The sequence below is a fragment of the Phaenicophaeus curvirostris genome, chromosome 12, assembly GCF_032191515.1.
Source record: "Phaenicophaeus curvirostris isolate KB17595 chromosome 12, BPBGC_Pcur_1.0, whole genome shotgun sequence".
Taxonomy (NCBI): Eukaryota; Metazoa; Chordata; class Aves; order Cuculiformes; family Cuculidae; genus Phaenicophaeus; species Phaenicophaeus curvirostris.
The window spans coordinates 2,675,920-2,818,799 of record NC_091403.1 but is presented as its reverse complement, the minus strand read 5'-3'; the positions used below and the strand labels follow the sequence as shown (position 1 = coordinate 2,818,799).

Genomic DNA, 142,880 nt, shown 5'->3' with positions numbered 1-142,880 from the left:
AATAGATACATATTTTATAGGTAAGCATATAAAATGACACAATCCAAATATTAATGCTTGAGGACATCCTTGCTGTGCAGACTCAAATCTCTGTAAAAACAATACCAAATAAGAGAATGTTCTCAAAGCAAAAATTTTAAGTGATCATGAAAATTATGCAGTTCCAGATTGTCACAGACAGATAGTTCTTTCAAGCCCACCCCTCCCTCTCCAAAATAAAAGGCTTGAATCCACTGTAGTGCTGTTTTGTACTAATCCATTACAACTATAGATACATTTCCTAACGTAAGTAGAGTTCAGTGATTAGATTAGTTGAAATGGTTAAAAAAGTCTAAGTAAAACTGTGCCATAAACCAAGCTCAGAGTCAAATTATTTAATCCTTCGCAATTCAACTACAAATTCATCAACATCACCTACTCCTAACCCATCCAGCCATCACACACACACCAAAAAACCTCTCGCCCTCTCAGGCACTACTACAGCGCAATGGCAACATTTCAAATAAACTTAAATTAGGCTGTACTACATTCCATTACATGATATCGTGCAACAGATGTTACTCTAAGAACACACACAACAATTATTCGGGGTAAACTGCTCCAATTTGACTGGTAAAACGAATGGCTATCCCATACGAAACCGCTATAGGCTATCAAGTTTTAAACTGAGATTCCAAACTTAAATATCGCCTAAGTTTGTCACAGTTAACTCAGAGACACTAGCAATGAGAAACTAGATGTATTCTTACTTTACTTAAGCTCAATAACTTCACCAGTAACAGACAAGCTAAATGAAAATTCCACTTAATTGTTTAGTTCTGCAGTGACCAGTGATTTAAACGAGGCATTATGAAACACAAGAAATGCACTTCCCAGAGGCAAGAGATTTTTTTTTTTTCCCCTAGCTGTGTGGTAACCTTCAGCTTCAAGGATCTGCCTTGAAAATGTCGTGTTTTGAAAATTAAAGCAGAAAATGTAGTTTAGCCAACCTAATTCGTTGTTAATTTAGCTAACATCTGAACCGCTGGAAGAACAGCTGACCGTTATCTCTTCATAAGGGTTTAGTGGCAGATAGGAATGGTTGGACTCGATGAGCTAAGAGGTCTTTTCCAACCTAGTGATTCTATGATTCAAACAGAGATGAAACAGAGGCACGGGTGGACGAGGTGCTGAGGGGCATCGTTTAGTGTTTGATAGGAATGGCTGGACTCGATGATCTGGTAGGTTTCTTCCAACCCGGTGATTCTATGAAAGCATTTCATATAGTCCAATGTGCAAGGTATTTATAACTAATGCTGGCAGTCATACTTCCAACACACAAGAAAACGTTCTATGCAAGTAAGAACAATCTCAGAAACGTGTTGCTTGTTTGCTCTTTAATCATGTAGACATCTTTGTTGGAACTAGATGATCTTTAAGGTCCCTTCCTTAAGGACCTTAAGAGGAGGCTGAGGGGAGACCTCATTGCTCTCTACAACTCCCTGAAAGGAGGGTGTGGAGAGGAGGGAGCTGGGCTCTTCTCCCAAGTGACGGGGGACAGGACGAGAAGGAATGGCCTCAAGCTCCGCCAGGGGAGGTTTAGGCTGGACATTAGGAAAAAATTCTTCACAGAAAGGGTCATTGGGCACTGGAACAGGCTGCCCAGGGAGGGGGTTGAGTCACCTTCCCTGGAGGGGTTTAAGGCACGGGTGGACAAGGTGCTAAGGGACATGGGTTAGTGTTTGATAGGAATGGTTGGACTCGATGATCCGGTGGGTCTCTTCCAACCTGGTTATTCTATGATTCTATGATTCCAACCCAAACTTACAATTCTACTGGCTTCTCTTGAAGACGCAGAATTCCCAGCACCTTTAAATAAAATACTTTCAAACTCAGAACCGGCTTTCTGTTTCGGAACACGATACGGCTCAACACTGGCTCTAAAAGCACAGGTCTGCAAAATAAACTTCTAAAGCATGTGGAGGGGCAATTGTTTAATCCGAGGGTTTTCTAAGCAGTCACAGCAGCAGCTCTTTAACTCACAGAAAGTAAAGGCGAGATAAACCGAGACGGCCGAACAAAAGCAGGGGGGAAGGTGAGCACAGAGCCGGCAGAGCCCCGGCTGCCACGCAGGTATCGGACCCACCAGCTCGGAGACGCCTCTGGGACCCGCGGGGAGAGCCGAAGCCGCCCCGAGGCAGCTCGGAGGGCGGCGGGGAAGGCTCAGAGGGGCCGGGGCAGCGGCGGGGACAGAGCCCGCAGCCCGAGGGGAGGGAGAAGCCGCAGCCCCCCAGCGCGGAGCCCCCGGCCCTCACCGCCCCGGCGAGGTCGCCGCTTCGCAACGAGAAAGAATGGAAGCGGGAAGGGAAGGGGGATGCTCTCCCCCGCCGAAAAGCCCCGTCCCCGGGGCGCTGCGAGGGGGCGAAAACAGCCCAGCCCGCGGGCATCCCGGCGCCGAAGGGGCGGCGAGCAGGGGATGCGCCCCCGGCGCGGGCTGGGAAACCGCTGGGTCCCCGTCCCCCTACTCCCTCCCTCCCTCCCCGCCACCGGCAACCGGCTGTGCGGGCTCCCCGCAGCGCGGCCCCGGCGGGCTCCTACCGGGAACGGCGTCAGCGCAGCATCGCGAGGAGCCCGCAGCCCCGCCGCTCGCCCGCCGCCCCGCCCCGCCTCTCCTCTCCCCGCCCCGCGCCGCTGCGGGCTCCGCGCGGGCCCGCGGGGGGGCAGGAAGCGCGTCATCACTGCGGGACCGCTCCCAGCCCGCCCCCAGCCCGCCCCGCGCCTGCAGCCCCCAGACCGCCCCCAGCCCACCCAGAGCCGCTCCTGCGGATCCCAGACCGCCCCGAGCCGCTCCTGCAGCCCCCAGACCGCCCCCAGCCCATCCAGAGCCGCTCCTGCGGATCCCAGACCGCCCCTAGCCTGCGCCTGCAGCCCTCAGACCGCCCCCAGACCGCCCCGAGCCGCTCCTGCAGCCCCCAGACCGCCCCCAGCCCACCCAGAGCCGCTCCTGCGGATCCCAGACCGCCCCTAGCCTGCGCCTGCAGCCCTCAGACCGCCCCCAGACCGCCCCGAGCCGCTCCTGCAGCCCCCAGACCGCCCCCAGCCCACCCAGAGCCGCTCCTGCGGACCCCAGACCACCCCGAGCCCGCCCCCAGCCTGCGCCTGCAGCCCCCCAGCCCGCCCCGAGCCGCTCCTGCAGCCCCCCAGACCGCCCCGAGCCGCTCCTGCAGCCCCCCAGACCGCCCCGAGCCGCTCCTGCGGCCCCCAGACCGCCCCCAGCCTGCGCCTGCGGCCCCCAGACCGCCCCCAGACCGCGCCTGCAGCCCCCAGACCGCCCCGAGTCGCTCCTGCGGCTCCCAGACCGCCCCGAGTCGCTCCTACAGCCTCCAGAGCGCTTCGAGCCCGCCTAACGCTGCTCCTATAGCCCCCAGAGCGCTCCGAGCCCGCTTAACGCCGCTCCTGCAGCCCCCAGACCGCCCCGACCCTGCCCCGTGCTACTCCTGCGGCCCCCAGCTCGCCCTGAGCCCACGCCGCTCCTCCAGCCCCCAGAGCGCTCCGAGCCCGCCCCACTCCGAGCCCGCTCCTGGGGCCCCGAGACCGCCCCGCGCCGCTCCTCCGGCCCCCGGAGCGCTCCAACCCCGCTCCGCTCGGAGCCTGCTCCGCTCCGAGCCCACCCAGAGCCGCTCCTGCAGCCCCCAGAGCGCTCCGAGCCCGCTTAACGCCGCTCCTGCAGCCCCCAGCCCGCTCCCTCCGCCCGCTCCCCCTCAGCGGGGCGTGAGGCAGCTCCCCGCCCGCTGTGCCTCCTCAGGGAGAGAGGAGGAGAAGGAGGAGAAACATGGCTGAGGAGCGCGGCGGTTTTCACCTCGAAAAGCTGCTCCTCTGCCCTGGGCAGGCTCTGCCGGTGCTTGACAGCCCTTTTGGTGAAGGAGTTTTGCTTAATATCCAGCCTAATCCTCCCCTGGCGCAAGACGAGGCCGTTTCCTCTCCTGCTGCCACTTGTTGCTTGGGGAGAGGAGCCCGGCATGTGCCTCAGCGGCCCTCGCAGAGGTGCGAGGCCGCGGCTGAGGGCACGATCGGAAAGGGCTGAAGCGTGTGCTGGGCTCTTCTCCCAAGGGACAAGTGTTAGGGTGAGAGGAGACGGCCTCAAGTTGCCCCAGGGGAGGATTAGGCTGGGTGTTAGGAGATGGAGCCGGTGGAAGGGTCCAGAGGAGGCTGCAGGGATGAGGCGAGGGCTGCAGCAGCTCCCGTGGCTGAGAGAGCTGGGGCTGTTCAGCCTGGAGGAGAGAAGGCTCCGAGGAGACCTTGGAGCGACATCCCAGGACCTGAAGGGGCTACAATAAACCTGGGGAGGGGCTGTTCACAGAGGCTTGTGGTGACAGGACAAGGGGGAACAGGTATAAACTGGAGAGGGGCAGATTTAGACTTGGTATAAGGAAGAATTTCTTCATTATGAGGGCAGTGAGGCCCTGGCCCAGGTTGCCCAGGGAAGCTGTGGCTGCCCCGTCCCTGGAGGGGTTCAGGGCCAGGTTGGATGGGCCTTGGGCAGCCTGATCCGGGGGGAGGTGGCACAGCGTCTGGTATTGTGAGCTTTACAAACACTACTTAAGTATCTCTGCTATCTTGGGTACATCGCTGCTGTTTGATTTTATCAGAGTTACTGCCTTCTCACCATCTTCCTTGAGCGACATCCCAAGACCCCCCTGAGCGGAGGGGAAGGGGCAGGAAAAAGGCCTTTGTGCTACAGGTAGAAAAAACGTAGAGGAAGGAGGGTAGCTGTGATTTTCTTCCCCATTATTCACCCTGCTTTTGGATGCAAGGTATCCACCAGTCAGTGTTGTATCAGACACGGTGTGACCAGCAGGTCCAGGGAGGTTCTTCTCCCTCTGTACTCGGCACTGGTGAAACCGCTCCTCGAATCCTGGGATCAGTTCTGGGCCCCTCACCACAAGAAGGATGTTGAGGCTCTGGAGCGAGTCCGGAGAAGAGCAACAAAGCTGGTGAGGGGGCTGGAGAACAGGCCTTATGAGGAATGGCTGAGAGAGCTGGGGGTGTTTAGCCTGGAGAAGAGGAGGCTGAGGGGAGACCTCATTGCTCTCTACAACTGCCTGAAAGGAGGTTGTGGAGAGGAGGGAGCTGGGCTCTTCTCCCAAGTGACAGGGGACAGGACGAGAGGGAATGGCCTCAAGCTCCGCCAGGGGAGGTTTAGGCTGGACATTAGGAAAAAAATCTTCACAGAAAGGGTCATTGGGCCCTGGCAGAGGCTGCCCAGGGAGGGGGTTGATTCACCTTCCCTGGAGGTGTTTAAGGGACGGGTGGACGAGGTGCTGAGGGACATGGGTTAGTGTTTGATGGGAAGGGTTGGACTCGATGATCCAGTGGGTCTCTTCCAACCTGGTTATTCTATGATTCTATGATTCTATGATCTCACGTTCAATGTGTTCAGTGAGGACCTTGGGTATGTGAGGGAAAAGTGGATTTTTGGTAACAGTTTTACTGCTTGCCTTATATAAAAACTATTTCTGCATTTTTCATTTTGACTACCTCCACCTTTCTTACCCATTTCATACCACTGTGCTATACAAAAAGCATAGAATTACTGTGCTACAACCTTGTTCTTATTTTCATTTTTTTTTTCATTATTGTAATAGAAGGGCCTTCCAGTGAGCTTCTCGCTGGTCCCACTTAACATATAAAGAGATACAATTCTGTAGGGAAACGAGTTATTCTTGAAAAGCATTAGAGCATTGCTGGAGCTTACTCTTTGTATTTGCACAGTAACTTCTAGAAATCAACTTATTAGAAAAAAAATAATCTCTTTGGACGATTACCCTTAAAGAGATTAAGTAACTCAAGGGATCATCTCTTCCTCATCTTATACTAGCAGGCTTGCAGTATTCAAGGTCACGCACGGAGCTGTAGCAATCTTGTCATAAGCTTACCAATTTTTCCTAACTCTGCTATTTTTAGTCATGATGAAAAGACAAGACGCTGATGGATTTCTGTCAATGCGGGATCAGCTGATCTTACCAAATTCCTTTTTAGCTCTGTAGTTATGTTACAGTTGAACACACAGTTTCTTTTTGAGATTTTATTTCTCTTGTGTGGCAGTTGTTATATCTGCAGAAAATCAATCATCCATTTTTTAAAAAAGAGAGTGTACAGTCTTAACATCTTTGGTGAGGAAGACTCTAGACCAAGGCTGCAGGAAACAAAGGCCATGTTTTGCTACCTAATCTTCAAGGGAACAGCAGTTTCAAAACCTGAAAGAGAATGAAGAGTAGGATTATAATTTGGGTCTAGTTCCCACAGAAAATGTCAGCCCTAGCAGATTTGGCAATGTAATGGATCAGGAGACTAAGAATAAAAGTAGCATCCCTCTTGCTTGTATCTCACATAGTACCTTGAGTGGAAGGGTCGTAAATTGATCCCCTAATTAATCACTTTGGCTGCCTTCAAGCCTTCTTTTGGCTGACAGAAAAATTCTAACTCCCAAACAGCAGTATTTTCTGTAATGCTGTCCATCAGAAGGCAACTGAAGCTGTCTTTTGATTACAGCCTCCCTGTGGCTTCTGACAGACGTATTTTAATGTTGATATTTGCAGGTCGACTACATTCTGGCCTGATGAAGACTTCCAGGTTCTGCAAACTCCTGTGGGAAGAATCTGAGAATACACACGAGGAGCGATACCCAGAAGCCCACATGCTAAGTGATAATTCTCAATATCATCAGTAAGTAAGACAGAGACTTTGGGTTACAGATAAGTATCAATATATATATTATTTTTTCCTGTTTGTTTTTAAAAGTACCTGCAAAACTAGCATTTGTTTTTAAAAGTTTGGCCTTTCCTTTAATTTTTCCTTGACCACTAAAGACAGAATATTAAGCTTGCTGCACAAAGTACACGTGGAAATATTGTATTACAATTTTGAAAATGGGGTTTAGTGTTTTGAAGTCCTTGGTTGTTATACAGAGTGACCCAAATCAGATGGGACTTGCATGGAGTTACGCTGAAATTTTTGTTTTGTTTGAAATTCATATTGTGCGGCCATAGTGGTATTTTTTTTTCAGTTGGCTGTATTTTAAGGATGCTGATAAAGCTCTGGAGCAATGCCAGGTGTTTTAGGAAACATCTTGCTGTTTTCCTGGCTCCCCAGATGTTACAATACGTTACGTTTGTTACTGGAATAAAGAGTAATTTTTACTACATTTCTTTAACTACGGTGATTCAGTGTTATAGAAAAATCTTCACCTTTAAAATGAGAGATGTTGTTAGCACCTTGTCTTCAAAGAAATCATTTAGATAACAAGCATATAAAGTATGTAACTCTGCTTCCTTTCTCTTTTACAATCTCCTTCAATGACTGGCAACAGCTGCGCCTCATTTTTATCATGTGGTTTTATTGTTCAGTATTACTGATTATTTTTTGTGATTTATAACAGCTCAAGTCTTTGATGCTTTAAAACAATGAAATGCAGTCCTGGGCATATTTAAATGAATCCAACAGATGCATTGTCTGAGTCCATGCTGTACTAAAGGAGAGGGCTATACTTGACATAGGATTGTTTCCTGCTGGAGGTTTGCCAAAGAAGAGTTGGCGGCAGTCACACTATTCTTTACTGCTGGTCTCCTCTAATTTGTGTGTTTAATAAAGCACTAACATCTGGGCCCACAGGGTAAACTTCTTGTGTACAAATAGTAGAACTCTTCAAAATCAATGTTTATTTGCGAACTTTTCACTCAAGAAAAAAGCATCACTGAGCATCAGCTTTGGAGCCATGTGCTACTTTAGCACTCCTTGAGGTCGGTGGAGCTGAAGTATTAGATAAGCTTTGTTCTTTCCGGTGTTTCCTGTTCAATTGCTGTGTTCTCTTTATGGCCACAAAGGGATTTTCATGGCACAGCCCCTGCTTTCTGCAGGCAGCCAGCACTGCTGCAGTTATTGATCGCCACTGGAGAGCCAAGGAATGAAACAGCAGGAAAACAGAGCTGTGCCTTGGGATGGTTACCTCTGAGGTAAGGGGTATGGCAGGGCAGAACACTGGGAGACAGCAGTAATCTAGGCTGATGGGAAGCCACCTACTGTCATTCATTGGTCCAGGCTTGCTTTATCAAACAAGTGATTAATCATTTGTGATTATCAAATTCATACATAATCAACTTTTCACCCATGGGAACAGCAAATTAGATTTTCACTCGGTAAAATAAAAAATTCACACTCTTCATATGAAATCACTGACAGCCTATAATTACTATAAAAATTAAATTTCTTGGAATAATTTTATAGGTCTATGCATCCTTTTTGTTTCCTATGTATCCTTACCTTAGGCTGCTTCAAAAGTAACCTGCCTTTTCTGTGACTTCATCAATAGATTTCTTCATTGTTATAGTCTCTTGTAGATGTATTAAGTCAATGATTTAACAGCCTTGTTCTAATAATAGCAGTCACTAATGAGAATTGTACTGCTTTTGACATGCCTGAGGTCTGGAAGGAACATAAACATAACAACCCTGACTCTGATGCTATGCTTAGCTGTGAGATACCTTTGTACTTGTTCTTTTGGAACATTTCAGTGCTCAGGATTGGCCTCAGTTAGATTCAGTTGCCTTACCCACTGCTGGGTGGTGGGAAACCAAGGATGGGTGACATTGTTCCTCCTCCTGTCCTCAGTTTCAAGTATGTGTCTCTTGTATTTCTTCAGAAAGGCACATGGCTGACCTGTGCTGCACAACAGACCCCTTCTCTGGACATTAGTCCCTGAAAGGGACCATTTCCATCTCTTCTCTGCAGCCTGTGTAGTGCAAATAAAGTGGGGTGCCCTGGGGCATCAAATGTGTGGGTGTAACTGTGTGCGTCAGAACAGGGCTAAACATTCTCTAACCTTTTTCTTTTCCATTTTAAATATATCATAAGAGAAGAGTCCATGAAATCTAATTGTAAGAATTTTGTGGATTTTGCAGTTTTCCATTACTCCCTAACCAGCTTTACTATTTCTGCCAAGCCACCCCTTTTTTTTCCCTGAGCTGACCCAGCAATTTGCAAGGCTGGACCTGAGACAACTTGTCCCAACCCTGGCAAACAGACCCATGGATTTCTTTCTGCAGATGTAATGAATTCTCCAAAATGGTTTGTTCTTTCTTGATTGTATTTACCACCTCAAGGGCAAAAATTGCTGTTTCAGTGCAGACTTGCATTCTTTCCAAAATGGGTTAGTCTTCTTTGTATGCCCTCCTTCCTCACCTTGCAAGAAGGAGGAATGAGAGCACAACGAAACTATCTGCTCTGCAACTGTTCTCTGGATGACTCCCTGATACTTTCCTTGCTGGGTTATGTTGCATATGAACGTGAACTATTACACATTTCATGGTCAGCTGCGAAGAAAAAAGGTATCCTACAGCAAGAGAGTAGTACAAGGTCTCTCATGTCATTCCAGCCTTATACTTGGGGAGTAGGTGAATTGTGAGACTTTTAAAGTATAGTAAACCTTTCTTAATCATGAAGCATGAGCTTCAGCTTCACTGGGACATTAATCCTAATGGGAACTTGCCACAAATGTAGGCCTTTACTTACCATTCTACACCTTGCATTGTGCCTATGTAGCTTAATTTTGTTGTTTTGGCCTGTTTGGTTGGTTTTTTTCAAGTGCCCTTGCAACATTCAAATAAATTCATTCATATAAAGCACACAACAATTACATTCCCTTTTGAATAGAGTAGATGTCTGTGTGATCATGTGTGTACATGTACCTACCTGTCTAATTTAGTTACCAGAGAGAAACAATCGGCAGTAATGACTGTGGCAATTTGGGCAGAGGTGATTTGCTTTGTTTTGTTTTTTTTTTTTAACCTAATGCTGTAGATTTCATTAGGAGTGAATCCACACAGCATGGAAACTTATGGCACTTAATTTTTCTATTTCAACCATGCAGGTGAGATTATTGATATATAAATTTCTAGTGAGATGAAGAGTTATGTACATAGGCAGAAAGCATAGGCAAAGTTGAGGCTGGCACTTTACTTTTGAGTGAGGCTAATCTCTTGGTGCTTGGCAGGGCTGGATCTAGGCACAGGCGAAGGTGGCAGCGATAGGTACGGCAGAATGACCCTTGGCAGATCCCTGAAAATCTGACGGCAGCTGCTGCCAGGAGAAGGAATGAGAATGTGTTAAACAGCAGCCATTTCCTTAAAAATGGGATATGTGAGCCTTTTCTGGATCCTGTTCACTTTTTGCTGGTGGCAGAAAAAGCCAGCTCTGGGTGTAACCTTGGCACTTCATACTTAAGGTGGCATGGCACAAATTATTTTGCTTATGCTGATAAGAAGCCTTGAGCCTGCTCTGGTGGTTAGGTTGCATTTACTGTGCCTTCCAAATAAAATGTGTACAATTACTCATTAGCTACTTCACATACTTTGAAGAGATACCATTTCAAAAGTAAAGAAACCCACCATCTTCAGATAAAACTTCTGACTGGTGTCAGGCGTCCACAGGTATTTGCAGACAAAGAACTTAGACTGCCATGAAATGACATAGGAAAGATTAGCAAAATAATTGAGGAATAACTCAGCTGTTCCAGCAGAGCAGCAAACTGTGGTCTCTTACAAGTTCTGAAGACAGAAGAACAAGTGGCAGGAGAAATGCAGGAGCCTTGTTCCAGATGTTGAAGCTGTAGAGAAGGCTCCTGTGTTATTGTGAGGCTTTGTGAAGGGACCTAGAAGCAGCCAATTCTGAACTGGCGGAGGAAGCGAGGGATAAAGACAGTCTATGAATAATCTTCTCATTAATAAGTGTTGCTTTGGCTTTTCCACAATTCTATCCAGAAAAAAACTGTAACAATGACTTCAATTGTTGCTGAGTCCAATGAATAAGCTTCTCCATTGGCACACATCCAACCGTGGCTGTCTTCTGGGCTTTATGGGATAGAATACTCTTCCCCTGCCCAGAAGTGTAATCTCTTTGGTAGCCACTAAACTGGCCAGAGTTCTGAATTTTTGTGTAGGAGTCCAGACTGCAGATTCTTCCAAATACCTAAATAAGTACAGCAGAGGTTATTTGCACAGTTTTAGGTGCAGCCATCTCTATGTAAGACAAATACCAATAGATTTGGTAGGAATGTTGTCATGCTGGGGCAAAAATGAGTCCTCCTTCACAACTGCACTGTGAGGAATGACACGATGTACAGTACTCAGTGTCTGGGGTTAAGTCATCCATGCCATTACATGTGTAGTCAGTTGATCTAAAACGTAGTGCTCGAAAAAACAAATCAAACAACAAAAAAAAAAAATCCACTTTGTTAAATGTCTTTCTCCCACAGTTTCCATAACTATTGACACCTTTAGATCCCTTTCCCAATGACATGATTTCTTTGCATTGCCTTCTTTTTTCCTCTCTGACAAAGCACTGTGTCATTGATTAATTTGCTCTGTGCAGGTTCTGCAATCAGCAGGATTGAATGTCGCAGCAATAGCATCGTAGTTGAGAGCTGTGAATGTGGCAATAATGAAAAGGTGAAATCAGTTAGGTCTGCAGTGACATCCTTTTTCCTAGAGGGAAAACACAGTTGAAGGGGCAAGGACCATTTTTCAGAAGGTACTTGTCACCTAAAAGGGCCAATAGACCCTTGTTGCAGTTTTGAAAATCAGCACAAGGCCTGCTAAACTGCATCCTTATCTGTGAAAAATCTATCCTTTCCTAATTGATCTTGCTCTTGTTGAAGCTGATGGCACGCATCCTGCTCGAGTCCATGGGTCAGGGTTAGGCCTCAGCACAGCTTGCTTTAACAAGGCGCTAGCCTTGTTAGTCTTCCGACAAGGAGAAAGCACGCAGTGAGGTGAGGAAGCAGAGCCCTGTTTTGCAGCTAAGCAGGCACTTAAAGGGGCTGCTGAGCTCAGGCCGTAAGATATGATAGAACCCGATCCCTGGCCTGCCAGGTATCAACACTCTCTCTGCAAATGTTTAGAGAATCTTAAATTTCTGGTGTGGTGTTGAAGCAATAGCTACCTCACAGGATTAATTGCTGTGTTTTATCAGGTATTTTTTAGAGAGCTGAGGACTGCAATCCGTGTGACACAATGTGCTGGGCTGTTCCATTCACAGCTGCTGAGGCTGCCAGGATCATTTTATGGAGTCTGGCGGTTTCAGTATTACAGCAAGCGGTACTAGACAGCACTATTAAATGCAACCATTCTGCCTTAGGGATGATTTCAGCATTCCTTCAATAATATGTAACAGTGCCAAGCTAAAGAGATCATACAGATTTGAAACACAGCTTGCCAAGAAATGTTTTGTATCCCTTAAGTGTTTAATTCAATTTTATCCCAATATGAATTTACTCTAGCAGTTCTTCTTGAATTTTACTTAGTGTTACTTTATACTCATATAATTGAAATGGTTAAATATCCTTTAACCACCTTGGGAGGAAGAAGTTTCTCTCCTGCAGCAACAGAACAGGCTCTGCAGTGTGCTTTCCACTGCCTCTGCCAGCCTTTGCCCTCAGAGGCTGGCATGTGAGCTTTGCAGATATCTCATCCTTTCCCTAGGAAACAGGATGTTAGTTTCTTGTGTATCATATATGTTTGGGGGTAGGGAGCAAGTAGAAAGGAAAACACGGATGTTTCTCCAAGTCCCTTATTGAATGTAACAGCAATTCACTCAAAACACAAGAGTTCTCTACTTCTCCCCTATCCAAACCTAACTTTTCTGTCATCATTTACTGCAGCCCAAGAATAACAGATGTGGGGGAAAGCATTTGTAACTGAACTGCATTTATGCATTTGGGAACCTGGAATCCATTTTTAAAATATTTTGGTACTCCAGTTACCTTCCATAGTCTTGATAACATAATGTATTCTTGTTCACTTCTGTTGCACAGACTGATTTGACACAGATTGCTGAAGAGGGGAGGGAGGAAGATGGGAAGGCTGTGCAGTGCAGCCTTGCAGCTACGATGTAGAACCATGATGTAGGGGTAACTGCAGATCTTTCTGCCCTAACCACACAGCAAACAGGACACCTGCCCCAGTGCCCAGGAGATAGTAAAAGGGGCATCACTGTTAACAGGATGTGTTGTGTATGTTTGCAGTGGTTGTATATCCTTCTTGTGAGGCTGATACCGGCCTCAGAGAATCTGCCAAAGACAGAAAACAGAAGCTGGGAGGTCTCAAAGGTTGTGCCGCTCATATGCCAAGGATATCAAAACATAGATCCTGAGGATTTTTGGCTTTCCATACTTCCTGGCCAATGGCTGCCATTGGCAGAAGTTTAGGTGGGGCTTTTTGGTGCCTTTTCAGTAGGTACTGATGTTCATATTACAATACTCGGAGATTAAGAAGGTTGGGTAAGGTGCAACTCTGCCTAGAAGTCAGGGGAAGAGGTTGGAGATATCTGGCTGTTTCACTAGATGTGGCTGGGGGCACGGCGTGTGACTGAAATTGGTGTGTGTTTTGCTCTACATTTTAGTGAGCACTGAACTGTTAAAGGGCTGAATGCAGGAAGGCAGGCAACTGCCCGTGTAGGTAGATTTAAGTAGTGCAGACTGTGAAGGCACTGGAGCTGTAAGGGTAAGCCGTGTAATTTATATACTGTATAAAATCTCATTTAAAGAGCCCCCATCACCGAGTGCCTGAACACATCTGCCGCTCTGTCACTCTGCACTTAGCTCCTTTGCGCTTTGCCTCCTTGCAAACAACCATAAGCACTTTTTATTGAGCTATGTGGCTTAAATCTTACTGGAGCAAAGCAGAAATCCCCATTGCTTTAGGGTCCACTCAATTATCAAAACTTCACCCATGGTGCCTACTTGGTTGTCCTGCTGCAGAGAAAAGGTTCAGCTACAGCCCAGCCCACCACAAGGTGCTCTCCAATTATGTGTGACTGGCGATGTGCAAAAGCAGAGCGCTGGGAAAATAGTTATAAACTGGTTACAGTTGAAAATAGAAAAGATATTAGACAAGGGGAAAAAAGGGAGAGGGAGAGCATGGCATTAGATTTTCTATGCATTAGTGACTGGGGAGGGAGTCAGTTACAACTTCATAATTTTGAAAGGAAATTTATATTGCTTCAGAGAACTTGGCCACAGGGCAACAGTGCCTTCCAGTCTCACGACTCAAAATCTCTTTCTGGCTCTTGGACAGGTTTTGCAGATGTTTCTTTTGTGCTTAGACACTGCTTCTGCCCAACAATTCAAGGACGGAATAGTAAGTATTCTCCTACCCATTGCTGAAGTATAGCTTTTCTAACAGGGAGCTATGTTTATCCCCAGTTCTGGGTTTTTAATGTAGAAAATTTGAGAGGAAAACAATCCCATAATCAGACAAATCCTATCAAGCACGATGGTGTTTGTTTGTACTTACCAGTTGAAACCGTGTCAACAATGAACAGCTCTCATGTTTGTGGAGATCTTAATACCGTGGTGCAGTTTAGATTCAGCTGCCAGAGCCCAGCTCATACACTTCAAGTAAGTCTCTATGTTTTCCTGTGTATCCTCAAGAGGAAAGAGCTATTATTTCAGTGAGCGTGGCCAGCTTTGGGCTTTTGCAGTAGTGTGATTCATTTTCCTCAAATAACTCAATTTGTCACAATATCAGGTAGTAGGAAGCTATGATTGTTATCTGCATTTTTACAGCTGACTTAACAGAAGACGTTAAAATTAAGTTGACGCGTATGAATGGTTTTGAGAAAATTATACCCTATTATTGATACATTGAAGGATTGACTTAGGAGTTAGTGAATTAAAAAACATGGAAATTATGCACTGTGTACCTCTGTCTTCCTCACCTTTAAATGAGGTATTCAAGGTAGAGGAACGAGATTATTCCATCTCACCTTTTGGCAGATTTTTGATGCATTGGTTCCTTCATCATTTCATAACATCTGTTGGTTTGTAAAACTTCCAGTTGTTTGGCTTGCTTTGTGCATGTTGTTAAAATCAGAAGGAAGTTAAAAAAAAAAAACCCTAAACCTAGGGACAAACAGATGTGGGGGTGGGCCTTATAATTTCAGGGACTCTTTAAATAAATCATTAAAAATCTACAATTTTGCTAACAAAAGTTTATTAAAATTTATGATTAATCTTAAATTTTCTTCTGAGTTTGTTACGTGCTCTGATATGATGCAGAAGAATTAAAGCATCCGCAAAAAAAACGAATAAAAACTCCCTGAACTTGCAAAAATTGAAACCAACAGCTGTTCTGGAGCCAAAAAGAAATAAAAACCACGTAGCAGGTGGTACCATGTGTGTATGTCTAATTGCAATCTAACAATCTACTACCCAGTTACCAAATACTGAGGAATTTGGTCCTTAGTCAGACTAAGAAGAGGACCAAACGTAACAGGGAAGTGAGAGAAAAAGTTTTGGCCCAGAAAGTTAGTGTCTTTAGAGAGTAACGAGCGTAGCTAGGAGCAGTGAGTCACGATACCATCTTTCTTTTTTGAAGTGTTATCCTCTTGACTAGTCAGTGTCTAGAGGAACTGGCTATAGATGCCAAGAATACTGGTGAACTGGTGGCGTGTCCAGTACAGGGCTTGGTAGAAGTAAAGCTGATAGACTTTCTGTCAGGTGACAAGCAGCTGGTGGTTCAGAGTCTCATGCAAAGCAGCGGGATGTGTGCTTCTGGGGCTCCTTTCACATACAGTGCCTCTATGCCCTTTGAAGGATCAGTGATGTGACCAGACCTTTTTAATCGCATTATTATTAGCCCTGATGGTGATTCATTTGAACTGTGTGAATGGGCTATTTCCACATGTCTTTCTTCAGCCTCCGTCCAGAAAATAAAATCTATTTGGGCTTCTGTTGATGACCAAAATCAAAGTACTCTGCCTCTCCCCTCTAACAAAGGAAACCTTTGCTTGAAACACTTTATCTGGGAGGATTTGGATGAGGGCGGAGAAACTTTGCTCCTTTAAGGCAAGGAAAAAAGCACTGTCCTCCTTGAGGTTTGAAATAAAAGAAACCAGAAGAAATTCAGAGCTGCAAAAGGCACAGTCTAGCAACTAGGAGCAAGAACAAAGCCCCTTTGCACCAACATGTGAGCCATTGGCAGGGAGTGGCTTAGGTGTGATGGTCAAGCATAGGATTGACCTGAAAAAGATGTGTATTAGGAGGTCTGTTTCCTTCAGGTGCAAGGAATATTTCTGCTTTTACACCAAACACTAGTGAGATCTGTCACAGGGAAGGAAAGGTCTGTTGTCTTCTACAAGAAGAAACTAACACACAGTGACATTTGTTTGCAGAGAGGCTGAAATAACTGTCCTCTGTAGAGTATTGGAGGGTGAACGCTGGTGGGAAGCAAGAAGGGGAAGAATTGTGTGTGATTCAGGAAAACGTCAGCATGAGCACAGATGAGCATGGACTGGCTGTGAGTAAATGTGGCCTGGATGGATTGCAGCAGTGATTAGGATCTAAACCAGCTTTCCTCTGGGAGATGCAGAGCTGAAACCTGACTTCTTTTCATGATGCAGCAGGATAAGATGATGATGGGGAACTGGATAATGCAACGTTTGCAGTAGAGAGGGATCATGCTCAGAGAGTGAGGCGGCCTCTTCCAGCCCTGCATTCCTTGTCCAAAAATGGCATAATCTGTAAACTTGCTTTGTATAAATACTCTGGGCTCCAGAGAGAAACTCCAACACCAGCAGTAGTTGCTGGTAACAGAAGAGCGATCTTGAGATCAGTCATACACAGCCAAAGCCTTATCTTGACTTTGTGGCTGCTTCTGCTTCAAACACCTGCAAGAACGGGTTTTGAAAATGGATTTGATACTTTAGGACAAGCTGGATTGGGAGGTGGAGAAAATGTAGAGGAGGAGAAAAATGAAATTCTGGAGTAAAATGTAACATTCAGCAGGACAAAAGATAAAAGAAGAAACAAACTGGAATGAGGCAATGCTATCCGCTAAATGTTTTAAGAAGTTTTTATGACATATGATGTTCCAAGTGTGCTAGATTAGCTTGATTTGGCCAATATTTTATGGCATTTCAGTTGCATTGAAATGGGAGTGACAAGAATTATGAAAAATTGATTTATATTCTGACTAGCACCAATATAGATGGAGAAATAAAAGGGTGGCATGGGAATTGTGCTGTATAAAAGGATCAGCATTGAAAAGAATCTAGTAAAAATTAAAAAGAGGTGAAATCTGCTTTGGGAGCTCTGAAGAAAGAGATAGCTACTGTTCTTGGCATTACAGATTTTAAGTTAGGTATTGATTCAAAAGAAACAATAAAAACGAACAAGGATATAACAGCAATTCCCTCATATAAACACTTCTTCAAGCACTGTATTTTGTGGGGGGGAGGCTCAAGTGGCCCAGTGAAAAAATATATTTGGGCTGAACAGGAATATTAATGTTGGAAACACTGCAGTTAAATCACCAAGTTTGGTCAAAGCTAGCACGGCGCGTATTTGGCATTCGATTCTCTTCTCGCTTGTGCAGTGAAAGTCTCAAGTCAGCACGATTACACAGAGGTAAAGCCAGCATGACGGGGAGGGGGGAGCACCAGCCCATTCCCAGCTGCTCTGTCTCCAGTGTCTGATGGTGATTTATTTTAATGCAGAGCTTGTCACAGACGCCCTCAAAGGTGTAATTTGTTTGCATTTCCTGTGATCAAATCAATCTTCCACCTTATTATCAGTCATTCCCTGATAGCAGTCTTCAGTTAATTCTCTCTTTTAATGCTATCTTGCCATATTGATAAACCATAAAGGATTTTTTTGCCTGGGGGACATGAAGTGCTACTAACTTAAGCTGATTTATGAAATGCTTTTCCAGATTTGCATTGGGCAGCACACAATCTACAAACCTGTAATTCTGCAAGTTCCTTTAGAAAACTGACTGGAGCCTAGGGCTGCTAGGATGCCCTACAACTTCCAAGGACCTTTCATTGAAACCTAACAGAAAACAAGAGGTTTGAATTATTTGCTTAGAGGAGGGAAAATTGTTGACAGGTGAAGTGGGGCAGTTAATGACTTCCAGCCTGTCTGAACAGCTGATCATTGAATGGACAGTGTGGGTTAAGTGGCGAAAGCTCCTCTGGCCTGGCTGCTGCTTTAGCTGCTGTTGGATGCTATCACTTCATCGCTTTAGGAAAGCTGCTGAGCAGTAAATTGCCAAGTAAAATATTCTAATTACCTAAGATCAGTTGTCCTTCCTCACTTCAGCTATCACAGTAAATAGCAAATAAGAGCAAACAGTGCACAGAGTGAGGATGTTGCTGCTATGTAGCTTAATAGTAAGGACGTCGGAAGCCAGAGTACTACACTTAGTAGTGCCATTTGCTGGCTTTCGGTTTGCCGATGAGTTCTGCTTAATTAAAAGCAGCAGGAATGAGCTGATGGCTCTCTGATCCTGGCCCTGCTGTCTGAGGAGTGCTGATGAGGCAGACGCTGCTCTGGCACAGAAACAAAAAGCAATCTCTGTCCCTGGGTTTTATCTGTGAAAGTGAAACAGCAGCTTTCAGGTGTTTTTAGTCCCAGACACACTTGGAGCCCTGCCCTCCCTGTATTTACATGACTGCACATAAATGGATGAGGGATAGAGTAAGACTGCTGCCCAGGAAGTTTCTTTTAACATTTATTGAGGTGGGAGGAAAATACAGAACTGGCTGGATCACACAGAGGGTTTCGCACTCAGCTCTGAGGATGGTGCAGCTGATCACAAAGGAAGAGCTGTGATTCCCACAACTAGAGCCTGGAAAAGGTACTCCCTGATATCCTTTCTTTCTTCTCAATGACCTATCCATGCAGCCTCTTACGAAACTGGTGCTAGAAGAAGCATTTTGCAGAGCTTACATTGTATTTGTAATTTTAATTGAAACAATCTAAGGGGCAAATGATATTTGTGTCTGCTAGAAAAGAGAGGAAAGAATTTTTTACTTTGCATGCGTGAGTGGCAAAAACCCCCCAAGTGTCCCAGCAGCTGCCGGTTCTCCCATGCTTTTGGGTAGTGTGAAGCCTCAAGTGAAGTATGTGCTGCAAGTCAGCTGCAGCCTGTTTTCTGTTAGGCGTTTGGGATGGAGAAGGTTCCCAGCACACAAGTGCCATGTGTTCCGCGGCGCACGCTCCACTGGGAGGCTGCTGGCCCTGTGGGATGAGAGAGGGAGGGAGGCTGAGGCTTAAAGCTTGCCAAAAGGAATGAAAGGAGATGAGATAGCCAAACAGTAAAGGGTTTAATTTTGTCCTCCCCACTTAAGCAAGGCTCCTCAGCGTGTAACAATTTTTACGAAGTGCCAGAGAATCTGTTATGGTTACATGAGCCCATTTCTCCTTTTCACAGTGGGAATGTGTGTGTGACTGCAATAACTTCAAATTGTTTTTCTTTATATAGTAATATCTGGCCATATGTTTCAACTCTTTGTGTTTGGGAGCAGTAGTTAAAGTGTTTGTTTTCTTATGCCTATGGATTCCCTGACTTGGAATGAGTTTTGTCGAAGCAAGTCCTTGCCTTTCTCGCCCTCTTCCTGCTCGCTGCTCTGAGCCGCTGTTGTTCTCCAAGCACTTATAACCTAGTTTGCTACACTTCTCTGGTTGTAAACCATTAATGGCAGATATTTAATGTGGTGAGGGAGAGCCACAAAATCCTCCAAAGCTGCTTCTTTATCCCAAGGTATAATTACTATATCCCATGGCTTTTCTTCTAATTTTCTTTTAAATGACATTTCAGACAATTAATTTCCTCCTGATAACAAAAGTGCCACTTTCATCCTTTCTCTCTGTTCCCCGAGACCAAAATTAGCATCTCCTCAAAATCCTGAGGTTTTCCCCGAAGTTGCCTGAAGTCTCCCCCTCTGATATTCCAAATTACTTTTGGTCTCCAAATAGCCTTTGGGCATAAGGAGCTCTGAGATAAGGGAGTTAATCACAGATCACCTCTATGAAGCTTTGCAGGCTCAGGGCCACAGGAGTCCCTGTTTTATTAAATGGCAGGGAAAAATTTGGAACACTTTGTTCCAAATACTGGACTGGGAACATGGGAGGAACATGGAGAACCTCCACGCACTCGGAGCTGCGTTATGCTCATGGGCTCTGGCAACTCATCCCAGCGTGATAGAGCGTGGCCTGCAGGCAACTGCGTGTGTTACTGTCAGGGCTCAGCCTGGAAACTCTCCTCCCTCAGTGACACCTCAGTCTTTGTAGCTCGGGGCATGGGAAATCGAGGGAAGTGACGTCTGCCCACACACCTGTTTTTAAACTGTTAAATGCTCTGAATCAAGCTCTAGCATGTTTTCATAAGGTGAGTTATCCTTTCTGAAATGTTCTTGGCTTCCTGCCTCTTAATTCTCGTGAGCCTTGTTGGGACTAGCAGGTTGCTGCTTCAACACAGCAATTGTCATCTCATGCCTTTGAGCTTCATGTGTGCTCTACCTGCAGGAAACGATGCAACCAGCTAGAAAGCCCTGAGAGCATGCATTTCAGGTGCATTAGTGCACATCTCCTTTCTCTCTTTATGTTTAAGAGTGTTTCTGATATGCACTCCTTGGGGAAGGACTTTTCCCTGTGTGTCTGGGTAACTAAGTAGCAGTTAATGTCCATTTGCTGACTCAGAATCTTTTTATTTTGAGGAATAAAGAAATGTATAAAATGACAAAAAAACCTGGCACATAGATCCATAGTTTTTCTCAAATTTGACTTTCTGAGATGAGTGTAAATGTATTTTGAAATGTATTCTTGAAATACGTTCCTTCTGTGGACAAGCATAAAGCCAGGACTGCATCACCTCCAGAATGGTGCTTCATGGGTACAGGGGCACCAGCAGTCGCCTTTTGAGTCCTTCAGTCCTTTTCCCTTTTGAAGTTCAGGATTTCATCACAGGAGCTCACTGACAGGGCAGCTGTTTGCCAGACCTTGACTGAGGGTCACACATTCCTCTTAATTCCTAGCTAATTAATTGGTGCGACAGAGCCCAGTCCTCCTTTTTTTTCCAGAAGCAAGCAGAGTCATTCTGCCTATCGTACTTCATTCAACTAAATAATCTCCCTCTCTTCTATTTTCTTCCTTTCTCAAACCAGTTCCAGCCTGCTTTAGGAACCGTTCATCAGCTTACCTAAACTGCCTAGGCTAACCGGGTGTATATTAAACCCTCTGATGGTGCTAGGAAATCCACTCTGCTTTTCTTTGTGACCAGCTCCTTTTTTACAGCAGAATTAGCTCTATGCCAAGAATGCACTCTCCTGTTTTAATAATGGTTATAGATACTAAACTTCCACAATAAAATAGTATATCAGGTTTTATGCTTCACAAGTAGAATAACATCTAGGCAAAGTATCTCTGGTGGATGTTCAGAATTACTGTTGAAAAGTGAAGTAGGTTCATTTTGGGGGGAGGCGTGGAGCATTTTGTATCACTCAAGGTAAAATCAGTACTAAATGATCTCTCCTGCACTACCAGCAATGTAAGCAAACAAGCTGGTTGGGTAGGAAACAAGGAATGAGGCTAATCAGAAATTTATATTACTGGTGAATTTATATTACCGGTGAATGTTCATAGACAAACTGTTATTTGTGTTTGAGAGAATGGAATAAAATGTTTCCCATGTGATTCCCTTTAAGCTTTAAAGGAGATGAGTGGTTTCAGAAAGGATGTTACTCATTACTGGTAGGTTGCTTGAACACAGAAAATACAAGAAAGACTTAATTCCCCTTTTCATTAGAGCTATTATCCCTCTTCTCCCAACTTTATACATATTAATGCCTGCTTAGAGGGCTCCTTTACGCAGCTGAGCATGGGAATTTCTGTTAGTGAAAGTTAGACTCTACTTCCATGTTAAAATGTGTGACAGAAAATGGAACAGCTCATCTACTCCTGAGCACCAAACTGTTGCAGGGGAAAACACTTCTTTAACAGATTAAAATGCTAGATTAAAAAGCATGCAGGAAAAGAACTCTGACATTGTGTAGACAAAATCATAGAAACATGTTTTCAGGTTTGAAATAGACCTGAAGTAGGTGCTGCCTAGAATTGGGTGCATTTTCATTGTAAGTCTGGAAAGGCATTTAAATCCAGACACAGTTGGATCCGTGTGTGGTCCTGTACCTCAGACTGAGAGATGCTTTTGTGGACTTCAGCGGCAGTGGAATTAGGAGCAGCGTAACCTTGGATTTTGCATGGCAAATGTCAGCATCTCCCAGGAGCATGTAATACACTAGACAGAATTAATTCTTCAGTTCATGCCTTTAGCTTTTACAGTTCATACTGCTCTGACACAAGGTACTTGAGATACTTTGCATAAAGTCCCAAAGTGCCTGAAGGGCTGCTCCACTCCTGTGCACTTGCACTCAGGTATCTGTTCTTTCAGTTGTTCATTTAAAGGAGCACAGGCACTTCTCATAAACCTATGCAGAAATTTGCCTTTGGTGATGAGGTAAAATATAAGCTACTCTATGATACAAAATAAGAAAGATAAAAGCTTTCAGATTAGATTTGCTGAACCTCTGTGACTACTTCGTATTCCTGGATGAGCGACGCAGAATGACTTGATTTAGGCCATAAGTGGTGACCAGGCTGCTAAAAGATACCTGTGACCTTTGATTCATTCCTGTCATTTTGACAGTGTGCTATAACTTTTCTCCTGATACCAATATTTAATGAAAGAAAAATCCTGGTGCCTCTCAGCTGGTTGAGGTTCGTTTCTTTGTTTGCTTTTTTAAAAAAAACGCCCTACGGCTGAATTCCTGCTGCTTTCTTTACAAAAATAAAACTTAAAAGGGTTATTTATTCTCCCAGAAAGCTGTGGAAATTTTACATATTCAAGGTAGTATCAAGGGTAATAATGTCTCCGGCCAGAAGGAAGGTGGCAGGGGGACAGTCGGGTGTTTCCTGAGCTGGGTCACTGTGCCAAGGGAAATCGGAACGGCAGCAGAGAAATAAAATCAGTGCAACATGTGAAGGGAAAACCTAGACTTCATCCTGTGTTGCACAGGTAGGAGATTTTCTTTTGTCACAGCTTTTCCAGCCCCTGAGTTTCACCTGTTATTTGGTAGGGGAGTTGAAATAAAGCCTTGCCACAAATTATATCCCTTCCGCTTTAGAAGTGGTTTATTGCAGACACATTTTCTTTAATAGCAACAGGAAGCCTTGTTGGCAGCGTGTTTTAATTATGCTCTGAAGCTAATCAAGGAAAGAGAAACCATTTTGAACACAGGAAGCTAAACAGCTAATCATACATTTGAGTGCCTATTTCCACAGGGGATGCAGGAGTACTTAAGTGTTGCTGAACTCCCAGCACATCAGCATCTGTTAAAGGGCTCTGAGGCTTTATTAGGGACGGGAGGAAACCACCCAGCGCCAGGCGCCTGCTCGCTCGCTGCGGTCACTAGGGGGAGAGGCAGCTGAGATCAGGAGACTCGCAATCGCCCTCTGGAAAACCCAACCTCTGCTCGAGCTGCGGAGGAAGCCTAAAGAGACCAAAGAGAAATTAAGTAGCTAAAACAGTACGGCTACTTTATTTCCTCGCTGCCTGATGCGAGGTGTGGACCTGAGGCTAATTGCTGTGATTGCCATCTCTAAACTACTCCTCTGAACCGTTCCTGGAGGTAATAAGATTCCCTTAAAAAGCTCAGTTTTCTTAATTTTTTTCTCCATTTTGAGAGCCAAATATTTCTTTGGTATTAAAAGCAGAGGCGTATAGCTTGTAACGAAGCTCACTTACTGTTTGGAAGCTACATGGTACATAATAGATGATGTACTGTACTACCTTGCCTGGCCTGGCCAGGTGAGCGCTGCGCATTCTGCCTCCTAAAGGAGAGCGTCTCAGGGTCTCCGGCAGCTCCTTTTATGATGCTGCCGAAAAGTCTCAGTAGCCGAGTGGTTTGCTCACTCAAACCCTCTCTGAAAGCCTCTAAATGAGACTGGAGATTATTTGAACCGCACCCACAGCAAGTCAATCCGTTTAAGGATCCTGTAAAAGCGCTGACGACCGAAATGTTGCTAGGACACTTGGGGTGTCCCGAACCTTTTCACAAAGCGGTTTTCTCTGATTTGAGTTGCTGGAGGATGAGGACAGTGCAGGTAAACGCGTGAGAGAGAAGCAAGGCTCACACCCAGAGCACGCGTGTTCCCAGCTAGAACTCTCAGCAGGTTCAGAATGTTCCCGGCACCCCCCCGATTTGTTTTCGCTGAGCGCGTCTTGTCTATTGCGAGCACTCGGCAAACATGAACTTTAGCTCCTCAGCGGGAAAGTCAGAAAATTGTCTATTGTCCCTGTGTGACAGGAATACGGCTTCAACTGAGCACTTGGCCAACCTGTTTGGCGAGCCTTCCTGGCGCTGCAGGTAAGATCGCCCTTTGCAGCCTGCAGGACAATTCCCGAGTTCGCAGAGGGCCGGTGGAGGCCCGGGGCGCTGTGGTTCTGTGCGGGGTCTGCGGGGCGTCACGCGTGCCCGGGCTCTTGCCGTGCCCGTTTCAAGGTGGCTCGCCAGGGCGTTTGCTGCCTTGTCTGGCTTCTCACCGCATCTGCGTTCGCGTCTCTGTTGTTGCTCAATATCAGCAGAATCGGGGCGCTGGGTCCCGTTCTGCCTGGATGATGAGGATCGGGGCGGGGGGCGGGCGCGGACACACGCTCAGAGGCAGGAAAGCAGCAAAGCTCTTTTCAAACGAGCTTGGAAAAAACACAGTTTGTACCGCTCTAATGCTGGCGACGGGCCAGGACCCCGCGACGAAAAGGAGCAGCGGGACACAATCCCGCTTTTGTCCTGGGTTTGTCAGTTCATCTCGCAGCAGCTCGGGACGCCTCCGTCCGGAGATTTTCACCCCAAAGGCGCTGGAGGCAGCGAGGGGCCGAGCTCCAGCGCTGCCTCCCCCGGCCGGCAGCCCCCTCTTCTGGCCCGCCTTCCATCCCGCTCTCCATCCTTTCCTGGGCCCGGCAGTCCCCTCTCCCGTTACCCTGTCCTCTCCCTCCTTCCCTCCCTCTTCCGAGCTGGCAGCCTCTCCTCCCCCTCCTCCCCTCCCCGGTGCCTCCCTGGGCGGTGCCCGGGCAGGTATTTAAGGGCCGCTGGGGCTGCAGCCGCCGCGTTTCCCCGGGGGCGGCGGGAGCTGCTGCAGCGACGAGCGGCTGCGCGGGGCCAGGTAGGTCCTCTGCCGAGGGGGATTCCGTGGGGTTTGTCAGAGAGGGACGTTTGCTTTGAATTCGATGCTGTTTAATACCTTTAGTGGTTTGATTCTGTTCTGGTGGTGGAATCTGTTTGACCCGAGTGAGGGGAGAGTGCGGGGCAGGGCTGGACTGACGCCCCGGGGCTGGTGCGGGTCCGGCCCCAGCAGCATCCCCCGTGCCCTGCCCGGCCCTGGTGTGTCCGAGACCGGTGTTCACGTACCTCTGCATCTCTGTGTATCTACAGGTGCGTTTGTCCTTCGAACTCCTCCCCTTTGAGGACCTCCTGCCCAGCTGCAGCGATGTGGCTCTTGGAAAAGATCAGAGCATCGCAGGAAAGTGGAAAACTCCCTAGCCCGTCCTTCCTGGGACTGCCACCCGGCCAAAAACTGACTGAAAAGGCCGCCCCGGGGGCTGCCGCTTTCCCTAATGTGCTCACCCCCGACAGAATCCCTGAATTCTGCATTCCCCCCCGGCTGAGCAGCTCTGGCCCTCCTAAGGGTACTGGCTCCTACCAGGACCGCAGTTTGGAGGATGCAGACGTTAATTCTTCTGACCGCAGCCTCAGCTCTTCTTTGCCACATCTCATCCAGGTGGAAAGTGCCGAAGAGATCCCAGCCCTGGAGGAAGAGAGCACCAACTCAGACCCCCAGTCCCAAGCGGCGCTCTCCCTGCCTCACTTCCTCAGAGCCCCCACTTCTTACGGCTTCTGCACTTTGCTGGAGAGCCCGCACACCCGCAGGAAGGAGTCTCTCTTCCACGGTGACTCACGCGGTGCTCTGCCCGGCCTGATGCTGTCTCGATCCAGAGCAAACACGTTCAGTGGCAAAGGGAGCGTGTCTAATCCCATCGCCATCAGCTTTGCCTCGGTGAGGCTGCCTCCCAGGCACCCATCTCTGCAGAGGCAGGGCGCCTGCGACAGCGACACTGCCTCCTCCAGCGACTCCTCTCCTTTCAGTTCTCCTCTTCTCAGCAGGTCACCTCCCCGATCCTGCTCCCTGAGCAAAACGCCAAGTCGGGAGGGATTGCTGTGCCGAGCGCTGAAAGGCAAGAGCAAATCCAGCATGGCCAGGAACAATTCTCTCTCTACAGAGGAGAGCAGCTCCACCGATAACAGCCCCAGTGCCATCAGACGGGCCTCAGAGGGTCTGCTCGCCATGAGGAGCTTTAGCTTGTCCTGTTCTCCCATCTTTCCCCTGGACCTGGCCTGCAGCAGGGAGAGGCTGGTGGGAGAGAGCACTGTGGTGATGGACAAGGGAGGAGTGCTGAGGCTGTCGGCCGAGTACTGCTCGGAGAATGAAAGGCTGCGGATCCGCCTCATCAGTGCAGAGGGTTTATACGATGACTCTGTAGAGCCCCAAAACATAAACTGCTGCATCACCTTCTCCCTGGTGCCAGGGAAGACACAGAAGCAGAGAAGCACTGTTATAAAGCGAAGCAGAAATCCCATCTTCAATGAGGACTTCTTCTTTGATGGCATTGCAGAAGAAGAGCTTTGCAGCCTGTCTGTCAGGATGAAAGCAACGAATAAAGGGTGCAGTATGAAACGAGATTACACCTTGGGAGAACGAGAATTGTCTTTAATAAGTATGTTGTCAGTGTAACACTTCATTCAAACAGACTAGTTTTGTTTTCTGGAAGTTTTCTTCTAAATAAAGTTTTGGGTTGATTTTCTTTCCCTTTTTTAAAGACTACTCTAAAGCACAGTGTTGTTTGGTGTTACTCTCATGCTGTTGTGCTGTATTTTTCTAGTTAACATCTCAACCTCTGTGGGTTATTTGCTGTTTCAAGGTGGCTGTGGAGCAGACCTTCTACCTGTAGAGTAGGAGAGAAGGGCAGAAGGGCTAGTTTGCCTTTAGGATAAAGGATTAAGCAGTTGCCAAGTGAAAGCTGTTCTGTTTTGTTTTTTTTTTATGGCTTTCAGGGCATGGAAGTGTTGTTTTTCATTCACTCTGGTCCTGAAGCAGGTAAACAGCATGTGCACACAGTAGGCACTGAACTCTGCTGCAGCTCCCAGGCACTACATCGGTTACACAGGCCATTTTGACAGTACTCGTATCTACAGAAACAAACATCTTAATGTGTCCTGTGTTCGGGAGGTGATGATAGAAGTACGTGGTTTATTTGCGAAGCTGCCATTTCACAACAATGGGGGTGGATGATTTAGACTCTCAAAACAGGTGTAAGCCGGTGTTGAGGGTAATAAAACACGCTTCTGAGCAGCAGCTAAAAGCCAGTGCAGAGAGGGCTCTCTTTCTCTCCACAGCCCCAGTGTGCACTGTCAACACTGAACGGTGAGGTGGCTCCTGCCTGGAATCACTTTGGAGCTGGTGGCTGATGCAGTGCGGTTAGCATCTCTGTTTAGCCTTCCTTTCCGTGGCTGATTTCATAGCTGGCAGGGTGAGTTGCCAGGTCATTGTGTTTTGGTCAGGAATGTACCCTGGAGCTGTAGCACTGGGTGATTCAACTCTCCCACCCTTTCTCAAACTGGAGCAGGTAGGAGAAGTTATCAATAGGGCAAGAGCAGCGGATAGTTTGGGGGCTCTAGGTTGAATTCCTGCTTCAGCTAATGACTTGCTGCACACCTTGTTCAAGTCATTGTGATAAAATTAGGGTGATCTTTCTCTGTCCCGTACCAGCAAACACTGAGTGGCTGAGGCACTTGCTTCAATACCACAAGAAACACAACAGTGCAGAGCTCTGCGTGCATGAGGCCACCTTCCCCTTTCTGTTTTCTGCTGGGGTGGCCTCGGGGCTAGGGGAGATGGATAAACCCCTAGAAACTGCAGCTGCACAAGTGGAAAGAGACAGGATCTTTGTCTTGAAAGTCCAGGCCTGCTGCTGCCTCGCTTGATTAAGTTGCAGGCTTCATTATGTGAAAGGGAGATAAGCCTTAATGGAGGAGCAATCCACACGGGCATGGGGCACAGAACAGGAAGGTTTTCTTCTGTGTTCCCTGTTAGGCTGTAAAACCAGGGCCTTGCTTGTGTCAAATCTATAGCTTAAAAACTCGTTCAAAATGATTTCTAGCAGCTTCTCGCCCTGCCCTGTTCTGGCCAGAGCAGAACTGCCTGCGACTCGTGGGACTGTTGGTGGGAGGGTCTGGTACGGCCTGGCCACTGAGTCGCTTGGTTCTGTTTCAGACTTAACTTCAGGAAGGACGTTAACCGTGCCCACAAGTGCTCATAAATGCCCACGGCACATCCTTGATCCAGCTCACGTGAGATGCTTCTGAAATCAGAATCCTCATACAAAGGACAGCTTGCACAGGAGAATGGCTGGGTATGTTCCTAGAAGCTGATTAAAATCAGAGCAAATAGTAATCCCTTTGTGCTAAATAAAAGAATTGCATGTACTGACACACTGCTCGGCTGGAGTTGATGCACAGACACTTGCATCCTTGAATGTGGGTGAACTGACAGAAAGGGGAAGTAAAGGAAGGGGAGAGAAATGAGATTCAAAAATGTAACTTCAGGGAAGAATCAATAATGCTGAAAAAAATTTAGGCCTATTTAATTGGTCATTGCATGGGGGCTCCTGAAGGAAGACAGAGGCTCCCTCTTCAGGCTCATCACTCGCACACTAACACATTTTTAGTTGTGGGGACATGAGGTCTCCTCACAGGTATCCATACCCACCTGGAGAAAGAGGCTGAGATAATACAGAAGAGAACAGTTCAGAGGCTCACCAACCACCCCCCTACAGCGGGTATCCATGTGCCAGGACAGAGCTGTACTGCAGGGACTCAGAATGACGGAATGGTTGAGGTGGGAAGTGGCCTCTGAAGATCGTGTCTCCTGACAGCTGCTGGACGTGGATCCAGCCCCAGCAGGTTGCCCAGGACCATGTCCAGTTGGGTTTAGGGCGCTTCCAAGGGTGGAAACTCAACAACCTGATTGGGAACCCTACTCCAGCATTTTACCACCCTAACAGTAAAAAAGTTTCTCTTTCTGCTTAAGTGGGATTTTACTTGTTTTGTTTTGCCCTCCTTGCATCTTGTCCTGTCACTGGATACCCTTGAGAAGAGCCTGGCTCCACCCTCTTTGTTCATTCCCACCAGATCTCCATACACATCAATGAAATCTTCCCTGAGCTTTCTCCTCTTGCAGGCTAAAGAACACAGCGCAGATACTGGCATAACAGAAAAGTCCTTGTAAAGTCTCATCCTTCATCAGGCAGAGAAAGAGATAAGTCCTTGAAGAAATTCCTCCCTTCCTGTCATTAGAAAATAAGTTTCTAGCTGGGCTCATCTAGCCAGGCATTTAAAGAGGTAAGGGCTGCATCTTTGGTTGGTTGAACAAAAAATGAATTGTCTTTAAGGTTCTTTAGACAACGACTTATTTCTGAGGAAGCCTCTTTACCCAGGTTTGGTGACAGGCTGGCCTGCTAGAGGGTGCCCGGCTCCTTCAGCTGAAAGCGGCAGCAGACTTGCAGACCTGATTCGAAGGCAGAGTTTAAGCCTAGGAAGGACAGCTGGACTTTGCCTGTTATTCTCTGGTAAATAACCTAACTTCATGTTTTTCTTGGTAATTTTCTTCTTTAATATAAGAACTTTGGATTCAGTACCTATTCATCTGCATCAGTCAGGCTCAGGACTAAGTATGACTGTAACACTAGATAGAAAACAGTTTTGATGCCCCTATCCCCCATTTTATTGTGTATTTTTACCTTTTGGTGTATTTGATCCCTTTTGAGCTTTGGGGTGTTGCTTATCAGGTTTTGCTCCCATCAGCAATGCAAAGCTGTACTACAGTTTGAACACTTCCATTTGCTTGAACATTAGAGGGCGTAGGACTTGTTTTGTTGAGCTTTTAGAGGTCAACTAAGCGGTTAGTGGTGAACTACAATGCTGCCTGTGCTGCAGCCGCTTTCCAAAGGCGTCAGCCCTGGTGGGGCTATTACGTAAAACACCTGCATAAGCAAACAAGGAGGCAACTGGATACTTCAGCATGGAAAAACTCATGATGCCTCAATGCTTATACGGCAGTCAACAGCATGAAGAAAATCCACCTCCTGGCATTAGCAAATGGCTGTTCAGAGTTAAGGAACAGTCTCTTGAGAAGTTTTCTGAACTTTGCCAATAGCATGAGAATATGGTAGCGTAAAGGACTCTCTGCAGCCAGACCCTGTTTGGGGTAGTCTGATCAGCTGTGTTCAGTGGTGCTCACTAGTTTGAAAAGAATATCTTAATTTCATTTTAAAAAAAAAACCCTGACCATTGTTTAAAGAAAAGAAGGTCCTTCTGCCAAGATCCTAGACTCACGTTTTGCTAAGCAAATATTATTTCTTTCAGCTGCACTCGAAGTACTTCTTGCTATGGCCTTTTCCAACACAGTTATTTTAAGAATGCTTCTTTAATCCTGGACAAATACTACTGTAAAGTAAGTCTTACGTTTTTCTTTCCATAAATCCACACAGGTTATACTCAAATACAGCTTGTGGTGCAATCCACTAAAGTATGGTAGAGTAAAATTCAATTCCTGTAACTGCGCTGCTTTTCAGGTAAAGTTCAAGAATAATACCAAGAGAAACAAATATCTATGACCTAAAAAAGCAGGCAGGACAGACGTGTACACCGAGGATTAGGCAGCACAGTGTCTGCAATATCAAATTCCATTTATTGCACCACTTGTTCTAAGCTGCTCCCGTTTCTCAGACCGGGTCCGGAGAGGCCCCGCTGCAAACAGCATCTGTGCCACCTCCAGGTGCCTGCTCTGAGGGGCTCTTTGAGGAGGCTGCTACTCCTGTTCCTGTGGGGTTTCAGTCGGCTGTAGTGACTGCGGTGAAAGCCTGAACACATGATGGGGTCTAATGGACAATAATTCTTCTACTTTTTAGTCTACCTATTAATTGCCACAGGTAACTTTTACTTTCCCCTGAGAACTGAGGAAAGAACAGCTAGAAAGTATAAATCTGTGAAAAGCACGGTAGGAAAGGTAGAGTCATGGTATTGACAGCTGTTTGCAGCAGGATGTTTGATTAAAACAAACAGTCACCTTACGTATACAAAATGAATGGCATAATTAGACACTGTTTTCCATTACAGAATCACAGAATCACAGAATAACCAGGTTGGAAGAGACCCACCGGATCACCGAGTCCAACCATTCCTACCAAACACTAAACCATATCCCTCAGCACCTCGTCCACCCGTGCCTTAAACACCTCCAGGGAAGGTGACTCAACCACCTCCCTGGGCAGCCTGTTCCAGTGCCCAATGACCCTTTCTGTAAAGAATTTTTTCCTAACGTCTAGCCTAAACCTCCCCTGGCGGAGCTTGAAGCCATTCCCTCTTGTCCTGTCCCCTGTCACTTGGGAGAAGAGGCCAGCACCCTCCTCTCTACAACGTCCTTTCAAGTAGTTGTAGAGAGCAATGAGGTCACCCCTCAGCCTCCTCTTCTCCAGGCTAAACAACCCCAGCTCTCTCAGCCGCTCCTCATAAGGCCTGTTCTCCAGCCCTTTCACCAGCTTTATTGCTCTTCTCTGGACTCTCTCCAGAGCCTCAACATCCTTCTTGTGGTGAGGGGCCCAGAACTGAACACAGTATTCGAGGAGCGGTCTCACCAGTGCCGAGTACAGAGGGAGGATAACCTCCCTGGACCTGCTGGTCACGCCGTTTCTGATACAAGCCAAGATGCCATTGGCCTTCTTGGCCACCTGGGCACACTGCTGGCTCATATTCAGTCGGCTGTCAACCAACACACCCAGGTCCCTCTCCTCCAGGCAGCTTTCTAGACAGACTTCTCCCAGTCTGTAGCACTGCATAGGGTTGTTGTGCCCCAAGTGCAGGACCCGGCATTTGGCCTTGTTAAACCTCATGCCATTGGACTCTGCCCAGCGGTCCAGCCTGTTCAGATCCCTTTGCAGAGCAAGGGATTACTATGTGCTCTGAACAAAAAAATGCATCTAAGAGTAATCTGCATATTTAAATGAGATGGCATTTTAATACAGACTTAGTGCTGATGACTGACACTGAAATGTACTCTAATATCATTACTGATAGTGTCTTAGAAGAAAAGACTAAAATTATGCTGAACAATGTGTCCTCATAGCAGAGGTAAAATGAAGTTTAACTGCCGTGTGTCTGAGAACCAATCCTGTGTGAGTCAAGGTGGTGGAGGGACAGAACTGCAGATGCCCAAACCCAGCCCTCAGGTGCTATATTCTGTATATTGGCCTGTTGTGCCTCCATCAGGACTGCTAAGAGAGTCCCAGGCTTTATGCTGCTGGTGCTTTGCATTTAAGGATCCTTATGAGAAGGAAAGAGCTTCCAGTATTTTTTTGCTCCTGTCAGGAACAGAAAAGGTCACAGCCCAGGTTGCTGGTGGTATATGGCAACCGGGTTGAGGCATCAGGAATTGTGCACAGTTCCAGAGATGAGCAGAAGGGGACAAGAAACAGGAGGGAAAAGAATTACCAGCGTCTTGTGCCTAGATTCCTCCACCGTTGACCAGACACCTCTGTCTTCTGGTTTTGTTACTCCTTCTGCTTTGACTTTTCTGTTTCTGGCTATAAATGTTCTAATGCTGCAAAATTAGCTATGCTGAGTGGTACAGTGAGAACCTGACCTTGTCAAGCATTGCCTGTACTAGACAGGAAAGCACTGAACAACATTTTCCAGCTTGCTTCTTTCCTGTTAATGATTGCATTTCTCAGCCTCTTCAGTGCAAAGTCAGGAAGCATTTGAAGGAGCAGAAGGTGAGAGAGAAAGTTGGCTTAAAAACCTTACAGTTGTTTCTTTTTGGCGAGAGGGACAGCCAAGTTCTGGGTCTTCATTGCATTGCTATGTCAGAGAGCCAAGTACAGGGAAGCAGGTAACAGCCTGTATGTTTAAACTGTTGCTCTGAAGTACTGGTGGTCACACAAGTTTCATTATCCAGTGCTTGCATCCCTACACACTGAGGATTTCATGTAGCTACGTCTCACTGGGCTCCTCTGTGGCCTAAGGAAGAGCTCTTCCCTGCACTGACATAATAGGTGAGAGATTCACTGACAGAAGCACTTAGGTAAGAGGCTTATGTTAAAAGTGCTTATTTTGTGAGCAAATATAATCACAACAACAGACACTGTCTTGAAACACCAGAGCCAGCTTAAGTTTGCCAGAATATTTAATTGCTGTAATTGCAGTTCTAGAAGATACCCTGGTTGTAAGCACGTGTAACTTGACCCTTTCTGGTGGCCCAGTGCCCACAGCAGAGCTGTACCTGCCAAAATTGCTTTCTGCTGGGATCCCAACCATTGCATTTAGGAGAAGGAGCTGGGCACTGGACACATCTGGCTTTCACAGCGCTGCATGCCAGAGCTACCGTTGAGCTGGAGGCCCCAGCACTGTTCCTGCATTTACTTACATAGGGTGACAAAGCTTTGGTGTTGAAGACAGGCTCAGCACCACCTGCTGCCCAGCCTGAAGGGACTGCTGTGCTGAAGCTGAGACTAATCTTGGAGTTGAAATCAGGGTGGTGGTAGTGGGGAAATCACCTAGTAAAGCTTATTAGGTCAAATAGCTCAAGCTGAGTGTTGGTAAAAGCAATGCCACCCATGATGAAAAAGCAGCTGTAGTAAATGCTGACTTTCCAACCCCTAATTGGCTTGTCTAAAGTGTCAAAGCTGATTAAAGCCTGTAATTCAGTTGTGCAGCTGTGGATCACTTGGTCTGTGGGGGAAGAAGGAGAGTTAAGCCTGATTTTTAACAGATAAGAAATGTTGTCTCAAATCATAGATGAGGCTTTTCAGAGATGTGATCTAAGCTTGGTTAGCCCAGCTCTGTCCTTTGTGTTCACCGTCTCGCATCTTGCAACAGGTAAACAGGCTTTGAGTTCATATTTTGCTGGGAGCAGGATAGGGAGAGATCTGAAGAGGCAAACAGCGTGAAACAGCAATAAGCATGGCGATATACCCTGCTCCTCTGTGGGCTGTAGCCTCAGATCCATGGTGATAATACTTGGTGGGTGTTAAACGATCTCTTGGGTTATTGCTGTATGTAAGGAGAGTTGCTTTTGTCTGAGTAGCTCAGCTGTGGAAGTTTGATGCCACAAGTGAGTGATCCTCGGGACTTGCACCCTTTGTGTGCTCTCAGGGCTAGCTGAAGTGGATGCCACCTCCAGCACGCAGTGTGCCTTTCTGAGGGGCTCAGAAGGTACCATGTACAAGATTTATGTCTTGAATTTTCCCAAACACGAGGCCTGAGTAACTTTGTTCTCAAAACAAGGTTAGAGCAAAATATAACCTTGCTGCAAGTTTGCATTTACAAGGCTCTGATCCACTGCAAGTTTGCCCAGTGGCTCTGTTGGTCCTGTTTGTACCTGTGAAATGGTGGGAATTCCTGAACGAGTGTGAATTGTGTTAACTGACTTTTTGAAATTAATCTTCTTTAACAGTACAGGTATAAATCTGGCTAAGGTTAGAGTTAGGAAACAGCATTAGTTTCTGAGAAGCTGCATGCAGCGGGATTACTGAGAAAAGGGTGTATATACACCAGAACTTGAATTGTGCTTCGTAATAACCAAGTTTCCAGGTAGATGCCTTTTCCCTCTCCCCTTGTCCAGAATAAGAGTTGTCTTTTACCTGTGAAAGAGCTGTGGAGCAATAGCCAATTGTGTTGTCAACTAAGTCAACAAAGCACTTGGCACATCCAGGGGTAAATGTCTGTCTGCCACGTGTGCTCCATCCCTCATGGAGGACGGCTAGATTGGGAGCTGAGGTGTTATCAAGTGGACTGCTGCAAAGGAAAATATCCAAGTAGGTGCAGCTGGCTCCAGAAACATCTCCTCATACAGGGTGATTACCCCTGTGCTCTGACAGAGGATGCAATGTACCTGAGCAATCATTTTGCACTTCTATTTTTAGAACAAAAAGTTCTAATTTCTGTTCAGCAAAATAGTTCCTAAACTATTCTGCAGCTTCATTACTTATTAACCCAGCTGCCTCTGTAGCAGAAAGCTTTGCTGGGATGTGTACTTCATCCAGAAAGCTCAGAAACAAAAACATTAGTATGAAAAATTTGGTAAAACTGCGAGTTATTTCTAACCCACTGGGAAGGCTGGACATTTTTGTATAAAACTTAAGCACAAATGTAATTCAATAGTGAGTTTGCTAAGACTTGCCCTAAATATTTCTGTTGGAAAGAAATGGGCACATCTAGGAAACGCAGACAAAGAGGTATGTGAATCACCTGGGATGTTTCTGTATTTTTGTAAAAATGCATGTGGCTTCCTTTAGCCATCGTCTTTAAAGGTACTTGACTAGGAATGGATGAGGCCTCAGGTATGGAACTGGATGCAAGTTTTAGGATAAGGGACATGTCCAGTCAGCAAGACTGATTTGCAATCTTGGAAGTTACTATATGGGTACAGAAGATGAAACTTTAATGTCAAACAGTCCATGGGAGCAGAACACTTGAGAATTGTGAGAATACTAAGGGAAACAAAGTGATATTTAATCGGTGGGACCTTTTTAGAGGTCAAAATGCAGCATTCTTTCAGGCACGTTACTGGAAGAAAAACTGAAAATGAAAACGTGGGACTAGAGTATCAGTATGGAGCTAATCTGCTCCACTTATTTGTATTTCCACTCAGTGTTAGTGTTGTAAACAAATAATATTTGAAGACCGAGTACCATTCATAGTTCACTTTTTCTTGATAAGAACTCTTTTTTTTCCAAAGAAAACGAGTCCTTGTTATGGCATTGTCCCATGACTTTTTGTCTACTTGAGAATCATAAAGCAGCTGAGTCTGGCAGGGATCCAGAGATCACCTAGTCCAGCCCCTTGCTCAAAGTAAGGTCAGCTACAGCACGTTGCTGAGGACTACATTGAGTTGGATTTTGAGTATATCCGAAGGATGGAGGATCCACAGCCTTTCTGAGCAATCTGTTCTTGTGTCTGACCACCCTCAGAGTAAAAAATTGAGGTGTTTTACTCATTTTCCTCCTCTTATGCTTGCAGCCAATAAAGAACTTGACAGGGACCTTAATGAGAAAGGTTTTAAACCAGTACGCTCTGCATGTCCCCACACTGCCCCTGTAGCTTGGCTTGTTAGTGGTGCTCTTATACGTTGAGCAGTGGTAGGTGCTAGGAGGCTTGTTAGCTACGTAGACATGGTTAAGCTCACACAGGCCTGTGCTACCAGAATTTCTGTAAACTACAAAAGGAGTGACAATATGTAAAAGGAAAGGAGAGAGATACAGCACATCATGTAAAACTCTGGTCCTACAGGTTTCCTCTGTACAACGTCCGCTTTAAAGTCACAGAAACATAAACATTAACAAAATCCACTGACTGAGTAGGACTTGCTCAGGTATATGAAACATTTAATGAGGAAAATGGTCATGTTAAAGTAAATCTTAAAATACTCTTGTTGACCTCCAAATTTAATGAAGCATTGCAGCTTATTGGGACAAAGAGTCTATGCAACAGGAAAGTTTAGGAAATAAAACAATGCCTCCTTACATCTCCCATGAATTTAAAATGGTCCGAAGTAAAAAAAACCAAATCCTAAACTAAGACTATGCTGATGTCGAGCTGACTTTCCAGATGAGGAAAGGTGGTGGAGTTGCTGATTCACTTTGTGCCTTCACCGCATGTATCTTTTCCTGTCCCTCCCTCCCCAGATTCTGAGCATCTCTATGCTGACACCCATAAATGTTTTGCATGTTCATGATGGATAAATGTAATGGAATTCTATTCTGTACACGTGTGGGAAGCACGCAGCCAGGCTCTGTAACCCTGCTCAGTGTGTATATGGAAGCAGATTCATAATTTATGCTGCTGAAGAAGCAGCCCAGGCACCACTGCATTGTTGTGATTAATTTAAGAAAGCTGACATAGAAATGACTCTCCAAGTGATAGCTAATGACATGTTGTTTCACTCTTGTAAGTGCATATTAGATGTTACTACTAAGGAAGAACAAAGGAATGAAAGCCTTTTTTTGATTCAGTCTGACAGATAAAAGGGGAGGTTGCGTATTTCTGGCTTTTCCCGCATTGGTACATAATTGCCCAGGTGGTATGTCAGCTGCTTGAAGCAGCTTTGGCCTGCAAAGGAGAGGGTAACAGTTTCCCCTAGTGCAACATCAGGGATTGAAGATAGGTACGATGTATAATCAGGATGAATGCTTATCTCATTCACGGGTCACAGTGATTACAGACATCACCTAGGCAGGCGGACAGCACCAGCAGGCTTACTTGGGATACTTTGGAGTTAACCATTGCATCACACCTGGGACACAGTATCCTGCCTCCACCTGCACCCTGGTCAAATCTTTTGAAGAACACTTTGCGACTGCCCCTCAGCCACTTAATTCCGTGAACTAGTGGTGTTTCTTGGTGCAGCTTTGACTTACCAAGCTGGATCTTGAGGGAAAATGGTTTTGTTCAGCAGCCCTGCAGTTAACATACTTCCTAGTCTGCATCAAAACTGTTGGACCAATGGACCTGCCAAATAAACAAATAAATTTAATGTAGAACTCCTTTTAACCTGTAATTTAATGTTTTTGTGGGGGAAATTGCCAAATCCTCATTTCACATACGCAGATATGTGAGTCATTACAATTGAGTATGTTTATTGTACATAGCAGTTCTTTTCAAAACACATATGTTTAAACAGATGGCTTATGTTGACTATTAATGCAGTTCCTGCAATTAAGTTCAGTCTGAATGGAGTAGAGGGGGACTGACATTCAATTGACATCAAAGCTGGTGTATTGCATCTTCTCCTTATGAATGTTCAAATTTAGCTCTGCTACTACAGCCTTACTGAAATGTCAACTGTGATAAGTCACGATGTAACTCGGCAGGAGAGATAAGGTACCTGGCATCTTGCTAAATTACTTTTTGACTGGGATTTACTATTTGCATATTCATGCTGTTATGTTTTAGTGGTGAAAGTCCATGTTTGAGCAAATTACTATAAACACAGTAAAAGGGTGAAACTTAGCTCTCTGCCTCTATAGATGTGGTGGGCTCAAAGTACAGGCAAGCTAACTTCCACCCAAATGCAGGGTGGCACCATGCTCTGCTCACCACCCACTAAGCGGCTGCATGGCCGACGAAAGCTGCTGACAGGTTATGGGCCTGCAGGCAAAGCAGCTGGGACAGAAAACAGGCCATATACCTGGGAAAACCCAAAGCTCCTCTAGTGCGGTGTTGTGTTGATGCAGGTAATCACAATAGTGACTGACAAAGGACTGCGAGGGCAGCTCAGGTGACGCAACCCAGACGACAGAGCTGAGGCTGCTTTGGGGCTTCCTGACCTGCAGCCCATTTTGTTGTGTTTAATAGTGCCTAACGGGTTTCTCTTCTAAGAATTCCAAGAATTCTTCCAAGAGCTCTTGGAACTCATGTAAACATTCATTTCTCTAGCAAAGTGTTTCATACCTCAGCTGTGTGTTATGTGAAAAAGTGCATCCCCTTCTTTTGAATTTGCTACTAGCTTCATTTAATGATCTGCAGGTCTTGCATTGGAAGACACTGAACATTTGTTCTCTATTCATTGTATTTGTGTCACCCAAGAATTTATAAGTCTATCCTGTCATCTAATGTGTTTTGCAGGCTATGCTGTTTCTGATACAGAAGGTGTTTTTGCACCTGTCTTTATCACTTTTTCTTCTATTACCTCATCAGTATTTTACTTACTTATCTTAGCCATTTCCAGATAAGCTTCTGCAGAAGGTAATATCTTGGCCCTGAAACTGGAGTCTCATGGCTGGGTCCAGCCCTCTGGGACCCACTTAAGAGATGTTGATTGTAGCTTCTGGAGTGACATAGAAGAACAGATATGGTTAGGCTTTAGTGAAGCAGAGGAGCTGTTTAAAACAGCTCAACAAGCATCATGCCTATTAGATACTCTTTCCTTTGTACTCTTCTAGAGTAAATTTAATCTTCTGCTGCTTCTATTATATTCTTCACTTAAATCTAACAGTGGAGAAAAACAATGTGCCTTTTACATATGCCTTTGGATAGATATGTTTTCAAATGACCTTTCATTATTCAGTAGTAACTTCCTAAACATGAATGCCTGGGAGTAGCTTTGTTACAGCACAAAGCTGGGCTGTAGTTACCCTACTTTGGTATCTGCCCTGTGACACACATTCTTGGAAGACCTCCAAGTGTCACTGTGTGATGCTGGACAAGGCTGAGGTTGAAGCAGAACAAGGTCCCTTTTATTTCCAAATCTGGCACATCTTCAGCATTACAGGGCTGGCCCTGCACAGCAGTGAAACACTGCCTCCATGCTGAAACATCACTGTCTGTTGGAGAAGAGAGCTGATTTTCAGTCACACTAATGCAAATACCCTGAGAGACATATTCAACAACCAAAGTAAGCCTCAACAAGAGGAGAAACTTGATACAACCTAAATAACAACTAATCATCTCTCTCTGAGTGGTCATTGCTGGAATTAAAAAGGCCCACAGCATTTCTGGGAAAGCCTTAGGAAAGCCCTTTCAGGAACAACATGCAGTGCTTAAATTTCTTCCGATTTGTTTTTTACTAGCTTTACCAGAATTTACACAACAAGAATAAAAGGGACAACTATCTCCTATTACATAAGGTCTGTGAGCTTTCATTTCAGTGAATGTACTATATCGAATATGAACTTTACATAACTATTATTCCTGCACTCTAGAATAGTACTCTGTAAAAAAACAACCAAACAAAAAAAACCCACCCAAAACCCTAAAACCCTAACTCAAACATAACATCACCATCCCCCCTCAAACCCCCCAAAACCCAAGCCCACCCTTTCAGAAAGCCAGTGAAATGGCCCAGCTATAGTAGATTTATTCTCTAAAAAGCTAGTTAGTGTTTGAGTTGACAGGGAGCTCCAGGAAGGAAGCCTTATACCCAAAGGGACAAACAGCCTGGATGCTTTTCCAATAAGGGGTAACTACAGCAACCACCAGGCATAGCTATTGGCTCTCTACAGAAAGAGAAGTAAAGTTAAATCGTGCTGCAGCTTGATTAAATATTTGTGAAGCTGATTTAACATCCTTTTACCAAGTGAACGTATAGTGCCCTAAACAGCTGTGTAAAAATAACTATAAAAACCCAGATTATTTTTGTAACTTTTCTTGAGAAGTGGCTCCAGAGCAGTTCAAGTAATGCACAGGTACCAGAAACACTGGGAAGCTGATTGTAATTGTAGCTTGTAATGCTGGTTATTCAAGTTGCTTCACACTTCTTGTCATCAGAGCTGGATTTCAGTAATTCGTAACTTCGTCAAATTTTAAGTGTTTGGCCTCATATTTTCTAGCCTGAATGTTAGCTTCAGACTGCATTTTGATGAGAAACATTGATCAAAAGGCACAGCCTTCTCTAAGGACCAAGTTTAGGAATGAGGTCTTGTTTTTTAATGCTTCTCTCCAAAGACTTGGAAAACTGATTTGAGTACAGCATTGTCACGGCTCTTGCAGAAGGGATAGACCTCTTGATGTTCTCATGCAAGCTAGAAACCTTTGGTTAATCATAATTTGCATGTGCTCTGTGTAGACTTTTATCTTAGTTCCTAAAATCTCATTGTGTTTAACCTGTTCTGTGCATACTTGATAAAACTAGTTTTTCTTCTTCCTCGTCAAGCTATGTGTGTACAAACTCTAAAGAGTAACAAAGCCTGACTGAGGCCATGCATGCAAGTAGAGTGAGGTTTTCCCCATCAAAGCTACTCTGGCAGCAGTATAGAGCTTGTCTTTCTATGCTCACATTGATCCTCCTGCTGGAACTTATTGGATGTACGAGAAGAAAGAAGAGGAAAGGCTCACCTGAGGGAGCTGGCAGGATATGGCAGCTCTCTGCAGGAGTGGAAATGATACTGGTAAGGTGGTGGTGGCAAGTGGGGACTAGCCCAGCTGGCCAAGGAGTCAGCAGGAAAACAGCTCAAAGAACTGGGGCTCTGAGAAGATAAAAGCAGAAAAAAGTGAGCAGGGAAGAGAGTTAAACTAGGAGAAGAGGCAAAGCAACAGAGATTTGGGAGGGACTGTAGCTGCACTGGTCAAGGTAAGGAAAGAAACAATAGCAGCAGTTTCTCAAGCAGCAAAACCTGTTTATTGGCTTTGAGGATAACATTCCAAGGGCAATAGAATTAATTTATTTTTTAACGTGTGTTTTCTGAAAGCTGAGTTCTAAACCAAGCAATCTCAGAAGAATAATGCTACACATAGCGTGATTGCTACCATAGCAGGGAGCATCCAGATCATTCCTGGAGCAGAATTTTCTCAAGTTCTCTCTCTTAAGGATGTTGGGAGAGGGAAATGATTGGTCAAAGTGCTGGGGGTGGGCAGGGGGAGGCAGCCTGGGTGAAGTCACTTAGAATCAGAAATAATCTGATGAACACTGCCTTTTAGCAATTAATGTCTGCAGGTAACATGCATTCATTTAAGAACTTCTCAAATTGATATTATGGAAGAAAGTGAAGGCAAAAATTATGGCATTATAAATGTCATTATTTGTTGAATTTTACCCCCTACTATATTAGACAACTGATACAATTTTGCAGGTGCCTTATTTTCAGCTTCCGTTTCTAAGGTTATTGGCATTTCCTCATGCCATGAAAAGGTAAAATTAATTTACTGAAAGATTATCAAGTAGTTAGGTCTATGTTGGTTTAGGCACCGATTAAAAGTCTGTCTGACATAAAAATCAATGTCTGCTTCCTTTTGCCTTCTGGATAAACGTGACAAACTTTCCATAGCCACAGAGGTTAGTTAAGGAACCTTACAGATAAAGGAGGCAAGTATGACTGCTACACCTTAAAAAGTTGCATCATGCTTCAAAACAGCAGCTGTCAGTCTAACCTTGTGACTCGTGAGCACAAGTGGGATTCCTGGGCTGTGTTTCCATATCCTGTGTTGCCAGCAATGAGGATGACCTGTCTTCCTGGCAGTGTTGCTAATAAACTGGTAGGTCATAAAGCTCGATACTCAGATAGAAATAGCTGTGAGTGTTCAGCAGATGTTTGGTTTGGTTGGCTGTTTTTTTCCTTTCTCCTCAACATTTGCCACGAGTGAAAAGATTTGGCTTTTTCCATCTACTGGCAATATGCATGCATGTTACAAAGCACCAACAGTTTTTTCTTTGCTTGTATGCAGAGTATGAACTGTTTTTCAGAGAAAGACATCTCATCAGGCAGCCTCTCCATGCTGGTGTGTTTGGTGTGCTGGAGGTGCCCCCCTCCTTTTCTGTGTCATTTGGCTTTGGCAACTCTGAGCACAAACAAAGAGGCGCTGCAAGCAGGATATACACACCCTCAAGGCACAAAGCAATTATTTGCATCTATTTTATAGGTGGGACTAATAAGTTCCCAGGCTAAGGAGAGCTGGCAGTGAGGGAGGAGGGAGATGGTGGGCCTCTCTCTTTCTCTGGGACAGGCTCACCCTCAAAGCTGCCAACCTGACATCCTTGATTCTCTGTTTTTTAACTAAGGGCTTTATGCCTTTCCAGGAAATGACCTTTCCATCTCAACAATCTTGTCTCCACCTGTGACTTTTGTCTGTCTTACTCTGTCTGGCTCTAGGTGACATAGTGTCTCACAGCACTTTCTCACAACTCAGCAGTTTCGGCAGAAGCCTGAGTGAGGATTATGCTGCTGCACTGTGCAAAAAGGAGCCTGAGATTATGGTGAGCTGAGCTAAAAAGAGGAGTGTAACAGTGGAGGTACTGCCACGAAGTCTGCATTTCTGCGGTGGTGTTCTGAGCAGGCAGGTCTGGGAAATCTGGCACACCACTACACCGGTGTGCTGGCACAGAGCTTGGATCAGGTATGACTGCACAGAAACATTTTGGATCGTCATTGGTGATGGCCAAAATGAATTCTCTCAGCTGTCTGATATTGAGACAGTCCCATTTTTATCAGGGTCTACCCCCTGATACCCCAAGAGCACACAGTTTGGTTTTAGAACTAACTTCCCCAAAACAGGCAGCCATAGGAAATGGTAAAAAAACCCCAAATCCATCTAAAGTAAAAAACCTGCCAGAGGGTCTACAGGGATTACTGAGGAAATGATACATACAAGATTGCTCACAAAATAAAAGTTTATACCAAAACCTGTTACAAATGGGTCAGGCTGTATAGGGGAGGAGGAAGTCAAGGAGAGTCCTACCTGACAGCCTTTCTCTATAGGGACTTGGTCAGAGGAAATGTCTCAAATGGGAATGTCCAGAGGCACTAACTTTTGAAACATATTGATAAACTGAACTATATGAAAATGTCAGGATCACACAATTCTCTGTGCTCAGCTGATGACAAGAAAAATTAGGTAGCACATTTGGCATTTTTGGTCATTCTTCTATATTGAAAACATTAAAAATATCTTACTTGTAACATTTCTCATTTCAGTCCTGCCACTTAAGAATCTTAATTCACTGGTGAGTCAAAACACTCCCTCTTTTTAAAGGAACTTGTTGCATTTGCAGTAGCTGCACATTTCTTACCAACTGACAATTTCTGCCAAGCTTCAGGGTAAGACGAATGTTCATAAATTGCACCGATGTTATAAATTACATCATGTTGCTTCGCACTTGGACCATTCAGGAGATACTCCCTTTCTTCTCTTTGATCTGCTTCCTGGGAAAAGAAAAGTTTTAAATCCTTTTTTGGTTGCAGAGCAAGAGTTTTCATTTCTAATTCAAGTTGATTAAAAAGCACAGCAATTTCTCCAGTATTTCCAGGGAAATTTATGGCTGTAAAAATTGTGAGTCAGATTACCAGGTGCACAACACAGACACAATCAATAGAGGGAAAATACATTGCTAAACAGAAACTGTGTTTCAGAAACACTGGAAATGTAAGAATGTGCAGCTGGTCTGTTGAGCACTCTCATTTTTGCAGGTTTCTAAGTCTTGTCCTATTATAAAGCTTGTCCAAAGCCTCACTCTCTGGATGAGTATGCTCATTATCTTCAACCAGATTCAGCCTCTGCCAGAATAGGCCTCACTAGCTCTTCTCCTTCTATGACATTTGCGACAACTATGAAGGAAAGCTGTATCCCTATCATCCTTCAGTTTGCTACACTAATCAAGTCAAGCTCTCCTGTTCTTCTCCTGTAAAATATGCTCTCCTGTCCTCTGATCGTGGTAGTGCACGTTATTTTTAATTCTTCTTCCTTGACAAGGGGTGACCTACTCTAATAAAGGCCTTTGTTTCTAAACATCCTAACTTGGGTTACGTGAGACCAGCAAAGGGCTATTAAATATGAAAGCACAATCTAGTCTTGTGTGCTTTTTCTTTTTTATTATTTTAAATGAGAAAGGTAAATATTAACATCACAAAAGCACATCACATAGGATCAACTACTGTAAACTTAGAATGAACAATGTTATAATCAAATCACAGTGACAGTTGAGATTAGATCATGTGTTACTTATTATATTGGCTTAGCTCACAAGTTTATGAAGTCATAAAGTTAGTACAGTGTGCAATCGAAGTGTGTGCCTGACAAAGAAAAGAATTGCTATTTGTTAATTTTGCATCAGGTGTTTGAAAGAGGAGGTGCTTCTTTCTGGTAAAGGAACAGAGCACTTGGCAATCTGGGAGCTGCCAGCACCACGGTTTACTGAACAAAGGCTATTGCCTGGAAGAGAGGATAAAGCCTATTAACCTAGTCGTAAAGGAACTACAGAGATGTAAGCAGGCCCTTTGCAGTTATTTTTTCTTCAACGCTTCCTCCTGAAAATGTAATTGCAGTTGCAGAGCTGTTGTTTACCCTCCTCCGTTTTTCTTGCCTTTATCCATATGAGCACAATGCTTGCCAAGGGTCTTGCAACAAGGTTAGTTTCTGGGCCAGCCTTAGGACTCACAACAGTAGGTCAATATGCCTGCTTTATTTTAAACAACAGGATTATGAGCTGGGGACTGCTTTTCAGCTAATTATGGAGTTCCACTACAAACCAGTACTGTCTGATCTTCTGCACAGTCTGGCAATTTGGACACAATCTGTGTGACCAATGCTGAAGAAGAAAATTTCAGAAAGGAACCATGTGTCTTTTTTCAGGTTAAGTACTGAAAGTTGTACAACCAGAAACATTCTTATTTTATAATTTTATTTCATCTGAGAACATATAATAACTTACTTGCCAAATGTAATTTTTAGGGTAATTCATCTGTGTCCACCAAAGCTTTCCTATTTCAGGGTAATCTGAACACTTATTTTCTTTCATTAAAAAAAACAAATGTAAAATGTTGGAAGAGTATCTTTCTAAGTTGCCATCTCATTTCTTTACAGTATATAAATGGGTTGTATTTTGGAGTCTGACCTATTTTTAGATCCTAGTCTAACATCGTATGGTTATGTATTCTTGACATTTCTTAAATAGTCAGTAAAAAAAAGTGGTTTTGAAAATGCTTTGTAATTCACATTTTTATACAGCTTACTAGCATTAACTATGAAAGAAAAAATTAGGAAAAAACTTATTTTTCCAATCACAGCCTGAAAATCTCATTTATGATTGAGCTGACTGATGTCATTATTAATTAGAATATGCTTTTATCCTTTCCTGACTACACCATTTCCCAGAAATATTGTACGCGGTGCTTCTGCACACAGTTTAACTCCCTAGTAAACATACCCATCTGCTCAGTGTTTTCCTTTCTGCATAACTTTTACCTCAGTGGCAAAAGCAGCTGACTGAGGGTATTAGGCAAGAAATACATCTGTTCCTGCAGATTGTCTTGTTATAATGAAATCGGAAATCAGGTGATGTTAGTTCTATCAGATGACACCTATGCTGACATGCCAGCTAGAGTTCAAGGATCTGGGTGACAGGAAGCTTCAATGCCTACTACCTTAAGAACCTAAGTGCAACGAACATTTTTGCTTCTTTCTGGAGATCTCTAGCTTGGAGAGTGTTTCAATTTAAAATGGCTTTTCTCAGAATTTTATATTCTTGAGGTAGATAAAATTTGATGTGGTTCTGAGCCAAATTGTTGTGTTGCGGTTATGATTCCACTGATTTTAAATATTTTTTTTTGTACTCAAGAGAAGTAGTGTCATGTTCAGATTTGACTGTTTTAATGGTGGAGGTATATATAGAGTGTTCATATGAAGCTTAGGATAGCAGGAGGATCCTTCTAAACTCTGCTACAGACTGGAGGTGGGTTCCCTTTCACACTGTGACAAGTTTTAGAAGTAGGATGCTAGCTCATCAAAACTATATATACTCACTGGCTCTGTACTTTGTACATAAAAATCTAAAGCTCCCTGTTTTACCCCTGGAAATTTTGTGATAGCAATTGTCAGTTTGGTATTATATAAAGGTGAATGAGTTTAGTAAGGCAGCATGGGCAGGCAGGCTAAAAGATGTTCTGGAGGTTACTATTTAGAAGTTTCAGCTGAATCAAAAAACATTTAGTTTGGTATTTAAAATTATTTTTAAACTGAGATTAAGGCAGAGAAATGTTTGAATGTGTGCGCTTTTTGATCCAGCAGTGGAATTCAGAAGGATCCCTGTGCCCATGCTGTTAAGCCATTTATGTGATGAGGATTTAGTATAATGTGTAAGGTAACAGGGCTCTTGATGTGTGTCCATACTTCAGGATTGCTACTCTGAATCATTTAAATGCATAAACCAAGAGCTTTGTCATTTAAATTTGACTTGCCCACACTCCTGCAGCCCAGCATGAGAGTGCTTAACTCATTTATGTGTTTAATATTTAACAGACTGCTGCTTTGTTATAGTAACAACAGGAAAAAAGTACATATGGATCACTGCTGTCAAAAATAAGGACATAGAAGCACGGTAAGCAGAGGCTCTTAATTTCTTTCTGATATGCCAAGTATAACCTTTCACCTAGAAAACCCAATCACCTGTAAAAGGTAGTTGCTATGCTATTATTTTTATTAGGTATTATTAAATAGCTTTTACTTCCTTCTGATAAGGGACAGAATACATATACATACAACAACTTAAAATACAATTTGTATCCATAAACTTCAGCCTTTAAAAGTCACATTTGCTGACTGTTCAGAGGGTTAATGTTTCATGAGAAAAGCATGCTTATGAAATGAGGCTAAATCTATAAATAACTTGATTGCAGAATGCTGGTGTTTCAGGTTGTGGAATATGCTGAAAATCAAGGTTTTATGTTTCCCAATATTTTCTGCAAATGGTTAACAAATTATGTAGTCTTGGCCAGATTGCCTTTACTGCTCCCTAAACAGGATGCAAGAGGATGTGGGGGCAAGCCCTTTTTTACCTAAGAGATTGGGAAGACTAGAACAGAGCTAGAACTGCCAAAAAAATCAGCCTGTGTTGGATGTTACCAAAGGACTTGATTCTTTGAAGGTTCTTTCTCTGTTTCTTTTTATGGAAACTGCTTTATTCATATGTAATGAAGGACAAGGAGAAGGAATTGGTACTGGTTTGTAGCAGAGTTGTAATAAATAAGAAGCCACTCCGCTGAGAAGGAACAAGGTAGGGAACAGAGAAATAGAGGTGGCTTCCCTGGGTTTTCTCTGGCCAGGGTGACATAGTTTGATGCTGAAGGCACATAATAAATTGGGAACATGACAGCTGGCTTTGACCCACAACAGGGGACTGACTCCAGCTGTTAATGGAGGGGAGCAGAGGCTGCTGTGTGCATTAATTTTTGGGACCACTGAGACAGAGCTCAGGGAGATGCTGTCATTTGGCATACTCTTTCTCATAACAGCCACTGGGATCAGTAATGAGCACCCAGGTTAGTGCTCGTATATTTGATAAATAGATCCTGCACCAATCTGCCTAGACTACATTGTCATCTAATCCTTCCTGAATGATAAAGTAGCCATTACTGGTATTGGCCATACCATCCAGCTTTGGCTTATCTGCAAATTTCATAAGCACCCAGGTTGTTCTCAAACTTCAGCTCTCCCTACTATTAGATATCAAGCACAGAGGACATCAATAGTAGTCCATGAAGAACACTGTTATTATGCAAAACTTCAATTTGTATAATGAATTCTCTTTCCACCTTCATAATTTTTCTTTGAAACAAACCTGTTGAAACTTCCCCTTTATCTACTTTATAGTCATATGTGTTAATGTCCTCTTTATTCTAATACAATGACTTTAAAATTATTTAAATATTTCAGAAGTATAATCAAACTTTAAATAATATTTACAAAACAATGATTTGCCACTGGGTACTGTATCAAATGCACTGCTTATGTTTACTGAGATCAGGTCTACTAAATTCTTCGTTACTAAAAAAACTGAAGTGAAACTTCCTTTAGAGTTTGGTCTGTATTTACACTGCCCACAGTCTCCTCTGTACATTGTTGCCTACTTCTCCAGTCCATGTCCTCTGTTTACATGATGTCAGTTCTTGGAAGATTTAACAATTGTAGTTCAGCTGATGGTTCTTGTACAGTGAAACGCTTCCCATGCTGACCCCGAAGCAAGGAAACAGTGTTCTTGCTTCAGTCACATTGTGTTGGCACGTGTCTTGGTGACATTGCAGCCACAGATCCCTGGGTGAGGTTATCAAACAGTCTGAGAGGTGAAGGCAGTCTTAACAACATGTGCAACTATTTGAGAAACTCCACAAGCTTTTGGGGAGCAAAAGACAAAACAAAGCTTGTTTATCTGGCACATGCCCTGTCAGTGCTAATCAGATAGACTCTTTTGGTTTAAAAATTTCATGCAGAAATGCAGATTCTAATTAATAAATCTCTTAGAAAAAGTGCAGTAGATAAAGGAAATTATTCTTCAAAGTCCCCTGAAAACCACCTGTCATAGTCAGATTGTCCATAGAGCTTTCCTCATTTGCGGATACAGCATTATTTACTACCATGTGGTATCTTCACTATGCTGTCCTTGTTTTTTATGAGCACGTGAAAGCTATGAAAAGCTGTGGGTCTATACTTATAACAAAAATACATGCCTTAAACATATAGTTACTTCTGGCACTGTAACAGTCAAAAATTGTAGCAAGGGAAATTCTTGATAGCTAAAAGGAACACCCCCCCCCCCCTAATCAGAGTGCATAAGGAACAGGTTGCTCAGAGAGGCCTGTGACATAACCAGTTTTGGAGATTTTCAAAACTTGTCCAAAAGGGGCTCTTGGCAACCTGATCTAACTCATCACAAAGTCCTCTCATCTCTGGAGGCATTGCAATGAGAGTTGGGGCCACATTATCTGGCTGATTTCCCAACTGCTAATAGGCATACACTCTGTTTAGTGAGGTACAGTGGATAAAATTTGCCATCTGTTCACTTGCCAACAGTCAGATGGTAGGAACTGGAGATTTTGTAATATTAATGCAGTAAAATAGGAGAAGAAAGCTTGGTTATTGAGCTATCAATCCATGTACCCACCTCAGATTAGCATTAGAATTACCGTGACTATTATTATTTATGCATGCAAGATTGTGTAACAGGCAACACTAAACAAGCATTTGTTGTTTCAATGTGTATTTCTATTCATAAAACTGAAGCTTTAACCGATAGTTTCAATGCAGATTTCCTGGCTTTTTTTAGGCTTCATTTTTCATAAAGGCTTCCCTAAGAGGTCTGAGCAAATCTTGCCACATAAATAACAAAACCACAAAGTTAAGAGTTATGATGTTGTATTTATGTATTATTTTTAGTAAATTATTATGTGGCGATGGAATTAATAAATCGTCTTATTTAATGAAACGCTACAACAGTACACAAGGAGCCTCTATACATCAGCTAGAACATGTTGTTTTTGATGACTTTCAGCTGAGTGAAACTACTAATTCCATTCATATTTATCAAACCAGTCATGTCTATTCAATGTTGGTATTTAGAGGGGCAGAATGCATGGGTTTTTCCCTGAGGCAAACGAACATTATCTGTGTATTCAACAAATGGTAAGTAAATACCCAAAATTTCTGTTTGTCCTGTATCTGTTCTTCTAGATAGAGAACTTGCACGTCATGTAACAGCGCATGAGGCTTTTTGAGGGCTGTTTCTCCTCCTTCCCCATTTTAGACTGTTTACCTTTTTCACTGTGAACACACAAGGAATGGTACCTACAACAGACAGAGCTGTGTTAATGTAATTTTTAAGTGGCATCCTATCTGTGAGGGAGACTCAGGAAGACTAACAAGGGGTTGTTTGGCAATAGAGGGGCAAAAATATATCTCTTTATTTTCAAGTAATATGTCAGTACTTAAAGTAACCACACATATGGTTGACAAAATATCTATTAAAACTGCCACCTTCATGTTTTTTCCACTCTTAATTTGTTTCATTTTTAAAAATCAATGTAGTTTGTACTGAAACAGGATATAAGACACAGGTGGGGCTTGTTTGGGTTCTTTTCTAGGTGAAATCACAGTTCTTCAGGAGCAATTTTCTGATCCACTAGGTCATATATTTATGTTTGTTAGGAAAGCATGTTTGTAAAGAGCAGTAGAAATTTCATTTACTCAAATATATGCTATAACAAGATGATCTAAAAATTTAAATTCTATACAAAACACTTTAGTCAATTAGGAAATAATTTAACTACAGACAAGGCATTTCTTATGTTTTTCAACACCTTCTGTAGTTGTGATTAACTTGTCTTTGTTTTCTGCTGCATAGAAATTGTTATGACAGTTACAAAAAATGAAGTAGAAGATTGATGAAACATCCTGCCTATATTGGATAGTTGTTATAGAGAACATTTAAAGCCATTGATTTGCACAATTGTTATTGCATTCACATACGCTAAGAACAGGGGCTGCCATTGATTAGCCAGTATTTTTGCTCAAACCTTAGTTGTTCAGCTGTAGTTTGTATATACAAAAGCACAGTACGCTCAAGTCCTTTTAAACCTCATTTAAAAAGATTGCGAATGAAAGTTTGTTACCTTTCAGAATGGCAGCAGGAGCTCATTTCACAATTTCCCGTCATGTTTTCTTGTGTTGTCTCTTCCCTCTAACAGGAATGGCTTTGAACAGTCAATGCTGCACAAAAGAAGTAAACAAATGAATAAAATATAAACTTCCATTTTCTACATTTTCTATAGTTTACCTAATTAACAATTGCTCTTCCCCTAAATAGGAAATTAAATGGGAGTTCAGTAACGTTTGACTAAAACACTTTCCTCAACTTTCCCTTTACACTGTTTCTGGTTTTGTAGCATCTTGCATTAAGTTCCACAATATGTTTGTATGCTCTTTAAAGCAGTACTAGCCTCATCCTGTTAACAGTCTGATGTTCTCCATGTGGTCTTCATGTATTTCCATATAGTTTTGATTTCACACACTGTTTGAGAGTTTGGGCTTTTAGGATGAATTTTCTTCCAAAAGCTCCTTGATTTCACAGAATATTTGAGAGTTTGGGCTTTTATGATGATTTTTTTTTCCTAAAAGCTCCCTGATTTCACAGACTGTTTGGGAGTTCAATCTTTTAGGATGATTTTTTTCCCCTAAAACCTCCTTGATTTCACAGCGTATTTGACAGTTTGGGCTTTTAGGATTTTTTTTTCCCCTAAAACCTCCTTGATTACACAGACTATTTGAGAGTTTGTGCTTTTACGATGATTTTTTTCCCTAAAAGCTCCTCGATTTCACACAGTATTTGGGAGCTTGACCTTTTAGGATGATTTTTTTCCCTAAAACCTCCTTGATTTCACAGCATATTTGACAGTTTGGGCTTTTAGGATTTTTTTTTCCCCGAACCTCCTTGATTACACAGACTATTTGAGAGTTTGGGCTTTTAGGATGAATTTTCTTCCAAAAGCTCCCTGATTTCACAGACTGTTTGGGAGTTCAACCTTTTAGGATGATTTTTTTCCCCTAAAACCTCCTTGATTTCACAGCGTATTTGACAGTTTGGGCTTTTAGGATTTTTTTTTCCCCTAAAACCTCCTTGATTACTATTTGAGACTATTTGAGAGTTTGGGCTTTTATGATGATTTTTTTTCCCGAAAAGCTCCTCGATTTCACAGAGTATTTGGGCGCTTGACCTTTTAGGATGACTTTTTTCCCTAAAACCTCCTTGATTTCACCGTGTATTTAACAGTTTGGGCTTTTAGGATTTTTTTTCCCTAAAACCTCCTTGATTACAGAGACTATTTGAGAGTTTGGGCTTTTAGGATGACTTTTTTCCCTGAAACCACCTTCATTTCACAGAGTACTTGGGAGTTCGGGCTTACAGGATGACCTATGTCCCTGAAACCTCCTTGATCTCACAGCTTATTCACGAGTTCAGCCTTTCAGGATGATTTTTTCCCCTAAAACCTCCTTGATTACACAGACTATTTGAGAGTTTGGGCTTTTAGGATGATGTTTTCCCTAAAAGCTCCTCGATTTCACAAAGTATTTGGGAGCCTGACCTTTTAGGATGATTTTTTCCCTAAAACCTCCTTGATTTCACAGCGTATTTGAGAGTTTGGTCTTTTAGGATGACTTTTTTCCCTGAAACCACCTTGATTTCACAGAGTACTTGAGAGTTCGGGCTTACAGGATGACCTATGTCCCTGAAACCTCCTTGATCTCACACCTTATTTAAGAGTTCGGCTTTTCAGGATGGTTTTTTTCCCCTAAAACCTCCTTGATTACACAGACTATTTGAGAGTTTGGGCTTTTATGATGATTTTTTCCCTAAAAGCTCCTCGATTTCACAGAGTATTTGGGAGCTTGACCTTTTAGGATTATTTTTTTCCCTAAAAGCTCCTTGATTTCAGAGAATTTGGGAGTTTGACCTTTTAGGATGACTTTTTTCCCTAAAACCACCTTGATTTCACTGAGTACTTGAGAGTTTGGGCTTACAGGATGATGTTTGTCCCTGAAACCTCTTTGATCTCGCAGCTTATTCAGGAGTTCGGCCCTTCAGGATGATTTTTTCCCTAAAAGCTCCTCGATTCCACAGACTATTCGAGAGTCGGCGCTTTTAGGACGACTTTTTTTCCCGAAAACCTCCTCGATCTCACATACAATTGGTCCGTAGCGTTCGTGAGGCAGCGAGCGACTCCCAAGGCGCCACACGGCTGGCGCTGCGTCCCCTGACGAGCTGGATGAGGGGAGAGGGAGGCGGGGGCGCGGCCCTGCATAAACCGCCCCTGGCCGCACGGGGGCGCCTCCCGCCAACGCCGCCTCCCGCCCTTCCGCCGCCCCGCCCCGCCCCGGTCAGGTGACTGCGGGCACGCGCCCCGCGCCGGCGCCGCCCCCGCCCCCGCGATGGTGCTGGAGTCGGTGGTGGCCGAGCTGCTGAACCGCTTCTTGGGCGACTACGTGGAGAACCTGAACAAGTCCCAGCTCAAGCTGGGCATATGGGGGGGTAAGGACAGCCCCGCGTCCTCCCGGAGCGGGGTGCGCGGCGGCGGGACCGGCCCCTCCTCTCCCTTCCTCAGGGAGGGCGCTTCGTGCTCAGCCCCCTTCCCTCTGCCCCTGCCTGCACCGACACGGGGCGGGGGAGAGGGGTGAGGGGGCACGAGGAGCCCGGGGACCCCTGCTTAGGGGGCAGAGGGATCGTGGTGTCCCCCTGCTTAGGGGGCAGAGGGATCGTGGTGTCCCCCTGCTTAGGGGCAGAGGGATCGTGGTGTCACCCTGCTTAGGGGGCGGAGGGATCGTGGTGTCCCCCTGCTTATGGGGCAGAAGGATTGTGGTGTCCCCCAGGGCTGAGGCGCAGGAGCCATTTTCTCTCTCTTCTCTGTTTGAGAACGTGATTTGGGGTCTGGCTGCAGCGCAGAGCGTGGTGTGGGTGATCCTGGGGGCCCTGGGAGCAGAGCAGGTCTTAGGTTGCAGCATCTTTCACAGAATTACAGGATGGTTTGTCTTGGAAGGGGCCTTAAATCATCCAGTTCTAACCCCTGCAGGGGCTGCTCAGGGCCACGTCCAGTCTGGCCTCAAACACCTCCAAGGCAGGGACATCCACAACTTCCCTGGGCAACCTGGGCCTCACCACCCTCAGAGTGAAAAATTTCTTCTAAATGTCTAATCTAAATCTTGCCCCCTCCAATTTAAAGCTGTAAATCGTGTGTATGAAACATAGATGACCGTGCAATAATGTGGAGTAGCTTATCCTGGAGAATGCATTCAACATTTCAGTCTGTGACCCTGCAGGCATGTGAAAACCACTTGAAGTGCTGTCTAGAGAGGGCTGGCTCCTTTAGAGGCCTTTTATGCATGAGGGATGAGACTATTCTCGTCATCCCGATTTTGCTTTTGCCATGATAGTAATTTTTTTAACACTTATTAATGTCTCCATTAGAAATGGAATATAGCTCTAAGGAATCTGGTTTTGAAGTACGAAGAGATATATTATTTGTGCTTTCTGCTGGTATTACTCTGTCTGCCAGTGTTCCCTTTGGATATCCTATTATGTTGCCTGTGTCAGGAAAAGTGAATGTGTTTGGGGAAAATAGGCATCTGTGTTTGTGATTAATGATTTTTCTATTACGTAAAACCATCAAAACCAAGATAAAATTTACCTGGTCTACCCTGCCTTGGTAGAATGGTGACTATCATTCAGAGCAAAGTGAAAAGAAAGATTTCCTCTTAATTGTACGTCTCCTCCACCGTGACATTTGGTCTGAATAATCAGTGTTTAATAACTGTTTCAATTTAGACATTTATTGTGCTATTCTGTAACTGGAGTGAGGTTTTCAGATTGGGACTTGGGAGAGTTGTAGTTGTGTTCCTTGTTCCAACTTCCGTAATAGTTGAAGTCACTTGTTCTGTACTTCTCTTTCTTCTGTATAGGTAATGTGGCACTTGACAATTTACAGATAAAGGAGAATGCATTAGTAAGTATTGTAATGATTTTAAAATCGTTTTTATGGGCCTAAAGATGAAGTCATAGCATAAAATATTACTTACTGTAGTCTCACATTATGCAGTATGCCACCTTTCCTGGTTATTGGAAGTAAGTCCTGGGTTAAGTGCTTCTAGTTCTGCTTTACGTTGCTCAAACAGAAAAAGAAAAGAAGCTGTGATATACAAGGTAAGTGTACTCCTTCAGAAGAGACTGAGAAGTTAGCAGGAGGATTTTGAAGCAAGTTTCTCAGTGTTTCATGCGTATACACATGTGAAACTTTTCCTGGTATTTGAGCCTTGAAATGGTAAAACTTTAAATAAGCTGTTGGTGTATTTCTGTTACCATTTTGGTCATCCAGTGCAACTTAAAGGGCTTATTTCTGGTATGACTGCTGCTGTATCATCATACTTGTGTGAAGTCATAGAGATTTTCCTTGTATGTTCATGCAGTAGACATTTATATGTTTCTGAAAAATTTGCTAGATCTAATGGGTTTGTGCAGGCCTACCATTTTTCTTTTTTTTCCTGGCTTTGGTTGAGTAAGTGCATTTTCAGTGCCTGACTCTTGCAAACTGATTGTCCTAATCTACATCCGAAGAAGGACAGTAGTTTTTTCCTCAGGTGTTGGTGTGGGGATGAAAGGAGAAAAAGTTTATCCTTCTATGTTACTTGATGGGTTTGAAGCTGATGTTCGTGACTTTCTGTGTAAATTGATGGTTATTAAAACTGCCACACATTAAATGTGTACTCTCTGAAAGTAAATATGGTTGTTCAAATGCTCCATTCCTACCTTTTAAAATTGGAATGACAGAGTGAAGGAAAACTAGGAAATAACTTGCATAAAGTACCTATGTTCTTGTCTGAAGAAAACGTTGGCTTTATGCTCTTTAGTTGAGCTAATGAACACCTGTACTACTCAGAGAATCTTACTGCCGTCTTTAGTGTCAGACTTCACCAAAGAGAACTATTGTACTTCAGTGAATTGAAAGCCCGTTGGATCTTTGTATGGCTTAATCATTAGTTTCTCTTCATTGTTCTGAAGTTTTCTAAAATAGAAAATAACCTGCCCATTTCATCCATTCCTGCTAACTTTGTTGTACTTTAAAACTCTTGATACAATTATCTCTGTAATTTGGCATCTAAAAAAGGAAGGAAGAAAGTGTTATCTACTTTGCCCATGCTGTCATCATAGGAAGGAAAGTCAGGGTTGATTATAATTCTAGCAGTTCTGACTTAGAAAAATACGGTTGTATGTGTGACTGATCAGAGCTGAAAGAGAGCAAGACAAATTCAGGAACTGAAAACAGGGGATGTTTCTGGCTGGTCTACAATTGCAATATGTTAGGTTTCTATGCAGAAGTAATTAAAGGAAGGTCAATACTGAACGCCATTTTTAGAGATGTAGCCTGCGCCTTGAAAAATAAGGATTATGAAAAGAACTTCTTGGTACTGTTACTGAGACTTTTTATATGTTTGTAAATAGTAAAGATTTATCAAAAAGAAAAACCAATGTGTCATATCAATAAAAATGTCAAATTAAATTCTTGTATTTAGGTAAAATCTACTTTTTAGTAACCTTTGGAGTGAGGTGTTATACTTGTAGGAGAGAACTGCCAGAAATGTGTAAATTCTTTGTTTGAAGGCTTTCTACAAGCCTAACCATATTTATGAATTCCTGAGTTGACATGAATATTGCTGAATAATTAAACCTCTCTTGTATGGAGAGCTGTTTCTGTTCTGGAACTCCAGTTCTGGGAAAATAGTTTTAACAGAAGTGAAGATAATTTTGCTGTATAAGCCAGCTTAGCTTTAAGCTACATGAGTCGGTGTAATGCTTCATTTTTTTTCTTTATAGAGTGAACTGGATGTACCTTTTAGAATAAGAGTTGGTCAGATAGGTAAGTTTATGTTTCAAAGTAAGTATTGAAATGGAAATTTTAGTACAGGCCAGTCTCTGAATTTCTTTTGTCAGGCTTAAGTGATCTCTGATGTTACTCACTGTTCAAACTAGCACAGAAGTCTAATGTGTCTGTCCTGGGTAAGTCGTAAAATGTTATCTGGCAAGACCTGTTTGTGTAACTTTACAGGCTGGTATGAAAAACATGTCTGAAGTTCTTCCCAGATGCATGGATAATGAAGGAAGCTGTTTAACATAGGCAGAATGTGTTTGGCTCTTTAAAGGACAGATTAGGAATATGAAGAATTTAAGTAACATTTCTGAAGCTGGCAAACATGCCAAAGGTTTAGGAATTCTTAGGTATTTGTTGTTTTAAATTGCTTCCCTTAATGGTCAGCTTGGCTTTTTCACATGAAACATTTGTTGGAGATGAATGTTTGTTGTATTTCTTCTTCTGATTCCCTGGCAAAATCACGTTCAGCCCACTGAATTGAACTCTAGTCAGGATCTCGGGTTTTGATTTGAGTGTTTCTGACTCAGACTGCGTCTTCTTGCTTAGATGTATGGCTTATTTTCTTTATATCTATTGTATCACTTGAAAGGCTTTATAAAATGTTTAGGGCCATATGGTTTCTCCTCACCTTCTGAGAATACAGGGCTAAGGCTTTTTGATGCCTGAGGTGTCACTTGGACTAAGCACAAAGTAGACTTTTATTTTGATGTAATTGTATCTGCTTTGTTTAGATAAACTTACTCTGAAGATTCCTTGGAAGAACCTCTATGGCGAGGCAGTTGTTGCAACTCTAGAAGGCTTGTATCTTCTGATAGTTCCTGGAGCCAGTACGTAAACTCTTCAACAACACAGTTAAATAATGGGAGAGAAAAGTATCTAAGGGTACCCTGTAACTGAGTATTTAATAGTAATTCAAGTAAGCTGCCATTTTCAGTCTGTTCCCTCAGGGAGGTTTCTAGACAAATGCTGGCAAGTTAGCAGAAGAGTGGCAGAAAATGGTACCTTTTGCTTTTATAGAAATCTTTGGTTGTATCCATACCAAATTGAAGTCAACAGCCACGTTTCCTGTCAAGTGTGCTTATCCTGAATCTGCTTTTCTGGCATGGTTTAGATCTTTTGGCTGTGGGGTGATATAGTTCATCTGCTTCTAACTGACAGCCATTGGAAGCAGTAATTCCATTAGAATTGTGTTTAGGGAGAGGCAAGAGAATTAGAGAACTTCATTGGTTTGCTCTGACATCAGAACCTCTCGTGTATTAAGAAAACTTGCAAGTTTCTAGAGCGTCAAGCGTAAGTGTAGTACGACTTGGAAGCATTCATTGTGTTGCACAGACCACATTTAAGGACCTGAATTTCCATGGTAAGGTGGTTCTGTGCAGTAATGCTTAGACGTTGGCATGACCCTTTTGTGTCTTACTAGGTAAAAACAACCATTTCAGAGTCTGGATGCAGCTTTCAGCAATTAAACCTGGAATAGCCTTTATCTCAAACAAAGTGTTTTGCAATATAATGTTGAATATTGTGTGTGTTGCTTGATTATGCATTTGTATAACTTGAAATTTAGGATTATATCTGTCCCAACTTGGCTTACAGGCATTAAATATGACGCAGAGAAGGAAGAAAAATACTTGCAGGACAATAAACAAAAGGAACTGGCAAGAATTGAGGAAGCCTTGCAGAAAGCGGCAGAAAAAGGTACTGAGTTAATAATACAAGTGTCCACTGGAATTTGAGGACTTAGACTGTGCTATGGAAGAAAAGTCCTATTTTGTGATTGACTTAAATTTTGTGTTTTCAAGTGTCTAGCTAATCTTACTACAGTGCTTTGACAAGCCTTTTGCCTCTAAAGCTTGAAAGGCATGCTGTTTGTTTCATGTTATTTATTTGCCATTCGTTTATCCAGTCAGCTTCCATTTGAAATGGGAATTTGATACCTAGTGTGTCTTTCTTTTTCTTTTCTTTTCTTCCTTAAAGTTCTAGGGGAACAGGATCAAAGATAGAAACTGCATTGCATGAGGCTTATGTTTTCTTGCTTTAGAACTTCAGTAATGGATGTTTAATAGGGAGTTTTAGAGGTGCATGTGATAGGCTGCTCTTTGCTGAAAGGAAACTTTAAGGAGAGTGATAAGGTTTGTATTTTTACTTCAACAGCAATGCTTTTATTTCATTTTCTGCTGTCTTTTTATGACGTATTGCTCTTTGACTGGTTTGAGAAACGAGATTGTCTTGAGCGGGAAGTAATATGTGACACGAGAGAGCAATTGAAGAACATGGCAAACTACCTTTTGATCTAAGTCATTAAAAATTTTAAATTTTGTTATAGATCGAAATAGTTGATCACTTCAATCCGGTTAGCCTGATATGTGTTTGGCTGGTTTTTACATATCTTGAACAAAATTATGGCATAAATAGGCTGTTTTGGGCAGAAACCAGGCTCAGAACCACTGGCAGGTAACTATACATGGTAGAGGAAAAAGTAATAACTGGAGTTTTCGTCTGAAGTGAGATATATTTGTTGGGCAGGATAATGGTTCTTAAGATGCATCTCTTAGATAGCTGTAATACTGCAAGTCATTGCCTTAAACAAAATGATGTTCAGAACTTAGATAGTTTGATTATAATCTTTTTGCTTATTGACTTTTTCAGTTACAGCACTCTACCGTCTTTTTCCTGTTTTGCTAGTTTGAGATGTACATTTGGATAGTTTTAAACTGTAGTTATCCTTTCAGTCATTATGGTCCTTATGGTGCCCTTGCAACTTGACATAGTCTGTGATTCTGTGATCATATCTCAGTGGTGGCTATTTGTATTTCTGATGTTGTACTAGAGTGTTGTATTCAGGAAGACTTGTGTAGCTCTTGCAGGAGCACATCTCTTGCTTTTGCTAGGTACAGAAGTCTTAAGGCCCAAATTGCATCGACATATATGCACCATGTACTTATAAGAAATACATCTCTTTCTACAGGCTTTTAAGAGAACACAGTAGCTGGTGAAAGTCTGTGAAATATCTTGAATGGAAAGTTATCAGAATTCATGAATTCTCAGCTCTGTTTGCTTTTCTGATAAGTACTGAGCTTATCTTAGTGATTAGCATCTTGATTCAGTACTTGGGTTTATTTAGAGTCTCTTAACATAAATAGTACTGGAGATATTTTCCTTTAGACTTTTTGTTGAAATATTGAGCAAAATGGTCACATCACTGTGCGGTTAGTGTAGTGCGATGGGGAACCGATAACAAGCTCTGCTGGCACAAACTGACAAAACATAACTTTGTTTTCTAAGCTCTTAAAATCTACCAGTATCAGAACTCAAATATGGAGACCAAAGCTTGCAGCTGTTGTCTTTTGCTGGATATAAACAAAATGAAAATTTCATAATTCACCTATGTAGGTAATCTTTGAAACGAGATATTCTGAAGTGACTCTGACTGACAGATATCGTATGATACTGATGTATCATACAAGTTTTATAAACTCGGCATTAAATCTGGAGCTGATTTCCTTCTTTTAAACAAAATGTATTTTTTTGGTTATTTGCTGCCATGTGGACCAAGGCACTCATTCACAAGATTCCTTGTATGGGTTGGAGAGTCTGATTTACAAGGACGCCAAGCCTGGTGGGTATGGATGATTACATTTTGCGCATGCATGATGGATGTGCAGCTTACATTTTTAAAAACAACCACCTCTCAAGCAGCCAAACATATAAATGAGAAAATAATAATTGTTTGCTAAGCATACACATATTGATGGTTCTAGGAATAAGATTTTGATGAGCATGTGTTCAAGTGGAAGCTGGCAGTGGCTAGTCCTGTCGTAAATGCTGACAACAGTCTACTGTAATTTTAAAACATGATGTTTAGGTGTTTTAAGAATAGAGCATAAGTAACTTTACTTAAAGTGTCTGTGCTGAAAGGTCAGGCTGTCTTGGATCTGTGGACAGGCAGAATGAACCATAGCAGATGGAAGACATTTAGCATGCTTTTCCATGATTCTGTTTGTTTGGGTTGCTCTCAAGATAAACAACGATATTGAACCAGATATCCAGAAATTTATCGTTAACCAAAATTACTTAGTGGGCTTATATCTAAGAGCAGGTTTAGAATGAGCTTAAAACCACACGTTTGGGTACTCCGTAATAATGGATGTGAGTAATTAAGAGGAGAACCATATGGCCTTGATTTTGTCATACACAAGTGTGAAAGCCTGAGAACTACTGATTCAGTAGTAGGTGGAGGAAGCTGTCTTTTTAAAATATCATTTATATAGGATTACTTGTACTGTTAAAAGAAGCTTTTTTTCCAAAAGAAAATGTTATTTCTATATGGCATAGTTTTTTTGTTTTGTTACTTGTAGACTGATCACCTTACCTGTTAGACAAGTTGAAATCTTAGTAGGCACTTTGCCCTCCTTTGTTTGAACAGGCGTGCAAATCACATAAAGATAAAGTTGCTCCCTACGGTTAAAACACTGTTGTACTTGCTTACTTCCTTCTTGTTTTAGTGAGATACACCCTTCTGGTACTACCATCTCTTAAAGTTAAGCCCAGGCAGCCCTGTTACTAAGTTTCCCTTTGTACAGACAGAGAAGGGAAAAACCCAATGCAACTCACCAAACTGGCTTTCTTTAACAATGTAGAGCAATATGAGCATTAGTTTAATTCATGAAGTGGTTGTGATTGTGTGGGTCACAATTTGTGCATAGATAATAGAATTTAATTTCATAAAAGCTTTTAAAGAGTCTTTTTTTTTGTTGTTTTAATGCCTTTTTTTTTTGCAGTTACCGGTATCATCCTTTCAGATCACTTGCATACCATAAGCATGAGAAGCCTATTGAAAAGTGCACTTTGGCTTTCCACGTACAGCTTAAGTATGTTAACTGGGAAGTTATGCCCTTGTATTATTGTGGAAGCCTCTTATGAATTCAAACTTCCATGTGTTTTTTCTCCACATGTATATTATTAACTGTTCAATTATGACAGTTATGACAATTATGCCTTTGCTGGAGGTCATTAAATAAAAAGCAGACACTTGAATTGCAGAAAACCTTTTCACCAGGGCTTCTAGTTAAGCAGTTGTGGCTCTGTTTTAGTTTTTTTTGTCCATAAGTGATCTGGAATTCTATTATGCAATGCCCTCATGAAGTGGTCTGTGTTTGTAGTTGCTGAGAAAAATATATTCCCTGAAAATGAATAAAGGTATACAAAATTATGGAAAGTTATGCTCTGTGCTATAGAAAGTAGCTGATTGTTTACTTAACAGATCTGGAATTCTTTAAAAGCTTTTAATGGTACCTTACTATGGCATTCTGCTTTAACACAAGCTAAACTTTCTGCCATCTTCTCTTATGCTTTCTTACGTTTCTGCTTTACTAACTTGAATTTTATCATTTTCCCAAAAAATTGCTTGCACTGAAAAAGGACGTAAGCGTAAAAAGTATAAAAAGCATTTTAAGAGACCCTTTAAAAGTCATGATCGCTCGAAAGGTGGGTAAAAGTTATGGCTTTTAACTTTTTAAAATATTTTGTTTTCCATTTGGATGAGCTTTTCTTAGTCTTGGATATACGTCCGCTTTGAATACATGTACCTTTTTTTCTGCTGTTTGAAAGAGAGGATGTAAATTGGATGTAAAACCCACGTGATTGTATTGTTATTTATTTAATCTTGGAGGAAGCTGCAACACAGACTTGTAATTGGAGTAAAAGCTTTGTGGGGACCCTAGGTAAGCTTTGTAAGGCGTCAAACTTTTATTGCTGCTGGTAGCTGTATCTGAAGGTCTTGAAGGTTTGATAAGCACTTCTGCCCTTTTCTTTATCAGTATTGTGTTCGTTTCTGTTAACAGGGTGTGGGAGTTGTGAAGAAATGCTTAATACAAGGAAATATGAGTAGCGTGTAGAAGTGCTATAATGTTTTGGTTTCTTCTAATTTTTTTACCTGCAATCAAATGCAGTCTTGACTAAAATGGTGTCATATTATGTTCAAAGTAAAGTCGTTTCTCTTTAAATGGTATCTCCTGAACCTCTCTTAGGTGTTAAAAAAAAGAAACAAGTATTTTTATAGAAGGGTACACAGAGTTATAGGTATATGGTGTTCATACAGCATTGCGTATTTCAAAAGTTACAAACAGCTGAAGTCTAGAAGTCAAACCAAGAGCGCAGTCCTACACTCTATTGCACATCAACTCAGTTAAGACCTGTAGTTCTTATTTTTCTGCACTTATGTAGCCGTAACATAATATATAACCTAAATAAGTGAAAACTTGAATGTTAGGTATTTATTTCAAAGTAAACCTTAAATTTATGTTAGAATAGCTGTTTGTGTTGTTAAACTCAAGACACAACTACTCCACTGCATGATGACTTTTAAAAATTTCTTATTTTAGACAAACCAAAGGAGGAGAAGAAAGATACTTTCTTAGAAAAGCTTGCGACTCAAGTGATAAAAAATGTGCAAGTCAAAATCACAGGCATTCATGTTAAATACGAAGATGATGTAAGTAACTGGAGCATATTCTCTTCATTTTAAATTGGACTCCATGCAGTCGTGATTTTCTAGTCCATAGAGAGAAACTGTTATCTGCTGCATTGAAAAAGTTGATCACTAAATGTGAATGGTGGATATTTATTATATGTTAACGTTGTGGAGCTGATGTACAGAATTTTTAAGTGTCCTGGGTAAAATCCAGAATGGCAGAAACTGGTGGGGTTGCAGATGAGTCTTAAGGCACATCGTCGAAAACTATTAGTAAATGAGAATGTTTGTGTGAACCAAACTGGTATTACTCTAGTCTGCTTCCAGCTTCCTTTAGGAAAGCGATAAAGCAGTTTGTCATGAGATAATTATATGTAAAAGAAAAGCCTTGTATATAGAATGTTTCCCAAATAAATAAATAGCTGGTTTTTGGGTTTTTTTTCTGTTTTTGTAGGTCACAGATCCACAGTGTCCGATTTCCTTGGGAATGACTTTAAGCGAGCTTAGTTTACTGGTAATGTGTGTGTGCATTCATGTTCTTATGTTTTTTATTTACTTGTCTTTGGATTAGCAGAAAGGAAAAGTGATGTATTGATGTATAATGGAAGTATGCATACAGCTGGAAGTGAAGACAGTCTTTTATTCATGCAAATAGCGCTTGAATTTTGTGGAAGCAGAGGGGAATATGATTGAGGAGCATCACACCGAGACTAGTGATTTATTCTCATGATCCCAGTGATCTTTAAAACTGAATATGTTTACTTTCATGGGAGTGTTTATTTCAGACCTAATAATTAAGTTAGGGCAAACATTGCATTATGATCATAAAGAATGTGGTATTTTGCCAGGCCTTTTGAGAAATGAGGAGAGAAAATTTCAGTTAACCACTGTTTTCATTAGATACTAATAAATCTATGTGTAGGATAAGGAGTTGAAAATCAAAATAAACTGACAGATTCCATTGAGGATTTTGATTCGTGCGTGTGTGGTCTAGAGAAACCAGCTTCTGTAATCGGGTGACACCATAATGATGCATTCATTCAGTACAGGATAAAACTACAAATGTGTTCGACAAGATGCACAGAGTGACTTTTATCACTTTGCACTTATAGACAACAAATGAGAACTGGACACCTTCTATTCTGAATGAAGCTGCAAAAATAATATACAAGGTAATGTAGTTTTATTTTTCTACAGAAATGAAAAGAGCAACTGAGCTTGGAGAGAAAAACGTACAGGGTTCTAAATAAAAACTGGGAAAACAGTTCACTTTGCAAATTCTCCTGATTTTCTTAATTTTGCCATGTACTTACACAGAAGTGGAACACAAATAATTGGCTTTATATGAGGTATAACTTTCAACTCCACGGTTTAAATAATTTCCCTTAAATGCAAACACCGCTCCCCTCATCAAACGCATTATATGGCAAGTCTGTATGGTAACTACAGTTCAAGTAGGTTGTCAAGTTGCTGTTTCCTACTCTAGTCTGTGTGCCTACCGTAACTGGGATTCTGGTAGCTAAGCAGCCTCTGTTCTTCCTGTCCTCCAACCCCGTGCTGAAGAGAGGAAGCAGAGATATAAGAAATTATAGGAATGATGTAAGAAATGTTCAGCAGTCCTGGCTGCTTTATTTAGCCAAGTGTTTGCTCCATGCACCTTTGCTCCTGCAATCTGGAGTTGTATTTAACAGATGTGCATGAACTTGTGCGCTTTAAGAATGTGCTTTTTAGCAATTCAGTTTTCGTTTCAAAAATGGTATTACAAGATGAAATACATACTACTGCTAATAGTGGATTTGCCATCTAGTCTGGTTTCATTTGTTTTCTGTTTTCACAAGTGGAAAGCTAAGTGCATATGTTGGGTTGAATACTACTGTGCATGGAATCTGCTGAACGTTTTCTTTTCTGTGCAGCTTTTGCGCCTGGACAGTCTAAGTGCTTATTGGAACGTACACAGCAAAATGTATTATCATGGCTCCCGGGAACAAATACTGGTAATGTATAAGAAAAAGCATCATACAGTACCATTTTATAGCTGTTGTAATATTCAAAACTACACCATACTAATTTCTACCCCTCTCCTCATCCCTGTGGTCAACTGTGTTGTGATACCAGAGTCGTATATTAATTAATTGCATCACTGATAGCTAGAATTTTTTTTGTGAACTTTGTGCATTATCAACCCTTATAGGTTTTAGAAATGGTCAGAAACTGCATCTGTAAAATCATATTCTATTGGCATATTCATCTTGACTTTGTGGCTTAGTAGTGTGTACTAAATAAGTAAACTTAAGAAGGATTTATGCAAACAAGTCACTTTGCTTGAAATAGCAGACATGTAAGTATTGTTGCCTGTTTGTCTGAATCTCATTTCATTTTACGGTGGAGAAGATCAGGTGTGCAGTGTACGCTGTCTGTGTCTGCCTTCTGTGTCAGTTGTGAGTGCTCTTTGTGCAGAAATGGTACATTGTCGAACCGCTGTGTTTATAAAGGTTATACAAGTGTTCTGTGTGTCCTTGTACAATACTACTTGTTTCTTATTTTTCTGCTCATCTTCTACAGATACCTTTTTTTCTTTTGTTCTCTCCTTATCAGGTCAAGTGTATATTTTGTTAAGCTTGGTGCTGGTATGGAAGGTTGAATCAGAAATGTGAAGTGTTTAAAACCAGCCTGTAATTTAATGTTGTTTGAGTCTTGTTATGTGGAACTTGAAACCTAAGTCCTTTCATTTTTGTTCTGTTTCCCCTTGTAGGGCCCTGTTTAGATGCTGTTATGAAAATGTTGATTACTCTTCCTGTCTACAGTCTGTTGCTTTTTTCTTTCAAGAGCCAAATTCCGCAGAGCACCTCCACTTTTTTAGTTGTGCGGAAATGCTTACCTATTTTTAATAGCCAAGTTGCTTTAGCCACAGAAGTCTCCAGAATTACATATCTGTGGACATTTTCTCTGTTGCGTCTCATCTGAATTGAAATGTAAATGCAAACCAATATACAGTTGGAATTGACAGCAGCAAGCTATATTAGCCTTCCCATTTAGGAGGAGGAGGCCCTTGCAAAATACATGTGAACTTAAGTTGGTCTACTCCAAGCTTAGAGAATAATGAACAAGTAATACTTTTCAGCAACTGCTAGACAGTGTCATATTCTTTTACAGGATCAGCTGAAAAGAGGAATTCCATGTAGCGGTAACCAGCCTCGAGACTACCAGTACAGTAAGTAAGCCAAGAATGAGTGAATTTTAACTGTTCTGTGCGTGTTAGTATATAGAAGCCTGATGTGATGGTGCAAAACTTTATTTTTCAAAAACCTAAACATAATACGAATAGTAGAATTTGTATGCTTTTTGACTACTGCCGAGCTATCTGAATTTTGCTAAGAATCAAATTCGGATACTGTGGGTCTTGAGCGTATGTGTTATCAGTGCTAAGTGGTTGATATATCAGGGAGTGAAAATAAGTAATGTAAGATCACTTCTCATACTTTATTTGTGGGCGTAAACTTAATCTCAATTCTTTTGTCTTAAAAGTTTTTAGACCTGTGTCAGCCTCCGCAAGACTCTGTATCAACCCGTACGCAGAAGTAGAACTAAAATCTCCCAAGGTTGATTGTAATGTCGAAGTACAGAGAATTGTCATTGAATTCACTAAGCCACAAGTAAGTTAGCTTGGTACCCATTATCACCTTTTTCAGTTTGTGATGAACTGTAGGATTTTTTTTTTTTTTTGAAAACATTCTTCTTTGGGAGCAGTAACTATGGGAAAAGTGTGGGATCGTTTCCCTGTGTGTAACAGTCACTTCTTGGTGCTAGATTCAGACATTCTGACCCTGTTATCTGTGGACCCTCTGGGGATATTCAGCCCTTCCAGTAGATTCCTTTCACACAGAGAATGGAATCATTCTTCTGAGTATAAAACTGTAAGCCAACATTATAACTGCAGAGATGCCGAGATAAAAGGAAGGGTAGGAATGAATGGAGGGCATTGGCTTCAGCAACAAAGCCTGCTCAAGTATCAAGGAACTCATTTAGATAGCTCCTCAGCAATGTTAGTTTTTTCATTTGTTCATTGATAATATATAGTTAGTTTGCTAGACAGCTTTTTAGCACTTTGTGATGTCAGAGTGTAATCTGAGTTCAGAACAGTACCAAGGAGGTTAAGTAATACCAAAGCAGTTCTAAAATTCGTGAAACTGTGTATTGACAAATTAAAGAGAATGCTCTTGGCTTGAGAAAGCCTGAAACTTTGTGCTGAGCAGACTAACAAAAATGCAAATAGATTTTATTCTTCAAGGAAACCAGAAATTCATGTGGTGGTGTCCTTGAAGAGCCGTCCATATAGTTGGTCCACTTTTACATGCTAATCAAAAAATGCACAGGCCTAAATTTCTTTATAGTTTGGGGAATACTGAGGACCTCTGTATATGTGTATTTTAAGTGCTGACAACATCTGAACCTCTGCTAAGCAACTTGAGGGTTTTTTTTGTGCTTAGTACCTCAGCATGATAGATCTTCTGGAGTCCATAGATTACATGGTTCGCAATGCACCGTACAGAAGATTTAGGCCAGATGTACCTCTCCATAAAAATGCGAGACAATGGTAAGCTGTGCACATTTATACATTCTTTGGGGAGATGCTGGATTCCTCTCCAGTCTCTTTATTCTCCTTTGTGGTTAATTGTAGTTTTAAAATTAGATTGCACGTATCATTGTGATTTTGAGAGAGCTTTGCTTAGCCAAGTGGAAAAGGCTTGCAGAAGAGAAACAAATGTCGAAAATCTTGCAGAGCTCATGTTGGTCCTCAGAATCTCTGAACAAAATGCTGATGTTTTCTCTAGAGGTTAAACTATAATTTTAGAAAGACTAAAGAATAAAATCAGCACATGTTTTACAAGGGAAACATGTCAATGGTTATTTTGAAAGTTTGGAGCTGATACACATTTGTGTGGCTTTTTCCTAAGTACTAACTGATGCTGCTGATCAAAGTGCTTAAGTGTACTTAATGCTTTTAGAGCCCAAATTTGCAAACCTGCAGAAGTCAATAAAGAATGCAGATTTATAGTTCTCCAGGCATTTAACATAAGCCCTCACTCTATTTTTCAAAAGTGATTTTGAAGCCATTAAAATTTTTATAAAAAACAAAGTTACTTAGAGGACAAGCGATAAGCCAAGCGTTTGTGTATTAATGAACTGCATCTGCAACTTCTAAGTTGTAATACACAAACAAAAATGGGAAGTTGCTTACAGTCATGGAATTCTTGTAGGTGGATTTACGCAGTTAACAGTGTTCTTGAAGTTCACATCAAGAGGCATACTCGAATGTGGTCATGGAGTAACATAAAACAGCACAGGCAGCTTCTGAGGAGTTATAAAAATACATGCAAGTGCAAGCTGACACAGAGTAAACTGTCAGAAGAAACACAGAGGCAAATTCAGGTATGTTTTTTTCTTTGGAGAAGGTATGTTTTGGCCCCTTTATTAAATAATTCTTTAAATATACAGGGCAGTAAGGTTTGTGGTTTCACACGAGCACAAGAGCTCTGAGGAAATACCGTTTTCATCTGAACTGCAGTGTAACCTGAAAATACTAGTGAAGTGGCATTTAAATAAACCCGTTTTGGTTGTGGATTAATGAACTTGGATGCATTTAATAAAATACGAGATTTATCTATTAATAAAAAAAAAAGGACTGCCAAAAATCAAGTTTCATCTTCTAATGAACTTTTGGGTGTATACCTTTGAAAGCAAGGAGCACATCTAGAAAGAATTTAGAGTGTAAACATGAAGGAGCTGGCAAATGATTTCATAATTCTTTTTTTCAGGACCTAGAAAAGAAGCTTGATGTCTTCAATATAGTCTTAGCAAGACAACAAGCACAAGTTGAGGTAAGAGAGTGTTGTTCAGCAATAGTGTAATGTTTCAAATAGGACATCTTTGTCACAGTAGTGTCTTCAATAAGTTTGTGCCGATCAGAATGATAGGATCGGGAGGTGGAAAAGCAAGTTTCCTGTTCTTCCATGACAAGCGTAAATAAATTTCTCAACTGGAAAACAGTTCCAAAAACCTAGCACTGTGTGTGCAGTTATTACTACCTGCATTCTACCGTTCAGGCAACTAAAGGTGATTTAATAATTCTTTTCTTGCTTTGACTTCTGTTATTTCAAGACTGGTTCTGCAGCTGTCCAAGATCAAACATGATCAGAGATGAAAAAATAAGGATGATGTTTCTTATTTTTGAAGTATTTGTGGTCAGACGTTGGCTTTTAATATGCAAAGTAAAAGCCTGAGCAAAAATTTTAAGTTTTAAATATATTTAATAATACAGGATCACGCTTCAGGTTTGTTACTGCCAGACCTATGGAATATAATAACTTGTTTTACTCTCTAAAATACTGTCTTTTCATGTGCTTCCTGCCTTTTGGTGGTTTAAATGCTAGTGAAATGTGTAGAAAAGAGCCATCCAAAGTAAAAGTACCACATGTACACCCCACAACCCCGATGCTCTTTTTCCTTCTGTCCGGTAAATCCAAATGACCTTAATCCCTTTTGGGGTGGTGTTGCTGTCCATCGGTTAAATGTCTGCTCAGCATGCACACATACATGCATTATTTATTGAAAATCTAAATATATAGTTATTCTATTACTAATGTATTTTCATGTCTGGTTTGTAGACAATAAGATCAGGACAAAAACTACTGAAGAAGAAAACCACTGAAACAGAAAAAAAAAGTTCAGGATGGTTTGGTGGTTTCTGGGGTAGAAGAGAATCTAGGAAAAAGGAAGATGAAGAATCATCTGTTCCTGAAAGTAGGTGTAGGCTGTAATGCAGTAACTTCTATAGAGACTTTAAATGTTTGCATACATTAAGAAGAAAGTTTTACAGTATGTGTGGCTTTTCTGCTATGCAGGAGGAGGGAGTATGGCAGAAACAGTGCAGTATTGATCCATTTTATTGTATATTCTTAATCAATACTGGGATGGCAAATAAGGCATAACTCTGAAATGGCCATAAATGTTCCAAAAACTCGGTAAGGAGGAGACTATGGAGCTTATAGCTGTAGTGTAATAGGTATCGGTGGGAATACGGAGTTCTGGTGATCTGCTGTCTGGACCAGAGGTTTGTCCAAAACGTACTTCTCAAAGCTGTTTTCATCATTGTGAAGCATGGGTACTCTTACCATATAAATTATATTGATTGCTGTGCTCCAAATGTAGTACCATATACAAAAACTGCTTCTGTTTATATTATTTTACAATATCAAACTTAGTGCAATATGAAGAATCAGAGAAATGTGTCAACAGAACTGAAGTGTGGTAGAAAAAAAATAGGAGGAAAAATGCTTATCATTAATAATTAAAGTGCAAGTTTTGTGGCTTTGTGTTTTTTAGCCATTGATGAACTAATGACACCAGAAGAGAAAGCTAAGCTCTTTACTGCTATTGGATATAGTGACAGCTCACGTAACCTTTCCTTACCAAAGCAGGTAAGCAACTTCCCAAGGGGACCGTGGTAAAAAAAAAAAAGAGCCAACAAAAAAAGAGACAAAGAGAAAATTTTTCTGATGTATGTTAGCCTTAAGATAAGCAATAGAATATGCGTCAGTGCAAGCCAAGCCTGTTTTGAATGTACGAAAAAGATATTAAAAAGTAAATTCAGGAAACACAAAGAATAGCTAAGATTTTCTTTGGTTGTGTTCTGCCTTGTGCATAACCCTAATCTGGAGTGATTTAGAAGTAGCAGGAGCTGGACAATAGATACATATTTGCAACTTGGAAGAGAATTCAAGATGCTGACTGTAAAGGAAAAAAGATTCTATGTTAGCTTTTTCAGTGCATCCATTTTTTGCTACTTGTGAAAACTAATTTAGTCTAAATTAGGAGTTCTTAAGTTATCCATAAGGCTAATTGTTATTTTCTCTGTCCTTCTTGCTAGTATGTTGCCCATGTTGTGACACTGAAGCTGTTAAGCACTTCTCTTATAATTAAGGAAGACAAGAATGTGGCGGAAACTCTTAAAGTACAGATAATTGATCTAAGTACCAAAATATCACAGCGCCCAGGAGCACAAGCCATTAAGTAATTGGATTGGATTTTCTTTTTGTAGAAACACTATCTTCCCCTTTCCACTCCACACCCTTCCCCTGCCCCTCCTCCCTGTTGTGTCATTTGTTGAATTAAATAGAATGGAATGAAGAAAGGAATAGTATTTGTTACTCTTCATGAACAAAAATAAGCTCTTTCTTGAATCCGAATGTTCAAGTGCTGAATATTAATTTTAGACGCTGTTACCGAAGCTGTGTGAGACGGTTTGGCTGACAGACTCTAAGCATCTACTGAATGTATTGCCTGCTTCCTACAGAATCGAAAAACTATGTATGTGTGTTGTGAGGAGGAGAATAACCAGCGTGTAGGAAACAAACTCCTTCCTGTGTTTTAGGAGAGGGAACACCAGAAATATTAAGCAGTGGTCACTGAATAAGAATTACATTTATTAATGTAACAGTTTTTTAACTATGCGTTATGTTAGTCCTGTTTATCTTTATTAAAGTCTTTCTCATCTTGCTTGTCTTTCCTATGTGGAACTGTTCTATATTCTAATTAAGTGTACTTAACTATTCATCTTTAGGGTTGAAGCAAAGCTTGAAAACTGGTATGTTACAGGCCTGAAACAAGAAAACATTGTGCCATCTCTTGTGGCTTCCATAGGGGATAGCAAGTCTTCTCTACTTAAAATAGAATTTGATGTTAACCCAGAGGATAGTACTGCTGACCAGAGTCTTACTATTGAATCACAGCCTGTGGAAATAAAATATGACGCAGTGAGTAGTAAGCAAATCTCTTCACTCTTCTTTTGATTCTCCTTTCTCTGCCATTATTCCCTTTGCTCTGTCAATATCTGGGTTTGAGTTTTTACTGAGTGACTTCTGTGTATATTGATAATTCTTGTCCTGTTTTTTTTTCAAAGAGAACAATAAATGCAATGGTAGAATTCTTTCAGACAAGTAAGGGAATGGATCTTGAAAGATTAACATCAGCTACGTTAATGAAGCTGGAAGAAATCAAGGAAAGAACTGCTTCAGGTAAAAGAATAACAGGAGTGAATCCTGGAATGTCTCAAAATGTTTCAGTATGATTTTCTAAATGGTTAGCTTATGTTTTGATTTCTGGCCGAATAGTAGGATTGGGGTTTTTTCTTTAATTTTTGACTTGGAAAATTAGTGGATATTTTGTTAGGGGGGAGGATTAGGTTTAGTGAGAAATCGGTAGAATGTTGCAAAATTAAATCTTTACTCAAGATGCATTATCTTTCACATAGATAGGATCTCTGTATATGTAGACTGGTGCAACTGTTTCACTTGTGACTAGCATTTCACTTTTAATATCCCTTCCTTTTTATTTAAGGATTAGCTCATATAATTGAAATGCGGAAAGTCCTCGACTTGAAGATAAATCTGAAACCTTCCTACCTTGTGGTTCCACAGACTGGTTTCTATCATGAAAAATCAGATTTGCTGATTTTGGACTTCGGTACATTGCAGGTATATAAATGACTTGTCTTAAAAGCTCAGAGGAAGAAAATATTCTTTTAACATAGCTGTCATCTGAAACTACCTTGTTTCCAGAAGGCAGAGGTGATGATCTGTATGAATATACTTTAACTTACTATAGTTCGTAGCAAGTTCATTTGGATCAGCAGTTTGATCAGTGTTGAGAACCAAAAAGTTGTCTCTGAAATACTAATTAATCTCCCTAGCAAACATTTGCATTTTGTAATGGTGGTTGTAATAGCTTATCATTTAATATCTTTACTTTCTTTATCAAAACACATCACCTTTTGTTTCGTTCTGTGTCTAATGATAACCCTTATTAATAACAGAATATAGTTTTGAAAAAGTTGATTCCCTTGTCCCTAAAAAATGGAAAGATTTTAATAATTTAACTTGATTTTAACTGAGTGATTCAATATTTGTTCTTGTACTCCAGCAGTAAACTTGTAAACTAATAAGAAAAAATCCTTTTGTGTAACTTGAATTCATTGGATTGATAGAAGTAACAAAGTTACTTCTACTTGTTCTTGATAAGTGAATTGTGAAGTGAATGAATATCTCTTCCCTGTAAGATTCCAAATGTCAATCATAGATCTTTTTTATCTTAACTACAATTAATAGTTATGTGTAGTGTCTAAGTTTTGGACTTTATCTTTTCTTCATGTGTTTAGCTGAACAGCATAAATCAAGACTGTACTCAAGCTTCCAGCTTTTCATCTTTAGAGGAGATTATGGACAAAGCTTATGACAAATTTGATGTGAAAATAAAAAATGTGCAACTTCTTTTTGGAAGAGCAGGTAACAAAACAACATAGTTGCTGTTTACTCAAAAGGTTAATGAAGGCCGCCTGTCTGTGATAAATATGTTCTCTAAAGAGAAAACGCAAACCAGTACCAGCAGTTAACTGAAAAATAGAGTATAATGTGTGCCTGATATTCAACTGTGAACAAAAATCTTTAGTTTCTATTCAGATCTGCTGGCCTTTTTTTGTGTGCATCACCTCTTAACTTCGTTGCCGGCAAGCAATGTAAATGCATAGAACTGTTATGTTTTCGGTCATATGCAGGAAACTGCTGAAATTTGCAGTTAGCAGTGTTTTTTTGGTCTAAATTTATTTAATGTTTGCAGGTGAAGACTGGAAAAAGGCTCGTTTTCAACATCCGTCAACTTTGCACATATTACAGCCTATGGATATTCACGTACAGTTGGCAAAATCCATGGTGGAAAGAGATGCCAGGATGGCAAAGTAATACGTTAATGTCAAAAGGACAACTTTTTAATTATTGTGTACTTAAAGAAAACAAAACAGTTTATTTTCCCCAGAAGTTCATTACGCTTTATAATTTGAAGGTGTAAACCTAAGAAACAGAAGTAGCTTATTACTTTTTACTTTTTGGCCTGTAGTTCCCTGTTCACCTTTGCTGGTTACTGACTATACTGAATTTCAACTGATCCAAGACCTGTCTTTAATGCAGAACTACTAGCTGTACTGTGATTTCATGTTTTTATATCAGCCTAGATAGTGGTAAGATTTAAATCAAGAATTAGTATGTGCTTTTTTGTCTTGGCGTTTAATCAGAGTTTTTTTAAAAAAGGTTTAAAGTGTCAGGAGGACTTCCTTTGGTGCACATCAGACTCTCTGACCAGAAAATCAAGGCAATTTTTGATCTGATTGATAGCATTCCACTGCCTCAGAAATCATCTGTGTCAGTTCCAAGCCCGAAGGTAAGCTGATTATAACTAAGAAAGCTAGAATTAAAAAAATGACATCACAGAAGTGATCATAGTAAGTGTGAATTCCTGCAGATGCCTGTGGTTTTTTTTTACTTGAAGTAAGGGATCTTTTCCCAGTCAGAGTTAGGCAAAGTGTCTTCATTATGACTTATCACCACAAAATGCTGGGCTTATTCAAACAAGGCTACTTTGTAAGTGTTGGCAAAGCTGACCTCTAAGTAGTGTGGGGCAGGCAAGGTAAAACATGCATCATCAGTAGAAAATATCGCTGAACATACCAAGTTATGCAAACCTTAAAATAAATATTTGGGTTTCTTTTCCTTTTTATTCTCCATCTAGGTACCATCTATTCCCACAATTGGGGTTGTCAGGAAAGCTTTACTTGACACACCGCAGTTGCTACCAGAAATAGTGTCAGGTAAGAAGCTATGGATACAGCTTTGTAGAAGTAGAAGGCAGCTATTGGTCTTAAAACACATTATAAAGATAGTGGAGATCAGTACGATCATCCCTAACTTCAAGTCCATAAAAAGATTGAAATAAAATACTGTTTTTACCCTAGAATAATAAACTTGCTGTTACTCTATCGATACTGTGGATTTGAGCATTTAGTTCTGAAACTCCTCTAGATAAGAACTGTGCTATAGCAGAACCTGGGAAACTTGTTTCCTGGAGCCTACTTTATAACTGGTTTTCCTCATCTATGTTCTTGAATGTCTAGTGCTTCCTTTAATATGGCTTTAATTTTCTTCACTTTTCATCCAATGTGTAAGAAAGCAGTATGAACCTAAAAAGTCTCCTTTGTCAGATTAGGTTTAAACTGCATACAGTTGAAAATCCCATTGGGATGGGAAAGAGAGGGAGGGATACTTAATTGTTTCCAGAAAGAGTTTACTAAGGAAGAAGTCAATTCTCTTCTGTAGACTCTGAAGAAGAATATTTGGATTTTGAGGAAAGTTCTGAATCAGCTGAGAGGTCACTGATTAAAGGAGGAGAAATAGGAAGTAAGGAACCTGGTAAAGAGGAACTGACAGATCTTCAGTTGAAGTTTGAAATTAAAGAGGTATGTCTCTTATTCTCTTATTATCTTCTACATAAAGAATATCTTTTAAAAATTCTAGTGTTCTTTTACCAGTGTTCTATGGATTTAGTGGATGCCAAAACAGCCACCAAACAAAAAATACGTAAATATTTCTGTGGATGGGTTAGTTACAGTATGCGTATGAAGTTTTTTATATACTGTGAGTATATATACATACTTCATCTTTGTGTATCTATTAGAAATCAGCAAAAAAGCCGCATGTTAGAGTGGTTTTGATAGAAAATAATAGTACCTAGTAATAACTTGGGAGTGGGGCATGGAAAATTTGACCTGGAAGAACAGAATAAATACCTGGCTAGTAACTTGCAAAGAACAAATCCCAATGATGTTTGTATCTGTCACTGTCAATCACTTTTTTTTTAATTTTTGCACTTTGACTGTAATAAAAGAATATTTCCGTAAAGCAGGCAAGGCGTGCATTTTTTCTTTTTCTCATTGTTGGTTTGAATACTGCATGTGAAAACATGGTAAAACTGTGTGCTTCTTGCTTGTCTAGGTTTTGGTAGAACTCACCAGGCAGAAGCAAACTGAGGAAACGGTGCTTGTATTTGATGTAATGCATCTTGGGACAGAAGCTACTGTCAGAACCTATAATTTAGCAGCTGTGTCTTACTTAAAGAAAATAAGCTTGGATTACTATGAAATTGGAGGTAAGAAGTAATGGAAAATAGGAATGCATGTGTGTGTATAGCAATTAGTCTGAAACTGTGGCTATCCTGCCTCTTTGTGCTCACTGAACTTCAAATATTGCTGTGGTTTTCCAGGTACAGTACTTAATAGGCAGCTGTTCACTGGCACTGCTTGTCCTACTGGTACAAGCACTGGACTCCCACCACCGTAATGGTTATTACATAAATAAATAGCTCACTGCTCCATCTTTGGATGGAGAAGAGGTGCAGACTTACCATTTGGAGTTAACAAAGAGAAACCGATGATTTGTACTTGGTGGTGCAGTGTGTTTTAACAAATAGTATTGAACATTAATCTGTGTCTTGAAGGCACAAATTCTTTAGTTCTCTCAAAGAACAGAAATTACCCTAATTCTTGTGTATTTCATGTGGTATGTTGCAGGTAAAAAAGCACCCATTCATCTAATTAATTCCTCAGATAAACCTGGCTTAGACCTTCTGAAGGTGGAATATAATAAGGTATACGTAAGCCTTTCTGAATTTTTTTTTAAAGCACTTGTTACATTCTTAAACCTTCTATTCAGAGCTGGTGGATTGTTTTGTATCTTTTGAAGAGCTCAGTGACAAGTTGGAATAAATACTAACCTTCATGCAATTCGTTATTTTCAGGCTGACAGAAACGGGCCACACTTTCAGACAATTTTTGACAACACTGAACAGAAGATTCAAGTGAGTCCTGCAGATTTTATTGCTTATTTTGTTTTGCTTGCTTAGAGGGGAGGAATCAAAAAGGGGTTTCTGGCTTTTCTGTTTTCCCCATCTGTAGTATTGCAGCAGGGAGATTTAAAGAGTTAAAACATACTTGAAGGTTTTTATCTCATTTGAAGTAGGAGGAGTGGTTAGTCTGTTTATTAACTGTGACAAAAACCTGTCTAGATGGCTCATGTGAATTCAAAATAATGTATAAGATGATATGGATTTGAAATTCCCAGTATAGGAAGATGTTGTGGGGTCTAGAAGTCTCTCTTTCCTGTCAAATAATCTGTTTGTGTTGGGAGGGTCACATAATTGGCACTCTGGCGGTGTTTACTAAGAACTCTAAATCCTTTTGTAAGTGATTTTTTTTATTTGGTGGAGGTAGGGTGGAAGGGATCATTTTCTAATTCTTCAGTCTGAAATACAACTCGGGAGCTTCTTATGATGCTACATTTTCCTTTCCAGTAGACTGTAGAATGAGAATTTGATCTCTTAAAAATTAGTGCTATATAGGGGAATGTTTTTAGACAGCAAGTACCTAACTACTTAAATTTTGACTGTGATGCTAATGGTGTATTTATGAGTCAGAGGGTTCAATCTAAGGAAAATAAGTGCCATGGAGAATTTTTGAAATAAACTACGAAGGGCTGTAGGTTTTCTGTGATAGGTACCTCCCTCCCTTTGTAACTGTATGGAATTATTTTGCCTGACTTTTTTTTGTCACATGAAGTCTCGTGTTTTCAACAGGTAGCTTTCTCATCATTGAACCTTCTGCTGCATACAGAGGCCCTTATGTCTGCCCTCAGTTTTCTAACTGCTGTTAGTCCTTTGGGCAGTGGAAGTAGAAGAGACACACCAATTGAAGATGAAAAGCAAGAAGATGACCCTAGATTGAAGAAAGGTGCGTTTGTGTTTGTCTAAGTTCTGAAAGTCCATGTGGGAGTAATATCAGACACAGAAATACAAACAAATGCTGATATTTTTTAGCGGTAGAGTTGCATTCAGAGGGAGACTTGTTGCCCTGAGAGGAGATGATACAGACTTAATCATGCTAGTGATGGTGAAGGAGCCCATAGGAACCCAAAGCTAAGTCATCTGAAAGCCAAAAAAGCTCTAGACCAAAATAGTGCTCAAATGTTTTCTCAGGAGTTCAAGTTAAAATATGAAATATATGTACTTTGAAAATTACCCCTCTCTCATTTCTAGTGGCTAAACCTTCCAAGGATAAGGATGTCTTTGACTTCAAGTTTTTTGCCAAGCTGGATGCCTTCTGTTTAAATATTTGTGATGAAAAAAAGAACATTGCAGAGATCAAGATACAAGGTATTAAATGCTTTGTTAGTAGTAACTGATCTTGTAGTTTACTTTTAAAGCAACTGCTAATAATTGGACAAAAAGATATTTAAGGTGTAAATTTCCAGCATGTGACTTATTTTTATCTGTCATCTGTAGCGACATGGCTTGTGGTGTTTTTTTTTCAATGTCTGTCTCTTAGTCTGTCATGTTTTGTCCTCCAGCAAGAAAAGCATGATATGTTCTTCAGGTAATGAGGTTCATGTTTTGAAGGAGTTTGATTGAGTGCTTTTCATGTTGTACTAAACTTTGGATATTTTCCTGCTGTGCTTGAATTATTTAGGTTAAAAAACCCCACTGTTTTCTTTGGTTTTGACCTCTTTGGGTTTGTTTGTTTCTTGTTTTGGTTTTTTTTCCTTCATTCTTTATTCCTCAGAGGAGCTATTAATAATTCTGTGAGGGAGAGGGAGGGTTAATTTCACTTCCAGGTTTGGCTATGGTTAGGGTAGTTGAGGAGTTCTTCTCATTAGTTCCCCTGTATCCAAATCAGAATAAAATGCCTTGGATCAGGCAGATTTCTTATTTACAGTCCTTTCAGCAAGGGATGCTGTAACTGATTTAATTTGTTTGGCATCAGAGGAGAAAATCAAATGTCTTAGGTATTTTAGCAAGCTATTAAAAAATTGGGTTTTGCAATGCCTAAGGTCTAAATTTTCTCACCTCTCCTACTGATGTCATGTGTTCCTACCCTGAAAATGAGTGTTACTTCAGTTATGCTGTATTACTGTTTCTCTCTTTATACTTTACAGGTCTTGACTCATCTCTTCTCCTCCAGCCAAGTCACACTGTATTCTTTGCCCGACTTAAAGACATAGTTGTCACAGATGTTGATTCAAGGACCCTTCATAAAAAAGTACTCAACCACAAGATTTTAAGTTGTACTTGATTCTTGGTTAGTTTTGTGTCTATGGAAGTGAAATGTAATACATATTTTTATCCCACTCTCTTTAAAATATTTGATCTGTCATTAATACCTCTTTTCAAGTAAGATACTTGGGAAAGCATAGTTTTAATATTAAAAGAATGGCTGTCTGAAAAGATGCTAAAAAAATTAACTTGTACATCTGATAGGCTGACTATGTTTAGTTCTTCTTTGTGTTAAGTATCTTTTTAGAAGCTCCTGATGTCTGGTGGGTACTGTTTCTCTCTTTCTAGGCTGTGTCTATAGTAGGAGATGAAGTTTTCAGTTTCAATCTGACATTAGATCCATGTGCTACTGAGGGAGAAGCCTACACTGACATGTCAAAAGTGGATGGTACTGTGTCTTTGAAAGTAGGCTGTATTCAAATAGTATACCTTCACAAATTTCTCATGTCTCTTCTGGTAAGTCTTTTTTCCTTCTGTATGCTTCTACTGCATTCTCTAATTAGCCTTCGTTGTTTATCTCATGAGTACAAGTGGTAACAAGTTTCTGAAAGAAAGGATAGTCTTATTTTTGTGTGCGTACTGTTAAAAGACTTCAGTAAGGGAGCTTTTACTGGTTTGAATTTCAAAAACTAACGCAGTACAAGTGAGTCACTTCTCACCTTCTGCTTTTGAAACCAAAGTTTCTGTAAGGTTAGATGCTCTGAGGACTGCAAATTAATCACTGTAAATACCTTTGTCAAATATCTCAGTGTTGGCTGTTCCAGTATAGCACTAATGGGCTTTCTGTCGTTCTGGTTTCAGTAGGAGTTGGTATTCACTGGGGGAAAAGAGGGACCCTAAAAATAATAGGTGTCCCCAAAAGCTAATAAGGTAAAGGTCTTGTAGCTAATGAAAGAAGAAAAAGTAGAGATGAGTTTAAAATGAGTGGATTAGTGTACTGATTAGTGAGCTTTTGACCCTCTATTAGTGGTCATGCCAATGCGCTCCGCTTTCTTTCCTCAGGGAAAATTTAACACAATGGGCAGAATAATTGGTGGTTAGTGTTGATTGTAGTTGATGAGAGAGTAATTTAGATTAGGAAACAGTATACAGACATTTCTCCTTTCTCTTCAACCCCTTATTCCAGACCTTCTTGAACAACTTCCAAACAGCTAAGGAAGCACTGAGTGCTGCCACAGTCCAAGCTGCAGAAAAGGCTGCTACCAGTGTAAAAGACCTGGCTCAAAGGAGTTTTCGCCTTGCGATGGACATTCACTTAAAAGCACCAGTGATAGTTATTCCACAGTCCTCAGTTTCCCCCAATGCTATAATAATCGATCTTGGACTGATTAAGGTTCAGAATCAGTTTAGCTTGGTGTCTCCAGAAGGCAGTTCACTCCCTCCAGTAATTGACAAAATGGATGTGCAGCTGACAAAGCTGAAACTGTCTAGGTAAGGTGCGCTTTACTAATTAATGCTTTAGCTAATTGGTAATATTAATACTTTGTAGGATATTAATCTACTTACTTAAAAGCTGTGGTTGGTTACAGTGTCAAATTTGTGGTATTAAAATATGAAACTGTTATCTTAAGGGCAAATAAATCAGTAGTAAAATATACTGTTGTCAGGATGCTGTTCAAGCCTAAAGAGATATTACATGTGAGATCTTAAGATGTTACTTTGAAAATGTAAAATACGACTGAATTTCTAACTCTCCCATCATGTGTTTTGGTTTTTTTTCTTTCCCTTTTGTTTTAAGGACCACTATGGAGTCAGATTTGTCACATCAAGACATTCAGATACTTCACCCTATTAACTTAAGCCTGTCTGTGAAACGAAATCTTTCTGCAGCTTGGTTTCACAAATTACCGATGTTGGAGGTCACAGGGCATCTGGATACAATGAACGTAAGTCTGGTGAAAAAAAGATGGTGAGAAGCTCCTGATGATAATTAAAGTTAGACTAGACTGTTATTTCTGAACACCAAGGTGCAACCAACTGCACATTTTTAGTAGCTGTTGAGTGAGTTTCAGGGATGTCAGCAGGGTTTAACCTACCTGTGAGGATGTGGCAGTTCGAAAATGTGATATAAAACATCTGAACTGCTGTGTACATTCCTGAGAGAAAGAAAAGGGAAAACGGAAAGTGATTACAAGGAGTCTTGTTTATTCCCTCCCATAAGGCAAAACCAGCTTAAATCAAATGTTGTAGTGACCAGTTCTCTGAGTGAATCTTTCTCAGTGTTTTTGGTTTGTTTTTCAAATGGCATCTTCTTGAGAGACGTTTAGATTTATGCAAGTATTTGCCTAAGTAACTTCAGCTTCATAACTTCCCATCTCCCTTGGATCATTTCAAGTTAGTTGTTTTCTATGGCAATTTCTGTACTGTGAAATAAAATACCAGGTACATCGTGGGTGCAACTGGAATTAAAATATCACGAAGTAGCATGTCATTTGTAGGAAAGAGTTTAAAACCTGTATCACAGACTTTATTTAGCATATCTATACTGATATGGATTTAGAAGTCATTACTTCTTGAATCTCCTACTCCTTTAACAATAACAGGTTAAAGGAATTTCATTGTGTTATTTAAGGGATGCTGCTGCTGACAAAATGCTGCTGTAAATAAGCACTCTCCTTGCCAGGGAACAATTTTCTGCTTTGCTAGCTAGTGATAAGTTTAAAGAACAAGGTGTTTTTCCTGAGAACTGTGTCTGCTATTTTGTAGGTTGTGTTAAGTCAAGAGGATTTGAGTGTCTTTCTCAAAGTGTTGACAGAAAACCTTGGAGAAGCAGAAGAAAGACCAACTCCAGCAAAATCAGTACTGGAAAAGGAAGGTCAGAGATGGAATTTGTCATGAATATTGAGTGTGTTAGCTTTCGGGAATAATTAAAAGAATTATTATCTGGAAGGGAAACTTAGATCTTAAAGCATGAGGTGTGATTGATGAACTTTTCTTAAATTTGCAAGGGCAGCGCTCATACTTTAACATTTTTAAAAAGTGTAAACCTTTCAATACAAAGCTTGGTAATCGTATTAGCTAAATGATCATGGAACTAGCAAGGTATTGAGATGCCAGGGTTGTCTTCTTGCCAGAACAAATTTCTATTTCTTTGCTTGCTCTGAAGTGAAAGTGTCCGCTTGTGGAAATGTTGCTAGCTAATCTTGGGTCAACATTAGCCGTCTAAATGAAAAAGAATTGAATATGTTTCTTGAGCTGAACGAAAGGTGACAATTTCAGAAATTAACAGATTATTGAATGCTTCAGGTAAAACGAAAGAAATGGAGAAATCCGTTTTAACACAGTATAAAAGTGTTTCAGAAGGGATGCTGTCGGAAAAAACAAAAAAACCATTAAATGGAGATTTAATCAATATGCTACTTAATTTTGAAATCAAAGAGGTATGTATCAATCCGTAAAAATTACTGTACTTCTGGTATCCAGGTCTGTTTCTTAGAAGTAGTGGGCTAGAAAGCCCATTTTAACTGTTTAATGAAGGCAGTATGTGCTGACAAACAGAAACCAAAAACCCTGAACCCAGATCCTTCAACTGTTTTCTTTTGTTTATATTACATGAAATAAGTGTTGATAGAATATTTCATATATACAATACATCTTAACAAGGAAAATCAGACTACTTCTAGCAGTTCTGCACTCACCTAGCCTTAATCCTTCATAATGCTGCATCTGATTCTATTAGCAACGAACCAGGTGAAAGAGTTAAGCTGGAACTGGTGTTTTTGCTTTAGAGATACTAAGTCTGAAGGTTAGGTTGTAAGGGAAGTATTGGGAAAATGCTGAATCAGTTAACAAAAATACCAATGGATAAGAAATCATCCAAGCATGTTTTATTTCTGAAGATGCATGGGATAGCTGAATGTGAAGAGGTTAGCATGGCCTTTCATTTTGTCAATGGTCAGACAATTCTGTCTTGTTTAATGTGGTTTTACACACACACATCATATGGAAATCTTTGCTGAGATGTCTGCTTTGTCTGTGGGCTGTTTATGTTGGATTATTAATGATAAAATGCTGATTTGAGTATGCCACATCATATTGCAGACATAGTATTGACAAACTTGAATTTTTTTAATTCCTCGCATGGTACTTTGTTAGGTTGAGGCACCATTTTTATTCACCAGAATGGAAGGTAATTGCCTCACCTCATGAAATAACTCCATTGACATTAACGTTGTGTGTGAATAACTGTAACCAATTCTTATACTTCGTTTTTCAGCTACATTTAGTAAAACAATTTTTTTTTCTCAACATTCTAATCACTTGCTTGGCCAAGAGTAACAGAGGGTTGGGGGAAATGTTTAGCAAACTGATGTTGTATGTCCTCTTTGTAAGAAGACAAAAAGTCTAGATTAGTACTACTTCTGAAACTTAACTGAGGAGATAGCGCCCAGTTACAACTGCACGACACAGTATCTTGACAGCTTTACTGAAATAGTGTACTTATTTCCTTTTCCACGTTCCAGGTTGTAATAACCTTGATGAAGCAGATTGAGAAGGAGAGACATCCATTACATATTTTAACTGTGCTACAGCTTGGAACTGAAACCAAAATTAGAAGTCATGAATTAACTGCAGCAGCATATCTGAAAAAAATTACTATGAGATGCGTTGAAATAAATGGTAAGTGTTCTAGGAAACTGGTATACCGTCTGTACAGTGTGTGCAATGAACTTTTGTAGCAAGAGGATGGCATGGTCAGTAGTAATAATTAGTGATGGGGGCAGGGGAAGAGCAGGAGATTACATGCGGAATTCCCTGAATGATGCTGTCCCATGTAATTTAGGTTCAATTAATCTGTTCTACCTGACAGCAAGTTTTACTCCTGTTGTTGGAGTTAGCATGACTTATTTGCACTAGTTGTCTACTTCAAGTAGGAATGGTCATTCTTGAGAATTATTCTATCTGTTCAGAGTGTTTTGATGAGCTCCTGAATTTGTGTTTTATAAAAGGTTCTGGCAGCACCAGAAATCCAGTGTACTTCCTTGATTGGTCAGGTTAACAACTCAAAGTGCTTTTGAAGTAATGACTGAAACAGCTGTGTATTCAAAATAGAAAAGTATGGCTTTAAATATACAAATATAAGGATTGGAATGCGAATAAATTTACAGTTTTGATTCTTCTGTCAGGATGAAGATAAGTTATTTTTGCCTCCTTTAGTTAGGTAGAAAAGTGAATCCTGCATTCAGTAGTGTGGGAGACGTTCTCTAGGTGGAGTAAAGTTTGAGAGTTGTATTCCCTTACAGTTTTCCTTACAGTTTCATTTCTTTATTTGCAGACTCAAAAGGAGATCCTCTTTACGTTATTAATTCTTCAAGTGAGACAGATGAACGTCTTCTGAAAATTGAATACATTAAGGTTTTGGTACTTTTTAACTACGATTATATGGATAATAAAATAAGCCTGTGTTACATTCTTTAATTTGCTTCTTTTTAAACCTGTAGAATTTGTATTTGCAACTTATAGTTTTTTCAACTTACCATTTTATTTCACTCTCCACTGCTTCCATGCCTACTTCATAAGTCAACACAATTACTGAAATCACGGGTGAGGCCAAATGTCTGTGTATGTTCTTTTCTGTGAAAAATACAGATTAGTACCTTTGTGAAACTTAGTAGATGAGTTAGTCTTTGTCTGTGTAAGTGATAAGTGGCTCTCTGCAGGTGGTAAAGCTGGCATTTGGCAGTGATGTGTTAGCTAGAGTTCTTGAGCTTTTATAAAAAAAAAACGGCCTTTAAAAACTGCATGATATTTGGAAATCTGATAGGTTGTAGAATCAGTGAGCTACTCATGCTCTTACAGATAATGATGTAATTTTTATAGAGAAAACCAACTTAATTTGTTTTGGCAAGTACTGAGTATAAATGGATCGAGTTTAAATAGCTCATAGATAAGACAAAACTTTATAACCGACCAGTTGAACTTTCACAAAATATGTGGCTTAAAATATCATTAAGCCAGACCATTTTGAGTACCCTTGATTGTGTGCCTTATTTAGAGAACTTGTTTCTTAAGGCTTCATGGCTTTCCTTTATTTTCTTTTGCAGTGGGTATAATCTCTGTGTGTGTGTTTAAATTCAATTAATTCTGTTAATTTAGTTAATGAATTCAATTAATTCAATTGAGACTGAGTGTGTGCTTGGAATCTTTTTTTCCTTTAGGCTGATGCTGATGGACCAGATTTTGTTACTACTTACAGAAGCACTAAGCAAAACATCAATGTAAGTACTGATGTATTTAGATTTTAAGCTTCTCAAATAGTAACAGCTGTGTAAACTTGTTAGTTCCCCACTTTTTTCCCTTCTCAATAAAGAGAAAAAAAGCCCCAATTCTATGATTGTAACTCAGAGTTGTTACACAATAGACTGCTACTAAATAACAATTTACTTTGTCTCCTTGCTCTCATTTTAGGTCATCTTTTCATGTTTGGATATAGTACTTCACACAGAGGCTTTGCTTTCCATCATGAGTTTTCTCACATTCAGTATTCCTTCAGATGGTTTTCCAAGTACTGATAAAGCATCAGACCACAAGCCTCAAATAAAAGAACAAGAAAAAGGAAGTAGTCTTAGACCAGGTAATGCGATATTAGAAAGGCCATACTTCGGCTTGGCAGCATCTAGCCTTTGGTTTCAAAGGATGAAGGATGCCATATCAAGTGACAGCATAACAGCTTATTTGGTGGAAAAACAAGGCATGCAGAGCTGTACACGCAGAGAAAATAATCGTATTTAAAAAAAAAAAGCCAGATATTTTTGGGTTTGCTTAATTTTCAAATTCATAATTAATATGACTTTTTTCCTAGGTAGTAGTCTGACCTTTATTAAAAAGTTGAGTAGATTTTGTTGCACTGAAGAGTACCAAAGCCTTTTGAAAGCATCGGTGTCAGAACTTTATTGCTTTTCAGTCTGAAGGCTCTAGAGAGTGCTTATGTTGCTGAAAAAATCTGTTCTTCAGCCCTGGGAAGCAAAGTTCTGAACTGAAGGGTGTTGTGCTTATTTTAATAATTGGTATCTGTAACCTTGAAACAATAAGAGTTTTCTTACAGGAACTCCTTGAGAATATTTCGTCAGATCCTATGTCATTGATTCTTGTGTTAGTCGTGTTGTTGGGGGATTTGAGGTTTTCTAATCCTTAATCTATTGGGATTGAGTTTACAGTGACTGACTTAAGTTTTGTGTTCTGCAGGCATATTAATTTTCAGTGAAGAAACTCTCTTCACCTAACATGCCTAAATTGGCCTTGCTTCTCTGTACGAAAGGGAATACTTCTCATATGAGGAGATAGTGTTTCAAGTGATGAAAAATGCACTCTATGTTCAGCACACTATGGCATGAAAACTAGTTATTAATGAGGAGATCTTGGTTGCTGTTTACGTGTGTTAGTCGGTGACTGTATTGCCAGAAGAAAACTGTGTTAGTAACAGACTTACTTTGTGTCTTGACTAATAATTTTAGTGAATAACTGATTTATGGATAGTTCATATAGGTGCAAATCAAAGAATCAAACTGGGTTTTTTTAGGGAAATTTGCTTATAGTGAAGTTTTTGAATGTCTTCTGTGTCTCCTATCCAGTGTCTAGCAGTGCAGCCTGTGATGACGTCTGTGAATTAAAACTCACTGCAAAGCTAAATGCCTTCAATATTGCAGTGTGTGATCAGACCCATAGCATTGCAGACATAAGGATACAAGGTAAGAGGTTTTTAATTAAATATTAAATTAGTTGGTTGTAGCAAGAAATATGTTGTTCCCCTTAATTAATTAGCTTCTGAAAGGCCATTATGTGCACTGCAGATGTCTCTGTAACATGTGTTTGAATATTTATGTTTATACAGGCTATGATTGTAGTTAAGGATTTTAATACCCAAAATGCCTGTGAGGGATGAAAACGTTTGACTCTGCAAAAGAAAGCAGTTAATTTCTAAATGGTGTAAAATTAAAAGAAATTAAGACACTATGTTGTTTGTAACACAAGCTTCCATTTTTTAATAACTAGATGCTAGATAGCATTGAGAATTTTTACTCTAGTCTTAGAATCAATTCCCACTGGCAAATTTGTTCTGACTTCAGTCTTGGACTTCACATTGTTCATTACATAGCAGAATGCTGGACACTACGCTCTTCTTTGTATTCAGTATTAAATAATTGCTTCTTCCTAAAAAAGTGTCTACCTAATAAATGCACTTCAACAAACTGCTGTTCTCTTCCTTTTGTCTCAAATCAGGAATGGATGCATCTGTAGCTGTGAAAACGAAAAAGGTTCAAGTGTTCTCCAGACTTGAGGACATTGTAATTACAAATGCTGATCCAAAAACAATCCATAAAAAGGTAATGTGTACTGCAGATTGTAAACAAACAGACGACCTAGTTCTTTAAGTTATTTAATGATAGCGCTGTAGTTGATTTGCTGTGTTGTATAATACTCAGGATGTTGTAATGTGCTGAATATTAAGCAAAATTATCTTGGGGAAGCCAAACAAGCTTCCATCCAATATTTAATTCCTTTTAATGATGTTTTCATTGATGTGTTGAATTCTGAGTAGCATGGGTTAAATATAAAATGGACTATAGATAACCTAGTCAGAAGAGACATACCATGAAATAGCTGATGCATTTTGCTTTTGTGCCTAGCAGACGTGCAGATTACTGCCCGGGAGTGTTAACTATATGGACTTGATCTTCCAGGCTGTCTCCATAATGGGAGATGAAGTGTTTAGATTTCACATGTCACTTTATCCAGATGCTACAGCAGGGGAAGCCTATGCTGATATGTCAAGGGTGGATGGTAAAATGTCTCTGAAAGTGGGCTGCATCCAAATAATTTACCTACATGAATTCTTCATGTCTCTCTTGGTAAGACATCAGTTTCACTTCTGTTTTTGACATCAAATTTCTTTAAATCAAATAAAATGTAATTGGCTCTTTGACTTGTACCTTGGGGTGAGTTGGTGTACAAGCATATAGAAGTATTTTGCTGAAGAAACATCATTTAAGTTACTGTGCTTTATAGAAGAATGACAAACAAGTAGAAATGTGACAAAACAAGTAATGAATTGAGTTGGTTGCATTAATAATATCTTAAAAACTAAATAGGTAAATAGTGTCTTAGCTTGTGCATGATTTTAGCCTTGTTCTCTTTGGAAATTTGCGTGGTTGAATTCAGAGTTTCACATTTCTGCCACAGCTGTAGTATTTTTCTTAAGTTTACATTTTGTCAGGGGCTTGCCTTTTGTGTGAGGCTTATTTGTTCTCATGGAAGTTTTGTTTGGTTTTTTTTACTACTTGTCAACAGAACTTCCTAAACAATTTCCAAACGGCACAAGAAGCCCTGACTGCGGTCACTGTCCAGGCAGCGGAAATGGCTGCTTCCAGCATGAAAGACTTTGCTAAAAAGAGCTTCCGCCTCTTAATGGATGTCAACTTGAAAGCTCCGGTTATAGTTGTTCCTGAATCTTCAACTTCATGTAATGCTTTGGTAGCTGATCTTGGCTTAATCAGAGTCCAGAATGAATTCAAGTTGGTATCTTCAGATGATTCTCCTCTTCCTCCAGTTCTTGACAACATGGATGTGCAGCTAACTCATTTGAAATTATCAAGGTACGCATGGAAATTTGTTCTCAGTTGAAAAGCGTTCTACTCTTTGAATAAGATAGGTGGTTAAAACATACTAAAACCAAGCAAACCGCTGCCCTGAGGTAAGTGTGGGAGTGCTTTTAGATAGGAACACGTGTTCAAAATCTCTAAAGCTTCTTGGAAAGGAAGGAGTGATGGGACAGTAACTCAAGTCATCTTACGTGCATACCTGGTCATAAGCGCATGTAAACACAGGTTATTATTAAAAATAAGTACACTACGCCCATGATTCTGCCACCAACAGTGTGATATTATGTGAGATTCTGCAACTGCTAAATGTTTTTCCACTGCTGCTCCCACTGTCTTTTGTAGGTGCATTACATCCACAGATTCTCAGCCAGATTCTGAAATTCTGTGTCCTGTGAGTTTGACTTTACTGGTCCAGAGAAATTTAGCAGCAACTTGGTATCATAAAACACCAACAATTGGTATCAAAGGAGACCTAAAACCAATGCAGGTAATACCATGGCAAATCAGAGCTAGATTAAAAGTTACATGTATTCCTAGAATAGTACTTAACCTGTTTAAGGAACCTGTAAACCTGTTGCAATTTGTGTTTTTTACAGAATGTTGTAAGACTTCCAGCTTTACTGTTCAGTTCACAGATCTGTTGGTGTTTTGATATTACATAATGAATAGTTTTGGTGTAGCTGCATGCAAATGGAATAATATCTATTTTTATCTTTCTGGGGATCTGTTGGAGGTGCCCTTTGACTTAATCTCAAAGACTTTACTGACTCTGAGTTAGCATTTAAGGTATAGATTTAAGATTTTAAATGGTTTGATCTATACCATTCAGGTTTGATGTTTCGTAGACTTATTAGAAATGAAAAGGGTAGATATAGATCTCTGATATACAACAGTTCAAAGTTATGGCTGATATCTTTGGCAGTATGTATTATGGATGAAATGACTGCGTTTTCTTACTTATTACTGCTGTTTTTTTTCATGACCATGTTCTATTGTAACTGGATTCAATTTAATTAACTCCTTAAAGGCTTACTGAAAGACAGTTGCTTTAATATTTACAATGTAAATCTTGGCTTTAGTGTTATCTTGATTTTTTTCTGCATTACTGAAATGTTAACAAGTGTTTGTGATCCATTACTCATCCATTACTCATATGTTTAGCAGTTGAAGAGCCTTGGCAAGACTAGAAAGTGTTTATTATGCAGAGTGTTAGTTGTTGTTGTAACTCCTGTTCATAACAAGTAACAAACGATGTTTTGGGAAAAATGGACAAACTACAGTGTTTTGGCCAGGATCTTTTTGACTAGGTGGCTTGTTTCTTCCCAGCATGTGCCTGCTCCTGGCAAAGATGGGGATCTCTAGATTGCCAAAATGAAGTTATGGATTTATCACTTTACAGATTGCACTCAGTGAAGAGGATCTAACTGTTATCATGAAAATTTTACTTGAGAACCTTGGAGGGGCTTCTTCACAGCCAAATACGGTGCGAGAGAACATTCAAGATATACAGATACTTAAAGAGAGGGTTCCAAATGAATCAGGTATCTATGAGGGTATGTTCAATTCAAAAACTGAATATGTTTAGGCAGAGGGCTGTTAGCCAGTTCAAACATAACAATTGTCTGAAGCACTTCAATGTGTGTAAATAAATTCTTATTCCTAATTGTTACGTACGTATTGTGTACATGAAAAGTTATAAAGAAAATTGTATGCACACACATGGGCTGTGAGCTGTTGATGGTCAAAAGTTTTTGTAGCGTGTTTCCTGTGATAGTCTCTTATGGGCTGATATTGTTCAGTCGATATCAATGCAACTTCAAAGTTGCAGGTGGTTGGGGGAAAAAACCCAAACCAGCTACGTCAGAATGCTAATGCACAATCCTAACAGTCAAGGATTTTACTTGTACTCTAGAAGTGTATTAATGGAAACACCAAATGTCTGTGGATGAAATATTCTTAACAATTTGCCAAAAATCTGGTTTTTGTCCAAAACTTAACTTTCTCAGTGTCAAAAAACTACTGTTCAACTAGTTATTGCATTGCTGTGCTATGAGAACAAAGTGGAAGGAAGAGTGGCGCACGCTCCTTGAACAGTCTTAGTACGTTCTGTAGTTCTCCTTTAAAAAGAATGAATTGCAGTACGTTAGTGACAGCTGTTTGTAAGGTTCTTAAACCACTCTGTGCTAGGTAATTCTAACATCAAATTGATCAAAGGGATATTGAATGAATAAGTGTGAATTGTTTTGAGTAGCCTTCTGGATTTAGAGGTTTTTCCTATATTTGGGGCTTTCTGATCTTGATTTAAAAAACAAAAGAAAAGCAGTAATAGAAAAACAATCCCAAACCCAGAAAACTAACCCCAGAAAACCAACCCCAAGCTCAGCATTCTAAAAAAAAAGTGTTAAAATTTTTGTTTCCCTGACAGATCCCCTTGCTTTCGGACAAGAAAATGTTTCTGTGGCTCAGTCTTCCGTGGAATGTTACACAACGTTTAAGTTTGACTTTAATTTTGAGTCACTTTCAGTAACTCTCTACAGTAGAGATACGAATCAGGTTTGTAACAAATCCTTTACCCCTACAGGTGGTGTGAGAAACTTAGGCTTCTCATATGGACAGAACTCAGGGCAGTAAAACGAAGAGCTTGGTCATTTGTGTTAGCTTGTCTTATGGACCTTAGGGAATTTATCCAGGAACCTGGAGGCCTCAGGGGTAGAGAGTGTCCTTAATTTGAAGGATTTCAGTTCATTTCTGAAAAATCACACTTAGAAAAATAATAAACTAAGCATCCAAAACCACCCACCATTTTGATTTGGTCATTCAAACCTTAATTCCAGTTATCCAAAACAAAAATGACAATTTGAAAAGCAGGAATTGCTAGCCTAGATGATACTGGTTTTGCGGATGGTGCTTATATAGTTAGTAAGCAGATCCAAGGTGTACATGACTCATGCTTCCCTCTTGTGTGTCCCTAAGTGTGAGCAATAATGACCGACCTTCCTGTGCTGAAAACAGTAGAAAAAAATGGGCAATGTTGCTTTATTTTTGTGACTTAATATGCTTTGTCCAGATACAAAGGTGCTTGCTTCATTGTAAGTCATGGTATATAGCAAACGTGTATTAGCTTTGCATTTAAAATAACTATAATGCAGGAATTCGTGGTGCTTTTTGGATGAGGGGTGTGTAAATTTTTGTGTAATGGGCTTTACAGGGGATTTTATTTTAATTTCTTTTTCATATCCTCTCTGCTTATTGCTGAGATACTGGTTGTAAATGAGTTAGTGTGATGGGAGTCAAGGGTTCCTCTGGTAGGAGATTCAGAGTTCAGTCCTTTGGTCACTAATTCTGAGCAACTGCTAAAAATGCAGAGAAAAAACAACTTTATTATAACCCAACTTGTTTCTTCTGTTTTTCTCAGTTAGTTTCTTGGACTAATTTGTAGGATTGGAGGGCTGATGGCAACAGGCTAATCAGATCCATCAGTTCATGGATGAAAATGCATGTGGCTAGCAGCATGGGAAGCATGCTTGTTACTTAGTTCTGTGATAACTAATCCTACTATTTCTCATTATATAGAAGTCTCCAGTTTCACTGCATAGTGACAAATTCCGCCTTGGTGAGCTCCGACTGCATCTCATGGCATCATCGGGGAAGATGTTTTCAGATGGCTCAATGGATATTAATGTTAAACTCAAGGCATGTACGCTGGATGATCTCAGAGAAGGAATTCAGAATGTGACTGCAAGGTGAGTGATTGCATCAGAAATTAAACTCCACACAACTTGAGGAAGACTAGTTCCTTGCCTGATGCTTTGCTTCACATGAAACTGATAAAACTTTATAGTGTTGTCAGTTGTTGCCTCCCGTACTGTGCACTAAAGCAATGAATGGAGTAATTTTAATAGTGCCAAGCAAGTTTCTTCTTTTATATGTTGATTTCCCAGATTATCCAAAACAAAGAAATTACCTAGGAGGCTTGAGTATTACAATACACTGTGTAGAACATCTGAGTAGAGAGCAACCAGCCTGAGCGAGAGTTCTGTGCACCAAAGCTTTAGCCTGATTGTTACATGCCGCATTTATAGTTCCAAAATGCTAGCACACAAATCTTAAATGGTAATTTTTCTTCTATTAGAGAAGCCTTTAGCCTGTTATTTCTGGAGTTATACAGTGATTCCTTATGTTGTAATTCTTATTTCTAAGTGACGTGGGTGGAAAAAAATGGCACTACTTAACGCATCCTCATTTTTCTAGTTCTGTGGTTATGATGTTTGAAATATTGAACTTGTTTTCCAGAATGATAGACAAGAAGGATGACAAAAATGACAGCTCTATGATAGATATAAGCTACAAGCGGGATAAAAGTGGGACTCAAGTCATTGCTGTCCTTGACAAGCTGTATGTATGTGCCAGTATGGAGTTTTTGTTGACAGTAGCAGACTTTTTCATTAACTCAGTGCCGGCATCCTCAACTGCAAAATCACCTCAGTACCAGCTAAAGCATACTGCATCTGGGAAATGCAAATCAGAAACAGGTCTGTAAAACTGATTTCTACCCCCACTCTCCTCCTTCGCAGATATCATAATGAAAATAAATAATCTAGAAGCTTTCAACATGCTGTCTTGCTAAATTGAGTTTATTCTTTGCAATGTCTGAATTGACCACTGATACAATAGATTTTTTTCATCTGCTGGCAAGGCCCATGGAAGAATGATGATTGTGAATTGTCCTGATAAAGGTGAATCACCTTAGCAACAAAAATAAATGAAGCAAAAGACTGGAATCTGGTGCCAGAACCTGACAACCCAAAGCCATGGGTCAAAAAAGATTCAGCAGATACATTGTGCAACAGCTGTCGTATCTACTTGCTTTACTCAGCTTCTTAACACTGCATTGATTGTTTGTGTTTATTGTCATAATTAAATGTTTAAGATTATTTAAAAGCAAATGGAAATCTTACTTTCACAGAACTATCCATGCAGCCAAATATGATGGTAAAAGCTGTGGTCATGGATCCAGAAATTGTATTTGTTGCTAATTTGACCAATGCTGATGCCCCTGCCTTGAAAGTTTCCTTTCAATGTGACTTCTCTCTGACATCTGAAAAGGCGGTACAAAGGATGACTGCTCAAGTGAAGGGCTTCCAAGTGTTGGCCTGTGCATTCCTCAAAGAAAAACAAGACAAGAATGTTACTACAGTAAGAAAACTTGCTTTTCATAGTGAAGAAAGTAATGGGAACTGTTGGCAGATGTGTCCTTTAGTTGCCTTATCCATAGCACTCAGAGAATTCAGGTTTTTTATCATTGATTGTTATGAAGATAGAGGACTGTGGATCTGTGGTGTGCAACTTAAAGGTGAATCTTTGATGAGCAGTTGCAAGACTTCATCCTATAGAGCTCTGTCCAAAACCTGTGCAGTGCAGTTATGAATTCAATTTAAAGTTCCTTAGTGAAGAAATTGCATGAGGGGTTTTATAACTAAGAATACCTCTCAGCAGCTTTGTTTGCTGACTATCAGTTTACTTGTTCCACTAGAATATGTTGATCAGTGTGTTGTCACCTGTGCTGTTCATCTGGCACTTCTGGTGTTTCCTTATGGATTTTGTTTTGTTAAGGGTTCAGAGTTGGGGTTTTTTTTAACTTTTACTAACAGTCTATCTGTGTGTTGAGTTTTTGTTTTTTCTATTAAAGTCTTATGTCAAAAGCTTTTACTTCACAAGCTTTTAACCTTACAGTTGCTACTGTGCAAATTTGGATTCTAGAGTGAAGCATAGTAATGCTATGGAAAGAATGTGTTTACTCTGAAAGGTGTTGTTGATTTATGGGATCAGCATATCTTTGGCCGGTGGGATTAAGGAAATAGAAGACCACTTGAAAAGGTTGGATCCAAATGGATTAATAATAAAATTCTGGTTTTCACTCAGGTGTTACAGCCGTGTTCTTTGGTTATGGAGAATATGGTGCGTGCCTCAGGGATGCAAAGTGTGGTAGTAACAGTAGAAGAACTTATTATAAAGGTAAGGTTACTAAGACTGTCTTTGGAGGAACAGGTGTGTTCCTCAGGCTATAGCTTGACGCTTTTTTTAGCTTTCTGTATTGCTGTTTAAAAATTCGGTTTTCCCCGTTAGTTTAATTCCATAAATAGGCATTTATCCTTTTTATTGCTGCTCCATGTTGGGGAAAAAAACCTTCACGTGTTCCGTGTTTTGGCAATCTCTTGGCAAAAAAGAAAAGAGTAATTTAAAAATTTCAGGAACTAGGATTCCTTCTACCAGTTTCTCAAATTTATGAAACAACCCTTGCTCTGCTGCCACCATCACTGTTATTCTTCTCAGAGAGACTTATAAGCAGGAGCACACACACAAGTACATGTAAATTTAACACTTTTAATGTGATTTCCAGAATGGTCTACGGTGTGAAATGTCTTGTTCTTAATAGAGTAATAAGTAATTGTGTCTATGCTAAAGGTCTTCCAGAACATAATTTGTTAATTCTGCTATAAATGTTCACAAATTTACATTTGTGGTCTGAAAAGGTGGTCAGTGGTGGTCTTAAACTGCAAGTTTATAGTACATTGTTGTTCCTAAAGCATAAAGCTTTTGACAGATGTACTGTATAGCTAGTTGAAATGATGGTGTATGTAATGCTACAAACATGCCTTTTTGAGCACCTCAGCAGTCTTAAGAATAAACCCAGATTTTGCAATTTAATAGGAAAAATGTTGATGTTGGCTGCTGTTATGGGACTACCACCTATCAGTGAAAGTGAAACTCCAGTCGGAGAGTTTTGGTTTTGAGATTGTGAGGGAGGAGTTGGGAGACTTTTTGAGAGGAAAAAAAGAGGAGGTCCATGAATGGATTTGGTTTCTTTATCTTGAAATTTAAGTTACGTCTCTTATAATGGCCTTTAATGCTGTGTATCTGTACGAAAAACCCAAGAGCCATTTCCATTTCACAGCATCACTAGGTTGGAAAAGGCCCACTGGATCATTGAGTCCAACCATCCTATAAATCACTAAACCAGATTTATTGTTTTGTTTATATGTTGATCAGTTTTAAAATGTTTTGAGCTTTAAAGGCATGTTTTAATTTTGTTAAAGATCTCACCAATAATTCTGAATACTGTGATGACCATTATGGCTGCCATAAAACCCAAAGCAACGGAGGAGGCTTCTAGAGGAGCAATTGAAGTTCCTGAGAATTTGTGGCAAGTGAAGCCCATAGATGAGTGCAATGCTTGGTTTCTTGGTGTTGATGTAGCCACAGAAGCAACAGAAGCCTTTATGGACCGTGAACATGTTATGAAACAAGAGGAATTTGACATTGTAGTGAAATCTGTTCAGATCACCTTGGAATGTGGTCTGGGACATCGCACAGTCCCTTTATTGTTAGTAGAATCCGTGTTTTCTGGTGTTCTGAAAAACTGGTCTTCGCTGACAGAGGTCATGGCTGATATGTCACTAGAGGTATGTAGAATCAAATTGTTTGCAGTTGACTTCTGTATTTCTGTACTTCTGTACATTTCATAATGTTTAAGTAACTTTTTAATGCACATTCTGTGTACAGATTAATCATAGGTCTAAATTGTTAAAAAGAGAAGAGTTACAGGCTGGCTGGTTGCTCTAAAAGCCAGCCAGGTAGTTGATTCTTCATATATGTTGTTGCTTATAAAAAATATGTATGAATGTTACACTTGTGTGCGTTAAGTTTTGAGACTGTTAAAAGTTAATGCTAGACCTCCAAAACGTGAAAGTAAGATCAATTGTTTTCTAATTGATGCTTTTTGTACTAAATGCTATTGGAAGGAGTCCACCCCTTCATTTTCAGATGCCTTATTTAATTTTTATTCTCTCTTTAGGTTCATTATTACAATGAAACCTATGCAGTGTGGGAGCCGCTTATTGAACGAATTGAAGGAGGAAGGAAACAGTGGAGTTTAAAGCTGGAAGTATGTAAACATACTTGAAACTATGTGAAATAGTTTGAGTAGACAGCTGTCTTAAAATTTTTATGTGACAGAAAGTTGACTTTCTGAATGCTGTTTTGAGGGAATGATGTGATTTGCCAAAAAAAAAAAAATCAGTCTTAAGACATCTTATTGTTTTCCTCAATAATGTTAATTGCCAGGTGCATAAGCAAAATGTAGTGTGTAAGCACATATAGAGAGAAGAAAGAAAATAACTTGCTGGTTTTCAATGTTGTAATGAAGTGTCAGCATTTGTTAAAGGTGGTTTACAAGGTAAAGTAGATTTTCTTTTGCCAAAGTTGTCAAGTGTAGGTCAAGTTTTCTCCTGATTTAACTTAGGAGCAAATAATCGATGTGTTTATGATTGACTAATGAAGTTTTTATTTTAGATGAAGACCAATCCTGTCCAAGAGAGAAGTTTGATGCCTGGGGATGATTTCATTGTTCTTCCTGATCCACAAACTGCAGTTAACATCTCTTCAAAGGATACAATGAATATAACAATATCCAAATGTTCTCTTGCTGTTTTCAGTAATCTAGCCAAGGTACTTCTAACGGGCAGAAGGTGCTAAATTATATGGTTCTGTAGTTCTGATTTTTTTTTTGTTTTAAACCAAACTTTTCTGTGCTGCCAGTCACAAGCCATTGCGTTGCCTATCCTGCAGGCCTATTTGTTTTTTAATTCTAAATGAGCAACGTTTTTTTGTTAGTACTTGCTGATACTGTATGCTTGTATTGGCAGTTAGTTACCACGTGTCTAGTGTAAGCAAACAAATGTTTGTAAGCCTACGTTGTGGCTGAATAGGAAGTATGGACATGGTGAATGTATTTGGGACTTGTGTGTCCTAGATCTTATTTTTCCCTACAACTCAACAACTGTAAAAAATGCCTTATGAGGAGCGAGAATGCTTATTGTAGCGTCAGCATTGGCTGCAAATCACAGAATAATAATGAAATTTTCTGGAAATAACCTTAGCTTCCTTGATTTACTACTATACAATACGTAAGTATTGCTATATGTATTTTTCTTTTAAAATAGACAATGGTTCTCAGCAACTACTAAAGCCTTTATATATGTTATTGTGGCTATTTGTGTATGATGTACTATATATGTTATTAATTACAGGCATTTTCAGAAGGAACTGCATCCACGTATGACTATTCCTTTAAAGAGACAGCACCTTTCATAGTGAAAAATGCCCTAGGTGTTCCTCTCAAAGTGCTTCCTAGCTCCAGCTTTCGGATAGTTGGTTCAGTTGACAAAGAAAACATCAACGAAATCGGAATTGGTCAGAGCATGGAACTGGAATACGCTGTGTTTGAAGCACTCCAACGAGGGAAGTTGTCTGCGTTGTACCGACAAGAAAGTTCTGTCTTCTCCATAAATTTAGGTATTATACTGGGGAAGACTGTGTAATGACACATTTGGCTTTCTGTAGTTATCCAGTTACAGTTTTTCTGGCTTTAGCTCTGCCAGAAAATACTCCTGGGAGAACAGGATATAATTACTACTAATACTTTATCTTTGGGGTTTTTTTGTGTCGCATGCCACCCTGTGCCATCTCCTACAAAGGTATTTGGCTGTGATACAAAGGTTCTGTCTTGTATTTTGTTAACAAACACCTTGGTTTATTGTTTGGGTAAATCATAATCTAAAGCTACAGTCTTCAAGAGCATTTTGACCTTAAAGGCTTTCCTTTAGTGGTGCTCAGACACAATTTCTAGGTGCTTTTGCCAGAGAGCACTTTTATCCTGGTTGTTGCTGAGTTTAGAAGAAGCTTAAGTAGTCTTCAAATAGAAAAATGATCCGATTTGTTTTGTGTAATAAGACTTCTGTATGTTTCTCTGGATTAGAACTTCAAGGATATAAAGAAGTGGTCAACATTCCCATAGCCAAACCAGGTCGACGACTGTACAACATAAAAAACCTTCGTGTTGATCGTTCAGACTCGATCATTGTACAGATAGATGCTACAGAGGGAAACAAGGTTATTACTATACGATCTCCTCTGCAGGTAAAATAACCAACCAAACCAAAAGCCTGAAAGCATTGTTTTTGGAGTGACTTTGCTTTTCTCCCTTAATGCATTTTTCTGAGATTATACTTTTCCAAAAAGCTACTTCAAGTCAAATTATAAAGTATTTTACTCTGTCACATAAATGTTTATCTGTATTCTCTGTGTATATCCTCCTGATAAATGAAAGATTTGGTTTTTACTTTTGGCTTTCTAATATTCTTATCATTGAGGTTGGAATAGGTGCTTAATGTGTGACTTGGCATTTTAAACCTATTTTTCAGTTCATGGTACTTAAAACTAGTGTCATTTTCTTATATGCTTGCATATTGTTCTCCTTCAGAATTGTACTTCATAAGACACGTGTAGGTCTGTTTTCCAGAGGAATTTAAAATCTACTAATGTTTGTTTTCCTTGTTGCTATTCATACTTATTCCTTTAACAGTTTTTACCATAGAAATGTATTGAAATGATGCTTTTTGATCCTAGATCAAGAACCATTTCTCAGTGCCATTTGTAATCTATAAACTGTCTAGAGAGACTAAATCGCTGGAGCCAATTGGTATATCCAAGCCAGAAGAGGAGTTTCATGTTCCTTTACACTCTTACAGGTACACTTCTTTTGTTCTGTAAGGCTAATCTTTGTGAGGCTAACGCACAAATACAACATTAGTGTGGAAGCTTAAATATGTGCTGGTCTCTCTTCTTGACTGGGGTAAAAAACCCCAAATGATACCTTCATTAGTTAACTAGTGTGCTGGAAAAGCCCTTCAGAATGCTTACAGTAAGTTTAAAATGGCTCAAGCCAGCTGTCAATGCAAAGCTATTGTGTACCATTACCTGTCTTCTCTCCATAGGTGTCATCTATACGTTCAACCAACAGGAATGTTACAGGGTCAGTTTAGAGAGTCCACGACTTACATTGCCTGGAGGGAAGAGCTGCATAGGAGCAATGAAGTGAAGTGCTTGTTACAGTGCCCAGCCACAGAGATGAATATCTTGCCTTTAATAATCAGCTCAACAGCTGTACCTGATGAACTAAATTTTATTTCAAGTTATGGAGAGGAGTGGGATCCTGCTTACATTATCCACCTTTACCCTACACTGACTGTGAGGAATCTTTTACCATATTCCTTGAGATATTTACTTGAGGTATGTTATTTTGTGGTTGTGTTTTTAAATCATTTACTTGCTTTTGGGTAAGACTGTTTACTTAGAAGTGGAGTTGAATGTAGTGTGGAGGATACTGAATGATGTTATTCATATTTCCTAATGAAAATGTGTAAGTCAGCTGATGGATTCATTCTGGGAGTTTGGGGGATTAATTCTTATTCATTTGGATGTACCTGGCCAGTTCTACTTTGCTTCTTAAATACGAATCCTGTACTGAATTGATCTTTCTCTTTTAATTCTTCTGAGATCCTGTTTGTCTTCTGCAGCATGTCTCTTATTTCTCAGTGGGAGGCGTAAGAAAAGCTTCTGGAATTTCTGGAGCTTTTCTTCCGTGCAGGAAAAAGATCTTCTCTCCATTCTGACACTGATTCTTTCCTGGGGACTATTTTGAGGTCTCCCCTGCGCGAATTGAAAGATTTATTTGCAGGATGCTATGCACACTTTTTTTTCCTCCTTTTTCAGTATCTGGTATTTCTTCGTGAAAGCTGAGTGGTTTCAGTGAATAGAAAAAGTGTGAGGATTTGGAACCATCATCCTAGTTGTTCTGTTTTGTACTACTTCTGTAATTGGCTTTAGCATTCATTTAGATCTTCATTTCACTTTTGCTCAGCATCCTAATGGCACTGCTTCCCGTTTTCCTTACCTTCACTGTACTTCAGTACTCAAGGCACAGAAATGTAGAAGAGAGTGCCTTGATCTTGCTTGAGGAGCTAGAAACTAGTAATTCAAATCTATTTCTGACATCGCAGTACTTGGAGATGGTTATGTTCTTATTGTCTTTGTCTTCCTCAACTAATCAAGCCTGGCCACTGCTCAATAGAGCACAATATACTGTTTCTCAGTAAAAATTAGGAAAGCTATTGTGGGATGCCTCTGCCCGAGGAGATCTGTGCTACCAAACAGAATGACACAGATTTCTGCCTTGGGTGTTCTTTAATGTGAAATATCTTGGCTGTACGTATGCAGCACAGTCCAATTCAGTGTTGCACCCACTATTGCACTATAAGGGCATGTTGCCAAAATCCTTTGGAATGACAAAGGAGGGAGGGAGCAAACTTTTCTTCCTGAAATCCAGAACTAAGCAGTCTTTGCTGCCAGCAGGGAAGTGCTATCGATCTCAAATTATTCCTAGGATCAGGCTCAAAGGAAATTGATTGGAGACCAGGGTGTATGGTAATAAGATCTGAGACGTGCACCCTGCAAGAGAAGATAAAATGCTGTTTTTTTCAATACCTAAATTTTATATATTAAAAATTTAACTTGCTCCTTTAAATTTTGCTGCAGGGAACAGCAGACGTCCATGAATTGACGGAAGGGAGTGCTGCAGATGTTTTTCAGTCAAGAATCAGTGGAGAAATAATGGAGTTTGTGTTGATGAAATATCAAGGCAAAGACTGGAATGGGCATCTTAAAATTTGGGATGGGATGCCTGAATTTTTTTCTGTGTGTTGCACATCTCACGCTGGTGACGTGGATATTTACATTCATACCAGGAGAATTGGAAGCCGTGTCATCTTATCTGTGTTCAGTCCCTACTGGATAATCAATAAGACTTCCCGTGTTCTCCAATATCGAGCTGAAGACACTCACGTGAAGCATCCAGCAGACTACAGAGATATTGTTTTGTTCTCCTTCAAAAAGAAAAATATTTTTAGTAAAAATAAGGTGTGCTTATTTTAGATGGTGGTTCTGATGGTGGAGTTTCAAAATGCTTCTCTGAGGAGAGGGGAAAACTTCACACACACATTTCGTTTAAGGAATTTTTTGGTACTATTTAAATCTATAGGCTTTTGTGTGGCTGTTGCTGCTTGTTAATTGTGCCTTTGGACTAGGAAGAAGGGAAAGGCAGGTAGACACAAAGGCTGCAGCGTTATCCAGGTTGCATGCGCTTGTGTAACTTTCATCCTGGCCAGAAGCTGGCTGATGGTATAGATGGATTTTTTTTTTTTTCTTAAAGTGACCCTACTTTGCTTTTAAATACCTTTTATCACCCAACAATAGTTGACACAATGGTTGAAGTAACAGTTTTAACAAGGTGTTTCTTGACAAGATTATTTCCTCCCCTCTCTTCAAGTTTAAGCACCACAAAGCCGTAGCTTTATTTTCTCATCCGTGTGTGTGCTGTCATCAGTGTAATCAATGAGGATGCCTCTATTTTGCTACCTTTTACTGTAACACGTTTCCCAGAACTCAGGCACAGACTGATAATTCAGTATATGTATAGTGATATTACATCCTCTAGCTTAACTTATAGGAGGTTTTAAAAGCACTCGTGTCACCTTTATACTGCTACAAGTGGTATAATTGCACTCCATAATGCTTGAAATGGAAATTATTGAAATATTTTCCATGTTGTTATTTTTTGTGTGTAGATCCAGTTATGCATTTCAACGAGCAGTTGGTCCAGTAGCTTTTCCCTGGACACTGTAGGAAGCTACGGATGTGTCAGGTGTTCAGCAAGCAACATGGACTATCTGGTAAGATAGATGTCTCTGTTTGTGGAACTCGAGGTCAGGTTTTGGCCTGATTCCTTTTTCTCTTTAAAGCCTTTGTTTCACTAATTACACTGCTTTTAAGTCATGGAAATATTAAATACCTAGGGTGGTAATTTTTATACGCCAGCTATGGGGGTCTGTAGCTGGCAAAGTGTAATTTCACCCACAGATGTTTCCATGTAGTTAATAAACGTGGCTTATTTAAGAAAAGTGTAGTACTAGGCTGTTTGAAAATGCAATAGTGGAGTTGGAGAGTGGAGATAAGACTTCACACTCAAAATTCATAATTGTTGGCCTGTATTTAGATCTTCACTCAGCAGCCTTGTCTAAGACTGCATTTCCACAATTAAGCTGGATAAAGAATGCCTTTTCTAACAAAATGCAGATATGTGGGAAATTCAGGTATTCGGAACATGAGTGTTGCATGTTTTTATAATTACAATAAATGTTGGCTTTTCTTTTTTTCTGTCCTGACTTATCTCTTACGCCTAATTGTTTGCTTAAATTGTTCTTGTTCAATAGGTTGGAGTTAGCATCAAAATGAGCAGTTTTAACCTTACAAGGATAGTTACCTTCACTCCTTTCTACACAATAGCAAACAAATCTTCTCTGGAACTAGAAGTTGGAGAAATTGGTCCTAATGGCTCTTTTCCAACAAATAAATGGAATTATATCTCAAGTTCAGAGGTAATGTTTCATTTCTTTTCGTTTGGCTTTTATGGTAGACAAACAAACGGCCCTTTGCTGTCAGTTAAAGAAAAAGCAATTCTGTTACAGAAGCTCTGTCACTTGTGATGATGTGATGTGGGTACCTGACATCCCAGGGCAACTTGAACAGCACAGCTTCCATATGTTGATGAATTCATCAAATACTTCAGTTGTAGATGAAATGTTTATCAGTAGACACTGGGATAAGAACTCAAGCATTTTAAATAGTTTGTTACACGAGACACTCTATTTTACTTCTGTTTTACTGTATTGGGCATGTATGAACTGTGGAAGTCACACGTATTTCTTGTTTTACAGTGTCTTCCATTTTGGCCTGAAAGCTCATCTGGTGAACTTTGTGTGAGAGTAGTTGGCTATGAAGGATCATCCAAACCCTTCCTGTTTAAAGCCCAGGATAATGGAACTCTGCTGAGGCTAGAGGAATTGGTGAGATTGACTTTGTCCGTTCTCTCTTAATACTCCATTTTATCCTTATGGTATTAAGGAAACCCTGCCTCTCCAGGATAATCAAGGTTGAAACCTTGTGCCACTGCACTTGAGTTCTATTGCACAAAAAAAGTTGGGAATCAAGTTTGCTGTATTAATGTTTTCATAGCTGTGTGAAACGGTCAAATTGATATAGTTTTGACAAGCTCGTAGGAAGCTGAACAGCTCTGTTGCTATTAGATTAATGGTATACGCATCTAACGTTATTATTTTGCAGAGGTTATTTCTTAGGTGCCTACACTTTGTTCAGTTATCCCAAAATAGAATGTGTTTTGGGGGGTTTTTTGGTTTTTGCTTTTTTGTTTGTTTTCAATAAGCTAATACATGGTGGAGACACACAGTTCATAGCTAAAATAATTTATGATTCAATTAGTAGAATCTTAATTATTTCAGAACTCACCCTAGCCTAGCTTCAGGGAATGTGTATATGAGTGCATCGTGTTCTGGCAAGTCTCTGGAGAGAATTCATACCATAATTAGTTGCAATACAAGTGACTGTGAGGATAATCTAGCTCTACAAGTTTGCTGGAGCAGTTTGAAAAAATGTTTTTGGAACAAGATGTCATCCATGATCTAGTGTTCTGTTGATGCGCTTAATTAGAATAGTAGGGTTTTTTTGTTCACTGCTCTAAGATAGCAGATGGTTCAGCTTTGTAAGAGAATCCTTTCTTGTCCTGTGTGTAATGAGGTTTTACTACCACTGTGTAGAGCGCTAAACATAATTTCTCACACCAAGTTTTGTAACAAAGTGAAGGGAATGCTTGCTTGTACTTTTTACTGAATTTAGCCAAATAAAGTAATCCCTTGATCATTCTATTATCATTCTGTTATCATTTGAATATAGTTTCTCAATTAAATTAAATCAACGAGTAGTTTGTGGATGCTACTGATATCTGTCTTAAGCCTGTGACCAATGGATTTGAGCTTACTGTTACTAGGTAACGTAGAGTACATTTCCTTTCTTCATTTGGAAGAGGCCATTGCAGGACTGATCTCAAATAACAATTTTGTCTGTTCTAACTTGCCATGTATGCATAGAACAAATATGGAATTTTCTGTCTAACTTCTTCTCCAGCATGGGGGCTTACTGGTAGATGTGAATGTTTCCGACCATTCTACTGTCATAAGCTTTTCGGATTACCACGAGGGAGCTGCTCCAGCTCTTATTGTTAACCATACTTCATGGGACTCTCTCAGATATAAACAGAGGTACGTGAAAGACAATTCATAACTGATTGCTTAGAGAGGGGCATCCTTCGTGAAGAAAGTGCTTCTCCTTTACCATTGTGGTACTTGAAAAGTAAAAACCCGTTTCAGTCAGCAGCCTTAACCAGTGAATGCTTCTTTTTACTCCTTTTGTTTTAACTTGCAGCGGTTTACAAGAGGAAATGGAGTTGAAACCAAATCAAGTATGCCTGTTCGCATGGACAGATCCAACTAAAACAAGAAAATTGATTTGGGGCTACTCCCAAAACTTTGGTGAACATGACCTACTTAAGGTAAACTTCATAAAGGGCGAAGTAAACGCTGAGCCAAGCTAGGACTATAACAAGTCAACAATTATCTGGGAGAAAATTTCACCAGTAACTGCATTATCTTGTCCTGTAAGAGACTTCCGAGCCTATTTTCAAGTAGCAAGATTTAGATATTTAAATTAATAAAATTGGAGGATGGGACACAAACTCGAATCTGTATTTTCTCCACGGTTGTCTTGGATGTGAAGAAAGGATAAAGTGTGTGAGCTGTGGAAGTATCTAAATAGTACAGAGGATGAATAATTCATCAATTTTCTGGCAGTATTGCGTTCAGCTTCACTATCTCCCTAAATACAGAGAAACCCCCTCCAAGTGCTGCGATTCTCCCTTTCCTCTGGGAAATGCTTTCATGGAGCAGAAAATTCTGAGTTGCTCACTAAGAGCTATTTAGGTGTTTAACTCGGGCAATATTAGGAGAGGAAAATGTGTGAAAGTGAGGACGAAATAATAATGATCGAGATGGGAAAATGAGTGTGGCAAGAGGGAAATTCTTAACTAGAAGCAGAGTTAAGTCTAGGGGCACCTATTTTATTAAATTTATTTTATTAAAGAATGGGGAAGCAGGAATTGATGGAAGGGGATTTTTCTCACTTAACTGGAATGTAGGCTAAATAAAGTCCTGTCTGTCTGTCCCTAAATAGCAGCCCTCTTTCACATTTTACTAAACTGAATTCTTCAGAAATGGGTTGGGTTTTTTGTTGTCTGGTCACAGAGTTAAGAAAATGAAAATATTAGTAGCTAAAAGCAAGAACAGCAAAGCAAGTTTGTGTTTCAGTTGTACTGGGAATGGATTTAGTTTCTCATAGCTCAGCTGTGACAGTTAGCCTGTTACTGTGTGCTTTACTGCACAGGCACTTTCTTGGGTCAAATTTTTTGCGTTTAAAAATGGTTTTAGTTTGAAACTTATTTCCTTTGAATATGATTATGGTTACGTTCATTGTTACTTTAGGTTTTTGAGAAAAGGACTTTAACTGTCTCAGTTTTGCTTCAGAGATTAAAAAATAAGGAGTATCTACATTTGTAGAGCAGAAATCTTGATCTGGTTTTACTGTTTCATGGTATATGATTTTAGTGCTTTCTTCCCCCATTACCCACTATTCCAATTTTGGGGTTTTTTTTGCTATGAAGGCATTTATTTCTTAATAATTTCCAAGATTATTCTCACCCACAAATATTGCTGGAATGCCTACTCTTTAAAAGGAGAGAGGAAAAAGAAATTTCTAAACCTCCAACTTCTTTCCGGTGTTTGGAATATGAGATACCAGCTAATCTTGTATGATGTGGTAAATTGAACAAACAGGAAAAAATGCATTCTGGTTTGTATGTGTGCTGCTAAATTTGCTTGCTTATACGCATTTAGCAACATCATGGATTTAGTCCTATAATATACTTATTATATGCACTTTTTCTCCCAATGCAGGATGGATGTGGCCAGTTTCCTTACAATGCAAATACTCAGATACACTGGGTGTCTTTCCTTGATGGACGCCAACGAGTGCTGCTTTTCACAGATGATGTTGCGTTGGTTTCTAAAGCCCGACAAGCAGAGGAGCTAGAGCAACCTGATCAAGAAATAAACTTGTCGATCCATAGTCTTGGACTTTCTCTTGTTAACAATGAAAATAAAAAAGAAATTTCTTACATAGGAATTACGAGGTACTGCCCATGAAAGCCTAAATATTCCTTTGAGTAATCAAAATGTGAGAGCATGTTATAATTTTAGCAATGCAGTTGGATTGGAGGGGGGGTATCTATCAAATAAAATTAATTTAAGTCAAACAGTTTTAAGTAAAATTAAACTCTGTCTTTATTCCTGTTGTGCAATTGGAATAAATAGGATTTAATTACCTCCTTCCTTAGTTTTTATTATGAAAACGTAAGCAATAGGTTTTTTGAGCCTGAAGAAATACAATAACATCTTTTTACGTGGTTTGCATGCATAAAAAAAAGGTTTGAGTACTTATAAATCGTTAACCTTGTTATTTGTCTTGCAGTTCTGGTGTTGTTTGGGAACTGAAACCAAAGCAGAAGTGGAAACCATTTAATCAAAAGCAAATAAACCTGTTGGAGCAAGCTTATCAAAAATATCTTTCTGGGGGTGCTCCAGGTTGGCATAAACTAGATGGCAATACTGAGGTATGTTTTGAGGTTTCAGTGTTCAAATGATTACAGAACATGTGCAACAGATAAAACTGATTTCTGCTTTGCTAAGTAAGAGGAGATGCTGTGTCAAGAGAAATTTGTATCTATAAGTTGTTACATTTGGCATGGTACAAGGAATTGAATTGAGTAATTCAGTAGCCATGTGATTGTGAAATAAGGAAAATTGCAAGTTTGATTTACTAGTCTGTTTACTAGTAATGTAACATTGTATTATTTCTCTAAATTGTTTCTTAGCTCTGCTTTTCTTCTATTCCTAGGTGAATTTTAGTAAGGTCCCAATGGAAATGCGTCTCCCAGTCAGATGCAGCATCCGACGCAACTTTCTGTCGGGAATTCAGGTTGAATTCAAACAGTCACCTCACCAAAGAAGCTTACGGGCTCAATTGTATTGGCTGCAGGTACCATTTTTTATCATGCTCTATAACTCAGCAGGCACACAAAGGCATTTATTTTATTCGTTTATCTGAAAGAGTATCCCAAAATCTTAGGTATGTGGTGCTCAGAAAGTGCTGCAGAAATGCCCTGCTAGGGTTTTGTGAGTAGTATGGGGAAAAAAATGCACAAAATAGTGGGTTTATGTAAAGATATTGTGGAAGGGTTATTTCTGAAGAGATATGTTTTGAAGTTTTGAAACAAACAAGCAAGAACCTCACCCTTTTTTGAAAATGTTTACTGTAGTGTGTCTATAGTCATGTAAAGTCTTACCCTAGAGAGTGTATCTACATGTTGAGATCTGCTGTCTAACGAAAACTAGATAATAGACATTTAAATACTCAGAAATAGCGTGCAATGATTTATCTGCATCTAAGCTGAACAGCAAATTAATGTGCTGAAATTGTATCCGATTAGCATACTCCAATCAGTGCTAATAGTGTTGTCAAATTAAACAATAGAGCTCTTGAGCTCTTTACAACTGAAAAGTGTTTAGTACTAAAGGAAAATAATGGTGAGAAATTCATCTTCATGAGTGTCATTTTCATCTCCATTTATTGTGCTGCAGAGTCCTCCAGGGGAGAGTCCTGGAGGACTCCATTGATGTCTTTTCTGACCAGCTGGTTGGGAGCTGTTTCCTCTTTACTTTTTCCTTTCACATTTTGTTTTTATTTTGCCTGAAAGTAGTTTTTACTATTGCAGTGAAGCATACCATCAGCTACAGAACTAGAGATTCCTCTAAAGGAATCTCTGTGTGTGTGTGTGTGTAAGCATCCTTTGTGCAACACTTGCAACCATCTGACCTTTTATAGCTCAGTAGGAAACATTCCAAAAAAATTTCAGTGTAATCCTCTTCCTTTTCTCCCCTTCCTCCAAAAAAAAGATTGACCTTCTTGAACACAATCTATAAACAAGTTTCTCAAGCTAAATATCATGGCATTAAGCTATTTGTGTAATTATGCACTATTTTTTTAGGTTGATAATCAGTTACCAGGATCGATGTTTCCTGTTGTATTTCACCCTGTAGCCCCTCCCAAGTCGATTGCTATGGATTCAGGTGAGAGAAAGCCTTCAGTAATATCAGAGCCTTGAAAACAGTAAGTTGGCAGTTTATTTTCTAGATATACTTAGATGTTTTTTTTTCTCTGTAGAACCAAAACCCTTCATTGACATCAGCGTCATCACTAGATTCAACGAATACAGCAAAGTGCTGCAATTCAAGTGAGCTCAACAGTTTGTTGTATTACCATTTTAGAGATTTGATGCATTTTACAAGTGAACCTTGTTTAAAAGCTGAGGTTCTCCTATCCAAACAACTCTTGACTTTAAATCGAGTTTTTGAATGTCTCCAATGAAAAAAAAAGTTATTCTAAAAGAAACTTGATTTTTAAAAGTAAGGAGTGGCCACATGAAAGGACTGCCAGGCAAATTCCTTTATTATGAGAGGTATTTCCCTTCTGTGCCACTGTTGGAGTTGCCTGTTTTCCTGTTTGCTCTGCAGTGCTGCGTTTATTTGGTGCTCCAACAACAAACAGCTCAGGCAGTCTCCACTGTAATCCGGTCCAGTGACCTCCTGTGAAATGCATGTTCTTGAACTCATATGTCTGTCTGGAGTTTCTCTACTAAAAATAACCCAAACCAGTTGTACTGATGGTTTGCAATGCAAATGTCTGTACTCAGCTTGTCTGGGTGTAATATTTTAATATGCTGTATTTTAATAAAATAATTGAGTTATATGAGGTTTGGAGAAAGGCAGTTGGATAAGAGGAAGAAATATGGTTTTTAGGTCAGGTTATCCACGGAGCACATGAAATCATAATGTATGAACATAAGAAGTATTTAGTGGTGGTTAATATCTTTAGATAAATTTTGAAAGTGTTAATGTCTAGCTTGATGAGGGTGTTAAGCCCTTCTATCTAATAGACAATTGATATTGTGGGTTATAAGTCTTAACATACAAAACTTGAGTGGCTTAGGGTAAGCCTGTGGTTTAAGTTTAACTTCTATAAGGATACACCTTTTTTCCCGTTTTAGATACTTCATGGTTCTTATCCAGGAAATGGCAGTGAAAATCGATCAAGGATTTTTAGGAGCACTTAGTGAACTTTTCACTCCATCTACAGACCCAGAAGCTGAAAAACAAAGGGTAATGTATGGGGGAAACTGATGTTTGCCAGAACAGGGCCTTTATGGTAAAAGGTATTGTGATTTTCTGAATATTTCAGTTTAATGAGTGAACGTTGCGTTTGACAACACTGAGAAAAAGGACACAGGATAAGATCATTTTCAGTTAAGGTCTGAAATCTCTGTTAAACATGGGCTGTGAGTTTTACAAATGGACAAGTTTGAGTGACTGATACTGGGGAAGCAGGTAAACGAAGGTTAGGGTCTCTAGAGTGGCCCTCTGGTTGTTTGTTAGTCTACGTGTCTTGTGTTTAGAGGACAAAATGGAACAAATTTTCATGGCACTAAGTTGACTTATGTAGGTGGATAATATTCAGAAAGGTCCCATTTGGTTCTGGTGTGTGTAGGAGAGTCACTCTTACCAGTTTCTTTTTCTTAAAGATGATATCTTTACATGTACTGTGTAAAAAAGTCTGACTTTTTGAGGAAATATAAAAATGCAAAGAGTCTCAGGAAGTTAGTTATTTTACTAATATTACTAAATCATCTTAGAAGTGGTACCTGAACTGATTGAAGAATTTAAGGGCATGTCAAATGAAAGTAGCATAAATTGGAAAAGTCACCCATAAATTTTTGTGGGTGTTGGTGGTGGTTTTTTTTTTCCTGGATTAAAGTAAAGTATTAGCACAGTTATAATCTGTTATACGAAAGTTGTTAGTCTATTTCCAGTTTTCGAGGTTTTGGCTGTGTAACTGTTTTATTACTTTAAGTTATGATTATTTTTACTTTTTATTTGTATGTATGTATATTTTTACATCTATTTATATATATTATTAATTGTATTACACACATCTAATTATACTAGTTTATATGTTGATGGGAAACTTATCTTCTATTCTTTTTTGTTTTTATAAAACCAGTCTAAATTAATTCAGGAAGATGTAGATGCACTTAACACTGAGCTAATGGAATCTTCCCTAACAGACCTGTCAATGCTCAGCTTCTTTGAGTACTTCCATATTTCTCCAATTAAGGTATGTAAGAGAGATACTTCTGGGTAATAAAACACTTAATTAAAATAAACGATCTCTCAATCCCTTATAGTAAATACATCCTCAGGTCAACCTTCTGGGTAATTGAGATCTTCATGCTCTTTTCCTAATGGGGATTTTTTTCATGTTCTTATAACTTAATACTTCATTGGAAAACTTTCTTACTTACCCTTAAGTACAGACAGACCTTTTATCCATTGCTAAGAGGGAAGAGTCAAGGGGTATAATGATGAGGAAAGGTAGACAAAATGCTGGCCTAGAGGTGTCCAAGTCATGTATGACAAATAATAATAAAGCAGTAACAGTAATAAAGCCCTTTTGTGGGCTTGTTGTAATGTATCTTTTGAACCAGTTAGATTTTATGGAACAAGGGAAGAAAGATCATCAGTAATTATACATTATTGTCAATCTACAGAATGCTCCCCTGAGGCTCTCTGATGTGTGTCTTTTTTGTCTTGATTTGTATTGTTTTACTAATTCTTTCTTGACAGTTGCATTTGAGTCTGTCTCTGGCTTCTGGTGGAGAATCATCAGAAAGCAGGGAAGCAATGATAGCCATCCATTCTCTGAATTTGCTGTTGAAAAGTATTGGAGCCACTCTGACAGATGTGGATGATCTTATTTTCAAGTAAGCCCATAAAGATTTCTTTTTCCTAATAGTTTGAATAAAACTGCTATACATTTAATAATTTGGTCCACGATAAACTTTGGCTGCTATAGATACAGCCCTTGGGGAAAGGGAGGAACGATGGGAAGGTGAGATTTGAGCTCGTTTTTAAGCAAGTAGGACTTTAGGATTATCTGAAGGAAAAAAAAAAGAGAACTAATGAGGAGGAGGGAGAGTGCCTCTCACTAATGTGTGATTACTTGTTTTTCAGACTTGCTTTCTTTGAAATTAAATACCAGTTCTACAAAAGAGATCAGTTGATGAAGAGAGTTGTTAGACATTATAGTGAACAAGTAAGTTTAGTTAGTCAAATTTTTGCGTTAAGTTATTATCTTTCAGAATGCAGTAAATAAAAATGGTGAATACTTCTAAAAGCTGCTAATATTTTTTTCATCATATTGAAATAGTAATTTGGTGGCATATTAGAGAAACTTAAAAGCAATAGTTTTCTGGATCGCTTCTGTTCTTTATATTTTTCTTCACCAAAGTATTCTACTAGTTATCCATGCTATTTGAATACTTACTTGAGTATTCTAATACCTTACTCAGGTTGTAAATTAATGTGGAACTACCTGTAAAAAGAGCTGTTAACACTGTTTATGGTTTTGCTTTCTCCCTCTCATTATTCAGCTCCTGAAACAGATGTATGTCCTTGTACTTGGGTTAGATGTTCTTGGAAACCCATTTGGCTTAATCAGAGGCTTATCTGAGGGAGTTGAAGCATTCTTCTATGAGCCCTTCCAGGTATAACTTCCTGATTCTTCAGCTGTGTATGAATAGTAGGCTGATCGCATATACTGCTAGGGTTACAGTTTTGGTGTCGCTGTGCACGCTGAAGAACTAAGAAAACAGGGATTTTTTAATGTTAACTTTAAAGAAATTAAATATTCAAATGCCCTTATTTGTCAGTCGGAAGGACTTTATAGTTTTTCTAGAAGCAGATGAATAAACATATAACTTTCTGCTATTCATAATAAGTTTTATTTTTTTAGGGTGCTGTTCAGGGACCTGAAGAATTTGCTGAAGGCATTGTAATTGGTGTTAAAAGTCTTGTTGGACATACAGTGGGTAAAGTGTCATATTGTTTCTGTTTTGATAAATGACGTTAACTCATGGATTGCATTTGGATTTTTTTTTTTTACTTGTTACTTTGAAGGGAAAGCTATGACATTTCTACGTGGTAATTTTTTTGATGAGTTTTTAAGGTTGTCACATACTGTTGCCGGTTTTTGTGACACAGATTATTCATATGTAAAATTGAGACCACCTAAGTGTCTGTTCTGTACACTGTGCAAGCAAAGTGGGAAACATTGCATGCCCAACTGAATTAGTAACATGCTGGAAAAGAATTGTAATGGTCCTAAAATGCCTGGAGAAGCCTGAGAAATGTTGTTAGGACCAGCTACTGTTACAGTTTTTATTTAGCTGTGTGTTAGAGTAACTAAAGAATATATGCTTCCATCCAATATGCTATATAACATGTATTGAAATGATTTTAAGAGTTACCTTCAGCTGTAGTTATGGATTTCAGGCCAGATTCTGGAGCCTTAACATGAACAACATGTGGTAGTCATTCCATATAAATTTGTAATAGCTAAACTGAGTATGAAGGGAAGTTGCTATGAACTTGTGGCTTCTTGTGTGTTGATTACTGATAAATTGTGAAAGAGTAACTCTTGCTTTATGCTGTGTTCTGTCAGGTGGTGCAGCAGGGATGATGTCTAGGATCACTGGTTCTGTTGGAAAAGGCTTGGCTGCTATTACTATGGACAAAGAATTTCAGCAGAAACGGAGAGAGGAAATGGGTCGGCAGCCAAAAGACTTTGGTGACAGCCTGGCCAAAGGGGGAAAAGGCTTGTTATGGGTATGAACCTTAAGTTGAGTGCACTATGTGCCAACTCTTAATCCATGTTTAAATATTATATGCTGGCAAGTTTGTCTTTATCAGTTTGTGAGCTAAACGGAGGAGACAAACAGGCAGTCTGTTTCTAGAAGACTCAGTGTATTGTATCAGCTTTAGTGTTTGAGGTCTTGTTTTTTGGGCAACCTGAGGAATTGAAGGTAGGGTCTCAGAAAACGAGTGTTGGAAGTAACACCATTTTCTCCTGTGAGATACACAAATAAACAGATTGTTACTCATGTTCAGCAACTGTGTTATCTAATGAAATTAACTGTGCCCTTATTTTACCTTGCAGTCAATTTTGTCATTAAAGTTAGTGGGCTGTGAATTATGAGCTCTGGCCATGGGCTGGAAAAGGCTTTCTGTATGTTGAGGCCTTATAAAAACCGCTAGCTTTTCTTGGCTTAAACAAATGCGAACATAAAGCAAATGAGTGTATATAAAATTAAGCGCTGCATTAGGTTGGAGAGATTCTTCTGAAATGAAAGCTGCGCAGTTCTTGTATTTTTTTTTTATAAACTAAAACCAGGAACCTTTTCTGGTTATTGAAAGATCACATCTGTTTTCAGTTAAAACGTTAAGTATGAGACAAACTTCGTGAAAACTATTATGGAGAGATCTGTATTACCTGAATACAAATGAAGTCTATCACTTTCCATTCAAAAGTAAAACCAGTCATCTTATTTCTAAGCAATTAGAAGCAATAAACATTGTGGAGTTTTCTGATACTGTTTGGTGACAATTTGGAAGTTACTTCAGTGCATTATTCTGTCTTAGTGTCATTGAGCTACTTGGTCTTCATCATCTTTAAGAGAGTTGATGTTAATTTATCTTGGGTGTTTGGTATCACTCACTCATGACTGGGAATTCTGGCAGCTTCCTGTTACTAGTGAAAGGGGAATAGTGACTTGGTTAATTATTACAAGACAAATTACTGTCCAAAAGATTTGTTAGTCTTTCTTACCAGCATAAATGTTTGTTTAGCCATTTTAATTTCAATCTCTTTTCTTTCCCTTGGTTCTAATGTTCATAAAAATTTAAAGTAAAAAAAAAAAACAAAAACACCCAAAACCAAACTCCCGGAAACTCCCAGGCAAGCAATGTTTCCGATGTTGAATTTCATTATAAAGTTTTATAAATTAAAGGTGAGAGGCAACTGGTTGCTCAGTTTTGACTATAACCCTCCTGTTTCTTAGTAGGAACTTAATTATCTTCTTTGTTTTAGGGTGTTGTGGAAGGTGTGACAGGTGTGGTCACTAAGCCGGTTGAAGGTAAGCACTAAGGCTGCACTGCACTACTTACATGGTTTCCCAATACTTTACAATTTATTTTGTAGTTTTGGGAAGTATCAGTCTAAGTGTAGTGGTGCTAAGGCATAGCAAGATTATATTTCTTATTAAAATGTGACATTATATAATGATTTACTCGAATATATTTTTAGCTGTTACTGGCTTGTGACCTTTTAAGCCTTCGTATGAATTAAGGAACGATTGTCTTAGAGACCTATTTCAATAGACCAGCTGTAGTACCCAGTTTGTTGTTTAAAGCCAGGATAAAGACACTTCCAGTACCAAAAGGGCATGTAGTGATAGGACGAAGGGTAATGGCGTTAAACTGAAAGCCATTAGTAGATTAGGTATTCATGGAATCATACAGTAGTTTGGGTTGGAAGGGACCTTAAAGATCATCTAGTTCCAGCTCTCCTGCGATGGGCAGGGCCACCATTATACTTGCTCATCTTAGTCTTTTGCTACTACCAACCTATAAAACCTGATCTATTGGCCTCCAGTACAGACTGTAAGTGTGAGAAGGAGTATCTAGTTAACATCTCGGTTATGCTGGCTTTGGAGCCTGGTAAGGTGTTAAGTGAACAGCGACAGTCCTTAAGCACATAAGGAGGCAAAGTTTGACTTCTCTGAGAACGTTCTTATAAGTGGATTGCAAGTGACCGGTTGCAGTGGGTTGTTTCCAATATGTTCTAGTGCAGCCTGAATCAGTGGTGGTTTAATTCCGTGCTTAATGTCTTCAAGTAGGTTATTAAAACTATTTCTTTCTCTGTTCCCTTTCTTTTAAAGGAGCTAAAAAAGAAGGTGCAGCTGGATTCTTCAAAGGAATTGGAAAGGGGCTTGTAGGAGTGGTAGCCCGCCCAACAGGCGGCATTGTAGATATGGCAAGCAGTACCTTCCAGGGAATTCAAAGGTAAAATGTCAAGAGGAAGTTTTAAGTACCCTTTGTGTGGTGGATTACCTGGTGGTGAAGTGGTCTGGTAGTGACATGCAATTACTTGTGTTAAATACAATATGCAGTAGGATAATATGGCGTTCACGGATGTCTAATAGTCTGTAATGAATGTGTTTTACGATGATCTCTGGAAACTGCTGCTTCCAAGTGCATCTTGGAGTGTTGTAGTTTAGGTAGACAATAATTAGTCTATTTTTTACTTTCATTTCCTCTCTTGATCAGAAAGTAAGTAAAAGATCACATATAAATTTTAAGTTTAGAGATAGGTTGGTGTACTGCTGAATGCAAATATCTAAATGCCATTTAAACTTACTGTAAAGAATAGACCACTGAAATTTTCCAAGAAAAACTTGCCAGTTTGAAATTCGATTAGTAGACCACATCAGGGGCTTCTTCTAGAGGAGTGTGCTAATAAGCATGAGAACCCTTAGTAAATTAGCATCAGTTGGGAATAAGCTTCTCCAGGTTATCCTGTAGCTGTTTAATGTCTAAGGTGACATTGGGGTTGTGTGTCTGTACTGTGATATCTGTGGGGTACCCAGGTAGTGTAAGTGGGATATATGGCAAGTAACGGGTGTATATTAAAGATGTACTGGTGAAACTTAGAATTGTAATAAGCTTACCAGATTATTTTTCCACTGGCTGTGGCAGGGTGGCAGAATCAACTGAAGAAGTATCTAATCTCCGTCCTCCGCGTTTTATTCATGAAGATGGCATCATCCGGCCATACAATAGGGTGGAAGCTGAGGGTTATGAACTATTTGAGGTATGACTTGCTTCGTAAATACAGTTTAAATTCTAACCTACATGGTTCCATAACACAGTTTCCATGTTACAAGAAATCTGCCAGAGATCTGTGGCATTTGTTATGTAAAAATGTGTTGTAAAAATGTGCCCAAGCCTATTTCATAAGGCAAGCCTGAAGAGCAGAGAAGACCCACTGCTTGTAGTACACTGAATGCAACAAGAAAACTGCAGCATTGCTGTTAAATTATTTTCTGCACATAATGTTCTGTAATTGCTTATCTCATACTCTGGAAGGAGGTCATAGGATTAAGAACTGAATATATGGAAACAACAAAAAACATTTTGATACTCACTTCTAATGTTTTGCTTAATAGCGTAGCTAGGGCCAGTTTACAAACTAAGCAACTTTTAATATGATGAATAGAACTTGAATTGTTTGGCGTATAATACGGCTACTGAAATAACTGGGCTTTTTAGTGGAATCAGCAGTTGAAAAAATTGCATGAATTCTCAGAATACCAGAGTTTGGTATTTCCTTATGTTGTGCTTAATAACAATATGTCATAGCTACAGGCATTGTGTGGACACTTAGCCTGCTTTCTGTGTCTGGATGTGGCTAACATATGGAGGATGAATAATTGTTGTTTTCCACTCCTGGATAATCGGATTTCAGTTAATTTGTATTTTAGATTTCATGTTCTTAAAACTTATCTTAAAATGCTTAATTTGTTGCTAAAAAGTTGGAGTAAAATAAGTGTCTACATTAACATTTTAAGATTAAAACTTGCTTATTTGCTGCTTCCTTCTAAATGTTCTTTTAATCCATATTTTCTATTCTACTTCTAATGTTTCTCTTCTTTCTCTTTCTCTCCTGGCATACGCAGCAAGAACTGGAATAACGGAGTAAACATTTTCCATATTACTTCTTCATTTCCATTGCAGTCTTTTCTGCCTTAATTAGTTAGATTAAGGGCGTGTTTGCATTTAACATGTCCTCTTGCCTTCATTGATCTCTCTTCTCACTGTTTCTTGTTGTCTGGGCTAAGAAAGCAAGCAATCAAACTTGCATAACTGTCTTTAGTAAAATGAGATGAGTTAAATGAGGGAGGCAAGGAGGGTTTTTCCTGTATATTTGTTGTTCTAAGAACGCTTAGCTCCTTATGCATGGCAACAACAGAAGGCACTTGGGGGAAAAAAAATTATGGTAAGGTAGATGCTGGCTAATTGCTTAGTGTTCTCTTCGAGCTAGGGCTGCGGATGAAGGGAGCAAACAACATTTTGATACTTGTTTAGAATTTAAGATAATGATATTAAATGGCTTTTTTCTTTCTGTTAAAATTCTTATGACTTTGTTTCCATATGAATTTTAAGAAAACATATTTATGGTTTCTGTAATATGCCATAGGCCTGTCAGTTATACATCGGTAACTTCAAGTTACAACTACTTCTTTATGAAACTGTATCAATTAAAAAATCTGGCCAGCTCAGTGGACTCTAGTGTCATTCACGGAATCCCCTAGGACTTTGCTGTTCAGCATACTTAAATGTAAACTTCAACTGTTCACATGAATTTACTTAATTTAGAAATAGATAATTTTTTTATATACATCAGTGGTGGCATGAATTTTATTTCTTACACAACATCTCATAAATTAACAAGGTAAGCTTAAACTGATCTCAGTAAATTGTTTGCCTAACATACATGAAAAAAACACTAAGTAGAGCCGTCTCTCTACTGCTCATGCCTTTTTAGAGCTTAGTGGTTAATTGTCAGCTTATTTAATTTAAAATTGTTTAACATTTTTGTTTTGCACACTTGTAACAGTGGTTTGGCAAATGTTTCAGTTGAACAGTCAATTGTATTTGAAGTACGGACATTGGTAGACATTAGAGCTCAGCTTAGGAGGAGCGTAGACGTAGGTCTTAAAAGCGAAGTTACTTTTTCCACCTGTAAGGGGTTTTTTTTGAGCAGAATGAGGACAGTAGCCAGGTGGAGTAGACCAGTTTACTTGTGTAAACTTGTTTACACAGTGCACTTTCCTAGAAGTGCTGGCTCTCATGTATGTGGGCTAAACAGGGCTCTGCTCAGTCAATTCAAACTCAGGAAAGTCAGATCTGATGTCTTGCAGGCCACGTCTCTAGCTTATGCAGTGAGGCTCAGCAGTACAGATGCATTTTGTAAAACATAAATGCACGATATGTATAGCTGGAGAAATCAAAGAACAAGTAGGGAAACTCTAGGAGAACTGTTATCCGATGAATTAAGTTCTCATGAGTTTTAATCTTTGTCTGAGGAGCGTTTGTAGGTGATGAGATTAGCTTGAACAGGTAGTGAAAGCCTTTGGCTTTGCTCATCTTTGCCTTTTAATGTGCAGGTATTGCTGCTCGCCCTGGTGAGGAGGCTGCCTTCTAACCCCAGCACTTAGGGTCTGACATGATGCGATTCATACATTATTCAGTGTCTATAGTGTTGCTGTGTTTCATTTCCCAGTTAAAGCATGGGGCTTTATAAAGAATGCAGAACGCTTCATGAATAATTGAGACCTGGTGGTGAGACAGTGTGTGGCAGGGAGAATACTATGCTAGGTTTCAAGAAACTGCAGATTCTATTTCTGTTTGAGTCACTGCTCTGTGGTGTGAATTTGCACTGGTTCTTTCATTGCCATGTAAAATAAGAATGAATTCAATTTCTGTTCAGTGCCCCAATATTCTCATAAAAATAAAAGCTTTTGATAAAGGTGCCTGAATTTTAACTGTGCGAATCATGGAGTAATTAGCGTCAAGTACAGCCCTTTTTTACATCATGCCACCACCATCGTGCTGACGTCTGTCAGGTGTATTGAGAATAGCTCTGAGAAATATTCCATCTCTTGGGCACGGAGCTCGGTGGGAACTCTGACTTGAGTAACATATTGCATGTATAATCTAAAAATACTATCGGGATTGTTTCTGAATTTATGAGAAACAGACTTTCTCTCCAAAGCTTTGAGTTGAAATAGAGGAGCATGCTTATGAATAAATCTGTTCAAATGTGTGGCACATCTCATTTCTGCATATCCAACAAAAGGATTCAGAATTGTAGCCTTTGAATTGCAATCTTACATGACAGTGGATTTTGTATTTCTTGAATTTTTACTTGTCTTTAAAGTAGCTATGGTTCAGGTAGAAAATACGAGGTCATATTTTGATTTTTAGTCCTGTGCTGCCATCTTTCTTCTGATGTTTTGAAGAATCATTGAGATAAGCAGTCTCTCTGGCATTTTTCTTCCTTTCATGTACATTTTACAGTTTCAGGATTTAAGATGGTCAGAAAGTGATATTTTTTTATGGAAGATATGGACACTATATTTTTGCTTGCTGGAAAATGCTTAATTAAAATGTTGTTCAAAATGTCACATTGCTAGGGAGCAGTTCCAGGGAAACACTATGCCAGTGATTTCAATTCTTGAGTATCAAATCATTTCTGAGCTTAAAGAATTTTTGGGGACAGTTGCGATGTATGATAATGCTTTAAGACATTTGTTGAACTTTTAAATATATGAAAATAAAGCACAAAAATAAATGTTGAAGCCTCTTCTAATTGATTTTGATGTAAGCTGGGCTGAAAGAAGGTCTTTCCATTTTGGTTACTTAAACTACAGAGAGATCTTTGCCTGCATGGTTGACCACAGGCAGATAAATGGGGAATAAGGTTTAGCTTCTGTTGTTATCTGACCAATTTTATTGATCTGGCTTTGGAAATATGGAATGAAATGTATTGTTACAAGGAATAACTAAAAAACACTATTCTTGTGGTAGGTTTGCTACATAGAGGATTCATGACCTCTGCATTTGATATAACTTGTGTACAGATAAGGTTCTTTAGTAACAATTACCTATTTACCATGTACGTGACAATTCTATTAAAATACAAATTCTAACAATCTTACAGTTGCTAAATATATACAGGATTATAACATGAAGTGTGTATTTAATTTTAGCAGACCCCTTCCATCCTGAAAACTGCTGTTCATACTAGCAACCCAAGCAGGTTTACTTGTAACACGGTTAATGCATTACATGGTTAGTTAAGCAGGCAGCCAGACTGGTTGGACAGAAGTGCATCACCTGCTTTCTGGCAAATTCATAGCAGGAGAACCAGTAGTAGGCACAGATTTATTCTCATACCCAGTTTGATGTTGGGTTTCTGTTGGTAGTACATTATTCACTTCACAGTTTGATCTTTCTGTACGTGTTTTATTGATGTGTATGCGTTTCCCATAAATATATTGATAAGTCACTTCGTGAATCTTGCCTTTAAGCTAGCGTTATTGTGAGCTTGATTTAGGGATGACTGTGAGACTGTCTTCTGTGCTGCTCTTTGGAGTTGATGAAATATTGTAAACCAGGTGACATGCTCTAGAAAATATTATACTTCAGTTAAACTGTAGGTACAGAATAGGAAATCTGAAAAATATGTAACCATAAAATGAATGATCTGCTAAAAAAAGCTAGGAAGCACTCCAGTAATGTATTTCAAAACTTTTTTAACCTCTATATTCATAGTTTGTCACTTGAGTTGTAGTCCTCTAACAAATGTGATGATTATTTTGATCTACAATTTCGTATACCTTCTTAATTTTATTGCTGAATAGGCACATCCATTCAGTGCTTTGGAAACCTAACCTTGAGATGAATTGAGTATTTTGATCTTTATAGTTAATTTCTAAGGGTCTGGAAGGGTCTGGGTCCTGTGCTGCCACCTTTAAAGTTACTCTTGCCAGATTTTCACTGTTGAATCAAGTCTACAGCACAGGGTGTAACAGAATGAACATTACTAAACAATTATTGGCACAGTAAGGAAATTAAAGCTGAAGTCTTATACTGTAGTGTCATCATTCCCCTTTCAGTGACTCGGCCTCAAGAGTGAGAACACTGAGAGCCTGCCTTTAAAGAACCAGTTCAATGAAGTAACTTTTCAAAAGGCTTTTGAATTGAAAATACTGCTTTGAGTTTTCTTTTTACAGCCGCAAAATTATTTTCTATTTCTGTTTCAGAAATTGCACATCAGAAAACTGGAAAAAGAGAGCTATCGATACCACTATGCAATTCCAGGAGCCAGAAGAGCAAACCTTATGGTTACCAATAGGTACTAAGTTCTGAAAGCTTTCTAAGGCCTTGTCTTGGTTTCAAGTCAAAGCTGATGGCTGTTCTTTGCTTATGTACTGTACTCATGCACTTTCTTTTTGCTTTTTTTTTAAAAAATAAATTATTTTATTTCCTTTATGGAAAATGTACTGTGGTAATGATGTCAATACTTGTTACTAATTTAGGCAGACAGTTTGCCTATCTGAGAAATTGAATATTAACTTTTTTCTTCTGAACAGGAGAGTGATATATGTAAAAGAAGTGGAAATCTTAGGCCACTTAGCAACAGAGTGGGATTACTTATTTGAAGACTTCACGCGCAGTCCCTCCCATGAAGCAAATGTTTTAAAGCTAACTGTTTTGGTAAGAACAGCGTGTAAACTTTGATTTAACACTAATGGTCCAAACATACTCTTAACATAGTTATGGTTATAACAGCTAACTGTGGAATTATGAGGCAGGATATATTTAAGATTTCTTGAAAACATGGGTTGGTTTGGGCGGAGAACACGTTGAAATCTAGCCTGAAGTTGACATTCAAGCCATTTAAGTGTCGGATTCTGTATTCTTGTTTTGTGAGTCACCCGAAATACATTTTTGTTCCCCTCTGCAACAGGAACAAAGGATGTTCCAAAGGAAGGACAGTGCAGGTCATGAATGCGTAAAGGCAGTTAAGCTTCAGGATGAAGCTGCAGCAAGGGTATATTCTTTTTTTTTCTTTCTTTCATCTTCTTTCCTTATGATGTTGTTAACAGTTGTTGAAACTCAGCATGTAAAAAAAGATGGTAAGGTTCAGAGACCTGTTATAGAATAAGCGACTCTGCCTGTGGAAGATTTACCACACTTCCATGTTGAAAAATTAGTTTAACGAGGTGAATAGGGAAACTAGATAGTCTAAAGTTTTTAATTGTATATACGCAACAACAATATAAGGTTGAAGCTGCACGGTCTTATGTTTTGTATATTAAAATTCTTTAAAAGAAAACAATTCCAATACCTGAAGTAGTAGGTTCAGTTCATTATAGTTTCCAGGATTCAATATACCTCTGAATTCTGCCACCTTCTCATTATTTCAAGGTTACTAGACTAATCCAACGAGTCTGCTTTGGGTGAGAAAGCTTACTTCCATTCCTCTCACCTCTCACCCCCCCACACACCTGGGGTCCGAGGTACTCCAGCAGGTTTGGTTTTTCTTTAGCTTTTCCCTAGGAAAAAGAGAGTAGAGATAGATCACTAAATTAGTGTTATGTATATTGATGTTACGCATACTGTGCGATACATTTCGTGTTGGATAGTTGAGATGTAGGGTTTTTAATTATTAGACTGTTTGGATTCAGGAATGAGATAAAAAGGGCTATCTTAGTTGCACTGGTTTGTTCAGTTAAGTTAATTTTAGAATTATTGTTAGGTTCTATTTCATTTCGTCTTTTTGAGGGTTTTCAAATGACTGTCCAATTTGAGAGTGCTTTTCATTTTGGAAGTACCTGCTGTCACATATATCTTCTTTTAATTTTTCTGAATGATTTTATCATATTTCCAGATAATACAGGCTGTAGTTCCCAGTTTTGTAGACTGACTGGGCATGAATTTATTACTAGATCTTTAAATGGCCTGACTTTGAAAGCCTCCAGAGCATATAATATTGGCAATGTCACTTGCTTATCTGTTTAAAATGAGATCACTTGTATTGGGGTGCTGCCTGAGGAAGCTTTATAGTTAAGTGTGAATAACATCATTAATGTTACTACTTGAAAAATCAGAGTTGATTGGAAATATCACTGAAGCTTTTCCTGGGTTGAAAATTATGCCTGTGTATCAGAAGTTATGGATCTAACTTAAGGCTCATAAACTAGCCAGTGTGTATGTAGCTTTTAATGTTTGTTGAATTACCTATTTTTAGTTGCATCTTACAGAAGAAAAATGCAAATTCCATGTTTTATTTTCTTTCTTGCAATATGTTGCTTTACAGAGGATATGTCGTGCCATTCAGGAAGCCCAGGCAACAAGAAGACAACAAAAGCTGGTGAAGCAAGCGTCGTTGCAGTTGAAGAAACCACAAACACCGTCTTGATAATGACAGGATTTGTCGGGTTTGACCTTTGGTAGGCAATTTTATCCCTAAAATTGATGAGAAGCAACATGGAAACATTGTGCAGAAAGTAAAGATAAAATATCTTGGGTCTTCCTTGAAAGTCAATAGCCATAAATTATTTCAAGAACCTATGACTCTTTCTAAAACTGTGGGTTTCATTATTCTAAAATACACATTTATGTTTAAAAATTACATTTCCTGCTAAAATCTTTTGTCACTCTGAAATTTTCTTTTCTGCCCTTATTCATGTCAGGAGTTCTTATAAATGGATTCTAAAATGAAGTGGTTATCTGATTTGCACTCCAAAGTTTGTTTACAGACAGGTTGTAGTAATTGTGGTTCTAGCATTTTGCAAAATAAAGTACTTGTGTTCGTGATTGAAACTAATTAAAAACTCCTATTTTAGGCAATATTCTTCTTAAATTAAGAAGTGTACACAATTTAGCTACTGTAATTTCATCCCTGTCTATTTAGTATTAGAAAATAGTGCACTGGAGTGAATGAATATGTATGAAAGGAATAGGCTATTGTTGTCTGGAAATGCTTACTTTGGAACGTTGTCACTTATGCTATAAATGAAAATCTGCACTTTAAAAATGGGAGATTTTATTCACCTGTCATGTGCATCTATATGGTTTTGGTTATATTGCTGTAGCTTGAGGATTTTTCCATGAGGAACAGCACACTGCTTTTAGACAGCATTGTATGTCAAAAGCTTAAATCCAAGTAATTAGCTTTCCATATTTCAGTGTATAGTTACTCTACTGGAAGAGTGCCATCTCATTAAGCGAAAAGTCACTTCTGATATAATATTTTTGTTGCAGTTTCTCTTTCTGATGACTATTAGCATTCAGTTTAGCAAGATATTCAAGCACATTTAAAGTTTATGCCTGTTTCTTGATGGACGAATTCACAGACTTCGTTGAGACAAGTTCCATTCTTAACACTAGGCACATACGTGGGTAACTGCCTGGGTCGATATGCTGACGGTATCAGCAAACAGGTTTTAGTTTGGGGATCAGTAAGCTAAGAGCTGTTGCTGTCAGTCTTTGGCTCTTGAATAAGATATAAAGTATCCTTGCCATACTTACTTGTGCAAATTTGCTTTTTTCAATTTACTTCGCTTGGAAAGAATGACTTCTGGTTTTTTATTTAGTTTTATGTGAGGTGAGCTATAGATAGGAACTCAATGAACAAAATTGGCAATACTCTTGCATAGATGTGTAAGTGGAGCAATTGCAAAATCTGGGCTTGTAAATTCTTGTTCTACCTAAGGGGGGTAGTGAATTTTATAAATGTACTCTTTACCTGTACCTATGATCTCACCAAAATTAAAAACCTTAATATATCTGTAAGTAAGCTGCCAAACACAGAACTTTCAACATCTGCAGACGATTTTGCTGCTGTTGTATGCACATGACTATTGATATGATTTGCTGTGATATAAAAAAAAACCTTAAATTCTGTGATACTGCCTATTTTCTGGAAAGCTCTGCTCAAAAACTAATGACACCAGCTGTCTGGGTTGTATGTTATTTCGATCCTTTGTTTAAAAAAAAATAAATTTTTATATGCAGTTATTTGTGCTATGATCTTAAATGTTGTTGCTTCTAAAATATGCTATATACTGTTGGTCTGCCACGTGACACTGCCACTGTATGGAAAAAAATATTGGAGTACTAGCGTACTGCAGAAGAGCTTGGTGCCTGGCCTTTAAGGGGTCGCTGTGTGTGTACTCTCTCTTAACTCATAGTTGAAAATAGATTTTTCTTCGGTGTACTCTTGCTGCATGTTTAGATGGTACCATGTACCTTTTTTGAGGGAGAGAATTCAAGCTTAAAATAGTTGCGATGACACGTTTCTGACTCCAGGCTTCAGTTTAGAATCATAGAATCATAGAATAACCAGGTTGGAAGAGACCCACCAGATCATCAAGTCTAACCATAATGTGAGCTTCTCAGTTCTGTACTTCCTCATTGTTATTTTTAAACTTTTCCGTTTGAATTGTAAACAGTATGTGTTGAATTTCCTCACTTTGTGTGATTAGGTACAATGAAGTAGCTTCCTATTTAAAATGGTCTGAAGAAGCAGTAGGTTTCAAGAGAATTAGTTTTGCAATGCTTATCTTTGCAGTTTGGGTTGCTAGCTGTCTTTGAACTGCTAAATGGCACTAAAATTCCAGCTGAAGAGGTGTTGAAGGACCTTCTTTACCTCTTGGATCAATCACTCAAGAGGACTTGAGAGAGATTGTTTGCTAAGGAATCCCCTTTCTTGCTTAGATGACAATGACGTTCAGGACCAATAGATTTCCAGTGCTTGTGCTGTGCTTCCTTCAGTTTTCCATTTTTACCATGAGTTCTGTCTTTGTGACAATAAGACAACCACATAATGCCTCTTAAGTGAACTTATAAAAGAAGGAAAAAAAACCATGACCACCACCCAGCACTCTTAAAAACACTCAGATTGGAGTCCCAATCCTTGTAGCTGTTGACAAGCTGAGTCGACATGGTCCTGGATAACCTGCTCTAGTGGATGTTGGTTGAACTAAGTAATTTCAAGAGTTATCTTTGATCCACAGCTGTTCTGAGATTCTTTCACAATAAGAAATCTGAAATAATCCCCTGTTCCCTGTAAAAAAATTAAAGACCCAAGGATGTGTGAGGTTCTGTGTTTCCTGAGTTAAATTAAATTATAACCATCAAAACAACTTTACACTTTTCACCATCATGTTTAACCATTTTCTCAACACTTGCGGAGTCTGGAAGAATGTTTGATTTATTATAACACTGAATAGGAAGTGTTTTATTAGTACAAGACTGAATAGTTTTAAGGAGGTATTAGTTGTGAAGTTGAGGGAGGAGGGGAAGAGTAAGTAATTCACCTTAACAACCAAAGTACCAATATTTTTATTTCATTTCTGGCAGTAAATATGCTTCTGTTGTAGTAGAGTTACGTCATGATTACACTAGAAATGTCCTAATCCTGGTCTTTGCTTGACAACAAGGATTATTTAAATAAAGGGGTCTTGGGTCACTCAGCTTATTTAAAAATAAAATAAAAAGCATGTAATTTTAGAAGTGAAAACTGACTTGTGAAACATTGTGAAACTAGCTAGCATCTGTTTGACAAAATAATTCTTTCGACAGCTTATAAAATCGCATTTATTCAGACCTGAGTGTGAAGACTTGAAACAGTGGACAGACCACTTCAAGAGGAATGTTATTATAGGAAACAAGTGGAGGGAGTTGACACTAAACGTAAACATCTTCAGGTGCCACTGGAAAAAGCAAAGCTTTATTCTCCTTATTAAAATTTCCTGGACAAAGGTATGCTTTTGAGGGAGAGGGTAGTTAGTTAAACAGACGGTGCCACATAGCACATAAAGGGCAAGTTGAAGGAGAAAAAAAAAAGATTGTTAGACGTCTAGATGTGGAATAAAATTTATTCCAAGTCTATGAAAATTGTTCAGTTTACTAATGATGCTAGTGCAATTCCCTTCCTTGGATTATGGATCTCATTTGCATAATCACTAAGTAACGATGCAAATAACACTGATCTCTAGACTTTAGCACTTATTATCTCTGTGCTGCGATTTCCTCCTGTTTTGCAGTTTTCAGGATGTTTTTCAGCAACTAAGATGTAGCTTAATCTAGAAACCTGGCTCGTCTGAAGGAGAATAGCTTAAGTATGAAAGGAGAAATCACTCCAAAAAGGAAAGAGTTGACCCATCAAAAGGAAGGTGCAAATTTAAAACTTAATTCAGTTCATTGTATCCTTGTCCTTCCTACAAGTCAGGAAGTAAACTTCTACTTTGAAATGTATTTATATTCTTTGTTGTTTATTTTAGAGCAAGCATGTTCATTGTCTATCCTGATCTAATCTTCAGGTTGCATTGGGGTTAGGGATGAGGGAGGCAGGACAAACCCCATCGCATTGGCATGGTAGATGGGGAGTGAGGGGAAGTGAAAGCAGGATGGTCATAAATCTGTAAAATTACTAACTCTTAGAGGTGAAAAATTGGTGAAAAGTTAATTTGATATATTGAAATCATGCTACAAATTCCTTTTATATCAGTAACTGGGAAAACACCTCATCTAGTTATGCAGACAAACTGCTACTTGAAAACAATAACTGCGTTGAATTTTAATAAGGAAAAGAAATTTTTGTTTGGATTTCAGTCAGGGAGGCAGAGAGTCGTTCCCAGACACTTTACTGGAGTCAGCAGATGGAACGCTGAAAATCCTCTTTATTCTTAATATGACAACCCTCAGATTCCAGTGTTCATCTTGTGTATGTGTCCACAATGTTTCTAGACTCTGCTGTTTATCAAAGGTAAGTGCTGTAAGGATGTACAATTCTGAAAAATGCTTGTCCAAAACAAGGACTTGAAAAGTAAGGGAGCTGTCTGTGCACTGTATAATGTAGCATACTTGATGGGAAAACATTTCAAACCCCTGGAAGCATGACATAAATTCCTCCCCTATATAATCAAAGCTTTATAGGTAAATCACTGAAGCTGTGCACGTCCTAGTCTCTGCTCTGATAAATGTGGCCCTGAATCTGCCCTTGACTTAGTTGATGTATGAGGACTTCATTGTGCTTGTAAAGCTTCCTGTTGAGTTTATTGTCATCTGCACCTCTGGCTGTGCTCTCTGTTTCCCTACTGGGAAGAAGTTTGCTGTCGGCTTTTAAAAAGCTCTGACATTGGACCAAGAAGCTCTTAAGGAGTCCAAAAAGACCTCTGCAACTGATCCCATAGCGTTGTGTTGCAGGTTAATTATCAGTAAAAACAGCACAGAAAGTATCTTGCTGTTAGTAACTTAGACTTGAGCAACACTGCTTTAAACCTCATCCTGTCTTGAAAAGCATATAATCAAATAACAGAAGAAATTGGAAGTTTAGTGTGATGGCATTCTGACAAACATTTGGGGAAGCAATTGTACAATAGTTTTTAAATTAGAACAGTGTCAGTAGGCTTATCGTGGGGACGGTCCTGGAGGAACTTTACTTTTACATTTAAACTCTACTTAGCTATTTTTTTTCTATACGCTGTTAAGACATTGTGCACAATTTAACACAGCACACCAACTTTGAGTAATTAATTACTGATGCTGATAAGCATCCAAAAAAGAGCTCTACGTTCTTGTGGAGTTTTAAAAATAAAAGCATATTGCTTAAGTTAACTTTGAGTTAATTGCCAAGATTTTTTTAAGGTTTAACTCACTGTGGTGTAGCAGAAATCTGTGTATGAAACTTGATAGATTAATACACGTCTAGGTGGCAAATGAGGAAATGCTGCTGTAAATTGTTGTTTCAGTAGTTACCCACAAGGTGGGGGAATGAATCTTCATATTTTACTGCTGTTGTCTTACAGCCTCCCTGCCCACCCTCCTCCTGCCTGAATACCATACTGTTAAAACCACCTAGTTGATATGGTCACTGTAGAGCTTCGATATATCAGAGGCTGTCAGAAGCTTTACAAACTAGATCTAAGCCTGGAATTCTGGAAGTGTTGAAATAATATACCACAACAATCATTCACATGTTATTTCTTACTTGTACATTGTGTTATTGGAATTGGTGCAGATTCCCATGTGTACAATTTTTTTAGAGGGTAATGTTTTAGAGTAAAAACCTTTCCATGTGGTTTTTACTCAAGTGCTCGTTCTGCTAATGCTGCTGTTGAATTGCAGAAATTGATCTGAAGATGGCTGTATAACAGGCAGTGTTCTATAAGGTAGGTCCTATTTTCATTCTGTGTCTTTAATAAATTCAGAGAAGTCTGAGGCTGCCCAAGAAGCCATCTCAGAACTGTTTAACAGGATTGCTTATTTTTTTCCTTTGCACTATTTAGCTAAAATGAATAAAATTGTGATTTTCCTAAACAGGAGAGATTACTTCGTGGTAGATGTTATACTTATTTCAAATAGTACTTCAGAACCGCCTCAGACTCATGACTTGCAAACAAATAAAAAATTAAAAACTAAGCAATACTGTTTTGTTTGGGACATGACTGTCACTTCTTGGTTTAGAGACTGCTGCTATGAGCTTCTGTTAGAGAGAGCTAATCTTCACTCAGCTTCTACAGTTCAGTTGTAGGAGCCAATCTTATGCTTGGGAGCATGCAGAATATCATGTATGTTCCTCTGCAGCGTGCAAGAATTGAAGATGTATTAGCCCAGTGGCTTTTTTCTATGTCTGTGTTGTTGGATGCAAGTGTCGTTTTCTTGTCTGCTTTTAGGATCCTTTCCAGTTCCTACTTTCTAACAATTCTCTTGCCAATTCTGTAGTGAGAAATGCCTTAAATGGGAAGTAAGTGAGGCTACCAAAATGCTTAAAAATAATAATTTGACTATATCTTTTTGCTGGAAAAAATATTTAATGAGAGGGAATGTTGCCGTGAGGGTTTATGGGAGAGAAGAATCTTCATTGTAAGGGAACTGAACATTTTCAACCAGATTATTTCTGGTATTATCAGGCTTGGAGTGCTCTCTGTGCTGGCTTCTGAGGGCTGCTCAGTCCCTCCTGCCATCCCTCACAATTTCCTAACCATGTAGTATCTCGAGCTTGCAGCAGGGACTGAGAGCTGAGGGGAAGAAAGGAAAGAAGGAGAGAAGGCACTTGCTTACTGCCAGCATTTGCATCAAGGTTGCTGCCTGACTCCCATTTCTAATCGCTGCCTCGCTGCTCTCATCTTAGCCAGGAGAAGGGAAGACCTTGTGACTTTCTGTGTTTCATCTAGTATATCCTGTGTAGTCAGCAAGTAACACGTGGATTGGTTTTTAATCTCCAATTTGGCCTTTTTATTCTTGGAATTCTGCTAGGTGTTGCATCCTGGGATAGTATCTAGCTTTTTCCAGGGGAAGCTTCGTGGCTTCCATTGGCATGAAGGGCAAGCTGAGCTGGCTTTGACAAGACTGGCACGCCTCAGAGGTGCCGAGGAACAAATTCTGAATGGCCTCTGGCCTCTCATTTCTTATGTGGCAACTGCCTGTCCAATCTAGAGATATATGAAGGATTTGGGAGCTTAGAAAAAAGGAAGAATGGGGAATAAACTGTGGAACAGACAAATCTGGATATGCCAGGAAACTTGAGGATCATATTCTCACTTTAGTACTTTCTCCTTGTGTTCTGTAGTAGTAATGTTTAAAACCCTGATGTAACTTAGCTGTCATGCCAAATATATTTGACTGTTAAGTTCTTTTAAAGTTTTCTTAGACTTAAGATTAGACAAGTTTTTTTCATAGATAAGAGTACATGAGAAGTTTCTTCAAGTTTCCTCTTTAGATGTCTCAAAACATGTTCTGCCTGTAAGAGTTCTTTCTTTTCTATTTGTACATTTGCGGTTGTAAACATATATTGCACCTGTATATAGGGCACGTATTCTTGACGTTGCAGGTTGTCTGTTTTAAGTCTTCAGAATTCTATGCATGTGTCTTTGAAAACATATACAGAAATATGTTGAAGTGCTCAAAGGGCTTCTAACATGACTGGGTTGGGGTTTTTTTTGTGAGCACAGGACTTTATTTCCATAGCTTACCATCTCTTCTCTTGTGTGCCCTCCTACAGGGAGGCATGTGGAGGAGTACTCCCTAATCTAAGGATTTAGCAAGCTTGTAGACCAGGGAAATACATAACTTAGCTGAAAGCACATTTAGGGCCGTGATTGCAAGTAATAATCATTAAAAGTAATATGGGTAAAGTGGTATTAAAGCCAGTTAGGCAAGTGGTCTCAGCAAGCCACTGGTTCCTGTTTCTGTGCCATGCCCTCAGCTGAGGAAATCTGCCTGTCTGTTGAACCAAATTCTAAGTCAGATTGGAGAACTCAGGTGGCTTAACACCAGTGAAACCTGTCAGTGGTGGGAATGAGCAGCCAGAAGAAGCAGTGCGCTTGCCACCAAATGATTTGTAGTGTGAAATCACAGACCTAGCCTAAGTAACTTGTGGGTTTTGCTTGCTCTTCTCACATGCCATGCTTTTGTACATCAGAAGGAGAATTTGGAGGTTTTAAAGGTTGTTTCTGTTCTGAAGGGCAAGGCATACACAATTTATCTATCCTGCTACATCTCTTGGGGAAACTACTGAATTATCCATATACTTTTGGATTTCAGTTACTGCGATAGAGTAGTTAAGTCAACAACGCATCAACAGCCTTCCTCTTCTGATCATTCGCAGTAAGCAAAACATCTATGTGCCAAATAATTGCTTTTCTCTGTTTTGCTTTACCAAAACAGAAGCAGCCTTACATTTCTCACCTCGGCAGCAGTTGCACCAAAATTCATCTATCACTTACATGCATTGGTGTGTGATGTATACCTCTGAGGGGTTACAATCCAGTAGACATTAGTATGCTTGGCACAGCCTGTATTTGATTAATCAGGGGACAGCTGTAGAAGACTTTTGTGCTTTAGCTGTTCTTCAGCTTCCTGTAACCTGCAGGGAACATAGATGTTTGTTCAAACATGGACTGCTTGTAAATTCAAATGAGTGATGTGATATAATGTTGGGAAGAAACTGAAGTGATACCATTTGTCGTAACTTTGAGATCAAATAAACAATGGAAGGATGGGGGAATACATACTTCTCTCTGCCTGTATATGAACATGTGTAAGTACTGTGGTATCAATACCGAAATGAAGTCAACAACATTAACTGGAGTGGATTAGTTTAGTAAAGGCATATTTCACATTTCCTGTGCTGGATTAACTTTCTGCCAGGTTAGCAGTGAGCTGAGTACCTAGTGAGGGCAAGGAAAGGGAAAGAAGGGAAGTAAATGTTCCCTTTGGATGATAACAAGCTGTTGGCTTGGCCTAACTTCATCCCAAAAGTTAGCGGTGCTGAAGAATTTTCATTGAAAAATGACAGCTCTCCACAGTGTTTCTGTCTTGGTGGTCAATGAAGAATTGAGTACTAGAAAAACTGAAAGCTGAAGTACTCTGAGTTTGGAGTGTTAGTGTTTGACATGAGATGCTACTGTTCGGGTGGCTTCACCGCCTCCATTCTTTTCTACATGCTGAGGTCTGTGACCTGTTTCTGTGGCAGGTGAATAATGCTCACATCGGCAGAGTGGAGACAAGAAAATGCCCCAAAACCAGAAGCAAGAGCAAAGAAGGGAGTGTGAAACTCTAGCAGAGAGGCTTGTTGGCAGGCAGGCAGTTGATTAATGCATCAACAGATACAGAAGTGCATGACATTCTCCAAGTCCTATGCCAGATGAGCAACAAGTAGGAAGTTAAACCTCCAAATCCTTCCAATGACATTAGTCAAACAGATGCCAGTGAGCAATAAATAGGGCATGATTTAGGACCTAGTCACCAGCGTGCCTAGTGAAGATGAATTGAAAGAACAGCTTTGCAGGATGGAGCCTGTCAAAGGTGTGAGCATACCTGTACGTTTGGGATCAGGGCAGCTATCCCCTTGACACAAGATAATAGTGCTCCCCAAGGAGTTTTGGGAAGAAAGACCTCTTAACATTTCAAGTTCATAGATACACGAGGAAAATGCTGTGAGAGCACAGCATGTGTCTGAACTGGGGGCACCTGAATTTCTAGCAGTTCAGTCAAGAGACTTATTGTGTGCTTTCAGTGCAACCTGAAATAGATTCAGTTCGTGAGATACAAAGCAATACAGGGCAGAATAATAGAATTGCCCTCTCAACACAGATGAATGTTTCTTCTGTCCGTTTTTCTTAAGAAAATGTGCTGCTTTTTAAATATCCAGGTGGAGATCGTAACATAAGTGAATGCATGCGTGATATATTATTCAGCTGTTCCACCAGGCCTATTGTATTACAGGTGATAAGGCCTTGGAAATAAAGTCTTCGGGGGGAATGCATTTCCATTTGGGAGAAACCTTTATAATTAAGATGATTACAGACTGTGCTTTTAACACTCCGGACTAAAATGAGCTGGGAGGATGGGAACACGGACATGACACAACAAAAAACACCTGATATAGTCTTGCAGTTCTTCAGTAAAGTTACAAGAAGTGTTGTAAGGGCCGATCGCAGGGGAAATTACTATTATGTTGAAACTTCTAAATGTTAAAAGATAATTTATTTGAGTGTTGAAGGCACTGTATGCTAGTGAGTGCTGCTTTATATGGTCTGTATTAAAATATTGTGATAGTGTTAGAATGTGAAATTAAGTGTTTTATGTCTTTTACAACCCTATCAGTTTTTAAAAGCTAAATGACATACAAGATGAGTTAGCAAAGATCTTCAAAGACGTGATAACAAGAATAGTTTATTATGGAGGATAGAAAACACTTTTCACTTGGAACTTGGGAATGCCATGGGAGTAGCAGGCTACTGCAACAAAATGCGTGGAACACCTTAAAATGACCACTTTATAAACCACGCTGTGGCCACTGATGAGAGTAATGTGAAGTTTCCTTTCACAGCTGGTCTGCTGTGGCATTTGGCTTTCACTGAGAAAGGATGAGCTGAGGATCGCAGTGCTAGTTTGGGATTGTTGTGCAGTCACTAACACTGTCCAAGACTTCTAGCATGTCTTGCAACAAGAGTCCTTAAGTGCTTTTTAAAAGCCTCACCCTTAGACACTCCAGTTTCTCATCTGGAATAATCAAATGTAATTATGTAAATACTGTTAACTGAAGTTAAATCTCTATTTAAGTGATTCTGTGCACTGGCAGTGCAAGCATGTCGGTAGCAGAGTACGATAGATATTTGGTGGTCCTTTGATGTTTTATAAACATCAGAAAATATTAATCCCTTTACACACATTCATTTTGGCTGATGCTTGTAAACTAAGGCATGCCAAGTAAATTCTATCTCCTTCTACACCTTGCCTTTCATTTCAGTAACAATTACTTGGAGAGTCCCTGTGGGGCTCTGGAAAATACAACTGGAATTGCTGAACATTATTTTAATCAAAATATATGGAGTCACCTAAATCTTAAAAATCAATGGTTTATGTCAAAGTTGATTTAATTATTTAGTTAATTTTTTTTTACAAGAAACAGGTAAAGACAAGCTGATCCTTTGCTATCCAGTGCTTGATGAGATCTAGTTCTCAATTATGGCAGCACACAAATCTTGGAAGTGTTGGGTTTTGCAATGTGAGCATTTTAAGTCCTAGAGAAACAAAAGTTTGGAAGTTATGGATTTCTTGCAAAGTTGAATTAAAGCATTGAGCCAAATCTCACTGAGAGAGCATGTAAATTACACAGACTGGCTCGTTAACCTTCTGAGTAATGTTGTACCAAAAAAAAAGTTTAGGAAGGAGTTACTTTTGAATTTTCATAAATGGAATCTTTTTTTTACTGGGAGGAAAGCAGATGAATTAAGAGCATAAATCACATGGGGTTTGGAACTAGGTGATCTTTAAGGTCTCTCGCAACCCAAACTATTCTATGATTCTAAATATGTTGACACATACTGACTTGAAGGAGAGTTGCTCAGATTCAGATGGGAGTCTCTGGATTTCAGTTTTTATCTCCCTCTTTTTCCCTCGTCTAAGAACAGTACTATGGTGGTTAGAGAACTGGTATCCCACGCTCCAGATAACCACATGCTGATGAAAACGTTTTCTTTCTTTGATTTTATCTTGAAGCCTGCAGAACTTATAAGTTTTGTCCTGATGGATGATGAGGAAAAAGTGAAAAAGTCATTAAAAACAGGAAATCAGGTTGTCTCATAGCTGTGCATCTAAGCTGGATTTTTAATTCAGCTTGAACCTGTTATGTTGACCTAATAAGCTTTATAAAGCAAATTGTCTGCTGTGTACATCAGTTTTCTCTTGATACTGTGGAACAGAGAACACAAGACAATGCTGACTTCTCAAGATATCAGTATTCTAGAGAGGTTGGAGCTATATTTCTCCTGTGTGGGTGTTTGAACATTTGAATTGGCCATCTGTAGGGACAGCAAACAGCTTAAACTTTGTTTTCTTCTTTGTGAGATATTTCTATCACATTCTGAGTATTAAACCAGAGTTCTAATCTACAGAGGAAATTCAGATGGCTGGCCGTTCCTTTTTATTAAAGATATAATGCTGCTCTGGAGAATATTCCTAAGAACTTTAGAAGGATTGTAAATAAAAGCAGTGAATATTTTTAGATTAAATTCAGAAGTATTTACTTTGTGTGTTCTTAAGTCTGCATTGAGTTAGTTAAAATTTTAGCTCTACAATAGTAAGTAAATTGCTCAAAGATTTTCCACAAAGTTTTTTAAAAAGCCTTAAATTTTGAAAAACAAAAATAAGCTGATATGTATTTTGCTCGTTTGTCTTCACTGTTGTCAGTGCTGAACCAGTGAGCACTGTTTATAATACCTCTAATGTGATCTACTTGCCACTTTCTAAGGCATATATTTCACATATACTGTAAAAAAAAAAGGCTTTTGCCCTGATGATGTATAGGTTTTCCAAGATTTTTATTTTTAGTTGGCAGTTAAGCTTATAGCATTTGTCTTTTATAGGTTTTTAATATATACGTGTTCACTAGTGAGTCGTCATGATGTTTAAAAGCTCAAGAGCTTGCCTAGCTGCCGGTTGACTTAAGTTAAAAAGTTTTCATGAAAGACCCTAAATTACATTGCTTTCTGCTTTTGACAGTTCAGTATCTATCTCAATTTTCTCTTTCTTTCCAAAGAGGCAATGATTTAAGGTTCACTCTAAGCATAAGGCAAATGATTGATGGTAGCTGACAGTTGCCATTGTTTGTTTGTCCAAACACATTATACGTGCAGCAAAGTCTGAGCAATTAGTCCTGGGTTCACTTCTTTGGGCTGAAGCTAAATTTGTACGCAATGTTTATTTTTCTTTTTGACCACATAGGTATTTTTCAGTGGTTTAGAATCTAGGAATTATCAGCGTTGGCAGTTGTGAGAAAGGACTTGTGGTATAAAGTTCTAACTATCTTGCAAGAAAGTAAAACTTTTCTTGTCCTAAACAAGCCTGTGGAGGGCCTGATACAGTTAATGATATGTCGATAAAATTACTTTAAAGACTCTTACAAAGTCCACGTATTCTTTTTGTATTTTATTCTAGACCACAATGTCTTGGCAGTGGCTCACTTAAGGAAATCCAGAAGCATTGAGAAAGCACACAGTTGTCTTTCCTTCTGGTCTGTCTTTATTTAAAATTTATCTACCATAGAGAAGCAACTGCTGAGTAGTTATTTTTGCTGTAGTGGTTCTGATGAGAAAATATGTTCCTTAGAATGTAAATTCTATATATTTCAAGAAAGAACTAGGCAGAGGAACAAACACATAGGTAGTTTAACATAAACGTTAAAACCTTCTAAACATGGGTATTAAAAATGTGAAACCAAGCACATTACTGTGGCACAGAGCTGGCAATCCATTTATGGTCTTACTGGGAATAGGTGGTACTATCTTCTGTAGGAGGCAACACTAAGATTAAACCTTAACTCGCTGCACGGTGGTTTACCATTGTTTTCTAGAGCCTGGCCTTTCCCATAGTTGTGCCAGTCTTAAAAGCAAAGGAGTAAAGCTCCTGAGGAGCTGCACTGGTCTGATGAAGATATCATAGTGGACTTGGCTGTGGATAAGGGATGTTACAATTCATACGTAGATGAACCAGGGATTCAATTAAACTAAAAGCCAAAGTGCACAGTGGTACTACTTGTTACATTCTCATGCATATTAAAATCATCAGCACTGCAAAATCACGTGCTAGAAGCAGAGGCTGCCATATGAAATTCTTGTCCTATCCTGTTTCGAATTTAGAGATGTACTTTTTTTCGAAGCTATCAGAGTTCTTCCTCACTATTTCCTGTCATAGGGCAGGCAGCTGTAAGGATGCATTCGCTGCAGGAAGATGACTGACCTAGGGGCATGGGGGACGGTTCCCTTTCCTTCTGCCAGAAACACTGTCCCAAGCAGAAGTTGTATCATGCAAACACCGAGGTGGCTGATTCGTCTGGTACACCAAATTAACAAGGAACAGGAGATGGCCTGAGCCTGTGAGCTCGGAAGTATTTGTAAGGCACGTCATATGTTGTCACTGTTGTAGATGCAAAGAATATAAATGAGAATTAACCGAGAAATTAATTTTTAGGAAGTACTCAAACATCACTGCTTTCAGGGAAGGTCTGTAGTCGGGAACAGTAATTCACAGCTAAGGTGAATCATCCCTCAGAATTGTCACTTTTGTGATTAATACAAATAAAAAATCTTGCTTGACTATTTTAAATAAAAATTCATCAGGGTAGCAGTGGTACGAAGGATTTCCACTTTAAAAGCTCAACAATAACTTGAAATGCATCTTTGTGTGGTAGTTAAAAGTTGTGAGGCATGGCATATGGGTCATCTACATTAGCCAGCAAGGTGCCTGAAGTACTGTGATCCATCCTTACAGGAATCTCTTCACGGGCAAACTACCTGTAGGGTGTTTTATTATGAAAGGATCTCAGTCTGAGCTCTAAAAAAACTGTCTAATACAGGAATATTGTTATCATCTAGCAATGTATTCCTTGAAGTTCTGGGGCATTTGTTAAACCCATGATTCTCTGTATAAATCTGTATTCATACTTTAAAAGTGCATGAAAATAGGACCAGATTTCAAAATTGAAGAAGCTTCAGTCCTCGCTTGGCCAATTATTTTTATAATTCTAATAATTACCGTTCTTAAACCAAAAACATTAATTTGGCTTGGATTTGAAGTGGATTCTTACCTTAGGTGTTGTTCTTTAATGTGAGGCACCAATGCTGTAAAAATGGACTAAAATGGAAAAAAAATGATGATGTGGGTTTGAATGTTTAACTTGCAAATAGCCTAACTTTCTGAGTAAGAGGTATCATTAGTTTGTCTCCAGAAGTATTATTAACAAGTGGAAAAATACAGGATATGCGAAGAGTTTTCAAACTTTTAATTTCTTCTCTTTCCAGTTGTCTCTTCATGTAGAATACCCAGAAGCCCTTTCTCTACTGTATGAGGGCAGTATATGAAATTGCATAGAAAAGGGAAACAGTTTACCCGAGCTTTATGCTTCATGACTGAGGATCTTAGGTAAAAATACTCTTAGTGACTTCAGTCACTGTTTTGTAATCATTACTGTACAGTGTTCTCTGAGATATATACTGAATTTTCAGATGCAATAAATTAAGCATCTGCTATACCCCATTTTTTAAGAAAAGCTGTAAATCTGTATTAAACAATGCCCACAGCACATTTATTTGCCTTTGGCTTAGCCTCTAGCTTGAAGACTGTCCAACATTTTGTGTTACTCAAGAAGCATGGTTTCCAAGGATTTTGCCATGTTAATGCTAACACATTCATATACGTGATGTTTGGGCTTATTATAAACTTTAATTGCTTGTGACTGTCTCAAGCAGTGCATTTTCCTAGTAATGCTGAAATTGCTTTCCCAGTCAATGAGACTGCACAGTTAGTGGAAGCGATGCGCAGCCTGGCTGGTGCCTCATTTGCATAGTTATTTCTGACTTAGGATATGTTATCTGCCTCTCTGTCAGCTGACTGGCATAGATGATGTGAGTGAGAGCTTCCTGTCTGGAGAGCTCAATTAGCAGGTCTTGTCCAATGATGTTGACCAAAAAATGGCAAAACAAACCTCAACTCGCCCTCCCCCCCAAACCCAGGACTGATTTCCTACCCTGGGCTGTTGTGTTGGATTCTGCTGTGTTCAGTCATCTGCCATCCTTCTTTTAATCACAATAACCGAGCAATTCTTCGTCTGAGCTCTGTTTCACGCTATTTTAGTGGTGGTTGCTAAGTGAGATACTGAGGTGACATTTCATCTTAACTTTGGCATATTATATCGTAGATCTCTCTGTCCCGACTACTTCCATTCATCTAAAATTCAGCTCATTTCCATAAATGAGCATAAAAGATAGTCATTAGTATCGGTGAGACTCAGCATCTGTGGGTTTCCTTAGAGCAATCCTCCTGCTAATGCTGGCTGTTTTTCCAGTGGGGTCTTATCTTCACTAATGCAAGGTCATTGCCATTTCCTTCTTTCCTTTCTCCCTGTCCCACTGCATCCCTCAGCAAGTCAACTTTAATAAATAAACTAAATTAAATAAATGATCTTTTCTTTTCAGCTGCACTTAACGTGCCGTAATGCTGCGTAATTTCAAAAGTGCCATTTTAAAGTGATGGCTGCAAACAGCAGGGAATCCAAATGCAAGGTCATCTCTGCCTACCTTTCTTTTAAAAGCCCGCAGTCTACTTTGTTAGAGCGTACCAACCAAAGGCTGCTTCCCCGTGAAGTTGGAGAATGGATGTGCGTGTTGCAGTGAGTTCTGCAGGCTAACAAATATGGTTTCCATTGAGCCAATGCAGGGATATTTATGGAGGTATTCACAAAGGCTGTTCAGGCTTGAGAAGCTGTCTCCTTAGGGTTTCTTTTATAGCTGATGAAGAGATCCAGCTGATAGTCATACGAAGAAGGAAAGCAGCTGTTCCTCAAGGATGTCTTGTCCTTCAGCATCATCCAACATGGGGAGCACCTGTGGCATCCTTGCGGGGAGCTTTTGGAGGTGGAGCATGCTGTGTGCTCCAGGCTCTCCCCTGCTGGTAAGCTTGGGGGCACCTGTGAAAAGGAGCAGGCTCTTGGTGGGTAGATTTTGATACACAGTGGAAAAACTAGGTGTCATAAGAAATACCTGCACTATGGATTCCAACTATTTCAAACTTCTGCTTGGAATAATTCCAAAACAGTCCTGATAAAAATTGACAGTCAGCATCACTGTGAGAACTGATCTTACTCGGGAAATGACAAAATAAATGGCTGTTAATTCTTCCATGTTAGCTGGAAATGGTAGTGGCGCTTCAAATATTGCATTTCTACCGTGTTCACAAAGCATTTGGTTAAAATAGAAAATCTAGTTTTAAAAAATCTGTTTTCTCTTGACTTCTGTTGCGAGTTAAACTAGTTGAACAACTTCTGCGTGAAACTCATATAACTTTAATGCCCTGTTCAGGCATTGTTTACTTGACAGGCTTGTAACAGCAACACTGCTTGAGCTCCTAGAAGACAAAATTTGTTTCATGCCTTGAGGGTGCAAAGTCCCAGGGCAGCAGATGGCCCTATGATTATTATTTCCAACCTGTCTTACCTGACCATTCCTTCCCTGTATGAACAGCTGTTTCATTCACTTCAGTGCAGCCCAGCCCGATCGGCTATTTTTCTTCTGCCCTTTTCCTTGCACATAACATAAATCTTTTCTTTCCTTTGACCTGGCCTGCAGTTCCTTCCACCTGTGCATGCCTTAAGCAATGTCAGGCTCTTGCCAGATCCACTTCCCTTTTTCTAGCTAAATTCTTTTGAAACTAAACTTTTTTTAAAGCAGTGCTGAGTAGATAAAAGCGGTCTGTTCGCTTCTTTGATGATGCTCACTCCTTGAGTGCTCAGTGGGTATGAATTTGGTCAGCTTGCTCTGTTTCGGTGGGCTCAGCCCATTGATTAAGTTTCATGAGACTATTGATGTTAATCAGTGAGTGCACCTGCATTCTGCAACTTAACAGGGTTTCAGCTGTGCAAAGCACTTTATAGAAACCAGTGGAGTTAATGTCTTTTCTGATATTGCGAAGGCAAATGTTCAAATTAAAAAATGTTAAAATTAAGGTGTTCCCATGCAACCTCACTTTGACCTCCTTATGTGTAAATGCACTTACGAGATGATTTTTAATTCTCTAATTACACATCTTTTCTGCAGGACCTCATTTCATTCACTGTGCAGGATACTCAATACTTAACAAATGAACAGTTTCTCAATGTTTCATTTTATTCTTACTGCACAGGCTATGGCTCATGTCCTATTTACTGTGCAGTACTCGCACTGTGCTGAATTTGGAAATACTGATTTCCATGAGGACGCTCATCATTCACATTTATAAGAAATTATTTTTAGAATCCTGCTTGTAGACAAGGTAGAAACGTCCCTTCCAGTTTATGGATGGACAGCTGGGGCAGATAAAAGCCTGATACATACTCAACTGAATGATGATATTTCCAGAAGCTCAGTTACTGATGTCACATTTTTTTAACTGTAGGGTCAGCTCCTGTAGTGATTAACCATGCTCAGATTCTGCAAATCAAATTACACAAGTGGGGCCCCAATAAAATAAAGAATAAGTAGAAGCCACAGAGCTTCTGCATTATGTAATTTGCACAGCATCACAGATTCCTGGGGACAGAGCCAGCAGCAAAATCCAGAATAGAAAGCATGGGATGAAGTCTTTCCTTTTGCTTATAATATCTTTCTCTTCAGGCTTTCCAGAATCTCTCAGAAAAGAAGACAGGGCAAGGGGACACTATAGGCACTACCTTTGATCATCCTGCTGTTCAATGTATTTCTTGGGCACCGTCCTTTCACTCCCTTAGGTGAGACAGGACTCCTGCGATAAAATTTAGTGACTGCCAGACGATGCACTCTCACAAAGTGAACTTGCTCAAGTTGCACAGGCATTCTAAGTTTTACCATTTCTTTGAGCACATAATTTTGTGGATCTGGTGTTCTGTTGATCTCATTTTTTAGGTTTCGGTCTAATGGAGACTTCCCTGTTATCACATCTTTCTGTAGGGAAGAAGAATCATGCTGTGGTATAACAGAATAACTTGCAGCACAGTAGATTTCTGTTGTTATTGTGACTCTCTGTCTTTCTTTTATTACATGGATATGTTTTTCCTCTTAATCAAATGCCTTGATTCAGAACCAAGCGTCTGGCTTTATCCACTTTGAAACGCTGATAGCAGTTCCTTTTAGGTAACTTGAAATGCTAATAAGGATGTATTTGATACAAACTAATCCCTAAAAGGACTTGATGAAGTGCTGTAAGCTTATTTTTCTGAAAGCTGAGTCAAGTCCCACTTAAACATCAAACTGTCTTCCAGCATGTTCTACACAAAATAATGAGTAAATGAGGCTCTAAAAAAGCATCCCCAGACACATTTCTCATTTGGTTCTGTGATTTTTTTTTTAATAATGTAGAAATAGTGTCTCACTAGATTTAATTCTCTATTACAAGTAAAAATAAGTATTCCCAAAATAGGAATATTGTGTGGCAATTTGAAGATCTAAAAGATAGCTTTTATCAAGGAAAAGTTGTTCCTGAAGATGTCTCTGTAGATCAGCCACCTTAAGCTAGTAGGTAGCTATAGTTATAATCTACCTGCAGATCTTACCAGTAATGTGACACAGTTGTAAATCTGAGAGGTTTTATGCAAATTTATTTGTGACACAACACAGCTTATTTATTAATTTTTCTGATGGGGATAAAAAAAACCCTTTTGCTGAGA

At 39.8% G+C, this 142,880-nt stretch overlaps 3 protein-coding genes and 2 long non-coding RNA genes across 11 annotated transcripts; all 5 read left to right on the top strand.

Annotated features, from left to right (window-relative positions):
- Nucleotides 1-1,332: 1,332 nt before the first annotated feature.
- Nucleotides 1,333-3,819, top strand: LOC138725807 (uncharacterized). The gene is made up of 2 exons (XM_069867034.1): nt 1,333-1,338; nt 2,113-3,819. Exons 1-2 carry the CDS (start codon nt 1,333-1,335, stop codon nt 3,817-3,819), a joined length of 1,713 nt encoding a protein of 570 aa, XP_069723135.1.
- Nucleotides 3,820-23,611: 19,792 nt separating this feature from the next.
- Nucleotides 23,612-26,721, top strand: LOC138725702 (C2 calcium-dependent domain-containing protein 4C-like). Of its 4 annotated transcripts, none has more exons than XM_069866855.1 (2): nt 23,612-23,632; nt 25,300-26,721. In XM_069866855.1, exon 2 carries the CDS (start codon nt 25,355-25,357, stop codon nt 26,654-26,656), a length of 1,302 nt encoding a protein of 433 aa, XP_069722956.1. In that variant the 5' UTR covers nt 23,612-23,632; nt 25,300-25,354; the 3' UTR covers nt 26,657-26,721. The 4 variants fall into 4 exon arrangements, with proteins under 4 accessions (XP_069722956.1, XP_069722953.1, XP_069722952.1 ...); XM_069866852.1 differs by lacking the exon at nt 23,612-23,632 and adding an exon at nt 24,104-24,237; XM_069866851.1 differs by lacking the exon at nt 23,612-23,632 and adding an exon at nt 24,471-24,661.
- Nucleotides 26,722-44,671: 17,950 nt separating this feature from the next.
- On the top strand, nt 44,672-50,942 carry LOC138725546 (uncharacterized). 2 transcript variants are annotated; one of them, XR_011338263.1, is made up of 4 exons: nt 44,672-45,930; nt 46,699-46,777; nt 49,792-49,854; nt 50,916-50,942. It is a non-coding gene; the product is annotated as an uncharacterized lncRNA (long non-coding RNA). The 2 variants fall into 2 exon arrangements; XR_011338262.1 differs by having other exon boundaries at nt 44,672-46,132.
- A 2,206-nt stretch (nt 50,943-53,148) lies between these two features.
- On the top strand, nt 53,149-125,215 carry VPS13C (vacuolar protein sorting 13 homolog C). 3 transcript variants are annotated; one of them, XM_069867053.1, is made up of 85 exons: nt 53,149-53,254; nt 54,679-54,722; nt 56,588-56,630; nt 57,374-57,469; nt 58,236-58,337; nt 60,196-60,258; nt 62,061-62,126; nt 63,023-63,132; nt 63,566-63,625; nt 64,224-64,283; nt 65,025-65,105; nt 66,265-66,322; nt 66,637-66,764; nt 67,599-67,705; nt 68,370-68,541; nt 68,928-68,990; nt 69,777-69,912; nt 70,495-70,589; nt 71,039-71,181; nt 71,732-71,924; nt 72,071-72,185; nt 72,508-72,644; nt 73,325-73,451; nt 73,783-73,900; nt 74,250-74,379; nt 74,728-74,806; nt 75,312-75,451; nt 75,987-76,140; nt 76,562-76,638; nt 76,789-76,848; nt 77,623-77,776; nt 78,082-78,198; nt 78,978-79,081; nt 79,384-79,551; nt 80,222-80,526; nt 80,834-80,981; nt 81,802-81,910; nt 82,342-82,475; nt 83,559-83,715; nt 84,371-84,450; nt 85,254-85,313; nt 85,504-85,669; nt 86,667-86,783; nt 87,316-87,419; nt 87,777-87,944; nt 88,384-88,688; nt 89,037-89,181; nt 90,094-90,247; nt 91,120-91,247; nt 92,268-92,437; nt 92,988-93,226; nt 93,661-93,890; nt 94,617-94,709; nt 95,792-96,157; nt 96,550-96,639; nt 97,047-97,202; nt 97,784-98,048; nt 98,512-98,672; nt 99,162-99,283; nt 99,530-99,824; nt 101,130-101,510; nt 102,218-102,322; nt 102,863-103,027; nt 103,367-103,495; nt 104,631-104,764; nt 104,928-105,054; nt 106,511-106,746; nt 107,085-107,226; nt 107,511-107,651; nt 108,661-108,742; nt 108,837-108,906; nt 109,720-109,831; nt 110,730-110,843; nt 111,353-111,489; nt 111,740-111,821; nt 112,159-112,272; nt 112,521-112,596; nt 113,229-113,392; nt 114,654-114,699; nt 115,504-115,627; nt 116,321-116,435; nt 121,453-121,544; nt 121,783-121,906; nt 122,160-122,243; nt 123,513-125,215. In XM_069867053.1, exons 1-85 carry the CDS (start codon nt 53,155-53,157, stop codon nt 123,612-123,614), a joined length of 11,265 nt encoding a protein of 3,754 aa, XP_069723154.1. In that variant the 5' UTR covers nt 53,149-53,154; the 3' UTR covers nt 123,615-125,215. The 3 variants fall into 3 exon arrangements, with proteins under 3 accessions (XP_069723154.1, XP_069723156.1, XP_069723155.1); XM_069867055.1 differs by lacking the exons at nt 60,196-60,258; nt 62,061-62,126 and having other exon boundaries at nt 90,094-90,235; XM_069867054.1 differs by lacking the exons at nt 60,196-60,258; nt 62,061-62,126.
- Nucleotides 125,216-126,464: 1,249 nt separating this feature from the next.
- Nucleotides 126,465-129,594, top strand: LOC138725827 (uncharacterized). The gene is made up of 3 exons (XR_011338313.1): nt 126,465-126,961; nt 127,814-127,967; nt 129,329-129,594. It is a non-coding gene; the product is annotated as an uncharacterized lncRNA (long non-coding RNA).
- Nucleotides 129,595-142,880: the final 13,286 nt, after the last annotated feature.

Coding starts and splice junctions, on each gene's coding strand:
- LOC138725702 (XM_069866851.1), top strand. CDS start 24,486: ATGATGAGGATCGGGGCGGGGGGCGGGCGCGGACACACGCTCAGAGGC. Junction 24,662..25,299: donor CAATCCCGCTTTTGTCCTGG/GTTTGTCAGTTC, acceptor GTGTATCTACAG/GTGCGTTTGTCCTTCGAACT.
- VPS13C (XM_069867053.1), top strand. CDS start 53,155: ATGGTGCTGGAGTCGGTGGTGGCCGAGCTGCTGAACCGCTTCTTGGGC. Junction 99,825..101,129: donor CCTTGAGATATTTACTTGAG/GTATGTTATTTT, acceptor ATTTTGCTGCAG/GGAACAGCAGACGTCCATGA. Junction 107,652..108,660: donor CTCAATTGTATTGGCTGCAG/GTACCATTTTTT, acceptor CTATTTTTTTAG/GTTGATAATCAGTTACCAGG.